Source organism: Haliotis rubra, unplaced genomic scaffold, assembly GCF_003918875.1.
Source record: "Haliotis rubra isolate DU_JTF1 unplaced genomic scaffold, ASM391887v1 Scf1332, whole genome shotgun sequence".
Classification (NCBI taxonomy): Eukaryota; Metazoa; Mollusca; class Gastropoda; order Lepetellida; family Haliotidae; genus Haliotis; species Haliotis rubra.
The window spans coordinates 36,349-180,527 of NW_025765262.1; the positions used below are offsets into that span (position 1 = coordinate 36,349).

General features: G+C 41.3%; 4 protein-coding genes across 6 annotated transcripts in view; 2 read left to right on the top strand and 2 right to left on the bottom strand.

The window, feature by feature from the left end:
* The first annotated feature begins 15,997 nt into the window (after positions 1 to 15,997).
* On the top strand, positions 15,998 to 33,986 carry LOC124267722 (solute carrier family 23 member 2-like). The gene is made up of 11 exons (XM_046702708.1): positions 15,998 to 16,132; positions 26,036 to 26,193; positions 27,825 to 27,913; positions 28,414 to 28,469; positions 28,572 to 28,753; positions 30,036 to 30,156; positions 30,348 to 30,510; positions 30,848 to 31,101; positions 31,958 to 32,231; positions 32,513 to 32,608; positions 33,120 to 33,986. Exons 2-11 carry the CDS (start codon positions 26,045 to 26,047, stop codon positions 33,389 to 33,391), a joined length of 1,656 nt encoding a protein of 551 aa, XP_046558664.1. The 5' UTR covers positions 15,998 to 16,132; positions 26,036 to 26,044; the 3' UTR covers positions 33,392 to 33,986.
* A 7,375-nt stretch (positions 33,987 to 41,361) lies between these two features.
* LOC124267723 (solute carrier family 23 member 2-like) lies at positions 41,362 to 64,890 on the top strand. 2 transcript variants are annotated; one of them, XM_046702709.1, is made up of 11 exons: positions 41,362 to 41,556; positions 48,957 to 49,114; positions 49,898 to 49,977; positions 51,276 to 51,349; positions 54,710 to 54,891; positions 55,922 to 56,042; positions 59,900 to 60,056; positions 60,613 to 60,866; positions 61,531 to 61,804; positions 63,494 to 63,589; positions 64,253 to 64,890. In XM_046702709.1, exons 1-11 carry the CDS (start codon positions 41,443 to 41,445, stop codon positions 64,411 to 64,413), a joined length of 1,671 nt encoding a protein of 556 aa, XP_046558665.1. In that variant the 5' UTR covers positions 41,362 to 41,442; the 3' UTR covers positions 64,414 to 64,890. The 2 variants fall into 2 exon arrangements, with proteins under 2 accessions (XP_046558665.1, XP_046558666.1); XM_046702710.1 differs by lacking the exon at positions 41,362 to 41,556 and adding an exon at positions 46,919 to 47,101.
* Positions 64,891 to 66,788: 1,898 nt separating this feature from the next.
* On the bottom strand, positions 66,789 to 69,906 carry LOC124267724 (fucolectin-like). The gene is made up of 4 exons (XM_046702712.1): positions 69,765 to 69,906; positions 69,006 to 69,239; positions 67,823 to 68,053; positions 66,789 to 67,465 (listed from the first exon to the last, which is right to left on the bottom strand). The coding sequence occupies exons 1-4, from the start codon at positions 69,817 to 69,819 to the stop codon at positions 67,227 to 67,229; spliced, it is 759 nt and encodes a 252-aa protein (XP_046558668.1). The 5' UTR covers positions 69,820 to 69,906; the 3' UTR covers positions 66,789 to 67,226.
* A 73,246-nt stretch (positions 69,907 to 143,152) lies between these two features.
* The window catches only part of LOC124267725 (nucleolar protein 16-like), a 23,413-nt gene continuing 22,386 nt past the window's right edge, over positions 143,153 to 144,179 (bottom strand). Inside the window, exon 8 of one of the 2 annotated variants that reach the window (XM_046702713.1) lies at positions 143,153 to 143,759. In XM_046702713.1, the coding sequence (XP_046558669.1) occupies positions 143,463 to 143,759 (297 nt within the window). In that variant the 3' untranslated portion in view covers positions 143,153 to 143,462. The remainder of the gene's footprint in view (positions 143,760 to 144,179) is intronic. The other variant, XM_046702714.1, reaches the window with a different exon arrangement.

The following is a 144,179-nucleotide window of genomic DNA, read 5'->3' on the forward strand; positions in this document are numbered from 1 at the left end:
CACTAGATAGATGGTAGTGACGGGGAGCAGTCAAGGTAGAGGTTAAGGGATATGGCTTACCACCAGATAGATGGTAGTGACGGAGACAGTCAAGGTAGACATTAAGAGATATAGTTTACCACTAGATAGATGGTAGTGACGGGGAGCAGTCAAGGTAGAGGTTAAGGCATATAGCTTACCACTAGATAGATGGTAGTGACGGGGAGTAGTCAAGGTATACGTTGAGGGATATAATTTACCACCAGATAGATGGTAGTGACGGGGAGCAGTCAAGGTATAGGTTAAGAGATATAGCTTACCACTAGATAGATGGTAGTGACGGGGAGCAGTCAAGGTAGACGTTGGAGGATATAGCTTATCACCATATAGATGTAGTAACGGGAAGTAGTCAAGGTAGACGTTGAGGGAAAAATTTACCACCAGATAGATGGAAGTGACCGGGTGCAGTGAAGGTAGACGTTGAGCGATATAGATTACCACCAGATAGATGGTAGTAACGGAAAGCAGTCACGGTAGAGAAAGAGGGATATAGTTTACCACCAGATAGATGATAGTAACGGGGAGCAGTCAAGGTATACGTTGAGGGATATAGTTTACCACCAGAGAGATGGAAGTGACGGGGTGCAGTGAAGGTAGACGTTGAGCGATATAGATTACCACCAGATAGATGGTAGTAACGGGAAGCAGTCACGGTAGAGAAAGAGGGATATAGTTTACCACCAAATATATGGTAGTGACGGGGAGCAGTCAAGGTAGAGGTTGATGGATATAGTTTACCACCAGATAGATGGTAGTGACGGAGAGCAGCCAAGGTATAGGTTGAGGGATATAGTTTACAACCAGATAGATGGTAGTGACGGAAAGCAGTCATAGAGGTTGAGACGTTGAGGGATATAGTTTACCACCAGATAGATGGTAGTGACAGGGAAGGAGCAGTCAAGGTAGTATACAGTTGAGGGATATAGTTTACCAGTCAGATAGATTGAGGGTAGTGACGGGATGCAGTGAAGGTAGCACGTAGACGTTGAGCGATATAGATTACTTACCCAGATAGGTGGTTGTAAAGGGAAGTAGTCACGGTAGAGAACGGGGGATATAGTTTACCACCAGATATATAGTAGTGGCGAGGAGCAGTCATGGTTGTGATCGAGGGATATAACCTACCACCAGATAGATAGTAGTGGCTAGGAGCAGTCATGGTTGTGATCGAGGGATATAATTTAGCACCAGATAGATGGTAGTGACGGGAGCAGTCAAGGTAGACGTTAAGGGATATAGTTTACCACCAGATAGATGGTAATGACGGGGAGAGCAGTCATGGTAGACATTGAGGGATATCTTTTACCACCAGATAGTTGGAAGTGACGGAGAGCCGTCAAGGTAGATGTTAAGGGCTATAGATTACCTCCAGATAGATGATAGTGACGGGGAGAAGTCAAGATAGGCGTTGAGGGATATAGTTTACCACCAGATAGATGGTTGTGACAGGGAGCAGTTAAGGTAAACGTTGAGGGATATAGTTTCCATCCAGATTGATGGTAGTAACGGGAAGTAGTCAAGGTAGACGTTGAGGGATATAACTTACCAGCAGATAGATTGTAGCGACGGGAAGCAGTGAAGGTAGAGGTTAAGGGATATAGCTTACCTCCAGATAGATGGTAGTGACGGGGAGCAGTCAAGGTAGACATTAAGAGATATGGTTTACCACTAGATAGATGGTAGTGACGGGGAGCAGTCAAGGTAGAGGTTAAGGGATATAGCTTACCACCAGATAGATGGTAGTGACGGGGAGCAGTCATGGTAGACATTGAGGGATATAGTTTACCACCAGATAGATGGTAGTAACGGGAAGTAGTCAAGGTAGACGTTGATGGAAAAATTTACCATCAGATAGATGGTAGTAACGGGGAGCAGTCAAGGTATACGTTAAGGGATATAGTTTACCACCAGATAGATGGAAGTGACGGGGTGCAGTGAAGGTAGACGTTGAGCGATATAGATTACCACCAGATAGATGGTAGTAACGGGAAGCAGTCACGGTAGAGAAAGAGGGATATAGTTTACCACCAAATATATGGTAGTGACGGGGAGCAGTCAAGGTAGAGGTTGATGGATATAGTTTACCACCAGATAGATGGTAGTGACGGGGAGCAGCCAAGGTATAGGTTGAGGGATATAGTTTACAACCAGATAGATGGTAGTGACGGGAAGTAGTCAAGGTAGACGTTGAGGGATATAGTTTACCACCAGATAGATGGTAGTGACGGGGAGCAGTCAAGGTAGACGTTGAGGGATATAGCTTACCACCAGATAGATGGTAGTGACAGGATGCAGTCAAGGTAGACGTTGAGGGATATAGCTTACCACCAGATAGATGGTAGTGACGGGGAGCAGTCAAGGTAGACGTTGAGCGAATATAGATTACCTCCAGATAGATTGTAGCAGTCACGGTAGAGAACAGGGATATAGTTTACCACCAGATATATAGTAGTGGCGAGGAGCAGTCATGGTTGTGATCGAGGGATATAACCTACCACCAGATAGATAGTAGTGGCTAGGAGCAGTCATGGTTGTGATCGAGGATATAATTTAGCACCAGATAGATGGTAGTGACAGGGAGCAGTCAAGGTAGACGTTAAAGGGATATAGTTTACCACCAGATAGATGGTAATGACAGTCATGGCAGACATTGAGGATATCTTTTACCACCAGATGGTTTGAGGGATATAGTCAAGGTAGATGTTAAGGGCTATAGATTACCAGATAGATGGTAGTGACGGGAGCAGTCAAGATAAACGTTGAGGGATATAGTTTACCACCAGATAGATGGTTGTGACAGGGAGCAGTTAAGGTAGACGTTGAGGGATATAGTTTCCATCCAGATTGATGGTAGTAACGGGAAGTAGTCAAGGTAGACGTTGAGGGATATAACTTACCAGCAGATAGATTGTAGCGACGGGAAGCAGTCAAGGTAGAGGTTAAGGGATATAGCTTACCACCAGATAGATGGTAGTGACGGGGAGCAGTCATGGTAGACATTGAGGGATATAGTTTACCACCAGATAGATGGTAGTAACGGGAAGTAGTCAAGGTAGACGTTGATGGAAAAATTTACCACCAGATAGATGGTAGTAACGGGGAGCAGTCAAGGTATACGTTAAGGGATATAGTTTACCACCAGATAGATGGAAGTGACGGGGTGCAGTGAAGGTAGACGTTGAGCGATATAGATTACCACCAGATAGATGGTAGTAACGGGAAGCAGTCACGGTAGAGAAAGAGGGATATAGTTTACCACCAAATATATGGTAGTGACGGGGAGCAGTCAGGGTAGAGGATGAGGGATATAGTTTACCACCAGATACATGGTAGTGACGAAGAGCAGCCAAGGTATAGGTTGACGGATATAGTTTACAACCAGATAGATGGTAGTGACGGGAAGTAGTCAAGGTAGACGTTGAGGGATATAGTTTACCTCCATATAGATGGTAGTAACGGGAAGTAGTCATGGTAGACGTTGAGGGATATAGTTTACCACCAGATACATGGTAGTGATGGGGAGCAGTCAAGGAAGACGTTGAGGGATATAGTTTACTACCAGATACATGGTAGTGACAGGGAGCAGTCATGGCTGTGATCGAGGGATATAACTTACCACCAGATAGATAGTAGTGGCGATGAGCAGTCATGGTTGTGATCGAGGGATATAATTTACCACCAGATAGATGGTAGTGACGGGGAGCAGTCAAGGTAGACGTTAAGGGATATAGTTTACCACCAGCTAAATGGTAGTGACGGGGGGCAGTCATGGTAGACATTGAGGGATATAGTTTACCACCAGATAGTTGGTAGTGACGGGGAGCCGTCAAAGTAGATGTTAAGGGCTATAGCTTACCACAAGGTGGATTGTAGTGACGGGGAGCAGTCAAGGTAGAAGTTAAGGGCTATAGCTTACCACCAGATAGATGTAGTAACGGGAAGTAGTCAAGGTAGAGGTTAAGGGATATAGTTTACCAACAGATAGATGGTAGTGACGGGGAGCAGTCATGGTAGACATTGAGGGTATAGTTTACCACCAGATAGTTGGTAGTGACGGGGAGCCGTCAAGGTAGATGTTAAGGGCTATAGCTTACCACAAGATAGATGGTAGTGACGGGGAGCAGTCAAGGTAGAAGTTAAGGGCTATAGCTTACAACCAGATAGATGTAGTAACTGGAAGTAGTCAAGGTAGAGGTTAAGCGATATAGTTTACCACCAGATAGATGGTAGTGACGGGAAGTAGTCATGGTAGACGTTGAGAGATATAGTTTACCGCCAGATACATGGTAGTGACGGGGAGCAGTCAAGGTAGACGTTGAGGGATATAGTTTACCATCAGATACAGGGTAGTGACGGGGAGCAGCCAAGGTATAGGTTGAGGGATATAGTTTACACCCAGATAGATGGTAGTAACGGGAAGTAGTCAAGGTAGACGTTGAGGGATATAGTTTACCACCAGATAGATGATAGTAACGGGAAGTAGTCATGGTAGACGTTGAGGGATATAGTTTACCACCATATACATGGTAGTGTCGGGGAGCAGTCAAGGTATACGTTGAGGGATATAGCTTACAGGCAGATAGATTGTGGTGACGGGGTGCAGTGAAGGTAGACGTTGAGCGATAAAGATTACCACCAGATAGGTGGTAGTAACGGGAAGTACTAGTAGTCACGGTAGAGAACAAGGAATATAGTTTACCACCAGATAGATAGTAGTGGCGAGGAGCAGTCATGGTTGTGATCGAGGGATATAACTTACCACCAGATAGATGGTAGTGACGGGGAGCAGTCATGGTTGTGATCGAGGGATATAACTTACCACGAGATAGATAGTAGTGGCGAGGAGCAGTCATGGTTGTGATCGAGGGATATAGTTTACCACCAGATAGATGGTAGTGACGGGAGCAGTCAAGGTAGAGGTTAAGGATTATAGTTTACCATCAGATAGATGGTAACGACGGGGAGCAGTCATGGTAGCCATTGAGGGATATAGTTTACCACCAGATAGTTGGAAGTGACGGGGAGCCGTCAAGGTAGATGTTAAGGGCTATAGCTCACCTCCAGATAGATGGTATTGACAGGGAGCAGTTAAGGTAAACATTGAGGGATATAGTTTACCACCAGATAGATGGTAGTGACGGGGAGCAGTCAAGGTAGAGGTTAAGGGATATAGCTTACCACTAGATAGATGGTAGTGACGGGGAGCAGTCATGGTAGACGTAGAGGGGTATAGTTTACCACCAGATAGATGGTAGTGACGGGGAGCAGTCAAGGTAGAGGTTAAGGGATATAGCTTACCACTAGATATATGTAGTAACGGGAAGTAGTCAAGGTAGACGTTGAGGGATATAGTTTACCGCCAGATAGATGGTAGTAACGTGAAGTAGTCACGGTAGAGATCGAGGGATATAGTTTACCACCAGATACATAGTAGTGTCCAGGAGCAGTTATGGTTGTGATCGAGGGATATAACTTACAACCAGATAGATGGTAGTGACGGGGAGCAGTCAAGGTAGACGTTGAGCGATACGGCTTACCACCAGATAGATGGTAGTAACGTGAAGTAGTCATGGTAGAGATCGAGGGATGTAGTTTACCACCAGATAGATAGTAGTGTCCATGAGCAGTCATGGTTGTGATCGAGGGATATAACTTACAACCAGATAGATGGTAGTGACGGGGAGCAGTCAGGGTAGAGGTTGAGAGAATTAAATTACAACGAGATAGGTGGTAGTGACGGGGAGCAGTCAAGGTAGACGATGAGAGATATAGTTCACCACCAGATAGATGGTAGTGACGGAGAGCAGTCAAGGAAGAGGTTAAGGGCTATAGCTTACCACCATATAGATGGAAGTGACGGGGAGCAGTCAATGTATACGTTGAGGGATATAGCATACCAGCAGATAGATTGAAGTGACGGGGTGCAGTGAAGGTAGACGGTGAGCAATATAGTTCACAACCAGATAGATGGTAGTGACGGGGAGCAGTCAGGGTAGAGGTTGAGGAATATAGTTTACCACCAGATAGATGGTAGTGACGGGGAACAGTCAAAGTAGACGTTGAGGGATACAGTTTACAACTAGATAGATGGTAGTGAAGGGGAGCTGTCAAGGTAGAGGTTAAGGGATATAGTTTACCACCAGATAGATAGTAGTGACGGGTAGCAGTCAAGGTAGACGTTGAGGGATATAGTTTACCGCCAGATAGATGGTAGTGATGGGGAGCAGTCATGGTTGTGATCGAGGGATATAACTTACCACCAGATAGATAGTAGTGACAAGGATCAGTCATGGTTGTGATCGAGGGATATAATTTACCACCAGATAGATGGTAGTGACGGGAGCAGTCAAGGTAGACGTTAAGGGATATAGTTTACCACCAGAGAGATGGTAATGACGGGGAGCAGTCATGGTAGACTTTGATGGATATGGTTTACCACCAGATAGTTGGTAGTGACGAGGAGCCGTCAACGTAGATGTTAAGAGCAATAGCTTACCTCCAGATTGATGGTAGTGACGTGGAGCAGTCAAGATAGGCGTTGAGGGATATAGTTTACCACCAGATAGATGGTAGTGAGGGGGAGCAGTTAAGGTAAACGTTGAGGGATATAGTTTACCACCAGATAGATGGTAGTAACGGGGAGCAGTCAAGGTAGACGTTGAGCGATACGGCTTACCACCAGATAGATGGTAGTGACGGGGAGCAGTCAAGGTAGAGGTTAAGGGATATAGTTTACCACCAGATAGATAGTAGTGACGGGTAGCAGTCAAGGCAGACGTTGAGGGATATAGTTTACCACCAGATAGATGGAAGTGACGGGGAGCACTCAAGGTAGAGGTTAAAGGATATAGCTTACCAGCAGATAGATTGTAGTGACGGGGTGCAGTGAAGGTAGACGTTGAGCGATATAGATTACCACCAAATAGGTGGTAGCAACGGGAAGTAGTCACGGTAGAGAACGAGGGATATAGTTAACCACCATACAGATGGTAGTGACGGGGAGCAGTCATGGTAGACATTGATGGATATAGTTTACCACCAGATAGATGGTAGTGACGGGGAGCAGTCAAGATAGGCGTTGAGGGATATAGTTTACCACCAGATAGATGGTAGTGACGGGGAGCAGTTAAGGTAAACGTTGAGGGATATAGTTTACCACCAGATAGATTGTAGTGACGGGAAGTAGTCTAGGTAGACGCTGAGGGATATAGTTTACCTCCAGATAGATGGTAGTAACGGGAAGTAGTCAAGGTAGACGTTGAGGGATATAGTTTAGCTCAAGATACATGTTAGTGACGGGGAGCAGCCAATGTAAGCGTTGAGCGATATAGCTTACCACCAGATAGATGGTAGTGACGGGGAGCAGTCATGGTAGACATTGAGAGATATAGTTTACCACCAGATAGGTGGTAGTGACGGGGAGCAGTCAAGGTACACGTTGGGGGATATAGTTTACAACCAGATAGATGGTAGTGACGAGGAGTAGTCAAGGTAGAAGTTAAGGGATATAGCTTACCACCAGATACATAGTAGTGGCGAGGAGCAGTCATGGTTGTGATCGAGGGATATAACTTACAACCAGATAGATGGTAGTGACGGAGAGGAGTCAGGGTAGAGGGTGAGAGATATAGTTTACCACCAGATAAATTGTAGTGACCGGGAGCAGTCAAGGTAGACGTTGAGGGATACAGTTTACCACCAGAGAGATAGTAGTGACAGGGAGCAGTCAAGGTAGAAGGTAAGGGCTATGGCTTACCACCATATAGATGGTTGTGACGGGGAGCAGTTAAGGTAGACGTTGAGGGATATAGTTTACCACCAGATAGATTGTAGTGACGGGGAGAAGTCAAGGTAGACGTTGAGGGATATAGCTTACCACCAGATAGATTGTAGTGACGGGGAGAAGTCAAGGTAGACGTTGAGCGATATAGCTTACCACCAGATAGATGGTAGTAACGGGAAGTAGTCACGGTAGAGAATGAGGGATATAGGTTACCACCAGATAGATAGTAGTGGCGAGGAGCAGTCATGGTTGTGATCGAGGGATATAACTTACAACCAGATAGATGGTAGTGACGGGGAGCAGTCAGGGTAGAGGTTGAGAGATATCGTTTACCACCAGATAGATGGTAGTGGCGAGGAGCAGTCATGGTAGAGGTTGAGGGATATAGTTTACCACCAGATAGATGGTAGTGACGAGGAGCAGTCAACTTATCCGTTGGGGGATATAGTTTACCACCAGATAGATGGTAGTGACGGGGAGCAGTCAAGGTAGACGTTGAGGTATATAGTTTACCACCAGATAGCTGGTAGTGACGGGGAGCAGTCAAGGTAGACGTTGAGGGATATAGTTTACCACCTGATGGATGGAAGTGATGGGGAGCAGTCAACGTAGACGAGGGATATAGTTTTCCCTCCAGATAGTCATGAGGTAGTCATGGTAGAGATTGAGGGATATAGTTTACCACCAGATAGATGGTAGTAACGGATAGTAGTCACGGTAGAGATCGAGGGTAACAGCTTACCACCAGATAGATGGTAGTGACGGGTATCAGTCAAGCTAGAGATCGAGGGATATAGTTTACCACCCAGATAGATGGTAGTGACGGGGAGCATTCGTGGGAGGGAACAAAGAACATAGTTTGTTACAGAGATGGTACTGATTAGAGCAAGTTTTCTGGCAATTGAACGATGAACTATTTGTGACTTAAGGACTTGTTCATACAATGTTCATTCATAGATACATGTTCGTTACCTGGTTTAGCGCACAAATGCAGCTGTTTTAAACTTTAGAGGCTATATACAGTTTTCAGTCATGTTAAAACGATGGTTCGCTTTTTCACGTGTGTTTCCATGTGTTGAACACAGGTCTGTCAACTTTGTATAAAGGTACCTGTGGAATATTGGAAATATGTACACTGTAAAGCTGATGCGAGTATGGTTTGAGCACTATGCTGTATGGGCATTCCAACCTTATCTGGCTGTGACAGTCATTGTACATCAGAAGCGTTGAAGCCGATAAGGAGTGGTCTTGTGAGCGCTACTATGGAGGGTTATAAAGTTTACGAAAGTCAGGATTCTGACAGGAATATGCAGAATCCCGCCACTGAAATGCTTCGTGAAAGAACACGGACGACTCCAAAGGTGCTGTATAAAGTAGAAGAGTGTCCCAATGCGGTGATGTTGCTCATATTTGGAATCCAGGTGACTCTTTTCACTATGTTCATAATAATGGTAACAAGAAAAATAATAATGATAATATGTAAAGTGTATGTGCGTGTGTGGTATGTGACTTGGCAAGTGAGTGTGGGAGTTATATACCTATGGTTTGATATCACGTTATCTTTATGTTATCTTTTAAAAAACCAAAACTATCTAATGTCTTCATCACGGTTACTGTACGAGGAGTGTTTAAAGTGAGCAATAACTGCTCAATAAGGATAGACAACAGAAGTTATGGTGTAAAAAGAGATGGAAAATGTGATTTCAGTTAACAAATGTCAGTACAATTAACATTTATTAATTAAGTAGATTCAGTTGGATTCGAAGCGCCATCTTTCATCTTCTAAATTTAGCGTGAAATCGATTCTCACGGCATCTCCATGTCCTGCAGCAGCTACATGAGACACTACTGCTGTAACCATTCATCGGCCTGAGCAGTACATTAGGATCGCTAAATGAGAATACCATATGGCACTTGAATGCATATGGAATTATCATGCTACACTGCAATGTTTGTTATAGTACGACATCTGGACATCGACATCTGGAATACGTACTGTAAACGGGGACACCTTAAGCTCAGTTTTGTGTGTTTTGAAGATGCACGTTCCAGTTAATTATGTCTTTTACAATTTGGCCACATCTGCTGCCAGTCGACGATGACTGACGCTGATCGCTTTGAAAACAACCCCTATAATCACTGACAATTTGCATCATTACACGGAACCCCATCCCAATATTGACGATCAACGATCACATTTTGCATTTTACACTTGAAGGAATCAGTTTTGGGAAACAATCGAAATAAAATTTGAATTACGGTTGCATGATGTGCAACCTGAGGGCTGTCCACAGGAGATGGTAAATGCTTTTTGTTCCGTTTGCTATAATACTAAAAGCTCGATACACGCAAAATATACTGCTTATCTATGTAGCTGTGGCGTGAACGGCAATCTCAGGTACCACCATTGATGGCTATCAGACGGGTGATCAAGGCTAGGTCAAGGTGACGGCCAATGTCAAAAGCAGAGATGAGCTTACTACAAGTGTAACCGAACTTTGGAATCTAGTCAGCAGTGGTCACAGGCTGAGGTTTCCCAGCGTGGACTGTAGTTGTATAGATAGCATTGGTAAAATGCATACCATTATAACTACAGTATTGATGAAATATGACAATATTCACTGTTAAGCCAGGTAGAATATCGATACATATTTAATGCCAATTTAATACTCTTCGGACTTTATTAATATATTTCCGTCATTAGACTGTATGATTCCGATGGTATCGTGACTGTGTTTTCTGAGGTGAAGAAAAGGGTTGCAAGTAAAAACCCAACTGTTTGTCTGAAGAACAAAGGACACGAACGGGAACATATGGCATTTGTCACGATAGGAAACTGGCTTTTGTCACCGATGCATACAGTTTGGAAAACATGTATACCATACGCTTTAATGGGGCTGTAAATATTGTAATCTTGATCAAACAAGTTTTGAGCAAGAGGGGTGGTGGGGTAGCCTAGTGGTTAAAACGTTTGCCTGTCATGCGGAAATGCCAAGTTTGATTCCTCACATGGGTACAATTTGTGAAGCCCTTTTCTGGTGTCACCCGCTGTGATTTTGCTGGAATATTGCTAAAAGCGGCGTAAAACTAAACTAAACGCACTCACTCACTCTTTTGCACAAAGAGCATGTTTGACTCTACCTCAAATGTTATGAAATGTAGATACGAAGTACTGGGGGAATATTGCTCCATAAGGGAACATTAACCATTGGATCATCTTGTCATACAAGCATAGTCCGAAGAATGGAACAGTCCAGAACGTCTCATTGTTCTCTTTTGTTTCTAGTTCAGATGGAGATTTGGCTCGTTACCTCCTTTTGAAGGATACCAGATCATTAATATACCTGAAGTTTAAAGGCTCCTATATCACACCCAAATTCTCTAAAAATAAATAATGCATTTTTGTCGATAATACTAACTATCAGCCTTCAGGGAAGCTACCATATAATTCATTCCATAAAATAATGAATGAATGAATTAATGCATTACGCGTCCTCTAACATCATATCAACCAAACCCCAAAGAGTTATGTCCTTCGGGGTGCTTTTTACGAATATCCTACGCACAACTTGTGATTGAAACCAGTTCGGCAAACACCGACAACACCGCGTGCGGCAGTTTTCGATGTACGGAGCAAATGTTTACATTCCATATATGGCAAGTGTTCTCTATTTGGAAGCTCTTCGTCACGAAGTCGAAAGGGATAATAAGTCTTTTATTGCATCAATAGGAAACCAAAGTGAGTGCAAATTCCCCAATAAATATAACATAGGCCAAAATAGTGTCGAAAATGTGTGACATTGTGCCTTTAAAACGCAGTAGTGCAAATATGTTATGGGTTATTTGAAAGCAAAGTTCCTCAAATTCTCAAAGGACATAAAACCTAAGGTTATATATGTAACAATCGTCATATTTAAACGGAACAGTTACACTTTGGGTGTAGCATTCGGTAACAACGCCGAGTTAAAAGCGTCTATATGTACAAGGCTTCATGTATATATAAACAACCCGCTATGAATCAATGCGAGGACCAACCCAGCGCAAGAACTCCATGATCGTCCTTCTCAGAAGTGTGTGTTATTTACAAACTTCAGACCTTGTCCTTCACCTATCAATGACCTTCCATATCAAACAGAAATACATAGATCCAAAAATAACAGACCAATCGCAACCTAGCTCACCACCTTATTGATGGTTCGGTTGATCCCTTTAATTGACGCGTAAGAGTTGGTGAAAGTAGTCATGTTGATATTGTTAAAATAGATACCTGGATTGTTCCACAGAAAGTGATCATAAATGGATTCTCCACGGTGTAGTGTAGCCAATACAGTCATTGTTACCACCAGGAATGTGTGAAATAGGTGCTTCACCTACAGGCAAGCATTACTCGGAACAAGGTATGAACAATATGGTGAATCCACCGGCAAGATATATACCGTGTGGCATGGACACGTATTATGGACAGTGTCTTTACATGGACAAATATTGTTGAACTGTACAACTGTTGCAGGTTGCGAGCACTGTAAAGTTCCATGTCAAATAGAAACGACAAACAGACAAGTCTGCTAAACGAAGAGGTTATTATCCAATTTCGACATTATAATCTTGTTTGAGAGGCATTTAGAAGTTGGAGCACTCTCACATCATAAGCATGTGTCTTTGAGTCACTATCAAATTGTTCTGGTTCCACATAGTCTCAACTGACGTAAAATATCTTTCGTAGAGAACAGGTACTTCTTTTAACACTGTGATTAGTGGTTACAAGTTCGGTCCACTAGAAAAAGGAACCGATATTATGTGATATTAATCAGGGGATATATTCGAAGTCAGCTTTTTAAGACACGTGCTGTATATCTGTTAACCCAGCATGAACAGTTTATAATACAACCTGAAGTATTATCACCTATCAGATAAAAGACACTGACCTGCAAGATGAAGTTCTTCCCGAGAAGAACGTGTGCCGCCATATGGTATATGTATGCACATGCTGTTCAATTGTCAGGTCTAAGTTTGATATGGCATGCATCAATTTCTTCACTGAAACACTTTAATGTCATTTACATTCATAGTAGCTCCACAACATTCACAGTGTTTTTCATTTTGCACTCCACCAATCTGCCTCCAACCTTCTTACAGTACAACCAGAAATTATTGAGAATTTAAGATTGTAATTTGTTTTTCACTCATTACTCACGTGTTAAATGTGAATATTAGCAAAACATAACTCCAGACTCAAAGACAGGTGAACAGTTAGTATTTTGTCAAGTCACCATGCATGGGCAGCAATGCAGGCTTCAATTAGGCGGGGCATACTACTGATCAAGGAAGTTAGAAACTCGTGGTCCATGCTGTCCCAATATCGGACCTCCTCTTCTTTCATGTCAGCAATATTTGTCAGATTTTTCTTATTGACACTTTCCTTCATAAGTCCCCAAACATTTTCTATTGGATTTAGGTCAGGTCTATAGCTTGGCCAATCTAATGTCATAGGCCTGTGAATGCTTTGAATGATGTTTGGGGTCGTTGTCCTGCTGGAAAATCCAAACATTTCCATAGAACACGTGAGCAGATGGAAGTAAATGTCCCTCGATAATATCTGTGTACCGCTCACTGTTCATATTCCCTTCAAATACACAGAGGGGCGTTGCCCCTAACACAGATATGCCACTCCACACGTTGAATTTCGGACTGTACTTTAGTCGCTGATACAAACTTAAAGGATTTTCAGTTTGTTTGGTCTAGAATTTCACTGTATTAGGAAACAGCCACACAGAACTTTCTTCTGAAAAATCACATTGTCACAGTTAAAATGTCTATGCTGTAAGCACCAGTTCAACCTTCGCTCCTTTTGTTCAGGTTTCATGATCGGTGATGGAATTCCTCGACTTTTCTGCCAACCTATTGCATGCAGCTCAGTTCTAATTGTCTCCTTACAGACAGCCTCTATCAGTCATATCCAGCCTTAAGTTTTCTAAACTCGTTTGTTTGTTTTTAGAAACAAGAATACCAAGCCGCCTCCTGTCACCAACAGTCAATTTTCTGGGCCTACCTGCGCCTCCCTGGTGCTCAATGCCATATCCATTTGCAATATTTTTCAAACACGATAAACAGTGGACAAAGGGATGCCTGTTCTACTTGAAATCACTTTAGCTGATCTGATGTCCTTGTTATAATACTCTAAAATCAACTTCCTCTTCTCTAAATCATACATACTGAGGATCACTGAAAATGTCGTCTGCTAGCAAATAAACAAAGGGGGATAACTCTTCACAAACTAATGAAAAAGGATAAACGGAGATGTCTCTTGAATGAAACCAAGCACTTGATAGCTGGTCAAGGTTGTTTATACTAGAAATCCAATTAAACTTATTCCTAAAATTCTCAATAATTTCTGGTCATAGTATATATTCAACACTACTGCTTATCCCAAAGATGAGGCATGTATGTGAAGACATTAACACCTGCGCGGTGCTAGTCTAATCTAAATCCCAGATACAAAGATGGCTCTGCCTTCTGAGTTTCTTGTACCTTTGTAAACAGACTTCAACATGATACAGCAGCAGTGGTATGCAAGATATTTCAGCAAACAGGTGACAAGGAATTAAGGTTTCGTTCAAATTCTACAATATATCGCAAGTAACGTTCTATCTTTTCCGTGGGATACAGTAATGTTGACACAGTTCGATTCGGTTCTAATTCAGATCTTCCAACGTTGATAACAGAAACAAGTTCCTCCAAATCCTGTTTAAAGATGACAATATTACACCGTCTTTACACCGTTGCCTGTTCGCCTGCTCCCAGTTTAAGGTATGAATTATTAACATATGTCAGGGACAGAGATAAATGAAGGTCTCACAACATAGATTTCAACAGTTTAATAAATACACAAGGAGCTGATGACAAACCATCGGAAACCAATGTGTGTTGGTAGATGACCCCCCTTAGAATAAACCTCTGTTATACCCTATCCTCAAAGGCAAAAGTATACGTTTTGCATAATAGGCATCTTCAAGATCAGCTAAGGTCCTGTAGCAGCCAGTAATATAACGAAAATGTGATAGATAATAGCCGGAGTAAAGCTTAAATGAAATCCATCTTAAAACAAGTGTTCTCAGTGGAATTGTAGAGCGTATTCGGAGTTCACAATACATTGCGGGAACTACTGTGGCTTGGCCACTAGAAAAACTGATCTGTTCTTGATGGGGAGGTGAAGTCATTACCAGAACACTGTTCCACATAGTTTCCTCTTCCTCTTCCTCTTACAGAATCTGCCTGCTCAACCTGCTTAGTTCCACGCTTGAGACGCTGTGTTTGACCAACCAATCTATTTTTGTAGCCCTAAACTGTTTGTAAAATATAACACGCGAAATATTTCTACCGGGGAAAATAGTGACTCGGTCTTCATGTGATAGCTTCATATTTCAAGACTTCTATATATTCCAGTTCTTTTTCGTGCCTTCGGAAGTTCTTGCCTTGTGTGTCCGATATTGCTCTGACTTTTGGGTGGGGTCATTTCCTGAACCACTACCTCAACGCCTACATTGTCTGCAGAAGTCCCTACCTCCACGAGGTTAGTGGTGTCAGTTCGAGGAGTTGTTTGGTGTATTTTGAAATTGACTGTCATGCCCCTTTATCTGTTCGCCAAACAAGAGATGTGTGAGAGGGTTTGTTGGGCCTATAGGCCGGCTCGGCAGTTACCCCAAAGGTATCTCGGGGCTGGACGATCAGTCGTAATTTGCTGTGACAGCTCCATATTGGCCATCCGAGTCAGATTCAGAGTTAATGTAAGGGCGGGCTTCATCATGTCACAGATCTCCAGTTGTGTGTAAAATGTGCTTCTTATCAAGTGTATTCGTCACGAGTGCATTGCAAATATTGCATTACCTATTTTAGATGGTTTGTCAGTTTTGTCAATAAGTTGTCAGAATCAATATGTTTAAAGGCCATGACAGGAAACCTCTTGGCTCAGACATGCAAGCTGCCATGTCGACTCTACTACATAGAAAAGGGGCGGCAACCATTTTTGTTTTCTTTGTCATTCAGTCACCCACTTTCACCTATCTCAGCCCGCTGAATGAAGAGCCAACTGTGAAAATCCCGCTAGCGCTTGGCCAGTGTACACGTCATTGTACCTGCTGGGCGTTTGTGGGTAGAGGAGTTGTCTCCTCACTGTCAGTGACCGACTGAAGTATGACGGCCGAGGGACACCCAGATCAGCGTCCCGGGGAGACCAGGGGTTAAAACAAGAGCGTTATATACGGAGTAGAGGACACCCCTTCTATTCCACTATGGTTCGTCTTTGGTCTTCAGGTAAGGCTATCTTAATTGCTGCACGTGCTCTTACATATGTATGTCAAGGTTGACTGTTGAGACACCACACTGGCCTGTGGCCTGAGGATATTCAATACACCTGTATAGTTCGTTTTGCTCATGATGTTTACGTTATTGTGCCCTTCGTAAACTGGAAATTGTGATTAATGGGTAATTCCTGTTCGAACGATATGATCAGACTTGCTTGGAATGTTGATTTTATGCCTGGCCTGCACACCTGAAACTTAGCATTACTAGCAATCATGATACTTATTTATCACAAAAGCTGGTAAGTAAAGGCGGCTAAGTTCGGACTACATAGGAGTTGGTGTGATACTCAACAACACCCCCCATCCCCTCCTCACCCTCTTCCATCTCAATCCACGTCGTCATATTAGCGATATATTCTCAAGCACGACGTTAAACCCAATTCACCTCACCTCCCTCCTCGCTCTGTGACACCGAACCCCATCAAAATCACAATCAATATTGACAAGGCAGCTTCACACCATAGTTACTGTACTCATGTGACCTGTTTTATTCACACCTAGCAGCGACCACACGTTTGGCTGACACTTCGGTTTTGAATTGTTTGTATACGCATTTGTAGACCGCCATTAGACGGTGGATTAAGTGTATATGATTTGTTAGTTTTTTTATCACATCTTTCTATAGAGCTTATAGACATCATTCCTTGAACACAGAATTCACTTCGCTGAGTAGATGCTTTATTCTACTATTTGCGTCGACAAACATAAGGGTCACCTTTCGCGAAACCACCGTGTATGGAACTAGTATGAATTTGGGTCACCTGGCGCAGGTTCTCCTTTCTCTGTCAATAATAAGATATAAAATACAGTTTAAAACGAAGGCACATTTGTAACATAACTACCATATTGTAAGCGAAGGCATTTACAATGCAAACGAAAAGAAATACTATCTGATAGGGTAATACGTACGATTTATTACTCGCCCGTGGACGATACATAGAGATTATTAACCGAGTGTGTTTCCGTATCATTAATATTATATATTAAGGAAAGGCTCGCATAATACATATTCTTTATTCCTAATATATGATATTAATGATACGGAAACACACGAGATTAATAAAATCTTTATCATATAATGTCATTCGTAAAATTACTCAAAAAAAGAAGCAAATCGTACGTGAATTTATATATAATGAGAATCGAGCATTCGCGTAAGAATATTTAGCGGTACACCAAGGTGAAGGTCGTTCATGACGGCGGCATATGGTTGTGACTAGTCGCTAATACAGTGCAAACAACTCATGCCTAAAATAAGATCTTTCTGTCAAAAAAGAACAACAAAATAAGGAAGGGTTTTCTTGGTAGTGTTTCTATTTTCATTGCGGGTAATCACCTCATCAATATCAGTTTCTGATACCTGAAGGATTCGATTCGTCGTTGTGATCGATATATCGAAATCCTTGGTTGGTACCTTTCTTAGACGATAGGGCACCCGTGAAGAGCCACCTCCTCGTGGTGAGTGCTGGGTAACGCTAAGCGCTTTTCACACACACACGCACGCACGCACGCACGCACGCACGCACGCACGCACGCACGCACGCACGCACGCACGCACGCACGCACGCACGCACGCACGCACGCACGCACGCACGCACGCACGCACGCACGCACGCACACGCACGCACGCACACGCACACACGCACACACACACACACACACGCCGTTGTGGACCAGGGGGTATATTTGGTCCACCAACCCGTTTGCCCGTGGGTTGCGCCCCTGTGTCGGTGGAGGACGGGAGTCTGGTGGTTGAGGGCACTGGGAGCCTGGAACCGTGTTCCTTTTGCCCAACACAATATTTCGCCCCTTACTTCATCTAGACGGGAGGTAGAACTGGCCCGGTTCTATCAATCGGCTGGTCACGCCAAGCCCTGTGTATAGTTATTTTATTTGCACATTTTTATTATTATTGGGCCTTGGACATTTTGATTTTCAACGTACAAATTATTTATTTGTGGCTCATGGTCCAATCTGGTGATGTTGACCTCTGAATAATGTATGTCTCGAATTTCTTGTCAAGGGCCGAACCAGTCTGGCATTAAATTGGTAGATAAATGCAGCTATTCATGTCGTATTCACTTGAGTATAACACCCCTGTATCCCTGGTGTCAGCATCTTGGAGATCCGGTGCTGTATGACATCGTCCTTGTTGACATTCCGTGGTGGATGGGGAGCAGGGGTGCTGAATCTTTTTCCTTTCATTATGGCGTTACAACAATCTGGGTCAATGAGAAATGAAAAGAAAAGGCGTTTGGATGAACTTGACCAAACTACAAGAAATACCTCTTCAAATGCTGAGTCATGGGCTAGATTTCTGGTTATTGAGAGCAAAGATAATTTACCTATAAAACTTAATCCTTTTGCGATCTCAAAAGCAATATCTGGAATTTGTGTGGGGAGTGGCGAACGTCACCCGTCTTCGTAGCGGCTCGCTTCTGGTCGAGTGTGCACGGAGACAGCAATCTCTAAATGTTTTGTCAACTACAATTTTTGCAAATATTGAGGTTGCTGTGTCTGTGCACAGAACTTTAAATTCTTGTCGCGGCATCGTTCGGGACAGGGCTCGTTGTCTTTCGGATATGTCTGAAGAGGACATTGCAACAGAGCTTAAGGAGCAGGCTGTTACAGCGGTGAAACGTTTCACCATCAAGACAGAGGGTGTCGTCATTAACACCAACACCTATCTCCTGACATTTGCTCTTGCAACCATTCCCCAATCAATTAAAGCAGGATACTTTAACATCGGAGTGGAAGTGTATGTCCCCAATCCACTCCGGTGTTAAACATGTCAACGTTTTGGCCATGGGTCGAAATCATGTCGTAACTCTGTGGTGTGTCACCGCTGTGGAGACCATCATGATGATACAGACTGTCCGAAAGAGTGTAAATGCGCGAATTGTGAAGGTCCTCATCCTTCTCCATCCAGATCCTGCCCTGTGTGTCAAAGGGAAGCGAAAATTATGAAACTGAAGTGTGAAAAAAGTATTTCATACTTAGATGCAAAAAACTGTACGCAACTCAGAACTCAACTCCTTTGAGTATAACATATTCCGCTGCAGTCACTCGTGCTATAGCAACATCATCTGTTGCTTGTCAGACTGACTTGACATGGATCAAGTCAGAAAGACCTGTTTCAGCCAGTCCACAAAAGTCCCCAGTTACTGAACCTATGTCACCAGCTACACAGACTACTTCTTCTTCTCAGACTGTTAGTCAACCTGAGATACAGTCAAAGTCAGTACATAAACAGCCTACCTCAGCCAGTTCATCAAAAACAAAAGGAAAAAAATTAAACAGAAAAGAGACACCTACCGTCCCTTTGCCTTCAGAGCTCCCTCTGGAGAAGCCCTTTGGACCTCTCGATATGGAGGTCACACTGTCCTCTCAGGATAAGCCTAACTCACTCACTCACTCACAGGACAAGTGAAGGAATAGCTCATCCTCCCATTCACGAGTGAGATCTCCAATTGAGCCACCACATTGAGTCAATTGTCTCATATAATTCAGTTGAATTGCAGAGGATTGAAGAATAACTAAATGAAATACAATTACTCATTCAATATCTTCAACCGTCAGCATTATGTCTTCAAGAGACATATCTTAAAAATACTGATACCTTTAACTTAAGACGGTTTAGTGATTATCATTCTTTCTCCCCTCCAGGCGATAAAGCTACTGGAGGCACCTCTATTTTGGTACACCAGAGTGTCACTCACAGCCCAGTCACTTTAAATACGGATCTTCAAACTGTTCCTGTTCGTCTGACTCTGCACATTGCTCTGACATTGTGCAGCTTGTATATACCTCCCTCATCAAATATTCAACAATCAGATCTTCAAAATCTGTACGATCAACTTCCGAAGCCATTTCTCATTATGGGCGATTTTAACGGACACAACCCTCTTTAGGGAAGTGCCCATACTAGTAACAAAGGTAAAATCCTTGAAGAATTCATTTCTGATAATAAATTATGTATTTTAAATGACGATTCAGCCACTTATTTACATCCAGCTACGGGAACATATATTTCTCTGGATCTGTCACTTGCCGATTCCAACTTATATAATGAATTCGAATGGATGGTTCATGATGACCTATGTGGTAGTGATCACTTCCCCACCATTCTCAAAACAATTAACCCTGGTGATGATCCTCCTTCATCAAGAAGGAACTTCGCCTGGGCTGATTGGTCATTATATGAAGCTTTGTGTGTCGACCACTTAAAACATGAAGTATTTGCGAACAGCGAAGATCCTATACAATTGTTTTTGATATCCTCAATGACATTGCTGATCAAACTATACCCAAGTCCTCTGCAATTCCACATATTCGTAAACCATGGTTTACTAATGACTGTAAACAGGCCAGAAAGAGTAGGAAGAAAGCTGAAAAGTATTTTCGGCGACATCCTACAGTTCATATTTTAGATAAAGTGAAAATGTTAAATGCTAAGGCTCGACGCACTTTTAAACAGACTAAGCATCCTCTTGGAGGAACTATGTTTCCAAAATTAATTCCTGTAGACCTATGTCAAAGGTGTGGAATATGATACAAAGAATTAAGGGCAAAGGTTCCAAATCTACTGTTCACCATCTGAAGGATGGTGATAATTTATTAACTGATAAGTCTGATATTGCCAGTAAGATTGGTGAAACTCTCGCCAAACATTCTTCTTCGTCAAATTACGTTCCGGAATTTCAACAATACCAGAAACAACAGGAGAAGAAGAGAATAAACTTTAACTCAGACAATGGCGAAGACTATAATAAATTAGTTTCATTACATGAGATACACACACTGCCCTTGAGCAAGCTCATGATACAGCAACGGGAGCGGGTAACATACACTATCAGCTCTTGGAGCTGGTAACATACACTATCAGCTCTTGAAGCAATTATCGGAATCTTGTTTGGAAACTCTTCTAAATAGTTTTGATACAATATGGACTTCAGGGAATTTCTCAACGTCGTGGCGTAATGCCGATTGTAGTCACTATTCGAAAGCCTGACCGGGATCATACTGATCTCTTTAACGAGTTGTGTCTGTAAAACCATGGAACGAATGGTAAACAATGGATTAACATGGTATCTTGGAACCAATAACCTTATAACCAATATTCAAAGTGGTTTCAGGAAAATTCGTAGTACCATTGATCAGTTGGTACGTTTAGAATCCTTTGTTAAAAATGCTACAGTAAATAAACAACATGCTGTATCGATATTCTTTGATCTCGAGAAAGCATACGATACCAGCTTGAAGCATGGCATTTTACATGATTTTGGTTTGAGGGGTCGTTTACCTCTTTTTATATCACAGTTTTCAGACAGGCAATTTCATGTCCGAGTGGGTTCAACCCTGTCTGACCATTACAATCAGGATCAGGGTGTCCCACAAGGCAGTATTTTGTCTGTCACTTTAGTTAGCATAAAGATCAACAGTTTATCCAAGGTTTTAAACGATTCAATTGATGGATCACTTTTTGTGGATGATTTTAATATTTCTTGTCGCGGTAAGAATATGCATACTATTGAACGGCAACTGCAGTTGTGTTTAAACAAGATAAATAAATGGTGTCTTGAAAACGGCTTTAAATTTTCTATATCCAAAACTAATTGTATTCATTTCTGCCGTAAATACAAACCGCATAAAGACCCTGAACTCTCTCTAAATGGCACACCCATCAAAGTTGTGAAGGATGCCAAGTTCTTGGGTATTATTTTTGACTCGCACTTTACATTTCTACCACATATTAAATCCCTTAAAACTAAATGCCTGAAGGCACTTGACCTGTTGAAAGTCGTTTTCAATTCTAAGTGGGGAGGGGATCAAGCTACCCTCCTACATCTATATCGATCCCTGGTACGTTCTAAACTTGATTATGGTTCCATCGTTTATGGTGGAGCCTGCAAAAGCAACCTAAAACTATTAGATTCTGTCCACCACCAAGGTCTAAGACTTTGTCTTGGGTCCTTTAGAACTTCTCCTGTTGACAGTCTCTACGTCGAGGCCGATGAACCATCTCTTACACAACGCCGTATAACATTATCCTTGCAGTATGTAACAAAACTATATTCTAATGAGTCAAATCCTGCATTTAACTGTGTTTTTAATCCTCTTTATGAGGATCTGTACAACAAAAAGCCTTCTCTTGTTCCGCCTCTTGGTTTGAGAATTAAACCATTCCTTTCTGCTGCCGGCATTGAGCTGCAAAATAAATCTCCTTCCCGTCTTCTTACTTCTCCTCCTTGGCAACTGGTGAGGCCTGAAGTTGACCTAACTCTGACAATGTTTAAGAAATCTGTAACTAACGAATTACAATATAAACAAGAATATAATCAATTACAAAAAAAATATAATACATACAAATCCTTATTTACAGATGGGTCCAAGGATGGTGGCACGGTGGCATGTGCCACTGTCATTGGATCCAGAACAATATCTTCTCGACTACCAAATAACAGCTCTATTTTCACAGTAGAAGCTAACGCCATATTAACAGCTCTTCAATATATTAATAAACACCGTAAATATAAACAATACATACTATTTTCCGATTCTCTTTCGTGTCTTCAGGCTGTTAAAAATCTTTCTTATAAACATCCACTTTTATTAGAAATTATTGAATTGTATAATGAGCTTGCTACTGGCCAATGTGACATCGTCTTTTGTTGGTTACCCAGCCACGTTGGCATTTCTGGCAACGCAATGGCCGATCTTGCTGCTAAGGCAGCACTCAACAAATCTGTGACACCACTTCTGATCACATACTCTGATTACAAAGCTGCTATTAAATCTTATTTCTGTGATCTGATGCAAAAGAAGTGGGACAGCCAAGTAGGTATCACCTACTGTCGGCTACACCTACTTGGGTTGTCAGTCCAGATTTGAAGATACACACAAGATACACTCATGAATACCTTTTAAAAGGTGAGGATCCTCCGTTTTGCATCCCTTGTGATGAAAGAATCACGGCCAAGCATGTCCTGCTTGACTGTGTTGAATATTCCATCACTGTCCTGTTTACTACCTTAAATATGCTATGCATCATTGAGCTTCTTTGTACAGAGAGTGTAAAATCACTCAAGCGTTGACACATGGGGGTTGCTGTGACCCCAGTACACGTGTCACATCAAGGTGTCCCGCCGAGACGGGGGACAAGATAAAAGGTGCTGTGGACATGGGGAGGCAAACACATACACATGTTAATGTCCCTCACACGGACTGCTGTATGTATTTGTGTGAGGTCAGTTTGTGGTTTAGGGATGGACACTTGTATGTGAATTCATGGGTGATGCAACCTGTAATGTGTCAGGTGCCCCTTTCAAAAAATATTTCGTATTTCATGATTGTTTATTGGATGGTTATGAAGTGATGTACTACTGTTTTACTACAACTGCAACTACATCTACAACATCTCCTACAACTACCGACCCCTGAAGATCCGGGTTAGAATTGATCTTCAGTAACCCATGCTTGTCATAAGAGGCGAATAACGGGATCGGGTGGTCAGGCTCGCTGACTTGGTTGACACATGTCATCGGTTCCCAATTGCGCAGATCGATGCTCATGCTGTTGATCACTGGATTGTCAGGTCCAGACTCGATTATTTACAGACCGCCGCCATATAGCTGGAATATTGCTGAGTGAGGCGTTAACTAAACTCACTCACTCACTCACTACAACTACTGATGTTCATCGTAACATCTATCGGTGCTAATGACACCGCCCCAAATGGTACTACCAAGAAGTACAACTGATACTACTCCTACTAATACAATGACTACTAGTACTATTGCTACTGTTTTACTACTACTGCTACTACTACTACTACTATAACCACTACTACTAACGCTACTGCTCCTACATCTAATTCCTCTAACACCAACACCTTCAACACCACCTCCACCACAACTACCACTACTACTACCTCCACCACTACTACCACAACCACTACTGCTACCACTACCATCACCACCATCGCCACCATCACCACTACCACATTTTACAACGTTGTGGGAAGGTTGTATATTGGTAACGTCATGACACAACGTTGTCAAAATGTTAGTAGTACGTCATTTTATAACGTTATGTCACAACGCAATAAACAACGTTGCAAATTTACGTTGAGGAAACGTTATCCTTTGGGCTCCTCACAACGTTATAACTTGTCAAGATAGAGTTGTCTGTAAAACTTTCCACTTTGAGATTCTTTCTTCACTCTTCAGCTACAACTTCAGAAAACACACGACCAAAACGACATGCAAATTGACGAATACACATTGAAGTGAATATCTGCTTTGTTTCGTATGTCCCGTTCACTACTGGGGAAACTATTCATCTATTAACGTTAACTAGAGCGTTAAGACAAAGTAAAATACGTTAGTATCAAATAACCTTTGATAACCTTGTGGCAACGTAAAAATGACGTATCACAACTATATGCCACAACGGTGTGGCAACATAAATGGGACGCCACAGAATAACGTTGTATCAACGAAAGCATAACGTTGGGACAACGTTGGGACAGCGTGAAATTGTTAGCTGCGACTACAACTACCAACACAACTATTACTGCCGCTACTACCACTACCACTACTGGCTGAATAACAGGTACTCATAAAGACCCATGACAATGCTGATGTCATATATTTGTGACAGTCTATTTGTATCTACTGTAATATAACGGTTCAGCGCGATTTGAAAATATGTGTAAAACACAGGCCGATCAAACAAGAACTTGCAAGTGTATCCTAATATACAGTGTTTGCTTATGTGTGACAGAGAGCATCTGAAGGAGCGCGGCGACATCTCCTTGTGTACCAGGCGTAGACTACCAGCATTCATACTTACCCCACTATAACGCCTCGCATATAGACAAGCTACGTACATGTACTGTCCTAGATAGACCCTCAACGTGTCTTCATGACAGGGATCACATGTTTTTTACTTTCTATCCACGCTTCGAAGGAATGCCTATAAACCTTTGAACAACGTATTACTCGTGATTTTATGTAACTGTACGGGGCAATTTATCGGAGATATAGTAAACAATATAAAACCTCTGACACCTTACAAGCATCAGTCACGGTCGGTAGGCGAGTAGCTGTATAGCGAGTTGTTCCTGAAGGTCAAAATATTGTTCGGAAAAGCTAGCCGGATTAAATATCTAAACTAACTTCTGATATAGATAGGTTGGACGTTAGACTGATTTTTGTATAACTCTGAACTTATCGTTTGCATAATAAAATATTTCCCAGGTATATTTCGGGATGTACTGCACTCTGTCGGTATGGTAATTATTACAATGAATGTGTATGTGAGTTTTCACAGTACAAGAGGTATTCAGGTGTGTCAGTAAGTATACATAAAGAAGTTGATTGAGCACCCCTCTATTTTAGCAATGATAGATTTTCAACACGTACATAAAACTCCTCGTGGTGACCACGATGGAAAAACATGAGTTTTTCTGACCCGTATGATCTTTTGACTAAAAACACACACAAACGGACTGGAATCCATGTTGATTTTATGATAATTGCTCATTTTAGAAAAATTCACTGATTTTCATACAAAACCATGTCTGTACAAGTAAGGCCCTGGAATGTTTAATGTTGAAGTTACTGGCGATTCTGAACATTCAAAATGTCATTTTGCGTGTCTTACACGATTCAAGGTCAATACTTAGTGCAAAGATCGGAGCTCATTCAATCGTGAGATATATCAGGGGATACTTAGCTAATATAAGTTCTTTGCGTATATATAAAAAAAGACTAACTGTTTTATGGTCCTAAGTGTTTTATGGTCCTAAACCATTAACCTTTCCACCAGTGAGATTTGTTTCTGGTTTCAGCAAACTGTGATGTGTATAACCGGCACACTGTCCATCCCGTTCCTCATCACCCGCCAGATCTGTGCCTCCCACCTGACTGATGTCACAGCCAGACTCCTCAGCGTGTCCTTCTTCATGTGCGGCGTAGCCACTCTCTTGCAGGACACCATCGGTATAAGGTGGCTAAACCATACCTTTAATACTTACATGACTTACCCCGTCTTCTCAAGGTTAGAACAGGTCCACCTCTGCTGGTCTGGTGGCTAAACCATACCTTTAATACTTACATGACTTACCCCGTCTTCTCAAGGTTAGAACAGGTCCACCTCTGCTAGTCTGGTGGCTAAACCATACCTTTCATACTGACATGTCTTATCCTCTCTTCTCAAGTTAGAACTGGTCACAGAAGGCATAGTAGATTGGGTTGCCAGTCTTGGGGATATAATTCCGTGTCGCCGGAACCCTACGGCGTGAGTCCTTTTCACATCCATCACTGGATTATCTGGTCCAGACTAGACTATCCTCTGACCGCCATCACTGAGATGGAATATTGCAGAGTGCCAAACATAACAAACAGTGACTTGTGCTTTTAGCCGAATTCCATAAATATCACATGAAATGGCAAAGACTGGCGTTACCTATTATATACGATACCACTGGTCTTCGTCGAGACTAGCATAGGGCTCAATGAAGACTAACCTACAGCTGAAACAACAGTTAAATTCGTCTTACAGTCACCCTATAAATATTCATCTCGTGTGAACCATTTGTCTCACCTGATTTATCATGAGGGTTTAACTACCGATAGGGACATTTATTCGTTCACATGCGACGACATGAATACTTTGACATATCCGTCAGTATGTCTTGTCTCAGGATATATGCTTTATGATGTCTTGTCCTTCAAATAAGTTTCAAAGAATTACGCCAAGGTCAGAGGATGTGTGGACATGTTTGTTGAAGTCGGGCCGCTCGATGTAAAATGAGGAGTATGGTTTTCATACAAGAAGTCCGGTTTACACTTTGACTGTTGAGTCGTACATACGCTTTGACCTATATCGTGGTGATAAAGAATGAAACACTCAAATGATGCAGGGCGGAGACGTATAGCAGCAGGGAAATTTACGAACGCGGACGTGGAGCAGACAACGCTAGAATCAGCAGAGTGAATCTGGGATTTGAACACACTTTGATAGGTTTCGTGGGGCCTTGGGAAAACTGCTCCTGCGGCGTCCGGTACGACTGATTAACGAGTTTTGACACATTGATAGAAAGTGTCGTGTGACTTTTCCACAATCATCTTGGTACAGCTTATTTATGCCATCTTGTGGTAGACTGCCTATAGTAATGTTATCCAGTGGCTTTTGTGCTTGGTTACATCCTTCGCTGCTTGGTTTGTCTTATCATCTGCTGAGTGCTTGTCTCTGTTAACGTCATCTGCCGAGTGCTTGTCTCTGTTTACGTCATCTGCTGAGTGTTGGTCTGTTAACGTCATCCACTGAATACATGTTTGTGTTAACGTCATCCGCTAAGTGCTTGTCTCTGGTAACGTCATCTGCTGAGTGTTGGTCTGTTAACGTCATCAACTGAATACATGTTTGTGTTAACGTCATCCGCTAAGTGCTTGTCTCTGTTAACGTCATCTGCTGTGTGGTTTGCTTTTCACGTCATCTACTGGTTGATTCTATTCGATCGCGCTTTTCGGTGTACTGTATAGTGCAAACACACCGACACTGTGAGTCGTATACAACTGATAGTGATACTAACAGCGTCCAGTGATTGTAGCTGTGAACAATATTGTACCTTCTAGACTGCCAATCATCCAGGGAGGATCGCATACATTTATTCCGCCGATCGTCGCCATGATGTCGCTGAAGAAATGGGAATGTCCCCCAGATGGTGCGTTAAGCGAAATGAATATTTCTCCATTCATAATGTGTCTGGAATATGACTGATCCATATTTAAAATCTAGCCAAAAATTTCAGTTATGGAGTAGGTACATGTACAATTACATAATTACAAATGTATAAATTTGTTGACAAATTTAATATGAATGTTTGTCATTTGCACTGACATTCCCACGAAAACGTTTTAAAAAAAATCCTTGCTGACACAAATGCCCCTGTAATGTCACATGTGGGAATTTAATGAAACGTATGATTTCATTGCTAAGATGACCTACACTTCAAATGCATCGATTACTTAAACAAACTATAATGTAAGTGCATAAACATAAACATCAAAACATTTGTCATGCTTGCATGAAAGGATATATTGCATGTGTCATGTAAGATTTAAGCTTCAGATACGATCCTCGGTTACTTACTCTTCTAGAACTTGAAACATCACCATCCTTCAGTTAATTCTTGACGTACATGTGTTCAGTTACTATTTGCAGACATTGCTGCTGGAAACGAAACGATGGAAGCAGCATGGATGCCACGAATACGAGAGGTTGGTGGTAGAAACTATTGATTTAAACTGTACCTTTAACAGTCAGTTGCGTTTAAGGCAAACGTCTGAAAGATATAGTAATCCTTGTCTACCAAATTTCAGATTCAAGGAAACCTGATGCTAGCCTCTCTGACTCAAGTCGTCCTAGGGTGTACAGGGCTTATCGGTTTCCTTCTCAGATTCATCGGACCCCTCACCATCGCACCTACTATCTCCCTAATCGGTCTGTCGTTAACCGTTGTGGTCAACGACTTCAGCAAGTCTCACTGGGGTGTGGCGTTTCTGTGAGTACAGTCCCTGTCTTAGTCTGTCTCACACTCCCTGTCTTAGTCTGTCTCACAGTCACTGTTTTAGTCTGTCTGTCTTAGTCTGTCTCACAGTCACTGTTTTAGTCTGTCTGTCTTAGTTAGTCTCACAGTCACTGTTTTAGTCTGTCTGTCTTAGTCTGTCTCACAGTCACTGTTTTAGTCTGTCTCACAGTCCCTGTCTTAGTCTGTCTCACAGTCCCTGTGATAGTTTGTCTGTCTTAGTCTGTCTCACAGTCCCTGTCTTAGTCTGTCTCACAGTCCCTGTGATAGTTTGTCTGTCTTAGTTTGTCTCACAGTCCCTGTCTTAGTCTGTCTGTCTTAGTCTGTCTCACTGTGGCCTTTCTGCAAGATCAAAATGAACATGCCGTCTAGATGTTATCAGGTACAGGTTCTGAATTCTACACCTCGCTGGGGCTCCTATTCAATTTAGAAGGAGTTGTTTGTGTTTATCATAAGTATATATATTCAGACACTTAGCTTTTGTCTGTGCCCGTGCGGGTACAGAAACAGGTTGGGAATGTAGAGCATTTCTGTACACATAGTAGAAATACTTGTCAAACATGTAACTGCTTTACACTGAGGGGAATCTGGAAGCATTTATGAAGATTCAACTTGCTTTATAGGCCGTGAGGATTGTCAGTCGATATAACATTTCATATGCTTTATTTTTATTTGCTCAGACAGACAAACATCCCTTCTGATGACTTTGTATTTTGTATACAATAAGCAAATAACAGTGTGGTTCTGTATGTGTACTGATAGGATAACGTTTATATACTAAATTGTGTAGTATAGATATATTTCCTCATGGTGTACAATATTGATACAGAATACATAAAAACGACCAGTTCCAACGTTCATGCAGAGTAAACCTCACAGTATGAAAATTGATACTCCAATGTTCAATCTATTCATTGTTCAGATATATACGCCCGCTTCGATGACAGACTATTCATATCTGCAACCGTAGAAAATAATTGTAGCTTTAAGGTAAATGGGTAATATTACGCACAATTGCTTGCAGCTGTAGGGGTGGTATAGATCCAGCTAGGGTGGATGCAGAAAGCAAATGTACTGTAAGTAACCGTGGTCCCTAGTATGGTGACCTACCTTCAGTTGTTGGCAATCTCCAGGGTGTATTTATACTTCCTTGTCATGTATAGTTGAAATATGTTAGATTAATTTACTAGCTTTATCACTCACTCACTCACCCACCCACCCACCCACCAACGCACTCACTCACTCACCAATGTTCCAGGTCCATGAGTCTGATTCTGATGTTTTCGCTGTTCCTGGGTCGCTTCAAGCCGCCCGTGCCTTCCTTCACACGGGCTAAAGGTTGCCATATCTCAAGATATCCCATCTTTCAACTAGCTCCGGTAAAACACTACATTTCGTACTTAGTAATAATTTGTCAATATATAAACGTGGCCATAGTGTAATCACACGTAATTCTGAACAAATAAATAATGTCCCCACACAGCTACAAATAGAATCACTGAGGCCTTCAGTTGAAGCAATGAGTAAATTGTGGCGTGTGTTTTTATGTTATTATTTAACCTGCGTGTAGGTATTGCTGGCTATCGGCCTGTCCTGGCTATTCTGTCACGTGCTCACCATCACTGATGTCTTTCCCAACAACGCCACGTCGCCAGGGTATCTTGCCCGCACGGATGCCGCTTCTAGACTGGAGGCCATCGACAATGCACCCTGGTTTTACTTCCCATATCCATGTAAGTATCACTATGGAGCAGGCCCTGGATAGCTAGAGTCATTGTGGGGACTTGAGTCATTGTATTGAACCATATGTATGAATTTCTTACAGTTTCCTGATGAAAGCATGTGACATTTGGATTTAAACTGTTTAAGGATAATATTTTGTATACGTAGTGAGTTGAGCTGTTGGTCTCATTTTTGACACGTGACAGCAATAGGAAATAAAAATAAATCTGAATAATTCTCATAAAATATTATCAACGGTTTTACTTGAATAAAAAAGTAAACATGACAATGCAGGCACATAAAAGAAGCATGGTCGTTTTTTGAACGTGTGTTCGTCATCAATTCCAGTCCAATTCGGAATGCCGACCTTCAGTGCTGCAGGATACGTTGGCCTACTTGCTGCAACCATCAGTTCAGTGATTGAATCTATTGGAGATTATTTTGCTGCGGCAAGAGTATCGGACGCTCCACCTCCCCCACCCCACGCTATAAACAGGGGAATAGCAATAGAGGGATTTGGGAGTATAATCTCTGGACTTGTGGGGGCGGGACACGCAACAACGTCATACAGCGGCAACGTTGGCGCCATTGCTGTGACAAAGGTGACTTTATTTTGTTCCAGATCCAGGAGTTTGTTGTTCATGTACTATGTTTACTTTCATGTTTTGTTATACATCTTCAGAACATGAACCACCGCAGGTTTTAAATCAAGCAAACAATGGGCTGTTTTGACATCCTTAGGGCTTTTACGATTTCAGTATCCCAACAAAATCATACGAATTTGTTACATATGTACATGGACGGAAGTGTTTTCGTGTCTCAGTGTAATAGATAATATCATTATGTTATCAATTAGCAAACAGCAGTACAAAGTACATGTTTATATTGGGACCAAAGAGTGAAACTGTTTAACCTTCAATGGGCGTAAATGTGTAAATCCACAGTGCATATTCCGTTCTTGTTGTTCTTGATACAAGATACAAAACAAATACAATGTCACTGAAGGAGTTCTCGAGTCCCAGTTGACTCCAGTATCTATATAAGCACATAAGAGTGAGTGAGTGAGTTTGGTTTTACTCCGCTTTTTAGCAATATTCCAGCAATATCAGAAATGGACTTCATACATTGTACCCATGTGGGGAATCGAACCCGGGCCTTCGGCGTGACGAGCGAACGCTTTAACCAGAAGGCTACCCCACCGTCCAAAGCACATAAGAAGACTGCTGCCGTGAAGCCTCCAGATACTTAATGTACATTGATGGAAAAGTGTTGTTTTATTAACACCCACTAACAATTACATCTGGAGAAATGTGTAAAAACCTTGACACACCATTCGATTTAACATGATTAAATCCAATTCTCACTATACAGTTCGATTTACAACCTCACCCAATGTTTTCTTCTAAACATATTTCAGTACAAGTTTAAGGATATATGCGAGTTATGATTGTATTTCAGGTTGCCAGTCGACGAGTGTTCCAAACTGCCGGCGTTTTGTTGGTCCTGTGTGGCCTTGTTGGCAAATTTGGAGCTGTAATAACTTTAATACCGGAACCTATCATCGGGGGTCTAAATGCTGTACTTCTCGGTATGGTAGCAGCTGTTGGAATCTCCACCCTCCAGTACACTGACCTCTCGTCGTCCCGAAATCTCACGATACTTGGTCTTTCATTAATGCTGGGGCTAGGCATCCCTCAGTGGGTATACGCAAATCCAGACGCAATAGATACAGGTATGAAGTAAACAGACTAGCTGTAAATAATAAAGCCTGCATTAGCTGTGGGAATGTCATTTTAAAACATTGGACATAAACGTGACTGGAGGGATCATTTCCTGTTTGTACCCACCAAAATCACCAGAAAGCACAGCTTGGCACGAATTAAACTCCGTCTTCAATACGATATCAGTTACAGTCTGGATACTAGCCTCCTTCAATTTTAGATTTATGATACTCCATATAAACTCCAAGGTATATTTGTCTACATATACATTAAACTAGAAACTTGTTTTAAGGCTATACGGAACTGGATCAAGTCATCAACGTTCTTCTCGGCACAGCCATGTTTGTTGGTGGATTCATTGGATGTGTGCTTGACAACATTGTACCAGGTCAGTCGGGTAGAATCAACTCAAGTTTTGATTGAAACTCACGAAGCATTGTTGCGTCCCTTTGGTGGGTCACGATGCGCTCATCTGCCGATTTCTGTGCGCGAAACATTTCACCAAAGTGGTAAACTTTCAAAGCCTAGTAACTCTGATGCCTCTTCCCACACCGAGTCGGCTACGCCGTGTGCTACAACTACATTCATGCTGGTAGATGTGACCTTCATACAGTCATAATACACTGACTGACATTTCTTTTGGTACGGAAACATATATACAGTGAATGTGGTATGGGCCTCACTCTATGTTTGAATCGATTGTTTTCCGGCAAATGCTGAGTGTGGGACTGCAGGTCACGCTTATCCTTTTCCATCACTGATTTCTAGAGGACTAATCATCCATTTCTTAAAGCTATTTTGCCCTTTAGAACCAACTGAATCTCTTTCTGGTTTCTAGTCAAGACCTTTGCGCAGTCGTATTATATTCCTTGTGTTGTCAAGTCAATCTTTCCTTCCAGGAACCCCGGAAGAGCGAGGGCTGACTAAATGGCGACAGAAGCTTGTTGGAACAAGCGACGGACCGTCACATGTGGATGAGATGAAAATGTACGACTTTCCGTTCATCATGAAGTATCTGAGACGTATAGCCTGCTGTGCATACATACCATTCATGCCGACGTTTAGCAAGAACATTTGCACCGCGAAAAACAATGACGATGAGCATGAAAATGTTGAAAAACAGCCAAACAATGAACCTGCCGAGATTAAGGTTGCTGAACAGCGCCTTTGAATATTTGGGTACATATTGAAGGTTCGTTTATTGTTTGGACCTGGCTTTGCGGATGTACATGTACTCATTTTAACAAACCTTATATCTATAGATATATATTTTTCTATCAGTTATACATCACTGTGAAACATAATACCGTATTCATATCGATGTGTCATTTCGTCCATGCAAATTATACTTACCGGGTAACGTTTCGTATCAATATATTCTATTCTGAAAGTCATGGTCAATGTGCACTGACACACATGTGTTGTTATGTCTTATTAGATATCCGTTGGTCCTGTTCTGAATCCCTCTGAAACCTGAGCGCAGATGGTACAATGTCCGCCCATCATAAGCACCTCAATGCTATCTACCAAATGTTATGACCAGAATGCTTCGTATATGTAACTAAAGCTACGAAAACTGTTGACCCTACAGTTATCATTAATTTCCGTATTTCATATAATTTGCACAGCAAGTGTGCCCTATACTCCAAATGGAATTTGTTTCGACGGGTAATCAATACTGGTTTTCCTGTTGTTTTGACGTTTTACGTTTACATTTGTATTATATTTAGGTTTATACAGTCACAAAATAAAACTTTAAGCCAGGTGCTGAGGATTCTGTTATTTGTCGCACATATAATTTGTCACACTCCTTAAAACTCCATAGAAGGTGGCTGTAGGTACAGACAGATCCAGGCGAAACTAGCAATCTAAGCGTCAAAACCCTTTCCACATCCTAACGGAATCTATACGAAAGGCACGGCCGACTGTAGCATTCCGACTGTATTATGAGCACGATCACTATTAAATAGTGAGTGAGTGAGTTAATATTTAACGTCACATCGGCAATATTAAATAGTAATCTTTCCAGGTGTTCTCGAAACTTTGAACGTGTCCTGCCGCATACAGCACCCTTCATAAACAATATTTATTGCAAATTCTGGAAATAAGGAATTCAAATGTACCTCAAAAGTTGTGAAATGTAAACACCGAAGGCCGGAGCTATTTGGATATTGCTCGACAGATAGAGAAAGCTGACAATTGAAAAATTGAAGTAATTTCCCTTATTATACAGCCTTATGGTGAATATTTTGTAACTCTAAATCTTTATGTATAGTTTTAGATATGAAACGCATGGAGTTGTCTCACTGATCTCCTTTATTGCAGGAATAGGATTGGTGCAAATGTAAAACCTGTTGAACGTCTCGCCCTGTAGACACGTTTAACATTTAAACAAGTTAACTGTACACAGAATACTAATAGCAGATTATCTGTATCTAATGTTGAAGATCATATCGTGATACAAATATACAAGCCCCACTATTTGCTTAACAAGTGAACAGATTTTAGGATAGAAAGCTCAATATCAGTAGATGTTTTGCCATTTCCACATAATTCTGCATCAAAGCGGTATCTTTATAATACGAAAAAGTACATATTAATACAATGATTCCGATAATTACTTGAAGCGATGTGTAACATCCTAATAATGGTATTACGGTTAACGGGTGTTACTAGAGCAGATAATACTAGAATCATAAATATGCCTGTGAATATAACTGAATACACTACATCGCTGAATCCGGAGTCGAGAGTGGATACTTTGGCAGAGACGTCTACCGTAGTCTGGCATAAAGCCATTTATAACCAACTGGGTGCCGTTCCACTAACCGATCTTATCTAAGATCAATCTTAGCAAGTTACGCCAATTTTACAATCGCCTTAGCTAAAAGTTACACCCGTTCCACTAACCGATCTTAGGCCGATCGTAGCCGGTCCCGATCTTACGATCCGATCCAAGCTTAGATCGAGACTCTTTCGTGCGAGAGATAGAGGAATGCGAGGCACGCGTTATCTCCCTTTGCATAGTCTAGCAAATGATAGAAAGTAGTTTACGAACCAACTGAGTGAGTGAGTGAGTTTAGATTTACGCCGCACTCAGCAATAGTCCAGCTATATGGCGGCGGTCTGTAAATAATCTAGCTAAGATGCATAGCGTTCACTAACATGAGCGTTCATGTTAGTGAACGCTATGTATCTTAGCTATAAATAATCGAGTCTGGACCAAACAATCCAGTGATCAACAGCATGCGCATCGATCTGCGCAGTTGGGAACCGATGACATGTGTCAACCAAGTCAGCGAGCCTGACCACCCGATCCCGATAGTGGCCTCTTACGACAGGCATGGGTTATTGAAGTTCAATATTCTAACACGGTCCTTCATGGGTATTTTTCCAACCAAGTGTAAACGTAGAGCAAAATATTAGGGTACTGAGCACCTTGGTTTCAGGTGCAAGTGCGTGAGAACGCTGGGTATCAAGCATAATATAATAATAATAATTGCATATTTATAGTGCGCCTATTCCACATCAGTGGGCATGCTCAAAGCGCTGTGTACAGATCTATAATTTACACGAGAATATTTACAGCCGAGATTATAAGTATCATACTGAGAACAGGTTTTAAGTCTGTCAATTGTGTCAGAGCTTTTAATATGTGCCTGAACCTTGTCAATCAGAATAAACAAGGCGTGACGAGGCTATAACGTATGTAGAATCTGTCAGTGGTCTTGAATAACACGCGGCCTGCCTTCAGAATCCCCCACCAATAATGCGCAGTGAAATCAAGCATATTTGTATCTTTTTGCTTCAGAACATTGTTCACTTCACGGCTGTCCCTATTCTTAACCATGACGTTGCAATATTGTTGTACAAATGTGTTACACCGACTCGCTCGGTTGTGTTCCCATGACGACAGTGGTCAGACTGGCCTGACATTTGTAAGGCTTGTTCAGCGCAGTGTTTGTTTACATCACAGAAATATACAAATTCATTTCATGGGGGACTTTAGGGGACGCTCACGGTGAAATGCTCGCTCTTATTTTTCACATAGAATAGGAAAGCCACCATTTTGGTTTCTCTACGATTGATTTTAGCTATCCTAAGTTGGTCATGAGCAACTTAGACTTTGAATCTTAACTTTACGATTGACTTAGGTAAGATTGGTTAGTGGAACGGTATGCCGATCGTAACGTCACACTAAGATTGGGATTTTAGGGGTTTACGATTGGCATAGGGCTAAGATCGGTTAGTGGAACGGCACCCTGGTCGATACAGATTCTTGTACCGTTCTTGTAAGCATACAAGAATCTGTATCGAAACGTCGCACTCACGAATAAAAAGAAGTTGTTATCCATAAAGTTTGTTCTATATTGTACTTCCCAACTTCTAAAATGCCACTCAAAGAAGAACTAAATTAGAGCCCTTTTTTAATTCGTTATAACCGTATGTTACTTTCAATTTTTTAGTTGTGATAGATTTAGTGAAACTATATATATGAACTTGATTTTTTATCGAATACCATCCCGTGAAATATTCCACATTGGCACTGTATCGGGTACAAACCAGTTGTGCTTGTTAACTCTTTTAACATTTACATTCTGTCAATGTGATGAAAATGGCAAAGCCATTATGTAAACTGTGCCTCAAACACAGAACATCTTATCTCTCTTAGACAGGCGTAATTAGATACGATGTGTCAACAATAGACAATCGTAATTAAGCACATATCCTGTGTGCCGACTGGCAAAGTCTCAAATGTCCCCTGTAACTAGGGGGAGGTAATCTTGATACAGGCTTTCCTTCCTTCAAACAATGCCCATGTTTGCTCTATAACACCTTAAGGAGGTTGGATACAAAATATCAAAATGTCAAGAAATTGCTAAATTTGGTTTTATTTTGTAGAAAAGTGTGTCCAAAATCTAATTATGTAATAAAAATAGCAAGTCGCCACGGCATTTGTTTGACAAGTGGCACCCCCTTGTGGCATCGTCTGTAAAAAGTAATATGTCAATTAAAGTTCTTTTTAAAGTAAATTGTTTACTTTTATTATGCAATATGTATAGTGTTTATAAAGATATTTATTTTTACGACATAAAGCAGGAAAATCAATTTTCAAGGCAGTATGTAAGATTTGACACATTAATTAACTTCTACAAAAATAGGATATTCAAAGAAAATATTGATTCATCAATGAAAAAGAAGATTTTTTTAATCACAAGATATTTTATAAAATGAATTTGTATTTAGTAAATTCACACTAGATTAATATTAAAAAATATAAAAGTATGTTTCCAGAGGGTATTGACATTATCTGCAATTAAAACCGCATACCCAAATTAAATTTGATAAGGGGAGATAACTCTTGCCCAGGTTTATCTCAGGATAAATGACGTTTATTCAGGGGAGATAAGCGATGGCGGAAGTATGATTAGAAGCAAGATAAAGGGAAATAACTGCGTAACATAATACTTGCTCCTACTGTCACATCCCGTCGCATACGGTATGCGCACAAACAAAGGTACCAAACCTCTTTAACAGTGCATTGGTCCAGAAGATACACCAGGACAAGAATTCATAGTATATTTGATTAAACCGTTCGTTTTTAAATGACGTATAAGAAGCGTGTAGGTCTGAGACTCAGCTGACATTACCACTAGTCTGACATTACATTTTCAACCATTTGCATTTTATGATGTCTTAAAGATTTTACCTCTGCGTGTACAGCACGTACTGTCCTTGTCTGAACAGAAAATGGTCCTCGACATAAAACAGAGCTTCCGACTCCAAGAGAGAACAAATAGCTTGAGAAGTGGGATGCATGGACCGACTGTTCTGAACCAAATGCATACTTGCAAAGTCCACTCTTTAAAAGTCACAGAAAACGATGTATTCAGATCCGTTTGTCCAATTTTTAACGGATTTGTATTTTTCATATAAACCCAGTTTGACGTATGATTGGTCAGTTTTGTGGAGAGGGTAATGAGTAATGAAAGTGTGAGTCTTAAGCCAAATGCGTGAGAGTTGGCAGGTATGCATGAAGTATGATTCTCAACTTGTGATGTACATTTATTGATAAATCCCTTTTGGACCACAGCAGTATAGTTTGGCATGGCACAGGAGGTCGCTAATGCGTAATTTTGGGCAGATAAAGTTTTCAAAACTCCTTACCCTATCACACATCAGATTTGGATTCTAAACAACGCATAAAGACATTTGGGTTAAGTCGGGACTGGCTAAGTTCAATAGTTTCAGAGTCGAACAAGTATCTTGACAGGAACATTCGAAATTGAAGCGCGTCTCGATTTGTGAACCCGCCGACATTCACATACAATGGCAGCTTCTTTGACCGAATATGACTTTTGCTATATTGAGCCGGAGGTTATATGTCGACGATAGCAAACGTAACACCATGCTTCTCAAGCTATACACCTACCGGTATCCAAAATGTGATGCATACTAGTTTACCAGACATGTTGTACAATAGGTGATACCGTGTTTGTGAGACCCTGAAACATCTACGTTCAGAGGTGAGTATCCGAACACAGTACAACGGCAAATATTAATAAGAAGATTAAACCCAGCAATGGACTGTGTTTGGCAAATTAAACGTTTCACTCATTGTAGCCATGTGGCAGAACAAAATGAACAAAAAACGTTTTGACTGAAAATGTCAATGGCGACCGTGGATATTGTACGGTCTGGAACTAGGACAAATGACTAGATTCTACACCACTAAACCAGAATCAGTTGTTCTGATATCGTAAAGGATAGAGTGGAGATTGAGATATCTGAGAGCTGTGCGTGAATGATATTGTGTGAGATTAAAATGTTCAAAAAGATCCACCTAGTGATAAAAAGACCTTGTTTGTCAGAAATGGTAGGTTCAGGTTTATACCTGGTACTTCTATGGTTGTTTCAGAAGCTTGGTCAGCGTGTTTGTTTCCAACCTCTCCAGCGTGTGCATGGATGTAAACTACCTCTATTGTTTGCCCATGGGTTTTAACAGAGGAGCGAACCTATAGTTTGTTTGGATCAAAATGATAACGATGAATCACCATCCCCAAATCGGTCATGATCAAACATTCTTTGTATGAGAATGTTATCAAAATGTAATTAAAACATTAGACCAACTTTGGAAAAAAGTTTCATAACGTTTGTCTCCAAAATATAAACAAACTATCATCATTTTGTTTTGATTTTCCGTGTGAAAGACTAATTCTCAGACAAATCAAGAAAACATAGAGATCGGCGACAAACGCCGGAATTCTCCGAACGATGTCGGAAACAGGACAATTAGAAAGAGGATAGAACCATGCGTTCACCAGAACGTATCAGAGGTGATTTTACGATTATTATTATTATTATTATTATAGTATATTTATATAGCGCACATATCCACGCAACTAGCACATGCTCAATGCGCTGGTGTGTTCCCTTTATCAACGGATGTCTTTTTTCTGGCATTCTTTTTAACCAACTCTCCGTCGGGAGTATTCATCTCATGTGTCGACCATTTGGTCACCTACCATCAGATGTGTGAATTCTTTTTTAAGTGTACAGGGTTGTGTACTGCACACTACGGGTTATGACAACACTGAAAGAGCCTGCAAGTTGGGGTCGATCCAGGCACCTTTCGCTTGCCCCGATCTAGAGACACAGTTGATGTATCAAGTAACAGGGAAGAAAGGATAATCACAGAGACTCATTGACTATGCATGTACATCTCTTCGTCCCTCCTGTGGAGGTCGTTGTACAGAGCTGCGCCATGATGTGGATCAGACATGTAGACAAAGCGATCTTACTTTGTACCGAACAGCAAACAAACACATAGAGGGAGGACTGTAGACAACCTAGAGTCACCCAAGTGCAGCGGTGTCAATCGCCGCGCTCTCTGGTGCAATATCCATAAAGTATGCCTGTATTGTACTTCCAAACTTCCACTCAAAGAGGTTAGCTCTCATCAAAGATAATAGTCCTCAGGAGAGTGTGTATTGTAAGGCCTAGAGCTCCCCTTCTCCGTTCAATATTTTTACCCATGGCTGTCTTTGAATTCAGGTGTGAGCAGTCCTTATAGATGTTCATTTCGTAGAAGCCTTGGAAGTTAGTGTGTTGATCGTTGGCACTTTGTGAGCTTATTCTGAGAGTGTGGGTTTGAATCTCAGATAGTATAAATTCTAATTGGTATGTACAGAACAAGTCAAAATTCTCCCCCTTCTATTACAGAGACATGTATCTACCTGTGTGGAAATTAGTGCTTCAGTAAATAAATGGAGCGATAGAAGTTATCGCATGAGTGAGGTTTTTCTGGACCCCTAGCTTTGCTTACTGGAAGGGATTCACATGCTGGAATAGCAATTCGAGACGATGCTCATAATGTTGATCACTGGATTGTCATGTCCATACTTAATTATTTGCAGACCACCCTCATATACCTGAACTATTACTGTGCAGCTTTAAATAACATATAAATGTATTCTTGGGTGGAGAGGTGGGTGGGGAAGTTGATTATTTTGAATTTTTCATTTAACTAAATTTCGAACTACAGTGCTCTGTGTCTGTTCATCAAACCAATAATTTTGCAACTACATTCATACCCAGGAAAACTTAAATAGATAAGTGGACTTTGCGCCGTATGATCGCAATTCTAGAATGTACAAAAGAAATACCGGCAGCAGAGTGACAGCAGAGAAATGTTGTAAGTATGGGTGGGTCGGGCGGGTCTAAAAGCGGTGCACACAGTCATGCACTGGTATCCTTGGTTGCAGGCTAGCTCTCCGGGGTATTTCCATTTGGCTTTGCACACCTCATAAGGTCTTTTGCATGGGAACTTACCGATGTCCCTAAGACTTAAGCTATGACAGTGAAGTTTAATAAATGTTAATAACGTAAATAGCATCAATAAAATGCGGCTGGGATATGTCATTTACTACATGCCCTGTAACTGACTTTACCAGTCAAGGGTTGAACCAACACCTACATTTGCATCTGTACTTGTTAATGAGGGAGAAGTTATTAAATGGGTCGTTGCATGCTATCAGTTAACTACTCGGTAAGGTCAACCGCATGTTAGTAGTTGCATTACGCTGTGTGTGGGGTGGGGGTGGGGTGTATAACGCACTGCACACTCGAGTAGCAGTTACCTGACAGCGAGGATATACACAGTGACATAGTTAGAATAACTACCGACTCTACACCGCTACTGAACGCTATCGAGCTTCGAACATGTCTGACAACAACGTTGTTGAAGATGAAGCTGGTCGGAGGGGAAGGAACCGGATACAATATTCTGTGGACGAGGCTCCGTTTCCTCTACTTTGGCCAGTACTGGGTCTCCAGGTAAGAACACTTAAGTGGTGAGCTTGACAACATGATTACATGACCATCAGTAACGATCTTGTACTCATCGCTTCATTGTGTACATGTCATCTGCAACGTTTTAGATAATGGAAACACTTAAGAATACTGGGATTATCTCATTCCAAATAAGAACATCATTTTACTGAAACGTCTCACAACGTCGTTGAGAGGCGTGTAGCAGTTGGAGAACTAAGTCAGGATAAGATGAAACTATATTGATGAACAACTTCTATTTTACAACGCGGAGCGACGTGTGGATGTAGATTCTGACACCGTTATCAAGTGATGTGCAATTATACAGGTATGACTGACTGACTGAGTTTAGTTTTACGCCGCTTTTAGCAATATTCCAGCAACATCACGGCGGGGGACACCAGAAATGGGCTTAACACATTGTGCTCATGTGGGGAATCGAACCCGGGTCTTCGGCGTGACGAGCCAACGCTTTAACGACTAGGCTACCCCACCGCCCTATACAGGTATGAAGGAATGTTAGTGTAATATAGCAGAAAAGTCTATAATGTACACAGCAGTACTGTAGGGATTCTGCACCCTGATTTAGCAACGTCATAATGTTGATGCATCAATAGCATTTGTTGGGATAATGCAGTATAGGGTGATTAAGTATCAAGATCACCAAGACCTGCATAGTTACACAAGCCGCGAACAGCGGGGACATTCTTGGGCCTACACAGGAGGTCGACACACTGAAAAACAGTCTTTGTAACCAAACAATTCCCCTTTGTTCACGACGCATACTTTTCAGTTAAAAGTATCTGGTGTCACTGAGTATCGTTTGTCTCTTCAAGGCTTGGCTTGCTCATGTACAGTACAACCAGAAATTATTGAGAATTTAAAGATTGTAATTTTTTATTTATTTTTCACTCATTACTCACGTATTAATGTGAATATAAGCAGAACATTACTCCAGATTCAAAGACAGGTGAACAGTTAGTATTTTGTCAAGTCACCATGGGCAGCAATGCAGGCTTCAATGCAGCGGGGCATACTACTGATCAAAGAAGTTAGAAAGTCGTGGTCCATGCTGTCCCAATATCGGACCTCCTCTTCTTTCATTTCAGCAATATTTGTCAGATTTTTCTTATTGACACTTTCCTTCATAAGTCCCCAAACTTTTTCTATTGGATTTAGGTCAGGGCTATAGCTTGGCCAATCTAATAATGTCATATTTTGGGTCGGAAACCAGGCCTGTGAATGGTTTGAACGATGTTTTGGGTCGTTGTCCTGCTGGAAAATCCAAACATTTCCATAGAACACGTGAGCAGATGGAAGTAAATGTCCCTCGAGAATATCTGTGTACCGCTCACTGATCATATTCCCTTCAAATACACATAGGGGCGTTGCCCCTAACACAGATATGCCACCCCACACGTTAAATTTCGGACTGTACTGTGGGCGCTGATACAAAGGTTTTTCAGTTTGTTTGGTCCAGAATTTCACTGTATTAGGAAACAGCCAAACAGAACTTTCATCTGAGAAAATCACATTGTCCCAGATACAATTTCTATGCTGTAAGCACCAGTTCAACCTTCGCTCCTTTTGTTCAGGTTTCATGATCGGTGATGGAATTCCTCGACGTTTCCTCCAACCTATTGCATGCATCTCAGTTCTAATTGTCTCTTTTCAGAGAGCCACAGTTCCTCTATCAATCATATCCAGCCTTAAGTTTTCTAAACTCCTTCGTTTGTTTTTAGAAACAAGAATACCAAGCCGCCTTCTGTCACCGACAGTCAATTTTCTGGGCCTACCTGTGTCTTCCTGGTGCTCAATGCCATATCCATTTGCAATATTTTTCAAAACACGATAAACAGTGGACAAAGGGATGCCTGTTCTACTTGAAATCACTTTAGCTGATCTGATGTCCTTGTTATAATACTCTAATATCAACTTCCTCTTCTCTAAATTATCCATACTGAGGATCACTGGAAATGTCGTCTGCTAGCAAGTAAACAAAGGGGGATAACTCTTCACAAGCTAATGACAAATGACTAACGGAGTTGTCTCTCTTGAATGAAACCAAACACTTGATAGCTGGTCAAGGTTGTTAATACTAGAAATCCAATTAAACATATTCCTAAAATTCTCAATAATTTCTGTCTGGTCATGCTATATTCTTACCTGTGCTGTCTTCTTTTATATCAGGCGCTATTGAGGGTGTCAGCTTTAACTAACTGTCGTTAAGCGGGTAAAGCCCCAGATCACTTGACATGCCGCAATAGAATGAAGTCAAGGTTTTGTTGAGTTTAAGAGTTTTTTAATTTTTGTAAGCACACTGAATGTAAAGTGTCTGTGTCAGCAATAGTGTGTATTTACAGAGTTGACAACAGACAAAGGCTAAATGATACATCGTGTTTTTCTATTGTAACATACACGTTATGCCTATGTAAATGTAAACCTGTTATGTTTTACAATTGCTGTAGATGTTCGGGTTATGGCGAGGATAGCGGTTAAAAAGCATTTGGAAAATCTATGGTGTGTTCAGAGCCACATATATTAAATATATTGAATGCATAATATACTCAGAAGCAAAAAATCGTCAGTACGAATTCAAAATTAGATAGGCGCTGTAAATGGACATAATAAGCGGATCAAAACCATTTTTTGTGTTCAATGTCTTGACACATCAATGAATAACTCAGCACAAATTCAAGACATTACGTGTACGTTTGCAGTCCATTCAGACTCTTGACTTCAGTATCTAGTGAGACCACCACGAGCGGCAATAACTGCAGCACAACGTCTATGCATGGAGTGCACCAATCGATCGATGAAGGCCATTGGCACCTGGAACCACACTCTGAGAAAGGCCTGGCGCAATAGGTCGGCTATGTTCGGCCTTGGTATGACATTATTCAGTCGCCTCTGAATTTCATCCCAAAGATGTTCAATTGGGTTTAATCTGAACTAAGGGCTGGCCACTGCATAATGTTGACACCGTTCCGCTTTAGGAAGTCCCGTGTAGCTCTCGCAGTATGGGCCCTTGCGTTATCATGCTGGAAAATGTTGTTCCGGTGACGTGCGAAATGTGGTATGACGTGGGGTCTGAGTGCTTGGTCGATGTAGCGCACCGCTGTGATGCTGCCTCCTCTCCCTGGACCAAGGTTCTGGAACACCACAGGACCCACTCTTTGGTTCAGGCCTATTCCACCCCATACCATGATGCTTGCACCTCCCCATGAGTCTCTTTCCATAACACATTGGTCTGAGTAACGCTGGCCACGTCGTCGGCATATTCTTGTTCTGCCATCTGCAGTTGATACGCAGTACCGACTCTCATCTGTGAAAAGAACAGTTCTCCATTGCCTGTATCGCCAGTTTTTGGTGTTGTAGGGCAAATTGTAGACGTTTACGCCGATGAGGGGTGAGGATTGATCCACGGTAAGGTCAACGGCAATGGAGGTTCCCGCAGTTAAGACGTCTGCGTACTGTATCAGTACTGATTGGTCTTCCGTGTGTTCCCACTGTCTGGCGTGCTATTTCAGATGCCTGCATGAAGGGATTCTGTACATGCTGTCAACAACATGGCGGTCTTGTTGTCTTGTTGTCACCCTTGGTCTGCTAGGACGGGGGCGAGCATTTGTGGTGTTGGTGGCCCGGAAACGTTGCTGCAGCCTGTCCGAACGTTGACCTGGAAGTGATTGGCAACGGCTTGTGCAGTGCAGCCAGGTTCAAGTCTTCCTTGCGCCTGGTTCCTCTGAGCTGTCGTGAGTCGCGGCATCCTGCTGACGTTGTAATGTGAATGTTTCAACGAGGTTTGGGGGTGCATTTTATAGGGCTGGTCCTTGTGAACAGCACGTGCAGCATGAGTTGCATGAAAAACAGTTGCATGGAGAACATCGTACCATCTCGGAGAGATCATGTTGCGTTTTTAAGACCATTTCCTGGGTTCCATTCTGGGTTTGGGAAGAAATGTCTTTGCTCAGGTAAAGTTGGAGATGTTGTCAAAAATATATAATCAGAACATGAAATGAGTTTACAGTAATCCGTTTCTGCGAAGGAAAATTCCAAACTGACGTTTCTTTTGCTGCATAGTATATTATATTAGATATGTTATCTGACGTTGTCGTCAAAACGATTTATGAAGAACCATGGTGTTAGGTGTTTAATATATGGATGATGACATCAACGAGCTAATGTAATAGCCATGGTATGAGGTGCTCACATCATGTATGTTGACATCATTATACTCTGTTCATAGTCATGATGTCAGATGTTCACAACATGGATAATGACATGATCATGACAACACAAAGCGCCTTTGAGCAGATGATCTTGATATTGGCGCCATGCAAATATTAGTATAATAATGACCATTAAGGATTGTTAATAGTCATGATGTCACATGTTCTGACATTATACACTGAAACATGTATCTATGTTTACAGGCAGCCGTTAGCTAACAAACTCTTATCTTAATAAATTGTCTGAGTGGGGAACCCGTGAACATACGGGTTAGAATTGGTCTTCAGCAAATCATGCTTGTCGTAAGAGGCGACTAACGGGATCCGGTGGTCAGGCTCGCTGACTTGGTTGCCACATGTCATCTTAAAGTGATACATTATGTATGCCTTCGAAACCTGTTGAGGCTTGGCTTTGTAAACGTCTTTGTTTAGGCTTTGGGACGTATACTGACTGACGTATAGCTATATCCTAAATACCAACATTTAACCCCCTATGTCCAGGTGTTTGAGTATATGTAGATCCGAGTTAGAATTGATCTTCAGTACCCCATGCTTGTCGTAAGAGGCGACAAGCGGGATCGGGTGGTCAGGCTCGCTGACTTGGTTGACGTATCCCAATTGCGTATATCGATGCTCATGCTGTTGATCACTGCATTGTCTGGTTCAGGCTCGATTATTAACAGACCATATAGCCATATAGCTGGAATATTGCTGATTGCGACGTAAAACAACAACCAACACCAAAACAAATCTGCGGGATATAATCATTAGGCCAGGACGTGCTTAACCATTCGTTTAACACCTGGTGTCATCTCTGATGTTTGTCCAGTGATTCATTCGTGTAATTTAAATTTCACCACTAATTTCAGATTTCAGCAGGCAACTAAATCACTGTGACTCGCCAGCGATCCATTCAGTCGCCACGACTAACAATTCAAGCTTTAACAAACTTTGCGTTATTTACATGTATCCGCAGGTATGTTCACACAGAGAGCGAGAGAGATAATGCACGGAGGTCAAAATCCTTGCCCAATTTTTAACAACCATGTGATATTGATAAAAACTGCAGTTAAATATGACAGCTACATTTGATCGGAAGCCATTTCTACACTGGTGACTCGTTTTACCTGATGGGAAAATGTGCTTTACGAGCCAGTGCACACCAGCCTCCGTTATTATCTTTGTAAAACAACATAGTTGCACTACAACCGTGGATGATACCAACGTTGATGAGATAGCTGACCGAAGGGGAAAGAACCGGGCACAATATTCTCTGGATGAATCTCCATTTCTCGCTTCTGTGGCCAGTATTTGGACTTCAGGTACAACCCCCTTTCCACAGGAGATTAAGGCAATGTCAGAGACAATAGTGTCTGAAGGCCCGCGTTCAGTAGCCACCAGGTGACATGAGTTGAGTGAGTTTAGTTTTACGCCGCACTCAGCAATATTCCCCAGGTGACATGAACGTGAAGTGTGTCCGGTACATAGTAACTGGAGCGTTTCAGGGAACACAATAGGTATTTTCTTGTGATTGACCATGGATTAGTTATGTTCAAGTATGTCATGTACATTTTGACTCACTCCTTATGAGAACTCAGTGATTATTGTTTTGCTATTAAAGATACACAAATACAATTCGTCATTAAAGAATACACCACAGCGAGAAACCTGCACGGTCATTTTGACCTACTGTTATCAAACAGGTGAGCGTAATAGTTTGTTAGAGGTGAAGTGTTACTTTAGTTTGTCGTGTGCTTTTTACATGTGCTCCTCATATGGAAATGCATCGGTGGTATAGAAAGAGAAAAATTCAATAATTTTAGTAAAGGTGTTAGTTTGTTACATTTTTACCAAGAGGGTTCCTTTATGTTTATGAAAAGGGTTCTGCGTGTCAGACTTTACCAGTATAAACTTTAATGTATATCTGCGTGAGGTGGTGAAAGGTTGTATGAATATGTCATGGTAAAACATGCAATATGTGTGTGCACATTTGGGGCATCGCGAACAATGACACCGAGTGTCAATTGTCAACCTCTATAAGTCTTTGAAGGACATTTAGAAGTAGAATGTTTGAAGATTTATGTTTCGGAGTGTATGCTTTCTCCTTCATCAGGTAATGATGCTTTTCTTGAACCTTATAAAACATTAATTCACCGCTGTTTGGTCTATGGATAAAAACGTCATGCCACGTCTGAGCAGTGACGTAGGTCGCCTGGTAGGCTGACTCAGTCCGCAGTTGTGCATCATCTCGCTGTACACCATTTCGCATCTTTGCCGTACGTATCAGAAATATAATTATGCCGCAACATCGACACTGAAGTATCATTGAGTGAGTGAGTTAACATTTATCGTCACATCGGCAATATTTCAGCCATATTGTGACGAGAACAATTAATTATTTATTACAGAACAATAAATTAGAAATTAAAAGCCTGTTGACTAAGAACAGTAAAACTACCAGTGTATCACAGATATCAAAGTAAAACAATGTTGTCATAAAACGATATTTTTACAGAGAACAATACGATATAAAAGCAGGCTATAGATTGCCAACACTTGAAGGTAGATCATCATACTAGGGAGCATGGGGACTTACAGTACATTTGCTAGCTGGATTTACACCATCCCTTCAGCTATTAGCAATTTTAGATAATCTAGATAAATTAAAATTACACATATACTACGATTAAAATGGTAGTAGGTTTAAATTTACTTGTTTGGGTCTTACGTAGCCTGAAGTGCCAGACCTCGGGTCGCCATAGTGACAGTTCCCCAGGATTGGTACATCGCCGTTGTACATGATCACCTGCGTTTGGTTTTTGACCAATGTTGCGTTATTGGCCGTCAAAGGGAACACGGCCAGCCGCCTGCTGCACGTGCCACTGTTGACAATCCACTGGATTTTGAAGATGGATGAATTTGAATACATTTGGCTAAATTTGTTAAGGACCGTTCAGGCTTTTTGCTGTGTCTGGGAATGTCATCAACAGATGATGCTTCGATCTGCCTTGCATTAATTGACATAATGACAAATCCTGACCATGTCTTAGTTTCAGTAGTCTGTTTGTGTATTTAGGGAATCACATGAATATACGCGTCTGTTCGTGAGCTTATGTTATGCTAAATACCACAAACGAAAAGAAAACATTTCTTAAATTTAAGATTTGATTATTTCAGCAATCCCTGCTCTGTGTTGCTGGTATCATATCTGCCCCCATCTTCATCGCCACCCAACTTGGCGTCAGCGACCAGCCAGAAATCCGCAGACAACTTCTGAGCATCGGATTGTTTACATGTGGAGTGGCCACTATACTACAGAACCTAATTGGATGCAGGTGATTCAAATATACTTGAATCCACTTACTACTTTTGATGCGTGAACACAACATGTAATGAGCGAGTAAATATTTTCGTATTTAATATATGTGCAAATATATGGATCATATTGGTAAGTTTGTATGAGAAGTTACTCTTTCTGCGAATGCAGCGACCAAGGACAGATTTTATTTTTTGTTTTTCGTTATTATATAGGAGCATTTAACGATCGGGTCATATTTTCTTATTTGTAGATATTCTAATTATTGGTCCACAGTATACATATTTGTTTCTTTGTCGTTTAACCCCGCACTTAGTAATATTCCAGATATATGACAGCAGTTCGTAAATAATCGCGTCTGGACAAGGCAGTGCAGTACTAGTCATTGACATTGTGAGCAATGATCTCTGCGATTGGGATTAAATGACATGTGTCAGCCAGATCCCCGAGCCTGACCGCCCCGATCCCGTTAGTTGCATTGGTTGCTAAGGATCACTTCTATTTTTATACTTTGTTGACAGAGAAACACAAATCTAAATGAAATACATTACATGTGTAATTATCCATCAATTTATATAATGTATCTCGGGCCGGAGGTCTGTAACTGAAATAAAATTCTGTTCTGTTCTGTTCTATACTTCTAATCCGGTTCTTCACGGGCGGAACATATTTGTAGTTAGCATGTATATGAATAAATCAATATCGAGTAAATATGTTAGTGGAAAGTGTCGATGCGAATATAACTTTGTACTATTCTTATCAAGACTGAACGCCAGAAAATGTCACCAATTTCATGTTTCAGACTCCCCATCATTCAAGGGGCAAATACGTCCTTCATAGCACCGATGGCCGCTATTTTCAGTCTAGCAAAATGGAGTGATGGTATGTCAATTTCCGTAGACACATATACTGTTAGAAATTTACGCAAGGCAGCAATCGTGCACCTATTCTGGTGTAGTTCGGGGCTTTGTCCGAGCTTCAGGCATATTGATGATGTCTACGACAATGTGAAAGAGGACCTCATACACAACTTGTTTGGATCAGGCTTACAATATTCAATGTCAATGTCAGTTACCTCGGTGATAATAACTGAGTATGTTTGATAAAATTCTTATTTTGACTTATACAGTTTATGTTCCGATATTTTGTGAGTGTCTTTGTGAATGGTGCCAATTGATCTTCAGTAACCCATGCTTGTGGTAAGAGGCGACTAACGGGATCGGGTGGTCAGGCTCGCTGACTTGGTTGACACATGTCATCGTATCCCCATTGGTTAGATCGATGCTTGTGCTGTTGATCACTGAATTGTCTGGTCCAGACTCGATTATTGCAGACCATCGCCACATAGAAGGAATATTGCTGAGTGCGCCGTAAAAATAAACTCACTCACTCATATGCCAAGATGAATACACACAAGTGTTTGCCACTGATATGGCAATGTCCCCAGCCGCTAAAGAATGGAATGTCTATATTTACTATTTTTAACTTTTTTGGTCACATACAAGACCCCTGATGACTGGTGTCTGCATAATCACCCAATGTAGGCTGTCAACATATTTGAAAACATTGGGTACATGTTTTATGAGATATCGCGTTTAAATAAGTTTGAAAAGTGGTCAAATTGTCGTGGTGACCTTGAAAATAAGGTCAAGGTCACCCAAACCGGCTGGTGTCTGCGTAATCCCCCCATGTAGGCTGTCACCCAATTTGAAGACATTGGGTACAACAGTTCATGAGATATCGCGTTAACAAGAATCGGGACGTACGGACGCCGCTGAATACATAGTCCCCCGTTCCGCGTTGCGGAGGGGGGACAAATATGCCAATCACTGGATAGTCGATTATTTACTCGATGATTCACAGACTGCCTACATGTAGCTGGGATTTTGCTGAGTACACAACTGACAAACAAACACTTTAACGAATCGTGCAATCAGCTTCACGTTTTGTAGATTTGTTATCACGATGGATGTGTTTCTCTTTCACGTACACAGTAGCATCTTAACATCCTGTTTCCTACAACTGCACATAGAAATGGGCAGTACATGTGATGAAAGGAATAGGGGGTGTTAATGTTGCAGTGGCTGATTACAGGTTTAATCTGTTTATTACATTTTTAGTATATAATAAATATAATATTGCATGACAAAACACTATAGAATGGACTCTTTTAATGCTAGAATCTCTGCTGAAGGAGATTCCGGTAGTCAATGGAACAGCGACAGATGAACCCTGGAAAATGAGGATGAGAGAGGTAGGGTTATTCTTTGTTTTGAGACACCCCTAGAAACTAGGGAAGTTTCAGTATTTAATGGCATTCACTACATTTGAACATTAGCTGTATATGAAGTACTAACATATCGATGCTAAGCACACTCTCAACTGATTCACGCAGCAACCTGTTTAAACCTGTATAAAAGTACGTTGAGAACAAACTCTCGTATTACAGCCATCACAAATTGTTTTGTGTTGTCCGAGCCACTTGCTGTATTTTGCTATACGAAATGCGTATAGCAAGTAATGGTTATATCGAACCGACGGACATCACGAATTGTTTTTGTTGTCCGAGCCACTTGCTGTATGTTTTGGACGACATGTGTATTACAAAAAACGGTTATATCGAACCGACGGACATCCGTGATTGTATTTTGTTGTCCGAACCACTTGCTGTATGTTTTAGATGACATGTGTATGACGAAAAACGGTTATAACGAACTGACGGACATAACTAACAGGGTTCCATCCTGGCCACTTGTGGTATATTTTAGTTGTAATGCGTGTAACGAACTAAAACTACTGGTCCCTTCTTTACAACCGTAGTTTACTGTGTGCAACTGTTTAGACAGTGATATAACATCTTGTGCCAAGTTGAATGCGCAATCACAGGGTAATTCAGTTCATTTCACCACTTACACATATAAGGTTACATCTAGACGTGCTCTGCACACTGATTCGCTGAAGACAATGGTGTAAATGGTGTATACTGTATACAAGGTGGGTGTACATATCTGAGGTAGTAGGGGCGGTGAGGTAGCCTTACTGGTTAAAGCGTCATAACCTGGGTCTGATTCACCACAGGGAAACACACATGTGTGAAGCCCATTTCTGGTATCCCTCGCTGTGATATTGCAGGAATATTGCTAAAAACGGCGTATAACCATACTCACTCACTCTGAGGTAGTATCTATTATATGATCTTTGCTTCAGCGAGTATTGTGATAACAGACCGTAGCGCAAAGCTGAAAATTTCAGTCAGTTAAACATTCGCCTGCCACAAATCATTCAACGAATCAACTGACAGTGAAGTTCATGTATTTGAAAGATTTTCTACATGTAAATGATTACTCCTAACCTTTAATTACGGAACATGCAAATATCAATGAATATCACATGAATAGACTGGGGCCCTATACAACCGTCACATCTAGTTACTATAAAACGGTAATGACCCGACAGATCCTCAGCAATAGTTGAATGTTATCTATCACAACAGCTAAAATAAACATCAGATTGATTTGTAATAACTCCTCATTGTGTTTTAAAAATTCGGATGCACACTGATGTTACAGTGACCTGTGACGTAACACAGCATTAGAACAAGGTCACAACTAGTAATCATAAATTACAAGTTGAGACCAAACTGAGGGAAGACATTACCGGCGAGGACTGCGTTGTCCATACTATAGATCTATTGGAGATGAGTTCCTATTTTTGAATATGTGAGAAGTACCTCTCAATACAAGGTAACATAAAGGAAAGAAGCCTTTACAACCTATCACTAAAAAGGTCCATGCATTGCTTACATTTGAACCCACATTTTCTGGATTTAAATGTAGACTCCAGTGACACGTGGTTCTGCTGTGATGGATTTACAGTTTTTATATTTACAGTTTTTATATTTACAGTTTTTATATTTATAGTTTTTATATTTACACTTTTTATATTTACACTTTTTATATTTACAGTTTTTATATTTACAGTTTTTATATTTATAGTTTCCGTTCATGTTTACACATTTAATGTACTCAACACACTGCACAAAAGTGACGGTGCAGCCTAAGTTGACCCATATGATTTTAACAAACAGTTTACCAGGGAACACAGTGAAAGAAGCGCGCATAAAATAAGTATTTTAGACATTTTCACAAAGACGTTCAGTGTTCAACCAAAGTGTTGTGAGGTGAAATCTTGTTTGTATGGAATACTGTAAAGGGACATTCCATTGGTTTGTGTCGCGGCTTGCATCTTGGAACTCAGAAAGAGGCACAAGAACATAGCGTCCCAAGTCTTCTGTGGCACTGACGCGGTGGATTAAGTTTGGGATAACCCGGCCTATGACAGATTATTTACATAATCATGCAATACTAGATCCCAGGTAATAGTGTTCAGTTAACCGAGTTGAAGCAAATGGTTCGTGAGGGATGTCGATGCACCAACAATAATGACATTAACGATGTTTAATACCAAGGATAAGTTAGATCGGAGGGATGTGTGTGTGTGTGTGTGTGTGTGTGTGTGTGAGAGAGAGAGAGAGAGAGAGAGAGAGAGAGAGAGAGAGAGAGAGAGAGAGAGAGAGAGAGAGAGAGAGAGAGTGTGTGTGTGTGAGGGGAATTGAACAGCCACTTGTAGAGCAATTCAAAAAGAGTGCTTTAACACAGAAGTTGAGGTTGTCGCAATCCGGTGAAAATCAAGCTTAGAACGGGATCCGGGTGTCTGTTTTTCACACCGCCTTAGTATTTGCTCTTGAGTTTACATTTTGGGATGGGAAATGTATTATTCAGCATTTCTGTGTGATTCTATAGCTGTAAGTAGATCCATTGCTGTGCAAACGAAATTCTCGCGCAACGTTCACTTTTCCAGGAAGTTAATGCCAGTGTCACTCTAATGATACCCCAGAACCTTAATGACGCGCTAATGACAACACGTCATTAAAACGTTAGAACAACAGAATTTAATGATTCAGTACTTAATGACACGTTCATGTTTCATTAAAGTTTCACGCAACCGGGTCCTGATCTTTAAGGAAAACATGCTTGTCATACGAGGCGAGACACGGGATCGGGTCGTCAGGCTCGCTGTGTTTGTTGACATCTGTCATCATTTACCATCAGCGTAGATCGATACTCATGACGTACAGCACTTGAATGTATGGTTCAGACCTTTTAACACTTAGCGAAGCATCTCAAAATGATACATTATGTATGCTTTCGAAACCTTTCTTAAAACGACTTTGTAATGCCTTTGTGACGTATACTGACTGACGTAGAATATATCCTAAATACCAACATTTGTTTGAGTACATGCAGATCCCGGTTAGAATTGATCTTCAATAACCCATTCTTGTCGTGAGAGGCAACTAGCGGGATCGGGTGGTCAGGCTTGCTGACCTGGTCGACACATGTCATCGTATCCCAGTTGCGTAGATCGATGCTCATGCTGTTGATCACTGATTGTCTGATCCAGACTCGATTATTTACAGGCCGCCGCTATATAGCTGGAATATTACTGAGTGCGGCGTAAATCAAAACTCACTCATTGACTCATTGAATACATACAAGAATACGTTCATGTACCGTTTTCAGTGTATTTACCAGTGTGTACTTTGGACTTGCAGATACAAGGCAACTTAATGCTGGCCTCGACGACACAGTTTGTCCTGGGAGCCACTGGACTTATTGGCTTCTTTCTCAAGTTTATCGGTCCACTGACTGTCGCCCCAACCATTACAGTTATAGGCCTGTACATAGGACAGTTTGCCATACCACTGTGTGCCCAGCACTGGGGAATAGCATTTCTGTAAGTATTTTTTAAGGCTGAACGACGCTCTGTGATCGAGTTGTTTTGGCTACAACACGTAGATAACAACTGTAGATATGTACCAATAACACCTTTAAAGTGTTCAACAGTTTTAACTGCATTATCTTGACATGCAATACGTTTATGTTGTGGAAATCATGCAACTAATATGCTATTTAGACATGGTTACGGTCGACTGTCATATAGCAACCTATCCTGAAATGAAGTCACAAATGGAATATTTGATGATTGGTCCGATCAATGGTTTGGAATATCAAATTCGCTGAGAAAACTCAAACTTGGTTAGAAGAGGCAGAACGAAACGCCCCAAGAGAGGGTTGGTGGAACAACTAAAGACACCATGTGATTAAAAGCAACCGTCGTACTCCCTGAAGTACAATACAGCAATGTGACATTGGCTCAAAAAGTCTGTTAGAGCTCGAGTATATGGGAAGATAATATCCTTCTGCAACTCAACGTAACCTCCCTCTAATTGCATACAAGGGTAGAACATAAAAGATGCTAAATCCAGGAACTGTTAATGTGGCAGTTTGGTAGCCGGAAATGGTTGTATCATGCTCCAACTAAAACAAGCGACTTCCATGTACGTATATGAACATACACATGCAAATTTCTAATCACGATCTAGAAGACGAGGAAAGATTTAACACTAGATGAGGCATGGTAATGTTTTCTTCAGTATGCAAACATGTAAATACACATCACACAATTTTACACTCAACATCGTTCGTTTGGTGAATTTGTTGGACACAAGTGTTCGGTGTCGTAAACTTGAAGACGTCAAAGTAAAGATACTACTCTAGTACAGATTGGTACTAAACTGTTATACTATACACTGTAGAGGTGAAGGGTGGTGTGGTGAGATACTTATGATAAAATAGTCCTGTAAGTTTTCGCGGATTAATGTATTGCCTCACAGGCTTACTTTCCTGTATTTTCATGTTTTCAATTACGTTAAGCTGAAATGTTTAAATTAATGAGGACATTACGACCGACATTTGTACTTCAGATCCTTGGCTCTGATGATAATATTTGCCCTCTTCATGACAAACATTAGACTTCCACTGCCAACATATTCCAGCCGAGATGGTTGCCATGCCAGCAGGACACCGATCTTTCAGCTGCTCCCCGTGAGTATATTAACACTCATCCGCGCATTGGTGTTTGCTTTCATACATTTGTACGTACAGTTAAGAGTCGATACAAGACGAGTGAGTGAGTGAGTGAGTGAGTGATTTAATATTTAACGTCACATAGGCAATGTTCAAGCCATATGGTGACGAGAACAATTTTGACGTTGATAAAGAATATGTGTATATGATAAAACCTGTCGTCAAAGGACAATAAAACACCTAGACCATCACAGTTAAATTAAAACTAGAATGTTAAGTTAAAACAAATAACATTTTTGGACAATGCAATATAAAGCAGGCAATAGATCGCCATCAACTGAGTGAGTGAGTGAGTTAAAATTTATCGTCACATCGGCAATATTAATTTGATGCATAGTAATTAATGGTAAATTGTAAAACCCTGTCAACGAAGGACAGTAAATATAACTAGATTATCACAGATTCGAATTTAAAACTAGTAATTTAATCTAAAACAGTTTAACTATAGATGACAATACAATATAAAAACAGGCTATATACTGCCAACAACTGAAGGTCGATACAAGACGAAAACGCCGTCTAATCACATCACCCACAGGCACGAGAGATCTTCTGTGGGACGTTACTGATACAGAGATTTAAACTGACGGCCAAAGAAACTTTACTATAGTTTTTACATCAATTTATTTCAAAAGCATAAAATATAGACACTTCACAAGAAACAAAATTAACGTTATACAACAAGTATTCAAGACCACTGGAAAAGTCGGTCGTCTGATGTCGTGATTTGGGATTTTAGTCATCGTTCTTCTTGGAGGGCCTGGATCAGCTCTTGTCGGTTGACTGGAGGAAGTTGTTGCTGTCGAACATGACGGTGTTCTATGGGAGACTTGTCTGGTTGGAGTGCAGGCCGTGGCATGACGCTGACGTCGGCTGCAAGGAAGTTCTGTATAGGTTCTGACATTGTCATGCTGTTAAAGGAACGGTTGTAGAAATGGTAGCACAGAGGGATGGTAGCACAGAGGGACGAAGATTTTCGTCCATGCAATCCTGGGCTGTCAAATTTCGGTTAACGATGGCCAGAGGTGTTCTCTCCTGCCCAGAAATTCCCCCCCCCCATGCCCTCCTGAACATTCCGCCTTTCTTCCTCCCAGTGGATGCTAAACATACTGCCTTCAATCATGTATGTTCAAACAGAACTGGATTTCGTGAGTCAAAACGATCCTCTTCCCCCTCCCAGACGTACAGTCTGGACCCAGCTCAGTGTCTGCAGACGATGTGGCACTGTCAATGTATGTACCTGTCCTCTGTAAAGTCTGTAAGTCCTAAGGCGCCTTCATAGCAGATGACGTCACTGTCAGGAATTCATTCCGGAGATGCAAAGTAAGCATGTACCAGTCTTCAATGGGTGTAGTTCCCTGAGTCTGTCTGTTATAGGTCTGTTTGTTGTCTGGCCGGTCTCTCTGTAACATTAGGATAGTTACAGCAAAACAGGAGCTGTCAAACGTCCTGGCAAAGTGGCCAAAGGTGGCTCCCATCTGTATCCTGGGCCATTAGGCGTTGTTGCATTTCAGTGGTGTTATTATTCTTTTCATCAGTGCGAGTGTCCTTTTAACATATATAACAAGATTCCTATTTTTCACATAATAAAAACAAACCGTGTACGTGTATCATTTTCTGCCTACAGCACTGTTGTGTTTGGACGATGTGTTTTGCATTGGTGTAGTTTGAACTCCAGACAATCTGTTTTCATATGTTTGAAAAGAGTTTGAAAGTTTCAAAAACGTCACTCTATTACTGTTCCACAAGGGAACTCTTCTTTGCAAGACTATACTCCACAGAAAGAGATTATATTGGTCGTAAAAAAGTGATGAAAAGTAAATAAATACTTGTTGAAAATCAGTGATGACACCACACTTGTGCGATAATGGTAAATAGGGGTAGCAAATGGAATACTGAGTCAAAAAAAGAAACTTCACATTCTTTCTTCAGGGCACTATAAAAGAACAAGAGATGGTAAGATGGTTAAATTGTTGTTATTTCATTGCTGAGATCTGTGTGGTGTACTCGATACACTGACAGTGCCATAATCAGTTCCGTTAGGCTACACCCCGGTCCAAAACATGGGTATACAGAATGTCAAGTCACAAGAATAAAAATGCGAAATTTCGCAGTTCAATATCGTGTATGGCCGCCCCGCGCATTCACCACTGCCAAACACCGTCTCCTCATCGACTGCCTGATGCTTGTGAACACGTGGTTGGGGATTCTGCGCCATTGCTCTTGCAAGGCAGCGCCAAGTTCCTGCAAATTCTGAGGTTGGTTCCTAAGACCACGAAGCCTTCTCCCAAGTGCATCCCAAACGTGCTCTTTTGGATTAAGGTCAGGGGACCTCGATGGCCAGTCCATGACGTTGATTCCAGCGTTTTGAAGGAAATTTCTTGTCAACATCGCGGTATGCGGCCGTGCATTATCATGCTGGAACTGTAGACCTGGGCCATGAGCCGCCATGAAAGGAACGAGTTCAGGGGTGAGCACCTCGTCGCGGTAAGCAGCAGCTGTGAGGTTTCCACGGATGACCAGAAGTCGGGAACGGTTGTTCCATCAGAAAGCACCCCACACCATGCAACTTCCGCCCCGGAATCTGTAGACTTCCTGCACACAACATTGGGCATACCGTTCACGACGTCGTCTCCAGACTCTATGCCTGCCGTCCGCGAATCTGAGGGTAAACCTGGATTCATCGCTAAAGACGACTCGATTCCGGTCTCTCTGGGTCCATCGGAGGTGACGTTGGGCCCACAGCAGACGTTGACGTTGATGAAACGGCGTCAATATTGGCCCACGATATGGACGTCGAGAATGGAGATTGGCAGCCCGGAACCGATTTCGAATGGTCTGTGAGGATAGTCGACCTTTAAACATCTCAGCCCTGGTTCGTGCAGCCGGCAGAAATCTGTCACGTAGGTGACGTAGGACGATTTGACGGTCTTCTGCTCGTGACGTCACACGTGGACGACCCGACCTTGGGCGATCAGAAGTGGTTTCAGTTTGTTGTAGACGACCTCGCAAGTCATACACAGTACGACGGCTGCATCCCATTGCTCTTGCGACGTCAATAACTGATCTTCCCGCTTGCAACATGCCAACGGCACGTTCACGTTGCACATTTGACAATCGTGGCATTTCAAGTACCGTTAGAACTGTGGTTTTAAAGTGTTTTTTCAATTCTTGAGGCCAATGCAAACACGTGCATATGAAGAAAACTTCAATGCGAGGATCACGTGATTGACTGCACGTGCAAAACCTGATTTGGCACTAACATCATTTGCACGACGAATGGATGGGTTTGAGTGGGTTTTGCTAACGTTTTTCTAGAGTCGAAAGATAGGGATCCCATTTCGGATACATAGATGTATCATCAGAGAAAAATTATTCATTATTTTCCAAATTACATTTTGTGAAGTTTCTTTTTTGACTCAGTATATATACCGTTATTGTAAATGGACCCAGGATGTTTAACATTCAGATATGATGCATTAGGGAAATTATTTATTATTATAGGATATGTATGTAGCGCACATATCCACTCAACTAGTACATGCTCAAGGCGCTGAAAGCAAATCGGACGACTGATTAACTAGCTTAGCATATTTAGGAGTTGTACCAATCAATAATGTTTAACTATACACATAAGGAAACATTTGGTCTTGATTATCTGCAGAAACAGATTTGGGAAAGTAAAACAATCGACAATGAATCGATCAGTAATGACACCAGGTGTTGGTTGTTAACTCATTTGTTCATTAAAATATATCTGTATTTTATATACGTTTATGCCGTAGACAAGGACATAACAAATAAACGATTCACAGGTACTCATTTCCGTCGGGTTGGCGTGGTTCCTGTCGTTTGTGTTGACGGTGACAGACGTTCTGCCCAGCAACTCCACCCAGCCCGGACATATGGCCAGGACTGACGTCAGAATCAGCGCCCTCTATGATTCACCGTGGTTTTACTTTCCACTTCCATGTACGTGAAGGTATCCCCTCCACCTGGAACATCCACATTAGAATTAACCTCCAGTTGTTTGTAAGACCCGCGAAGATCCGGCATACGTGTCTTAAGATGCTACAAGCGAGATCCATAGGTCAGCTTGACTGTTGCTGAGTGTGAGGTGTAGCCAGACGCAAATACATGTGTATATTTAGAGATCATGGAATGCCTCGAATTAGAGTTCACAAAGCCCCAACCGAAAGATAATAACTGTTCGTGCTTAATTCATATACAGATGATAAAGTTAAACTTGTTCAGTGGGCTCGGTTTTGGGCAGAGATCCCTTGTGGATATGGAAGGGTTTCCTGTTTCACTCAAATTTCCCTAAACCTCAAATGTCAATCATATGTGACAGAATGGAAACAGAACATTGTATCGAAATGTACAGAACATTGTAGAGAAATGTTATTTACGAAAGTATCTAAATTATAGGAAATATAAATTATGGTCCACTGGTAATGTCATTACGCTACAACAATGCAGCTACTAGAAGCTTGCTGCCTCAGTCATACATTCTGTATGGTGATTTCAGTTCAGTTTGGAATGCCTACGGTTAGTGCAGCAGGATATGTGGGAATGCTGGCAGCTACAATTGCTTCTACCATCGAATCTACCGGGGACTATTTCGCTGCAGCTCGTGTGGCGGAAGTTACTCCGCCGCCTCCTCATGCCGTAAATCGAGGTATAGCCATGGAGGGTTTTTCCAGCACTATCGGCGGAATGATTGGTGGACTCTGTGCAAGCACTTCCTATAGTGAAAATATAGGTGCGATAGCAGTGACAAAGGTATGCCCATGAAATATAACATAGATAGTATATATCATTTTTATCAATAATTGTTTTCTTTTGGTCATAAATATCCATTGAGTATGTTTACTCTTTACATTTAATCAGATATGAAATATCGTATCTGATATCTATCATAGAGGTTTATTTGTAGAAAGGGCAATACATGCGAGGGATAAACCTTTACTGATGAGAACAAAATAATGGAACACCGCCTGGTCGCAGTGTCTCTATATGCTTTCTTAGATTTTCAGGGCGGTGGGGTAGCCTAGTGGTTAAAGCGTTCGCTCGTCACGCCGAAGACCCGGGTTCGATTCGCCACATGGGCACAATGTGTGAAGCCCATTTCTGGTGTCCCCCGCCGTAATATTGCTGGAATATTGCTAAAAGCGGCGTAAAACTAAACTCACTCACTCACTCACTCACTGTTAGATTTTCACTAACATTGCAATTAGCTTGCCAAGAAACGTGGACAAAAATAACGTGACGCTAGCACTTTCATGTGTTCCCTTAGTAATTTTCTCAGTATACTTCTTAAGTCTCAATTCAACGTCCTCACTTGTCTCATTGGTGCACAAAGACATATCTGTACATATGTACATGTATGTTTGTTCCAATGGAGGTATTTTAACCAGACATTATAGTCCATAAACTCGTGTTAAAGGTGGCCAGCAGAAAGGTGTTTGTCGTAGCAGGCATTCTTCTGGTTTTGGCTGGTGTTATTGGCAAGATTGGCGCTGTTTTCACCATCATCCCCGACCCGATCATTGGCGGTGTGAACCTCATCACCCTAGGGATGGTAACGGCCGTTGGAGTGTCCACATTGCAATTCATTGACCTCAGGTCGACACGGAACCTGATGATCATCGGGACATCAACGATGCTTGGACTAAAGATTCCCGACTGGATGGCTTCAAATTCCCAGGCTATTAACACAGGCAGGTACCTATTAACCCGGCACCTATTAACACAGGCAGGCACCTATTAACACAGGCAGGCACCTATTAACACAGACAGGCACCTATTAATAAAACATATTTACTAACATTGTTATTTCCATAATTGTAATCAATTCAAAGTTTGAAATAAGTAAACAACGTCTTGTCCCTTTAGGCTTGCTCGACTTCACGCACTGACAGATCTTTCATTGTGAAAGGGCTGTTCTTAAAAACTATTTATGCTACATTATACAAATTCATTCTCCAGAGTATTGTTGCCATGACGATCAAATCATCTTGGCGTAACCGTGCCTAACACAATGTTTTCTTTGCATAGGTATAGATCAGGAAGATTGAGTGTGGGAGTTTAGTTCACACGCTTTGAATTGCTTGCCAGACTTACGTGTGTTGAAAGCCTGGTGTAATGATGGTCTTACACGTTGACCACTTTTGTGAAACCCACCAGCACGGGTATGAGGCTGAAGAACACAATTGGAAGGAACAAGGATTCGAACCATTTTTCAAAGATTTCTGGCGAATTTCGGCGCCTCATACCATAAGAATTTGAGGACAACTTATGATACATACGTTTGCCATGAAGCATAATTTCTAAAATGACTAATGGGTACTGTTTTCGTGTACCATGGTACAACGAAGGTGATGCTGTTTCCTGCTTTCATTCTGCACATGCACTTTGGTTTCATTACCAGGACACACGAACACAGAGCTATTTTATAGGTAGTTAATTAAGTGATAATTGTAAGGGAATAGGACACAAAAATCGTGCTCATTTCATGTCCATTTGTGTCACGACCTATGCTGGGGACGACTATTTCACACAATTCATAAATGCAATGTGAAATGCTAAGGGAGTTTAAGCTCATATACCGTTTAACATTAGGGCCAAACTATCGAATATAGCATCTTTGTGATGTTTGCATGTCTGCTGATAGAAACCTGAAGCCACGTGACATCATACTAATGGTAGATATGCGGAGGACATTTACGTTTACAAGTGACAAAAAATGTCCGGTACATTGTCGAATTGTACAATATTGGTTTCGTCTGTATTTGTTCGAATAGACAATTGCATGTGCCTTTGCATGTGTTTATGGCGGGTACCATGAGGCAGGAAAAGTTCATGTTTTCTTGCGAGTACCTGAAGAAAAACCCATCATTATATGATAGTGATCCATACATGCACGCTCGCGTAATATGGTCGGAAAAGGTGAATCAATTGGAGGTTTCTTGTGAGTATCGAAAGGTTTTGGTATTCGCATTTTTTCGTGTAGAATATTCTACTCATAACAGAATTATGGCCTATATATCGTGAATTACCGCTCTGGAATTCTATCATTCGTGTCAAATAATTTGAAGTATTCGAAAATATTCTCTCAATATTTCACGGTACACTACAAATATGTTTGTTGGCATCTTTGTCACTCTTGTGCAGTCATGAACATTTACATATTACAGGCAAAATATTTCTTTATTCAAATTCACGAACGTTTCTACAAGAGTTGGAACTGACATCTGATGAATTTTAAATAATTATGTAATTTACTCTAAATAATGATGGTTCTTTCTGTCAAGATACTGTGAAACAGTATAACCCTTTATATATATACGTAAATGTTAACTATTTCCTTGTGTATTCTCTCTTAATTCGTTCGTTTGAATGCTTTACAGGAAGCGCCGATTTTGACCAGGTGCTGACAGTACTGCTCTCGACCCCGATGTTTGTTGCTGGATTCACTGGCTGCTTCCTGGATAACCTTGTGCCAGGTACACCTAGTCTGGATTAGTATTCATCCTTCATCATCATCAGGTGTTATGATAATGCTGCATCATTTAAGTATTATATGACATAAGGCCTGGAGCTGTCTTCCCTCAATAAGCTAACACGCTTCAAATTGCATTAAACCCAACTCACTTCATTGCTTAACAAATGTGAATTACGATGTGAGTTCTCACTTCAAAGTAAGGTGTGCTTACTCGTTTGCTATCTGACTTCCTAAGTAAGGTGTTCTTACTATTTTGCTAGCTGATTTTCTGATCCCATACAGTCCACACCACCACCAAACACCATAATGAGAAATTGTAAAATGTGAAGAGGTGAAGAAAAGCTTACTTTTCTTATTTCATCCGAACGACAGTATGGCCGTGGTTCGAATCCCAGCCGGGGAAGTTTATGGCAGCTACAGAATGTACCTGAGTAATCGGGACGTTTTTGAAATGTTTACGTGTAAATAAATGTTGCATTACAAAGATGTATTCCACGTCGCAATATATATACCCCAGAGAAAAGTTGACGCAGCGTTAGGATAATGAGTGCATTACCATTGATCTCAATATGCGAGGAGCACATTGATATTCGCTAATGACAAACAGACATACCATGTTTTCCTAGTAAATAAATAACGATGCTTGTCTTGTTCATTTCTGAAGGCACAGAAGAAGAGCGAGGCATTGAAAAATGGCGGCAGAATATGGAGGGGGTCTGGTGTAATTTACATAACAGAAGAACATACATACGAGTTTCCCTATATCACTCAATTCATCAGAAAAGTCAGATGTTGTGGTTACTTCCCAATGTCACCCACCTTTGACAAACAAATCAGCTGCAGTTGTTGCAAGAAAAGGTCAAGCAACTCTTCGTATGCTGTAGACAATCCTCTTGAGATGGGAAATTCAGAAAAACTGTAGCCATGCATACAGTCTATATATTTCAGTAAAACTAATGACTCTCATTCCTTTGTTGATTATAGTCACGATATGGCTGAAATACTGCCGATGTGACTTAAAATTGTAACTCACTCACTCCTTTGTTGATTTATATAGTCACGAGATGGCTGAAATACTGCCGATGTGACTTCAAATTGTAACTCACTCACTCCTTTGTTACTTAATGGTGATTCTGTGGTACATATGCCATTCGAACAGGTTCTGTTGACACCGTCCACCAACTACATTAACAAATAAACAAGATATTCAAGAATGAAATGTATTAGTTGGATGATTTAGCATGTGCATGTAACGAGATGACAACTTCATCTTCAGAAAGCAATAAAAGACATCTTGCTTTTCTTCTTTTACTCTCATAATAGGCAGGGCATCAACACACTGAATTAACAGACCCGTGAAGATCCGTCTTCAGTAACCCATGCTTGTCGTAAGAGCTCAACACGCATACCAGTAAGCATCTCCACCTAGATATGTACAACTTGAAACTTAAAAACTATAACGTCTTCATAACATGAATATGCATTCTATGACCTATATCAAAATAATGAATGATGACACTTTGGGATTAAACCCTTCATAGGTAAAATGTATTGACAACATCGAGCTGTTCAGAAGTCTTTAGTTTCTTTCTTTGTTTGCTTGTTGTTTTACGCCACATATAGCAACGTTTAAGCTGTATGACGGTGGTCTAGATATAAGCCTGTCCGGACCAGACCTCCCATTGAATGACGACCAATTCTTACCCTTCATGGTCTGAGAAGCGCCGAGTACCGGTCACTAAAGGACGACGAGCTTTGTTTTCGAGTCGGTGACAGTACGTCCCATAATTAAGCTATAGTTACCTCAAAGTCTAGCAAACATAAAACCTGTCGACTAATCCACTGTGCGACACAAGCGACCTGCTGATGTCTGACGTATTGTGGACGTGCAAGAACTGTGAGTTTGATTTGACTCTATGGTCAGCACTAAAAAAAGACCTATACCAATGTGCATTAACAAGACGACATACATAAATATCAGTAATTATTGAATAACGATTACAATCGAAACATCAGCAGAGGGTTACATGTTTAACACACAGCGTATCCACAGTAGAACTTGTATCGGTCTAGGTCGACTGAGATATTTATGCAAAGATCGTCTCTCAGTAGACAAGTGTAGCCTGGTTGTGGCCGTGTCAGTTCAACAGAGATGATCTCTATAGTAGACCTAGTCTAGATTTTGGGCAAGTGAGTCAGTTCAACACAGATCATCTCCATGGTAGATCCAGAATAGATCTTGGCGGCCGTGTCAGTTCAACGCAGATCACTTCCATGGTAGACCCAGTCTAGATTCGGGCGGCCATATCAGTTCAACACAGATCATCTCCATACAAAACCCAGTCCAGATCTGGGCGGCCATATCAGTTCAACACAGATCATCTCCATAGCAGACCCAGTCCAGATCTGGGCGGCCATATCAGTTCAACACAGATCATATCCATAGCAGACCCAGTCCAGATGTGGGCGGCCATATCAGTTCAACACAGATCATCTCCATAGCAAACCCAGTCCAGATGTGGGCGGTCATATCAGTTCAACACAGATCATCTCCATAGCAGACCAAGTCCAGATCAGGGCGACAGTGTCAGTTCAACACAGATCATCTCCATAGCAGACCCAGTCCAGATCATGGCGGCCATGTCAGTTCAACACAGATCATCTCCACAGTTGACCAAGACTAGATCAGGGCTGCCATATCAGTTCAACACAGATCACCTCCATAGTAGACCCAGACTAGATCATGGCGACAGAGTCAGTTCAACACAGATCACCTCCACAGTAGACCCAGTCCAGATCTGGGGGGCCATATCAGTTCAACACAGATCATCTCCATAGCAGACCCAGTCAAGATCAGGGCGACAGTGTCAGTTCAACACAGATCATCTCTTTAGCAGACCCAGTCCAGATCTTGGCGACAGTGTCAGTTTCAATACATATCATCTCTATAGTAGACCCATTATAGATCAAGGCGGTGGTGTCAGTTCAACACAGATCATCTCCACAGTAGACCCAGACTAGATCATGGCGACAGAGTCAGTTCAACAAACATCATCTCCACAGTAGACCCAGTCCAGATCTGGGCGGCCATATCAGTTCAACACAGATCATCTCCACAGTAGACCCAGTCCAGATCATCGCGGCCATATCAGTTCAACACAGATCATCTCCAGATCAGGGCAGACTCAGTTCAACAAACATCATCTCCACAGCAGACCCAGTCCAGATCTGGGCGGCCATATCAGTTCAACACAGATCATCTCCATAGTAGACCCAGACTAGATCATGGCGTCCATATCAGTTCAACACAGATCATCTCCATAGTAGACCCAGACTAGATCATGGCGGCCATATCAGTTCAACACAGATCACCTCCATAGTAGATCCAGACTAGATCAGGGCGGCCATATCAGTTCAACACAGATCACCTCCATAGTAGACCAAGACTAGATCATGGCGGCCATATCTGTTCAACACAGATCATCTCCATAGTAGACCCAGACTAGATCATGGCGACAGAGTCAGTTCAACACAAATCATCTCCATAGTAGACCCAAACTAGATCATGGCGGCCATATCAGTTCAACACAGATCACCTCCATAGTAGACCCAGACTAGATCATGGCGGCCATATCAGTTCAACACAGGTCATCTCCATAGTAGACCCAGCCCGGATCGGTGGAGACTGTGTCATTGGGCTCAGGTCGGAGGAGGAGATCACACTCACGTGTTCCACTGTTGTAGTTGACACCAACACAGGTTCCAGGCAACATGCACTGCAGCACACAGGACACTCGGGACGAGGCAGTTGATGATACGATGGCAGAGGAGACGAGTCGTGTTGCTGATGCAATATGGAAACTTAACCCCCGACAATCTGAAATGTAGAAATGTAATGGAAGTACAATATCGCTGACTGTCAACAGTGTACGCATTGTTCTTTTGTGACTCATACGCCTAAGACGGAGTTTTGGAATGTGTAATTACAATATGACAAATTGTGCACTGTGGAAAATGCACAGTATTGATCATATATTAATGTAGGCGCCTTGCAAGACGATGCAGTCAGTCTTTGTTGAGTCAACATTTTCTAAATTGTCTTTTGTCGTATTTTTTGTTGCGGGTTGTATGTCTTTGTCTTTTGAAGATGATTATACAATTTAGAAAATTGACATCAAGTTTCCGAACTCAGAGGTATTCTTATCATGTGACTTATTGATACCGAACTTTCTACCTGTCTCCACTCCATACACTTCAAGTTCACAGAAGCTGAGGATATCATGTTCATTTCTGACTGTGGGTTTCCATAGCCTGACGAACCTCCCGAAGACCGGAGCATCACACACAACATTCTCAATGGATCCAAACGTGCCAGTGTAGTTCTTACAGAGGGAGAAACCTGCTGATGGACATCGGGATGGATTTCGTACATACACCTCGATTACAAAGTCATGGAGTCTGTCCCCTAAAAGGAAATCATTAAATCATGTACAATAAGTACCATATTGAAGTTCAGCATAAAGTATTTCGGTTCAAGCATGAATGATCAACACATTAAGAAGCTAATTAATTCACAGTTTGAAATAACTGAATGCAGAAAAAGGGGGATCGGGTAATTTTTGCACAGCTCAGGGCTTGTGACCCCTTTATACGCAGCGCAGCCAAAGAATCTATTCTCCCTGGAGACTGTTGAGGTGAACCCGCCGAGAACGTTTCGGAGAATGTGTAAACTCCCACCACTACTACCTTCTGCTTTACCTAGAGTTTCAGGAGGGTTGTGTTCCTGGCAACAAACCCGTGTACTCTCCCAGTTTCAATCAATTGATTGGGAGATACCAAACCTAAGGCATATATACTAGCCACATAAAGAAACTGTGCATTGTCAAAAATATTATCCCAGTTGATAAGTACGATAACAATGTCAAAGTACGTCACGAGTCCACAAGCGGGACAGGGGTCAAACGACCATGTCACAAGCTCAATAACGGGTATGTCCACCATCGGCATTGAGAACAGCAGTGCAACGCTAATTTCCTGTTGCAGACTAGTCGTTTAGGTTGATGTACTTGTCGAATTGAGTAGATTCTTCTATACCCAAACTCGTCCTGGTTGTAACAAAAAACAAAGCTGACAGAGTTTCCTTAGAGTGGAGTTTCGAGATACTAGTAAGTATTCAAACATGCAGCCCTCCGCTCTAACGTTAAACTATGATGAGCAAGGGCTGACACGACAAAGCACCTATGAGACGGCACATTCACACACTATCAAACTTCAAACATCTGTAGAACCCTTCTGTATGGCCGCCTGGTATTAAGTGGACAATGAGAAATAATTTAAATCAAAGGATGGATTTTGAATGAGGGTTGATAACAAAGGGGCAATGAAAACGGGGTGGAAGTAGTAAAACTGTAACCTACCACAACAGTCTCCTCTGTTGTAGATGGTGACGTTGTGGACGTTGTACTGTCCCAGCAGGTCCACAGCAAACCAGGGCGACATGTCACCATATGCAGTGTGAACGCAGTCACCACCGTAATAATCAGTGCCATGACTGCCGGCCACACCATTAGCAGCGACTGCGTCTGGCCCATGGACGCTGCTCATCCATGCTGGTTTCTTCGCCGCCAAGTTCAAACTTTGTATTTTGCACACTGCAAATTGAGATTTTAAGTTCTATAATGCAAATATGTTTACGATAATTTATTAAAAAAGGAATCAAATGTGATATACCAATGAATAGTCCAACACTTGGATTTGCCCTGTCCAGGGCACACCACTACTACTTTCTTTACACTACTTCTTTTGTGACATAGAATCTCCACAATCACACGATACATATCTTTTGCTCAAAACGATATAGTTTCATTGAAAAGATAGGGAACGTTTTGAAGCAGTATATGCGTTCGATGAAAACGTTTCCTTCAACATGAGGACCATCTGTGAAGCCTTTTGTCTTCTCTAGTCGGTCCTGATGTATAAAATCATGCCTCGAAGCGAAAGCATCAGATATCAAAAGGATTTCTGCCACTTATTCGGTTTAAACATATTTATTTCCAAAAGAGGAACCGGATTGGTAAACAAGCAATCTGGTGCTTATATGAATACCGCTCCGGGAGTTTAGCCCATAAACATCTTACTCACGACCGTGTGTAAAAAAAACAAACGTAAGAACTCACCTTCTAAACATAAGACATGCAGAAGACAGATCATCATGGAGTAAAAGACCGGCATAATGTCGCAGATTAATTGGAGGCTAGTGATCCAGCGAGCTTGAGGTGACGGGATCGAGCCCACCTGGGACCGGGTGTAAAAATCTTGGAGTCAACTTCGTGTGCAGACTCTTTCAGTGTTGTCACAACCCCTAGTGTGCATGTACAAGAACCTACGAATCCGTTGGTATATGACCAGATGGTGGCCACATAAATAGTGCAAACACCAAGCTGCGTGTACAGCAACGTGCAGTAAACTTGGACAAAGTACTATGACTATGTGTCCCAGTCCACCCAGCTGTGAATGGGTACCTCGTAAGGATGGGAACGCCACAATAACTCGGTGCGCCTAGTGGCTGCAAGAGTTGTATTATCCCCAGGGAGTTGAGATTAACAATACGATGTTGAGATTGACATCCAGTGAACGAGGGAAAAACAAAGCGCCTTTGAGGAGCTGAGCTGGATATCGGCGCTATACAAATGTTAGTATGTATGTATGCAATTCTACTAACAACTTGCAGATACAATTATCTTAAAGGAACTGAAGACATAAATTAACAGTGTTCAATATGCGTGTACGTAGTTAAATACAGGCGTGGTATATAAGATCAATAGAAGGCTGCTGCTCACATTATTGCTCTTCATCGTGGTCTCGACGGGACTGAGATTGTTATTACTTAAACATGTTTATACTTTACAAATGGTGAAACGTTGCATAGCATCAATAACTGGGTGTCTTTGACAAACACATCTTGTATCCCAACGGCTAACCTACACTTGTGCACACTACACATGTATACTTACAAAAACAGTTACGGTAACTAATGAAGTACAATTTACATATGTTATACCATGGCATCTGACCACAATGAAGTCTTGATTATCGACCAAATAATGTCGAGAGGACCTGTCAACGAAAGGCAATAAAACAACTAGAATCTCAAAGACGAAGACGTTAAGCTAGAATATAAATCTGAAACTTACTTATTATTAAAGACCATACAATATAAGAACAGGCTATAGATGGACAACAATTAAAGGTTGATTACAGTACTTGCGACGATAGGGGCGTACAGAGCACTGACCGCCACTGACCGCTGCGTCCATTGGGCATGAAACGAGTGTTGACTTGAACGTTTGCCATAGTGTTTCTCAATGGAGAAACAAGGAAATCTCCATACTTGTCGTTGGCATAGTTCACTCAATTAAAATTCAGTTTGTAGCAGATGATATGAATGTAGTTCACCCAGATCAAATATGATTGTTAGCAAGTGGTATGATTATCAGTTTTCTTGTGAAATATGTTCACCGGTGGTCATGAGATTGCTCTGATTGGTCCTGATTGGAGTGCTGGGTGAAGTCACAGCCAAAAGCAGGGGTAACAAATTCGGGGTCGTCCCACTTGTCCGGTCAGGTAATCCGATGTAATCCGGATTAAGTGTTGCGCTTGAGTTGCTGGCCCGTTATAGTCAGTTTCAGTGAGCTCAGTTCAGTTGGCAGTCAATTCTTACCTATTGAGTGAACACTGTTCTACTGATAAGATGACATGTTATTTTCCTATCCTTATGCACGGGAAAGCCTATTGATAAATTTTCTAGTGTCTGCACTTATTAACACAGACTTTAGCCAAGTATATACATTTGTACCAGCTAAGTCGAAATAGACTATATTTTCACTTCTTCTGAAAACATGAAGTATATCAATAATGTTAGCACCCACGAGGAAGATCACCTGAATTGTGTCTCAGACCATCTGCCCATCACAGCCAATCTTGCCTTACATCAATTTCCCTTTAATAACCAAGCCAAACTTCCTACTATTTCTCGGACACGTTGTGATCACTTGGTTTTACAATCGTACATATCAAAAGAACTTAATAATTCTCCCATACCAGACTTATTTCACTGAAAGTGACATAGACACCTACTACGACAGGATGGCTAGTATAATAACTTCTACTTCGGCCTCGATTTTGCCAGAATCTAAATTCAACCAACATGCGAAACCATACTGGACCGCTTGGGATGCTGCCTGTTGTTTACTGTTGAAACTGTCATGCAAGTGTGAGTGTTGATCGAACTCAATATACGAACATGACGTCACGATGGCTGTCGGACGTGTCTCGGAGAGCTCCTGTCTAGGCATGTAAGTTTTTCTACTTTGGTGGATAATGGAAGTGAACCAGCTGTTTTAAAAGTCATTATCGTAAACATCACGACCATATTAGTCGACCAGTGTGCTTTTCATTAAAGGATGGAAATCTTTAAGACGATTTTGGACAGATTGTCTGCAAGCCAGGATTGGTATCATTTTCCATGTTCAGCGGCCATGTCAGTCATAACATGACAGGACAACACGATCTCAGCTGTGACGTTTCATATACTACATGCTGTCTGTTAAGGTGAGAAGCAACCACTATACTGGGTAAATAAACTATATCCATATTGTGCACGAACTACTAAAATATATGGATAGCTCTACACCTAAACGACAAAGAGACGAAGTGTCAACATCGCCCGAACAGATTGACGTCGACTATAAACGCCAGTGTCAAGCGAACTCTGTATCGGATATATCAGACCCATCTTTTAATATGAGTGAATCCGAGACATCGAACACTTCTATGAATATGGATAATTTTGCAGAAAAACTTGTTCAGGCCTTTCAAAATGACAATGTATTGAAAGTGATAGGCTCAGTAGTAGCCGAGGCGCTGCGCCCTATGATTCGAGAAGAAATCGAACAATTGACAGCCAAAACCTGGAACTGGAGGGAAAGATTGATGACCTAAACTGTAAACTTAAAGAGAGAGATACTGTTATTGAGACATTAACTGAGAGGTTAGACCGAAGTGAACAGTACTCTCGCAGAAATAATCTACGATTTAGTGGTATCCCTGAGGCAGAGGGGGAAAATACCGATAGGATTATAGTTTCACTGGCAAAATCAATTGGGGTTGACATAAGAGAATGTGACATTGACATCAGTCATAGTGTGCCCAGACGTCCCACCATCCCACAAGAAAGTCCACGCCCAGTGCTTGTGAGGTTCATAAGCAACGCCACTAAGCGTCTGCTATTACAATCCCGGTCAAAACTGAAGAACGTAAGAGCACTGGGAAAACAAAGAGTCTTCATAAACGAAGATTTAACTAAATCACGGGCCACCATAGCTCGTGATGCACGTCAAATGGTTAATGACCGCAAGTTTGAATCTTCCTGGGTCACAGGAGGGGTCATCTTGATAAAGCTCAAAGATGGCAGGGTGAGAAAGGTCGCAAACCCCACTCAGTACAAGGAAGCCTGCGATTCCACGAAACTTCTAACAACTATTAGTCTTAGCCAAGAGAAGGTTGTGAAATCATAAATAAACGCTCATTGGCTCAAGAGATTTCGTGCTACTTTGTATAGTTAACATATATGTGGTGCTTTGCCTCAGCATGCATCTAGTTTGTTAGTGCATGCAACGTTGACATGATCTATGCTCAGCATGTATCATGATCATTTCAAAATGGGTAACAATTTGTCATGTTTTATTTTAACGCAACAAGTCCAACGTCTTCGCCTACACGCAGTCAAGATGCTTTGCATTATTCCCACGTGCAGTTAGCAATGTTTTCACTCGCTGATGAAGCGTTTCTATACAGTATATATGTGTCTTCAGCTTATTCTGTGCTGAAAATGTGTTTACGTACAATGTTTGTCTCCCGACCGGTGTCATGATATCATGTAGTAGTAGATACAATGATTGTCCGGGACCAAGTCCAACAAAAAGCCTCTGCAAAGCCTTATTTCCCAAATAAGGCTTTGGTCAGACCCTTAGCTCTTGCTACCATTGTATCTACTACTTTTGAGCCCCCCGTTGATTTCCCGCCCACACTTGGCACTACTGTGACACTAATATACCTATAGAAAGATAGAAAGGTTCTAAAAAAGTAGTAAAATGTCCCCGGCAGCCACAATTCCCCAAGGGTGAAATCGAAAGATGATGTTTCGCTTCTCCCAAGGGGAATTGCGTCGGCTGCCTTTCTCTCGCCATGAGAGTGCCCCGCTCAGCTAAGCCCTTTTCAGCGACCCAACTGATATGATCTTGATTCCTTACCGAAACACCTCACATCACACAAAGTTGCAAGGAATCTCCTGAGGCAACGGCGGGATACGAACCCACATGTATAGCTCGCGCAAACTATACATAATGGGCCGCACCACTCAACCGATTGAGCTACCGGGGACTTAGCTGGAGTATCTCGGTTTAACGGGTCTATCTTGGGATTGCATCATCTATGCCGTGTTGACAGGAGGTAACATTGTGCCGTACGGTACGATCAATAATTCCTGTCTAACGAGCCCTCTACCTGGCCCATCCCTCAAGTAGTACAAGTTAGGCTCGTCTGCTTTCATGTCCACTTTATCTATGTTGTAAGTTTTGACTGACCATATAGGATCGGTGGCTCGCTTACGGCTATCACCCTCATGTTCCCCCCGGCTGGTATAGATACCTCACTAGGGCCCTATCTGGTATCTGTTTCTCTTTCCCACGCAATGGAGCAGCCGACTCTGCCACTATTGATTTTAGTTTGATAGCGTCTGCCGGTTTCTTGCCGGTGAGACGGGTGACTTCATGGTTGATTGCCGACACCACCTTAGGTAACCTCGCGACCCATTCAGTCGATCGCTTCCCCGGGTTGGCCATCTCCCTAGCATACTGATGTCCGAATAAGCGCTCAGCCAAAGTCCTATTAAATCTCTCAACTATGGCTTGGCTGCAATGGGCTCCGGCCATGCCAAGCCTGACCTTTGTATCGTGTTTGGCTAGCAGTTGTGACACGACACCCATGAACTCCCGCCCGGGGTCAACTTGCAGCTCTGTTGGCCACGTCAGCGGACTGCGTTTGTATATGCGTTCGAATCCTCTGGCTACCTGGGCAGAGTCTTTCGCAGTCAAGGGTTCGGCTTCTTTGTAGCGACTGGCTACGTCCACTACAGTTAAGGCATACTTGTACCTCTTGTCGTGGGGTAGGAATAGGAGGTCGGCCTGGTGAACGCTATTGGGAATGTTAATACCGAACCTCCTTCTAGGAATGTAGCGTGGTGCCGGTAAATAGATCTGCCACAGGGCTTGTTTTTCAAGCCACGCTTTGGCCTCCTCCGGGGGTACTCGCGCCATTTTAGCCAGCTTATCTACAGCGCTAGCTCCTTTCCAGTACCCACGCGGGCTATAGTAAATAGCCTCAAACTTTCTCTGGTTCCGTGACATATATATATCTATGTTCTTGGTTCAATTTTCTCATGCCCGTACGCGTACGTGTTTATCCCATCAATAGCTATCCAACGTTTAGTGTCCATCGGAGACAGGGACGTCTTGTTTATAGTCAGTCCGTATATCCTATGGCCATCACTTCTAAGTGTGTTCATTTTATGTCTAAAGGTACGGGTCTTGAACAGGGCTTCCTTGAATCTGGCGTGTTTGATGTGTTGTTTAACCACGTACTTCTTAACACCCTTAGCCTTCCGGATCTCACCATTGTCGGCCTTCAGGATGGAGTACATCTTAGGTCTCAACCCTATGTACTCGGCTATGGGCGTGCCAGCACACTCGTCCTTCATCTTACCCAGGACCTTTTTATTTACCGTACTGTGTATGGCATGGTCCTTGGGGTAGTCGCTGGTGTCATACAAATCGAGGTGTTTTTTCATGTCCTCGTACACATCCTCGGTTCGAATCTCCATCAGCAGGGAATCCGTGTCAGTGTACAGCACTTCACACCTGTCGTCGTACTGTTTCTTAAGCTCGTTGTAGTAAAAGTCGTACATCAGGTGTTTTGATAAATCGAGGATGCTCATCCCCACGTAAACAGGCCGGTTGAATTTTATGTGGCTTTTCTTCATGTGTAGGGCAACTAGGTCATCGGTGAATATCTTGCTACGGTTGAATGCCGGACTGGCTATCAGTCTCCTGAGCTTGTCTTCCTCATTCGACCGAACCAGCTTCACGGTCACGCGTTTCCTCAGGTTCTCCATAGTCTTACCAAACACCGAGTTGTTCATGAGCTTATAGAGATTTTTTTCTCAAAGTCACTGGTGGCAAGCTTTCGGAGGTCTGTGTTCATTCTGATGTAGGGCTCCATCCATGGGCTCTGGTTGAACATGAGCACCCTGTGTATTTTGGTCAGCCTCATACCCAACGACAGGTACAGCTGTAGGTTGCGATAGTGAACGATGTACTTGGTCTTATTCATTAAGTTGGGCACGAGTTTTTCAACGTCTGCCACCCGCCCACCTAACAAGTTATGTTGGTACTCAGACATCCAGTCTGGGTTAACCCTCATACGTTCGGGGGCCAGGGGGTAACTGTTGTGTGATGTGTGTAATGCCTTGGGGTATTCTAAGTCAACCTCGAGGATATAACCTTTGTTCGAATCTGGTGCGATGCTCATAACATCAATGGGTGACGCCCATTCGAATCCCCCTGTGGGTAGATACTGGCTCATGGCCCAGCCGTACAGGTTGTTGGCGTCGAGGTAGAGCATGTGATTGGTTGGCTTGCTCGGGTCGTAGCCCTTCACGTATTGATTATTTGCTTTCGCGTATCGTTTGGTTGCCATGGAGATCCCACCTCGCAAGCCTTTCTCAGTGAATAGGTGCATGTCATAATCTGTGAGTAATTCTAACTTAACTCCGGTCTTTTTCAGCAAGGCATCCCACGACAGACCTGGGCTGGTGTAATACCATGCGGGGTCGAGTTTATACTGCTTGAAACATGTCCGCCTAAACGTCTCAAACACGTCGGCTAACAGCAGTACATCTGTCCTCAAGTACAGGTCGTGGTAGTCACCCAGATTCTTACAACCCAGTTTATTCCATACATTAATAGCGTGTGAGTAATCGTCTTGGGATATTGCCGAGTCTGTCAGATTGCTGTAAAATTCTCTGATGGGGAGTAGTCTGGTCTCGGTGAACTTGGCCCAACCATCCATGTACTCATAGGGATACACACCCTTCCTCATCAGCAGGGTCTAGTCTCGGCGTCTGTGTATCGATCGGTAATAGGGAAGGTATTGTTGGCCTTGACCAGACTGTCGAGTGACGGCCTGCATGATCAAGTGAGAGTCATACCCTCTCAAGTTGTGAAAGACAACAGGGATGTTTATTGTCTTAGGGTTGATTCTAAGCTTAAGGTTACACGCGCTGTGAGCAGCCTCTATACAGTGATCTCTCACCGAATCACCGTTAAGTGGTGAGTCACACACGTGACAATTAGTGCTACAAGCGTGAGCTAATCGGTCGGCTCGGGTCATACGCATAGGAGCGATTGTGTACAGTGCATTCCTAATAATTTTTTCTTCCTCCTGCAAACACTTTAGAAACCTTTCAGCCGCGTCGGGACCCCTGTACACTACCGGAGCTTTCGTTTCCCCGTCACAACGGACGACAACGTATCCAAACCCACAGGCTTCATGCTCCTGTGTTTTGAGTGTGCAGCTCTCACCTGTGGGTAGAGCATTGGGGATACCCCCAACAGCCTCAACAGGTTTGACCAAGGCTTCAAAGTCGACGTAGATGATATAAGGCACAGACATTTGGTTCTTGTGGTTGCCGAATTTTAGGATACTGTCACCTTCCTTAGGCATGTCGACTCGTATGGCTGTCTGCCCCACACCTTGGCAATCCTCCCGGTGGGATTCTAATAAATCAGCTCGGCTGAAACCGTGCAGGCATCGCACACAAAATAGTTTTTTCCCAACGTGTTTCGACTGGTCGTGCAACAACCGATTGAGATGTTTTATCCACGTGTAGTGATACTTTTCACCTCGTTGGATCATGAATATATTGATACCTTGGCGACCCTCCTCCCCCAACACTGGGCTGACCCTGTGTACTATTGTTGTGTTGCCTTCATGCCCAAAGACGTTATAAGCTGGATTATTCTGTTTTTCTACTTTAGTGATCTGGGATATGGGGGTTGGTTCATCTATACCATCCCAGTTGAGCCCATCATCTTGGGGATAGCTAGAAAGCCTGTCTGAATGAGTGTCAGCTGGAAACAAGGCTGACCTGGTAGCTACCCTCAGGCAATCGTCTCCTCTATTCTTGACGTTTACCATGGCCTGTTTTTTCTTATAGTAGGGGGGCAAGTCTAGGTATGACCCGCCTCTGAACGGCACGTAGTTAGCTATGTCTAGATAGACATTATCAATTTTATCTACAGCCCACCCGGATCCCAAGTGTGTGTAGCGTTCTAGGTATTCTCGTATATGCTGAAAACTGGTATCGATTGATGCGTCTATGGTTTCTGTATGCGTGACGGTTTCTTGTTTACCTCGGAAGTAAGGCTGAACGTACTCAGTGACCCCAGTGGGGGTTCCCCCCGCTCCCACCTGCTTATCGAGTGACATTTTCACTGTGATCTGAAATTTGATACTTCCCAGATCATTTATAGTTCATGGTTGACCTTATCAGCTATCAGAGGCTTGATATCTGTGATGTCTATATTCCTATCAACATGCATGCGCCAGCCTCTCAAATAGTTGCCTACAGCGCGCTCAGTGCGCACGAACTGTACGTCAATAGCTCTATTCTGCCGTAATAGTTCTACAAGCTGTGGTTTCCTCTTACGGGAATATCCCCCCTAAACCCAAATTGCGTATCTCAGCTTGTAATTGTTTTACAGTGGGGAGCTGAAGGTGACCTTTCAGCGCTACGGGGGCATGTGATAACAATGCGACTAACCCGGCTCTCCCCAGGTTTGAATAACCCGTGAGCCCAAGCTGTTTTGCCTGGACTTTTAATTGTTTTACCGTGGGAGGGGCTTCTAAACCTAATAATTTCAACAAGGCTGGCTTCCTCACTCGAGAATAACTGGTAACACCTCTCTGCCTGGCGATCCGCTTAAGTTCACTAACAGTAGTCATAGTTGCGTACACACCTAAGAAGATCAATCTCTAATTGGGTCGCCGTAAAGGTGAAAAATTAGTAAATATCTAGATACACCTTATCGATTATTCCCTCGACCCACCCGGAACATGCGCAGCATAGTAGGGTGTTTTGTATTACTTGCAACGAGTCGTCAACAAGTATATCTATCTCCCCATGCACATCTACTCGCCCCCCATCATAGTAATTCCAAGTGTGTCCAGTCCATGGTACATCAAACCCTACTTTTACCATGATTGTAAACGAGCACCCCTTATATAGTTCACTAACAATCATGGGTTTGAGGACACTGATATCTATACTTTTCCCCACATCCATCTGCCAGCTTCTCAGGCAACCTTCCCTGGACTCAATTTCCACAAACATAGCTATACCTAGGTGTGCACAATCTCTAATTGGGCCACTGTCAAAGGGAGGTAACTCCTCCAGCCTTACACTGCTATCCTGAGAAGTCGCCTACGTTCTTTTATGTAGGCCTTTTTATTCTCGTAGATGAGATGATGTCTGACTACGTTCGCCCCGTGAGCTTTACATAGGCAGTAGTGCCCTTTAACCCCTATACCACACACAGAACATGTGTAGTTAGGACTTCCCATGTGGAAACAACAGTACCCCTCAGTCCTGCATCTCCTATCACAGGCTTCTTTCTTCCCCATAAGTATGTATTCGCATCGGTATGGAGCAGGTCTCATGTTTAGCATACTTATATGAGTACTTAGTCTAATTGTTTTGCAACCAACGCAGTCGCTGCTATACCCAGCGCTATGAAGACCAGTTCACGGTCCATTTGCCCCTTGGATGGTGTGTAGTACTGAGCGAGTGTGGGTTTATTGAGTGGTTCCAACCGTTTACCAGTTAGTAGGTAGTATTCTCTCGCTGCGTCGTCGACATCGTGGAATGTTTGAACGGCATGGTTTTCACGCCTGAGCTGTTCGTTAATGTAATCGATCCTCTGGAGGCGTTTTTTTAGCGTACTCGGATTGTGCGGCCTGTAATTTCTCAATAGCGAGGTTATGTCGCTTCCTTTCTTCCTGTATTTCAGCCGCGTGTGACTCTCGTAGTTTCGAGAAGAGGAAATTACTCCCGGAAAATGCTAGGGCATTTACTAACGCCCCACCGACCATCATGGCGATCGTAGCCATCCTATATTTATTTCATAATACTTTCAGGTAGTATCCCTTGTTTTACTAGGATGTCCTTTGTGGCCATCGCCATACCAAGGTTCATTATGAGCATACCCATATCCTGCAGGTTGAAATCTAGCTTGATAGTCGGTTGTTTAAGCACCATTTTGGTCAACCGAGCGTACCCTACGGCTAGACTGGCGACCACGGTGGCGTGGTATGCGTCGTTGACGAACGTTTTCCCCTCAGACATTATGTATATGATATAAAAATATTAAATTACAACATGATATGTGGGTTGACCTCTAATTGTGGGGGTTTCTCCCTTGGTCGTGTATATAACCATGAGATAACTACGGCAGCAGTTACGCCTACAGCCAACAAGAGTCGAGTCGGGTGAGTCACCGTGATAATTTTATGTTGGTTACACCACCTTTTTTTACCGGCAGCTACTCTCTTAGGATTCTTCTGCCTGGTGACTGTGGGAGGGTTCACCTCGGGAGGGTTCACCTCCCTGGGGGTTTCCCCCGTCTCCTCTGAAGGGGTCTGGGTTGGGGTCTCCTCCTGTGCAGCATCCATCCTGTATACTATAATTATTATTTTTCCCCTCCTTAAATTGGCAATGCTTTGCCGTGATAATCGCCCCCGTCACCGGGGCTAACAACATACCGTATTTGTGGTACAGCACGCAGCTGATAGAGCTCAAGGCGTGTTCGATAAAAGGGTCTTTCTCGAGGTCTTCCCACAGGTAAAGTCGGCGCTCCGGGGGGATGGGAAGGAAGTATGACGCAATACCAGTGTATATCTGGGTCATAGCCGATCCTATGGTCTTTGTCATCTCTGCACCTAGTCTAGACTCGTATCTAGCGTGCAGCTTATCGATTTCTTCGGCTGACATTTTGTGAATTTTATCTGGAGTGTACTCCCCAAAGTAATGTTTGGCTTTGCCGCAAACAGCCAACGCCACCAGTTTCTCTCGCTTATCATCGTCCCCTCGCTTATCATCACCCACTGGCACCAACAGTTGCTCTAGCAATTCATCACACTCCCTCTTATAATGTAACAAGTAAGTTTTAGTTTTAACAATATAATACCCTATGCAGGCAAAACACAGAGAAATGAAGGTTAAGTTGCACACGACGAACACTTCAAATACCATAGCTATAACTAAATGCTAAGCATTGCTAAGCTTTGCTAAGCTTTGCTAAGCTTTGCTAAGCTTTTGCTAAGCTTTGCTAAGCTAAAACACTCTATAGGCCACTGGTTGGTCGGTCTTGAGCACGAGCTTAGCGTGTTTAGTTTCAGCGAGCTGTTTCTTCACCCGTTCCCGTTCTAATTTACTCATCACATCGTTCTCTCTCAAACACTCCTCGAACGAATCCCTGTCCTTGCAGTGAAATAAGGCAACCCATCGCGTCTGCTTCCTGAGGTCTTTCAACACCGAGTTGAACTTCTGGGTTAGCACCCAGACGCTGTGATTTGCGTGTCGGCCGGAGAATGCCAGGTACGATAGCATGTCTCTCTTTTTTGTTATCTCGTGATTAGCGCTGCAGTCGTCCAGTATGAACAGCGTCGACTCCCCTTTAAATTTCATATGGTAAGCTTTCAACCAGTCCTGCAGACGTGTTCCCGGGTCGACTCTGTGTACGTCCGGGTCCGTCATCACCCAAGGTCTTTCCGTGTACGTTTTATTCATGCTCAGAGTAGGGCACATGATAACGATGTTGTCGAACACATCCCTGTAGTACCCCCTCCAACATATCCAACACGAAAACGGTCTTCCCACAGCCAGTCTGCCCACACACTATGGCGCAGTGTGGGTCGCGGGGCAAATCAGTAGATGGCTTGCACGCATCTCCCATTGTCTATATTAAGTTGCGCGTCCAAAATAACGTACAGATATTATTTCAACTTGCCAGCGGGTTGAGCCTTCTTGGTAATCTGGATTGTTATCCCCTCGCTGCCGTTATCAATGCAGCGACCGCTACTGTGCAGTTTATCGTCATCCTTGGATCGCATGTCCAACCACAGCGCGTACTTGGTGGTCAGGTATTCACCGATTTGCACGGAGGATAGATCCAGGTCTTTGGTTATGTATGGGTGTTGTTTGATGGCCGGTAGCTTTTTTATCTCATCCCACTGCTGGTATGCCCTCATACCATGACTGAACAGCTGGTTGGGCACGCCCTCGATGGTCACTTCCACCTTTTCAATCTCGGGGTTGAAAAACTTCTCGCTGTCCCTCTGGAACGGCTCATAATCCTCCACGGGGACGACCAGGATGCCTTTCATCGATCGTGCCGGCATGTTCAGGTTGATATTCCACACATTGTCGCTCTTATCCCGCACGACTGATCTATGCCTCAGTATGCGATAGTACAGGATGGCCACCTTCCCCGAGTACCGGCTTCGAACCTGCCTGGCCAGCTCCGGGCTAGTGACCATGTCGAACTCCAGAGAGATGTTGTCTATGGCGTAACTGGCCTCATCACCGTTCGGCGTACGCACTACTTTGCTGTAGTCGTTAAACGTTAGCTCGTATTCAAGCCTATCACCCAGCGCGGCCTGGTAAAACGGCGCGTGTTCCGTGAGCAACTCGAAGTCGAGCGGCACGCAGAACCTGTTCCCGTACGCTTGAGCGATGGCTTTGTCACCGTCCGATATCTTGGCTAACTGGTCTGCCGTGAAGGCATACCCAATGCGCAACCTGGTCGATTTGCTGATGCCCTGGTACACGTCATTGACGCGTTCTCCCTCGGTTTTCCAGAGGTCCTCGTAGCAGTGAAACACGTCGCTGTCGTCGATGCTCAGCACCTCGTTACCACTGATCTTGATGGTGGTTTTCTTGATGATGGCTCGACCTACGTTCCGCACTAGCTCGCGTTTGTCGTTGTCGGAGGTCAGCGTGAGGTTGAACGCCAGTCGAACCGTGCCTGGTACAATGAGGTCATTCTCGCCAAGGTTTGGGAATCTAACCAGCAGCGTTTGATTCTGGTCTATCTTGCTGGGATTGTTGGAGATGGTCACCGACTGGCGCACGGCTCTGACACCTAGTGGCTCTCTTGATCTTCTGAAAGGATCTAGTTTTCTACCATACATTGTTATATAAATGAAATATATAAGTTTTAATACTAAATAATGGCTGAAGGCGGTTATGAGTACATCCCTATGGATGATATGTGGGATGATAGTGCCCAGGCGTTCGGGGGGGGGGATTTCACGCAAAGCAACGAACTCGTGAAGCAGGCCGTCAACGGGTTTTACGATGGTTTAAAAGGGGATAAAAATTACGTAGAGCCGTGGGGGCGAGACTATGCCAAGTTTACCGTAGATAAGAAGGGCACGCTGCGATTGAGGGCTCACCCGGAGATCGATCTCATGAATAAGCGCACGAGAGAACCGCTTGCCTTATCAACACTAGGCAGTCGCCATGGGGGTGACTTGATCCGCGATGAACTAGGTTTCATAGATTACGGTGGCGCACAACCTAAAGCCCTTCCCCAGGAGGCAGTTCAAGATCTGCAAGCCGTCAGGGGCGCCACATCGGATCAAGACATGACTGATAACATTGAAAAGCTGTTGGCCACCTACCATAACAAACCCTTACCCGGGTTCGAATTTACCGTTCGGGAACTGCGGGGGGCTGGACATGGCCATGCAAACCATTCGTGGACATCTCGTGAACAACACGGCCAAACTGGACGCGATAGACGACCACATCGCCCATGAAAAGGTCAAACTCGGTGAAACGGAGGACGAGTCTCTGAAAGCCACCATCGAGGAACGAATACGTAATTTGGAAGAGGAAAGGAAGACCCGGCTGGAAACGGCATCCTCCTTCCGAGACCAGCTTCGATCCCAGGTCAGCCGTGCTCGGGAAACCGTTGATCGAGTCCTCTACCAAGACACCACGTTAGCTGACAGGATTCGGATCCTGTTCCGGGAGCAAGGGATCACCATCGCCAGCATTCTGACTGCATTGGGCTTTATCATATAAACCCTGGTGGTGTCATTGAGTGGGGGTACCCCCACGCCTGCGGCGGCGGCACACCACCAAGTGGTGGGGGTGTCAAAGACTGGATAAAAAAACACCTGAAATCCCTAGGGGAGGCCCTGGCTAAACTGGCTGGTAAGGCTGCCGAAGCCCTGCCCGGCATCCTGGGTAGCATCGTCTTGTGGCTGCTGAGCGCTCTGGCTAAAACTGCCACGTTGCTCAGTCAAAACCTGTGGGCAGCCATCGTCGCCGTGGCAGGTTTGGTGTACGTAGCGGCTAAGGAATTTTTAACCAAATGAGCCCCAACCCAACCGCGACCCCGCCAACCACCATGGCTGTTTTACGATCGATGTGCTGCTGATTGGACGCCTGAACGTGTGGGGGTGACCCCACAGGGGGTGTTGGTTGAACCCTAGGCTCCGGGGGTGGTGCCACTATACCCGTTTCACCGGTCGTGGGTGGTGGGACGTGGGGGTGTTAACATCGGGGTTGACACCCAACTTTTGGTCTGCCGTGGCTATGACTATTTCGTTGTTGTAGTCCACCACTTTTTTTACTCTCAGTTGCATATCGCTCGGGGCCATGTACAGCCCCACGTTGAAGACGCAGTCGACTTTCGACCTGGCGTATTCCAACACGTTTTGGTAGCGTTTGATGGCACTCGGTAGATCAACTGGAGCATTGATAGCATCCTCAACGTTGACAACGAACTGTTTCTGAGCGTCGTAAGCAGTCCCCTGTTGGAACGCGTTTGCGTCTGCGCACCCAACAGCGCCCACACGTACGTTCGAATCGAGTCGTTTAACCTGATTACCCCGGCACGAGTGAACCCTCTCGACGTGTCCAGCATGAACATTTTCCAGTCATCCGCTGCCCCCTGCTCAAACCTCCAGACTCGGTAATCCTTGCTGTTGTCGAAAGCCATGTAACGGTCATCCCACTCGTTGGTTGTGAGGTGATGATACGACTTGTATCCCCATTCTTTCAACTTCTCGCTGGCTTCCACGAGGGGCATGTTGTGAACGATGGGGATACCCAACCCGTGGTTCGGGCCCGGCAAACGCCAATCCGTCTTCGGGTCTAGTTCGAATTCGTTACAAATACGTTCGTAGGCCCGTCTATCGTACTGGTTGTTTACTGGGTTCCACGCCTTTTCCTGTGGGAGCGGGGCGCTGATCTCTTTGAGGATACGCCTGACCTGGTAGTACACGTGAAACGTGAACACAGACTGACTCAGCGGTCCACGCCGAGTGTCGGTCAATGTCACACCACACCCCGTTGTAGCGCACCACACGGCGAAGTTGAGTTGATTCTGCCAGAACTGCATCGGTTTGTTGAACCAAGCATGAACTACCTTAGCGTTAGTCACCGAAAACTTATACTGGCCGAACACATCTATGAACTGAGCGTCGAAATACAACCCAGCAGCGACCACGATCTTCATGTGGGGGAAATCTACGTCCAGTTTAGGGTAAAACACTCCAGGGGAGTACATTTTAAAACTATTATATAATGAGCATATATACTCTAACATGTACATAACACTTCCAGGAATAACGAGCGGTGAGGCTGTTCAGCTGACGCACGCGATCGATAACACGTCGGGTCAACTCGAAGTCGCACTCTGCGATATCACCTACCTACCGCGATGGACTAACATCAACGCCAACAACAATAAGCTGATCGTCGGTGGCGCTCGCAACCAGATAACTCACGGCTACTACAGCGTGTGCTCGCTAAGCGACGAGGTCTTCAAGCCCCTGGGAGCCGAACTCAAGATTAACGACTCAAACGGCACAGTGGTGTTAATCAACAACGGAAGAAACTCCTTGAGGCTCAGCCGACCATTGGCGAGGACACTCGGCATGCCGCCTGACGAGATAAAACCAACGACTACCATCACAGGCACGAAGTTACCCGACCTAGTACCGTACCGAGAGCTGTGCATTCATCTCAACCAGGTGAGCACAACGGACAACATTCAAGGGGGTCACCCTTCCACTATACTGAGAGCCGTACCGGTGAAAACGGAGAAATACAACGACGGTAGAACCGAGTCGTTTTCACCGCGGCAGTATAAGAGGTTGACTCAGGGCAACATCCCTGAGCTGATAATATCGGTGTTAGATATAAATCATAATCCCGTGAATATAGGATACCTCAGCATAACGCTGCACATAAAATGACCAGCGCACAAGGCCCTGGAATGAAGTTGAAAAAATGCATCAATGTGGGGATCTCCGACCTCGGGGACACACGCGGATTCGACGACCCCGGAGTAGATGGTAAATTGTACGCCTTGCAACTGAAAAACAACATTTACAAACGCGTTGAAGTCCCCTCCATCGGTGGTACTAGCAACCTAAGTGATATAGTAGATACCACAAGAGCGGTCGTCAACACTAAGTACACCCTAGTCACCACCGGTGATGATAAATGGATAATATACCCATCGTTCGGGGCAAACTCTTCGACTTAGATGTTGAGAGCACTACCGTCACCCGAAACAAACCATATACGCTCGTCTTCACCGATGAAGACAAGTGGGTGTTATTACCCGATAAAGACGACTGGTTTCTCAATATTAGGCTCGGCTCCCCCTACGTGTTCACGGAGAACAAAGACAACTACCTAAACAAAGTCGTGAACAACGGAACCCTGCTAGTGGCTTACGTCCCGACTCAGAGACGTAGCGTAGTCATCAACCCACTCGCCAGTATGGCAGCCCATATGCTATCGAGTAAAGCGGGCATGCAAAACGTGGTATTGCAGTTGGTGTCTGAATTCGAAGGCGTGGTCAAGATCCTGGAGCGTCTACCGGCGAACTCAACACTGGTCATCCAAGTCTACCTAGGGGAACCATCGCGGGATGATGTCGAGATCGTGAAGGGGGTCAAACTTCGGTGGGGGAATCAACACCAGTATCACGTTTGCAACGTTTACGTGCGGGTGGGTGTCGACTCCAAAACCAGTCTGCAGGGTGTCACCGTGATCGTGGAAGACACGATATCACTAACCAAGATCTTCCTACCCGACAACATACACTTCATGGGGGTGAAGTGCACCCCTGAACTATTATCAGAAAACCAGTTGGAAATTATATCGTAATAGTATTATAGCAATGTCTTGGCTTCGCCCCAACACTACACTTAACGACTTAGGGGACACGGAGGGATTCGATCAGCCTGGTGAGGAAGACACCTTATACATCCTGCACTTCAAAGACAACGTGTATAGGTGGATGCCGTTATCAGATTTTAAAGAGCCTGAATGGTTAGCCAACTTAACCCTCGCCTCACCTTATATCTCCTTGAATCAAAATAATACTATCTCCGAGATTAAGAACAACGGCATGATTATAGGATCGTTCGTTCCGGAATCTAGTGTACGAGTCACACCAATACCAGACATCTCGGGTAACATGTTAGTTTCCAGTGAGAAGGTAAAGACAGAGATCAAATTTCTCAGTTACCGATTAGATAGAATTGTTTCGGAAAACTACACATTCATCATAGACGTCTATCTCGGAGATATAGCTGGTGAGTATATTTACATTATAGATGATATGGTGATAAATTGGGAAGACAGGTGTAATAACCAACGTTGTCGTATTACTAAGGTATCGGGAAACGAACCTTTAGCAAGCCTTGATGGAGTTCGTCTCCTTAATGGACTTAGATTTAAGACCCTGCTTTTTTTACACGCACGCTAATCTAAGCATTATCAGCTTTAAGTACATTAATCGAAGGTTAAATGAAACCCAATTAAAATATCTTTTGTAATATATATTATAGGATGGGGCTGTACCCAGTCGTAGAGGAAGTAGCGAAGACCCTGGAAACCGTAGACGGGTTCCGCTTGAGGCAGTTATGTGATGTAAAACGCCAACTAGAACAAGACCGCGACACGCGGAAAGCACTATATAAGAAGTACCATAGAGCTTTCAATGCCGTGGACGGGACTGATACTGCCCTTATGGTAACCAGCATGGGACTAGGGGCGGCAGGTGTTGGGTTGTTAGCTACCATCGTGGCTGCACCTGTAGTGCTAGGTATTGAAATAACAGCTGGGGTGACAGGGGTGTTAGGGTTGGTGCTTAAGTTTGCATCCCGCAGACTGCATCGTAAGGCGTTGAAACACGACGAGATCAGGGTTCTGGCCGAAGCAAAGCTGAACACGATAAGTGAGCGTATTTCCACGGCACTCACTGACAGTAAGATCTCAGAGGAGGAGTTTCGTTCAATCCTCTCTGAACTCACAAAATATGACAAAATGAAACAAGAGATTCGATCCAAGTCTCGTAAGTCTGCTATCAGCGAGGACGAGAAAAAAAAGTACATAGAACAGGGGATACAAAAAGCCCGGCAAGCCTTTATTACGAACACCAAAGAGATCATAGGCGATTCACATTAAACTGTTTCATCGATGTCAACGTGACATAGTGTCACAGTAGTGTCACGTGTGGGCGGGAAATCATCGGGGGTTCAAAAGTAGTAGATACAATGGTAACAAGAGCTAAGGGTCTGACCAAAGCCTTATTTGGGAAATAAGGCTTTGCAGAGGCTTTTGTTGGACTTGGTCCCGGACAACCATTGTATCTACTACTCATGTGGTTGTCATGTGTTACGTGGGTCATGAGATATCAGCGTTTACGCCCTCTGACAAAGTGTTACCATACCTCAGTGTCCTGTGCGTCTGCGACATGTGTTTTATGTCATGAAAGTTTCTTAAGCAACGTGGCTATTTGAATTACAGGTTCTGAAGACTTCAATAAAGTGATATGAATTTACGAACATATCATGTCTTACCACACGTGTATTGATCTATAACGTCACCAAAGCGTGTGACATTGTTTTTAAATCTTCATGCAGTATTATTGCAGTACTGTGTATTGTGCGAGGTTGTCCATGGAACCGTGAATTTGTTTAATGCATGCTGAGTGTCTTATATTGTTGGTTATCTGTTGTTTACACATGGAGGTACAAATGGGTAACGGTCTGGTAACTATGTGCATAGGATGAGCTGCTTGATATGACAGATATGTATATGTGTGTGTATGCATGTATATATTTGCAGGTGTGTGTGTGTGTGTGTGTGTGTGTGCGTGCGCGCGTGTGTGTATGTATGTATGCGCGTATGTATGTATAGATGTGGGTATCTATGTGCATGTGTGCATATGTGTGTGTGCATGTATGTGTATGCATATGTATATATGTGTGTATGTATGTATGCGCAAGCAGTATGTGGAATACAAGTCAAACTTATGTTGAGTAAATGTTATGATATTTTCCAAGGATTAATTTGTCATTCTGTATTCAATCCAGTTATACTACTTCTATGCGTAGCTGTCATAATTCATAAAGAGTAACTTACTTCAACAGTAAGTTTGTTTGATATCCCTTGCATACTTATCTCATACCGCTATCTCTCTCTAAAAATATTTTGTCAGGTATTATCCGTCCTCCACATTTGTCTTACGTAACAGACGCTCGTGCATCCTGAGCTGCATGCATAGCCGAGATTAAGACCGGTCACCATACAGGTTCAGTAAGACGGGTCACCCATACAGGTTCAGTGAACAGATGATGTTCTTTGTTGTTCTATTTTCCACTGTTCCTTTTTCTGTTACAGATGAAAGATTCCACCTGTAACCTGATTGTATTTTTCGTTTATTTAGATTTTCTTACCTAAGTCGGATTATCTACTTGGATTTCTGTCAGAGAGATACATTGTTCAAGTTATCTACTCATAAGCAAACAGATATGTTTGCCTTTTTCTCTTAACAAATCAATAGCTTTAAATACACAATTAAACTGCTTTTCAGTTGTATGTCGGAAATTAGATCAGTTCTATTTTCTCACAAGAGAACCCACCCAAGCTATTATGATTAACTTATTCGACAATGATTGATATTGTACAGTACAGACAAGTGGTGGGTTCTTTTGTTTGTCATATTCAAAACAAATCTGCCAACAAGCTTAAAAATATTTCCTATTCTTTACTACTTCTTTGCCTATACAATGCCAAAGTCACCTTGGTAGCGTCTCTTATTCTCTTGATTTGCGGTGATATTCATCCTCTCCCAGGTCCAATTAAAAATAATGAACTAAACAATACACTTAAATGTGCGTAGCCTTAAAGATAAAATTGTCATACTTGAGGCAGAGTTCGGATCCTACGACGTCATATGTCTTACTGAGACATGGTTACATGATGGTATAAGTAGTAATGATATTTTAATTCCGGGCTTCCATTCACCTCTCAGAAATGATAGACAGAGCAGGGGCGGGGGTGTCGCAGTGTACGTTAAAAGTAAAATGAGTTTTGAATACATGGAGCATTTAACTTTAGCCGGGCTTGAGGCGATGTGGATAAAAGTAAGATGTAAAAAACGGAATTACTTAATAGGAACGTTCTATCGGGCAGACAAAACAGAAGTTTACTGGGATTTAATCGAAGATTCTTTCAATAACGCTGTTGTTCTTAATATGGACACAATTGTAGTTGGTGACTTTAATATTAATTTACCTGCAGACACAAGTTATAAAATTAATCAATTACAACTGCTATTTGGACTAACACAACTTATAACTGAACCTACAAGGATTACACCCAGTTCTAGTACATTAATTGAGCTTATTTTTGTTTCAAGTGTTAGCACTGTACTAAAATCGGGTGTTTTAGATCCTGTATGTAGCGATCATTGCCCTGTATATGTCACCATTAATGAGTCGATTGCAAAATCGATTAATTACAAGAGAAAAATATATTATTATACTCTAGCTGATTTTGACGGTATTAAAAATGCCTTATATACTCTTGATTGGCATGCTATCTTTGCCTCTGAAAATATTAACCGAATTGCAAGCGATTTGACCGGTGCAATTCTTAAATTATGCGATAGTTATATTCCAAATAAGGTCGTTACGATAAGGCCCCGGGACGCCCCCTGGATGAATAGTGAGGTACGTAAATTGATTCGTAAACGCAATCGCCATCATAAAATCGCAAAAAGGCGTAACTCATCATCTGACTGGGCACCTTTTAGATTGAGTAGAAATAAAGTTATATCCGCGGTAAGAAATGCAAAGAAGATGTACATGAATAAAATTGATGAACAAATAAATAATGAACATGGTACAAAAACATGGTGGCGTTTAGTTAAGAATTATATAAAAAGTAAACACACCACTAATATTATTACTTTTCCTTCGATAATCCAAAACGATAAACTATATGATGATAGTGCTGATATAGCAAACATTATGAATGATTTCTTTGCAGATCAGGCAAGAGTAGCTGCTCCTAATAGGGATATTCCTGAAATTCATTTAAAGGTAGATAACCCATTATGTGACTTAACACTCAGTCCGCAAGAAATCCATGATATTCTCTCCTCTGTTGATATCATTAAAGCAACAGGCCCAGATGGTATAGGCAATAAATTTCTGAAAATGAATGCTAGACAATTAGCAGTTCCCTTATCTGAAGTTTTTAATCTATCATTAAAGAATACAGTGTTTCCTGATATCTGGAAGGAGGCATCAGTTGTTCCTATACACAAAAAAGGCAGTACAAATGAATGCTCTAACTATCGACCTGTCGCACTAACAAGTTGTGTAGCAAAGATTTTCGAAAAATGCATTTTTAAACATGTATTTAATTATTTTAGGGATAATGAAATGCTTACAAACTTATAATCCGGTTTCATGCCAGGCGATTCAACGGTTAATCAACTAACGTACCCGTATGACTTTATAGCGGGTGCATTAGATAGCGGTAAGGAAATTAGGGCTGTATTTTGTGACGTAAGTAAGGCTTTTGACAAGGTCTGGCATAAAGGTATTATACATAAGCTAAGACGTTATGGTATCGGGGGTAACTTGTTGAAATGGTTTGAGAGTTATCTAGACAATAGAGTTCAGAGAGTTGTTATTAATGGTTACGCGTCTGATCAAAGATCAATCCTAGCCGGGGTTCCCTAAGGCTCTGTCTTAGGACCATTATTGTTTATAGTTTATATCAACGACATCGTTGAAGGAATAAACAGCAATATCCGTCTCTTCGCAGATGACACATCACTTTATGCTATAATAAATTATCCTGATGAAACTGCTCTGTCTCTTAATAATGATCTACGTAAAATTTCTGATTGGGCTGACAAATGGCAAGTTACATTTAATCCTAATAAAACAGATTCTATACAATTCTCTCGTAAAGTTCAGCCCAGCCCAAAACGAAACTTAACAATGAAGGATGGTAATATTAATGACGTTAATAGCCATAAACATTTGGGACTTACTTTACAGCACGATTGTTCCTGGACTGTTCATGTTAACTGTATCGCTAAAAAGGTTGCACCCATGGTAAACTGTCTTAGAGGTTTTAAATATCGTCTCTCACGTAGAACTTTACAAACAATGTACACACAATATATCTTACCTATTTTCGACTATTGTTGTCACATCTGGGACAATTGTACCAAACAGCAAGCACTAACACTGGAAAAACTTAATCTTGATGCTCTTAGAACTATTTGCGGTGCTGTTCGCGGCACGAGTCACAACAAAATTTATGATGAGACAAACTTCCAACCACTATGTACTCGAAGATACATCCAAAAACTAACGTTTTTCTATAAGATGGTTAATAATTTTACTCCAAAATATCTGAGCGATCTCGTCCCTCCTAAGGTATCCGACACAACAAGCTACATTTTCCGAGACCGCTTGAAGCTCCAAACTATCGATAGTAAAAGTGCAAGTTATGCTAAGTCATTTCTCCCAGATACAGTAAGATTGTGGAATTGTTTGTCTACCGATTATAGAGACTTTGGGTAGTTTTAAGAAACAGATTAATGGGTCAAATAATAGTAATAGTCAAAATTACTTCAATTTAAGCTTTGGAACAAGATTCTGTCAGATTATCCATTCACGCCTCAGGCTCGGTTGCAGCGATTTAAACGCACATAAATATCAACGATTTATATCTTCTAATCCCTCTTGTTCTTGTGGTTACTGTTATGAAGATCCAATTCACTATTTCTTTTCGTGCGTTAATTACACTGACATAAGACATAAAATGCACTTCTATACTAAAGGATATGAAATCAAATCAATACTATACGGCCACTCTCATGGATCAACTAAAGGTAATCTTGAATTATTAGAATCTATCCATTCTTTCATTATACTGTCAGGCAGATTTGAGTTGTAATATATAAACGAAATTGCACTTACTATTAAGTATTTTCCGACACTAATGGTTCTAACGTTAAAAGTGGCATGTTACAGCTTATGATTGTTACATTTCCAGAAAGCTATTGTTTATCGTTTGTTAAAATCATGTTTTTCTCCGTACGATTATTATATCTATAATATATCTGTATTCCGGAGCGGTATTCATATAAGCACCATACTGCTTGTTTACCAATCCGGTTCCTCTTTTGGAAATAAATATGTTTAAACCATATACGAACATGAACAATCTTAATCAGATAAAGTTGTTGTTTTGTTGTTGTTGTTGTTGTTGTTTTTTGTGCGTTTTGTTTTTCAATGTATCTTCATTTACGGACACTGAAAACTGGACTTGTACACAATGTGACTTTGCACAAGGAAACACTTTCCCTGATACTTGCAGGTTTGCCTTATTTAGTACACTGTTTAACTTACAGATGTGAGTTTTACATCCACTGCATTTATTCTCATTTAAAGAGGGAATCCACAGTGTTACGTTTATTTACACATTGCATCCCATAAATGCTTATTACAATGTACACAAAGAGTCGAAGCCATTATTTTCTTTATCATCCCCCCACGGATAATGGGGAACTTTCTCATTTTTCTAACTTTTCAAACTTTATCATTAATTGTTTTGCTTTCACCATTCAACAGTTTCTTGAAATTACCTGAATCTCAAGATGCCTGCTATTTAGTTCATGCGACAAACATATTCTCAAAGGCATACAATGTTACAAAAAGTAAGATTATAGTTTTCTCTATTCATGTAAACATGCCATTGCATGTTCATAAATGCATCCAGGTGATAATGATGAATAAACCCGAATTTTCTGTTTCAGCTTTACTTGTGAAAATATTTGAGTGTTGACAAAGACTTGTATCGTCTGAGGATTGGGGTGTTTCACGGTAAAATCTATAGTTCTTCAAAGGGCAAGATTGATCTTAATACATATTACCTTGTATTATTTTTCTTTACCCTGGGTCTCAGGGGTATACAGTTGTTTCTTATGTTGCTGATTTGCTGTGGGGATGTCCATCCAAACCCTGGACTCATTATACCAAACAATAGATCTAATTTGAACATAGTCCATATAAATGTGCGTAGCTTAAGGGATAAAATTGACATCATTAATTTTGAACTTAAAGATTATCATATCATCTGCATAACAGAAACATGGCTACATCCTGATATCTTAGATAATGATATTATGATAACTGGATTTCATAAACCTTTCAGACAAGATAGACTTACTCGAGGAGGAGGGGTAGCAGTTTATGTACGTGAAAATATCTACGTTAAACGTATGGAAGATCTTTCAATAATGGGCTTAGAATCAGTATGGGTAAAAGTTACTTGTAGAAATCATCATACCTTGATCGGCACTTTCTACCGTGCTGATAAGAGTAATCGTTACTGGGATCTGATTGATATGTCAATTGGAAACGCATCTGATTTAGACATAGATATGGTAATTACGGGGGATTTTGATATTGATTATTTTAGTAATAAAAAACAGCGTCTAGATGAACTTCAAGCACGATATGGCCTCAGACAGATTATAAGTAAACCTACAAGAATTACCGAGTATTCTCGGACACTGATAGATCTGATACTTGTTTCTAATTATGTAAGTGTAAGTTAATCGGAAGTCCTTGATCCTGTGTGTAGTGACCACTGTCCAGTCTTTCTTAGCATGAACCATCCCAGGCCTAGCAACCATACCTATAGAAGAAAGATATATAATTATTCCCTGTTAGATATTGAAAGTTTAATTTTATATCTCCGCGATTTTAATTGGGATTCACTTTTAGATATTGATGATTTGGATACACTTGTTGATGGTTTTACAGACATCCTTGTAAGTGCATGTGATAAGTTTATTCCAAACAAGATCATTACGGTTAGAAATGAAGACAAGCCATGGATGAATTCCGAAATACGTAGACTTATCAGAAAACGTAACCGTAAACACAGACTTGCAAAAAGACGTAATTTACCCTCTGACTGGGAAGTTTTTAGAACCACAAGGAATAAGGTAGTGTCAGAAATTAAAAAAGCGAAAGAAAGGTACTTTTCTAAATTAGATAGAATGATAAACGAACAGAGTCATAATAAGAAATGGTGGCAGCTAATAAAATACTAACTGAAGAAAAAAGAGAAATCAACATCTTTTCCTTCCATTTCCCATGAAAATGTAATTTATGAAGATCCTACATCTATAGCTAATATCTTTAACGATTTTTTCGTTGCCCAATCTACGGTTGAAGATCCAGAACGTTTATCTAAAGTCTTTGAAAAATGTGTTCACAAATACGTCTTTAATTTTTTTAAAGACAGTGACATTATAAATAAATTACAGTCTGGTTTTGTTCCTGGTGATTCAACAACTTATCAATTATTAGATTTGTATAACTTCATTTCAAGTGCCATGGATAAAGGTAAAGCAGTAAGAGCTGTCTTTTGTGATATAACCAAGGCCTTTGATAAAGTGTGGCATAAGGGACTTCTGTACAAATTACAATCATATGAAATATGTGGTAAATTACTTGATTGATTTGATAGTTATCTTCATGAAAGAGTTCAGAAAGTTGTTATGAACGGTTACAATTCCGAGTGTAGATCTGTATTAGCTGGTGTCCACCAAGGATCTGTGCTTGGGCCATTGTTATTTCTTGTGTATATAAATGATCTTGTTGAAAATATAGATTGCCATATAAGACCCTTTGCTGATGACACTTCACTTTATGTTATAATAGAAGATCCAACCGATGATGCTATGCGCCTCAATAAAGATTTAGAAAGGATTTCTCAATGGACAGTGCGGTGGCAAGTTAAATTCAATCCTTCTAAGACTGAAAGTATACAGTTTAGTAAAAGACGTTCCATAGTGAATAGTCCGAGATTATTTATGCAAAATATTCCTATAAACGAAGTTTCCGAGCACAAACATCTAGGCACCTGGTTTACAAAAAGATGCAAATTGGACTGCACAGATAAATTCTCTGTTTGATAAAGTTTCACCAATGATAAATTGTTTAAAGAGTTACAAATATCGATTATCAAGAAAAACACTATATGTTATGTATAAATCCTTTATTCTGCCATTATTTGATTATTGTAGTTGTATATGGGATAACTGTACAGTTAGCCAGGCATCAATTCTTGAAAAACTGCAGCTTGATGCACTAAGAACAACATGTGGGGCTACAAGGGGAACAAGTCATAATAAACTATATTCAGAAACTGATCTTTTACCTCTAGCAGAAAGAAGGCGCATTCAGAAACTGACCCTATTCCATAAAATGATACATAACAAAACACCAGGTTACTTTAACAGTCTCGTGCCAGAATCTGTCTCTGTTGCAAACCCATATAACTCAAGAAACTCTTCAAATTTGCAGAAAATCCCTACAAGAACTACTTCATATGCTAAATCATTTTTGCCCAGTACTATTGAACTTTGGAATTCTTTATCTGAAGAACTCAGACTTATACAGTCATCAAGTGAATTTAAAAACAAGATTACACTATATTGTAATACTTCATTCGGATTTGATATCAACATTGGAAACAGGTTCTGTCAAATAATCCACTGTAGACTCCGATTAGAATGCAGCGATTTAAATGCCCATAAAGTAAGTAGATTTATATCCGATAACCATCATGTATTTGTGGTGCCGCCGTCGAGGACACCCTTCATTATCTTTTCATATGTCCCAATTATGATGCCATAAGAAACGATTTAGTTTATTTCAAACATGGATATAACATAAATGACGTTTTGTATGGTAACTTAGAATTACCTAAATCTATAAATCATGATATTATCAAATCTGTACATACCTTTATTACCAGTTCAAAAGATTTAATCTGTCTTAAGTTGTCATCTGTCCCTTTGCAGAACTAAATGTATTTGTGGCTGTGTGGATGTTCATATTCATGTATATTGTACGCATATTGTTATTTATGACACCATGTATTTTTGTAATATTGTTATGAAATGTAAGTCGCATAAATGTTGTTTTGTCTGGAGAGGCATTAATATAAGCGTTTTGCTTGTTTGCCGATCCAGCTTCAGAACAATGTATCAGAAATAAAAAATGTTTAAACCATACTGGACCAAGGCCTTAAGCATCTACATTCTCTGCAACGACACACACGAAGGATATTGACTGAGCAAGGACGCCCTTGAGGCCCAGAACATAACTCCTATGTAGCATACAAGCGTCTGAAGAAGGACTTCAGAAGAGAACAGCGACCTGCCATACAAAGCCTCACTGACGACACCTTTAGAAATTTGAAAAGCATGTCGAATGTGACATGAAGGTATTTTGGAAAATGGTTAAAACCAAGAGAGGAACAACAAATAACTATTGTGCACATCTCTCTTACCATGGTCATGATGTTTGGAACCCAATAGACATCTGCAAAACCTTTGCTACGTTTCATCAATATGTTCACATTCCGCAAACAAGGCTGACTTTAACCCCCCAGTTTCATGATCATGTCAACAGCAAAATAGACCAACTTCTGTCTGCCGAATCTCAGTGTCACATCCCGGAATTCTCTGTACCAGTTACTACCCAGGAACTCTGCTCTCTTATACGAACTCTTAAAACAAACAAAGCACCTGGTCACGACTGCATGCAAAATGAAAATCTCATACATGGCGGAGAACAACTTATGTCTCATCTAGCTCATCTATTCAGTGGAATAATACAAGCGTCATATGTGCCCAAAACAGTAAGATGGGAGTCATAATACCTATCCATATGGGCAACAATAAACCAAAGAACCTTGCAAAAACCTTGTTGCCAGTGATATACAAACTGTTTGAAAAGCAAATGGATCACGCACACTAGTACCTCATTTCCAAATCCCCAACAGCAAGGATATCAAACCAGATGTGGATGTACAACAGGATCCTTCAACCTAACAGAGACCATCAGCCACAATGTTGAACTTGGCAGTAAGGTTTATGCTGCATTCATTGACACTGAACAGGCTTTCGATACTGTCTGGCACAATGGGCTGTTCCTGAACTTATCTGATCTTGGAAATAAAGGCAAATCTCTAAGACTGCCACTGTGCCCTCAAAAGCATCGTTGCTGTGAATGGCTGCCGCTCCGCACAATTTCCAATCCAACAAGGGGTGAGACAGCGCGGTGTTCTGTCCACGTTAATGTATCTCGTCTTCATCAATGATCACCTCAATATTCTTCAGGATTCTGGACATGTAATTACCGTTGGAAGCCTTCAGCTTGGTAGCCCAACTCTAACAGATGACGCGGTAGTTCTCACTCACCCCCTCAGGTCTTCAAGCTCTACTTGATATCGTCAGCGACTACACCCTGAAATGGAGGTATGAAGTCAACCCAACAAAGTGCCAAGTCATCGTATCTAGCAGCAAAGCCTTTGAATTACTCCTACAGAATGGGTTCTGGTCGGAAACGCAACTCCAACTGACAAGTGCGTCACTCATCTTGGAACAAACATTTCCTCATACCTCAGCCATACAGAGTCCATAGTACAAGCATGTCGCAAAGCAAAAGCAGTCATTCACTCTCTTGTTGGAATAGGTATAAAACCAAATGGTGTAAACCCTCACGTAGCTGCATCAACTGTACATAGAATTGTACTACCCACACTGCTGTTTGGTAGTGAACTCTGGACTAAACGACTCATCAAGGATGAAATGAAACTGGAAACAACATGGCACTATATGGCTAAGCGCCCGCACTGACATGTGCCTAAGCATAATTGTATGGATGCCTATCAAGGAGGAGATAATTGGACGTCAACTGATGTTTCTCCACAAACTCTGCCCCCCTCTGCTCTACCCAGACGCCTGTTCACAACAAGACTTCTCCTTCACCTACAAGGACAGGACAGTGATCCCGCAGTCATCTCACTCCTCCAGCATTACAACCTCAGCAACCAACTCGTCTCCTTCCTTCAAGGTCAATCAATCCCATTAAAGCAAACCTGGAAGAAACTGGTTACCCAACGGATCAACGAGTCATACACAACACATTGGACTCAACGCGTTCATAATGACTTAGACTTCGCCAGATTCCGATATCTTCACATGCAACCCAGTCCCTGCCTACCTTGGTCTCTGGCTCTCAACAGACGTCACCACAAAGCATTCTACTTCCTGCTTCAGCTCTGGATTGCTACTCCAAAAGAAAGAGACAATGTGTACACTGTGCAATCAAATCTACACAGACCTCCTGAGGCATATTGTCAGTAGTTGTACAGTCAATCCATGAAATCTTTTGGAACTACACCCTCGATAGTCTCCCCTTGAGTCTCCATGTGCTTCTGAACAACTGTGATGAAGAAACTCTCCTGCAATACATTATGGGACTGCAGGACAAGTGCACTGACCCAGACATTCCTCTCGACTTTCACCTTCACTCAGCTCTCTTCTTGGTGTCGGTCATGTCAACCTATCAGCGCCTGATAACTATTGAAGCCATGTCTCACACACAAACATAGCAAACTTAGATTACTCCACCAACGCCGATCCAATATGAACTGAACTCTGTGTCCCTCCAATGTGCCGGCGCGCCGGCGCTCATACAATATAAACTCTGAGCCTTTTATTATATACACGTCATGTGTGCTGCCTCAACCACCTCTACCTAATCTCTACCATAACATCATATTTCTCTATCAGTATCCTATTAACTCTCTCCTCAATGTACACACACATGCTGTCATCATGAGCATCAATATACGCAAGTGAGATGTGATATGTGTAAACCAAGTGGGTGATCCCGTTAGCCGCCGTTACGACGAGCAAGGGTTGCTGAAGGCCAGTATTCTGACCCGGATCTTCACGGGTAGTACCTTATTTACTGATTATATACTCCGAACGTCCAGTATTTCATATTGTTGCGAAATGTTAGAATTTCTTTGTCCAGTTTAAGTGACCGTGTTTGCAGTCTAGTTTGGCCTAAATGTTTTGTTTGCCTAACTTATTCCCAAAGAAGTTTGTTTTAGAAGTTGACCCTCAGTGATAATGATGATGATGATGATGATGATGATGATGATGATGATGATGATGATGATGATTAGGAGATTTGACGAGCGCTTTCCGACATGATGTGTATTTCGTACACAGGCCCACCAGACCATTTAGTGTTGGATCGATCGAGGAGTGATTAGATCGAAAGATATGACAACCTAAAGGAGGCATTTCTTTAGTTAGCGCTGTTTGGTTATGTGGGATTATTTGCGACCTTGAAGGCTAGGTTTGATAAGAAACACACCTAAGGCTTTTGAAAGTCTGAATGTTACTGAGTGGGCTTAGGAGCGGTTATAGTGTTAGGTGTGTGTGTTAGTGTCCAGTAAACTCCTGCACCATCCTGTGTTGTTGGTATACGGGGGGTTTCTGTTTCGTTGCAGTGTTTTTGCGTTCTATGCAGATGGGAATTTAATTTTGAGTGGCCTGTTTGGAATTTGGTTATCGCCGTGCCCATATTGTTAGAGTTTTAGTAGTTTTACTATGTCGGCAGTGCTTGGTCGGCACGTTCGTTGTGTTGTTGGACGAGGGAGTCAGGGAGTGTTGTTACTATGCCCATTATCTCTGCATGAGTGAAGAGGACATTACGGATGAGTTGAAAATAAAAGTGCCGATCACTGTAAAGCGATTTACAACAAAGAGAAATGATGGCAGTATTATTGAACTTAACACTTACCTGTTTACATTTGCACTTTCGGCTTTTCTAAAGTGTATAAAAGGGGGATACTTTAACATCGGGATGGAGGTATATGTACCAACTCCGGTGTTTCAAATGCCAAAAGTTTAGTCATGGGGCCAAGTTATGCATGGCATGTTCCGTTGTGGAGACGCTCACGAACGCTCTGAGTGCAGGAATAACAGCAAGTGTGCTAACTGGATGGAGAACATTTGGTCTCATCCAAATTTTGCCCCGTATATGATCGCAAGACGGGAAGCAAAAACATCAAGCCAAAAAAAGCGTGTTCCTCTATTAACAAATTCCAACATATTGTACTCAGATGCAGTTTCCTCTCTTATCATTGACTCCAGACCTGGCTTTAACAGCGTGCCAAACATCACTATCTTGGGTTCATCAAAACTCATCACTGACAATCATAGTCAGATCTCTCAATCTCTGTCAAATATATCTTCCGCAGCTTCTCAGACAGAGCATGTAACACCACAACTTTCAATAGATCCTCCATCTGAACCAGAATCGGTGACAGAATCAACAGGTCAATCGAATTTATAAAAAATGGAGAGAAAACAACAACAATGAAAACAAGGAGGACCAGAGTCTCCAGCATTTGGAGGTGTCTTCCTTTCTGTCACGTCCAGTAAAGGTTCAAAATCAGTTTGAACCTTTGGAGATGGAGGTCAATCCTTCGTCCCTAGCTATGGGAGAAGATCCCCCCTCCAACTCACGATCTCCCTTTGAACTTCCATGAATGCTTTGTTCAGACATTATTAATTCTACTTTAGTATGTGAGTGAGTGAGTGAGTGAGTTTTGTTTTACGTCGCTTTTAGCCATTATCATTTGCGGCGGCCCGCTCATTTCTGATAACCAGAGGGCGACTTCATAATAATTCCATCCATTTTACCTGTAACACCATGGTTATTCATCATACACGTCGCCGATATCACTAAATTTGCGGGGGGAAAAACTTGTCATATTAGCATTCGAATCTGAACCGGTCAAAGCAACTTTACCACAACCCACAAGTTACGATAGGTAATCGGTACTGTTCTGACACACGGGGTACGTAAGTCCACGAACATTATTAAAGTAAATTAAAACTCTCCATTAGTTTTAATCGTAGAATATATGTCTCTATAAATGTATGGCTCGATTTGTCTAAGTTGCTAACGGCTGGAGGGATGGTGTAAATCCAACTAGGGTCCATGCAGGAAGCAAATGTACTGTAAGTCCCCATGGTCCCTAGTATGGTGAACTACCTTCAGTTGCTGGTGATCTATAGCCTGTTTTTTACATTGTCTTGTCATTTCTAGTTAAAATGATTTAGATTTAATTACTATTTTTAAATGGATATCTGTGATACACTAGTAGATTTACTCTTCTTCGTCAACAGGCTTTTATTTTCTAACTTCATTTATCTATTCGTTATTAATTGTTCTCGTCACGATATGGCTGAAATATTGCCGAGGTGACGATAAATATTAACTCACTCACTCACTCTGACACACGGATCTATAGGAACTGCTCAGACAAACTATTTAGATTCTAAACGTGCAAACGATGACTTTTAAATGATTATGTAATTTACTCTAAATAATGATGGTTGTTTCTGTCAAGATACTGTGAAAGAGTATAACCCTTTCTATATACTTAAATGTTAACTATATCCTTGTGTATTCTCTCTTAATTCGTTCGTTTAAATGCTTTACAGGAAGCGCCGATTTTGACCACGTGCTGACAGTACTGCCCTCGACCCCGATGTTTGTTGCTGGATTCACTGGCTGCTTCCTGGATAACCTTGTGCCAGGTACACCAGATTCATTCTTCATCACCATCAGTTGTTATGATAATGCTGCATCATTTAAGTATTATATGACATAAGGCCTGGAGCTGTCTTCCCTCAATAAGCTAACACGCTTCAAATTGCATTAAACCCAACTCACTTCATTGCTTAACAAATGTGATTTACGATGTGAGTTCTCACTTCAATGTAAGGTGTGCTTACTCGTTTGCTATCTGACTTCCTAAGTAAGGTGTTCTTACTATTTCGCTAGCTGATTTTCTGATCCCAAACAGTCCACACCAACAACAAACACCATAATGAGAAATTGTAAAAAATGTGAAGAGGTGAAGAAAAGCTTACTTTTCTTATTTCATCCGAACGACAGTATGGCCGTGGATCGAATCCCAGCCCGGGAAGTTAATGGCAGCTACAGAATGTACCTGAGTAATCAGGACGTTTTCTCAGAGTTTACGTGTAAATAAATGTTGCATTAGAAAGATGTATTCCACGTCTCCAAATATATACCCCAGAGAAAGGTTGGCGCAGCTTTAGGGTAATGAGTGCATTACCACTGATCTCAATATGCGAGGAGCACATTGATATTCGTTAATGACAAACAGACATACCATGTTTTCCTAGTAAATATGTAACGATGCTTGTCTTGTTCATTTCTGAAGGCACAGAAGAAGAGCGAGGCATTGAAAAATGGAGGCAGAATATGGAGGGGTCTGGTGTAATTTACATAACAGAAGAACATACATACGAGTTTCCCTATGTCACTCAATTCATCAGAAAAGTCAGATGTTGTGGTTACTTCCCAATGTCACCCACCTTTGACAAACACATCAACTGCAGTTGTTGCAAGAAAAGGTCAAGCAACTCTTCGTATGCTGTAGACAATCCTCTTGAGATGGGAAATTCAGAGAAACTGTAGCCATGCATACAGTCTATATATTTCAGTTAAATTAATGACTCTCATTCCTTTGTTGATTATAGTCACGGTATGGCTGAAATACTGCCGATGTGACTTAAAATTGTATCTCACTCACTCCTTTGTTACTTAATGGGGATTCTCTGGTACCCATGCATTCGTTCAGGTTCTATTGACGCCGTCCACCAACTACATTAACAAATAAACAAGATATTCAAGAATGAAATGTATTAGTTGGATGATTTAGCATGTGCATGTAACGAAATGACAGCATCATCTTCAGACGAGATGACAACTTCATCTTCAGAAAGCAATAGAAGACGTCTTGCTTTTGTTCTTTTACTCTCATAATACGCAGGGCATCAGCACACTGAATTAACAGACACATGAAGATTCGGGCTAGAATTGGTCTTCAGTAACCCATGCTTGTCGTAAGAGGCGACTAACGGGAACGGGTGGTCAGACTCGCTGATACATGGCATTGTATCCCATTTAAGTTTCAATTGCCACAGCTTCCATGACCGACGCTATGAATACCATCATAAGTGCTCAACACGCATACCAGTAAGCATCTCCACCTAGATATGTACAACTTGAAACTTAAAAACTATAACGTATTCATAACATGAATATGCATGCTATGACCTATATCAAAATAATGAATGATGACACTTTGTGATGAGGCGGTGGTGTCAGTTCAACACAGATCATCTCCATAGTAGACCCAGACTAGATCATGGCGGCCATATGAGTTCAACACAGATCATCTCCATAGTAGACCCAGACTAGATCATGGCGGCCATATCAGTTCAACACAGATCATCTCCTTAGCAGATCCAGTCCAGATCTGGGCGGCTGTATCAGTTCAACACAGATCATCTCCACAGTAGACCCAGACTAGATCATGGCGGCCATATCAGTTCAACACAGATCATCTCCATAGCAGATCCAGTCCATATCTGGGCGGCCGTATCAGTTCAACACAGATCATCTCCACAGTAGACCCAGACTAGATCATGGCGGCCATATCAGTTCAACACAGATTATCTCCACAGTAGATCCAGTCTAGATCATGGCGGCCATATCAATTCAACGCAGATCATCTCCATAGCAGATCCAGTCCAGATCATGGCGGCCATATCAGTTCAACACAGATTATCTCCATAGTAGACCCAGACTAGATCATGGCGGCCATATCAGTTCAACATAGATCACCTCCATAGTAGACCCAGACTAGACCAGGGCGACAGAGTCAGTTCAACACAGATCACCTCCATAGTAGACCCAGACTAGATCATGGCGGCCATATCAGTTCAACACAGATCACCTCCATAGTAGACCCAGATTAGATCATGGCGGCCATATCAGTTCAACATAGATCAACTCCATAGTAGACCCAGACTAGACCAGGGCGACAGAGTCAGTTCAACACAGATCATCTCCATAGTATACCGAGACTAGATCATGGCGGCCATATCAGTTCAACACAGATCACTTCCATAGTAGACCCAGACTAGATCATGGCGGCCATATCAGTTCAACACAGATCAACTCCATAGTAGACCCAGCCCAGATCGGTGGAGACTGTGTCTTTGGGCTCAGGTCGGAGGAGGAGCTCACACTCACATGCTCCACTGTTGTAGTTGACACCAACACAGGCTCCATGTAATACGCACTGCTTCGCACAGGACACTCCGGACGAGGAAGTTGATGATACGATGACAGAGGAGACGAGTCGTGTTGCTGGTGCAATAAGGAAACTTAACCCCCGACAATCTGAAATGTAGAAATGTAATGGAAGTACAATATCGTTGACTGTCAACAGTGTACGCATTGATCTTTTGTGACTCATTCGCCTAAGACGGAGTTTTGGAATGTGTAATTACAATATGACAAATTGTGCACTGTGGAAAATGCACAGTATTGATCATATATTAATGTTGGCGCCTTGCAAGACGATGCAGTCAGTCTTTGTGGAGTCAACATTCTCTAAATTGTCTTTTGTCGTATTTTTTGTTGTGGGTTGTATATCTTTGTCTTTTGAAGATGATTACACAATTTAGAAAAGTGGCATCACGTCTCCGAACTCAGAGGTATTGTTATCATGTGACTTATTGATACAGAACATTCTACCTGTCTCAACTCCATACACTTCAAGTTCACAGAAGTTGAGGACATCATATCCATTTCTGACTGTAGGTTTCCATAGCCTGACGAACCTCCCGAAGACCGGAGCATCACACACAACATTCTCAATGGATCCAAACGTGCCAGTGTACTTTTTACAGAGGGAGAAAGCTGCTGATGGACATCGGGATGGATTTCGTACATACACCTCGATTACAAAGTCATGAAGTCTGTTCCCTAAAAGAAAATCATTAAATCATTTACAATGAGTACCATATTGAAGTTCAGCATGAAGTATTTCTGTTCAAGCATGAATGATCAACACATTAAGGAGCTAATTTATTCACAGTTTGAAATAACTGAATGCAGAAAAAGGGGGATCGCTAATTTTGGCACAGCTCAGGGCTTGTGACCCCTTTATACGCAGCGCAGCCAAAGAATCTATTCTCCCTGGAGGTGAACCCGCCGAGAACGTTTCGGAGAATGTGTAAACTCCCACCACTACTACCTCCTGCATTACCTAGAGTTTCAGAAGGGTTGTGTTCCTGGCAACAAACCCGTGTACTCTCCCAGTTTCAATCAAGTGATGGGAGATACCAAACCAAGCACATATACTAGCCACATAGAGACTGTGCATTGTCAAAATATTATTCCAGTTGATAAGTACGATAACAATGTCAAAGGTACATATAAACTTTAATGGAGGGATCATGAGACCATAACAAGTCGGGTGAATTTCAATTGAAAAGTCAATCACATTGTCGTCACGAGTCCACAAGCGGGACAGGGGTCAAACGACCATGTCACAAGCTCAATAACGGGTATGTCCACCATCGGCATTGAGAACAGCAGTGCATCGACGACGCATAGAGTCTATCAAACGTGCAAGGAAGGCTTGTGGGATGTCACGCCAGATTCTCTCAAGTTCTGTTGCAAGGTCAAGGACGTTATCTGGCGGATGAGGAAGACGGCGTAGACGTCGATCAATCTCGTCCTAAACATGCTCTATCGGGGAGAGATCCGGTGAATCTGCAGGCCAAGGCAGTAAGTCAACGTTGTGGTGTTGCAAGAAATCCATAGCAACCCTTCCCGTATGGGGGCGGGCATTGTCCTGCTGGAATGTTAACCCAGGGCCATGACGTTGCAGAAAAGGAATTGCCACAGGTCAAAGAATCTGATCCCTGTAGCCCACACCAGTTAAGTTGCCCTGAACAATCACCAAAGGAGTTCTTTGGCATTCTGTCATTCCACCCCAAATCATCACGGAACACCACCAAAGCGATTCCTCTCTAAGACACAGGCCTGTGCATAACGTACTCCCACGCGTCTATAGGCACGTTGACGTCCATCACTAAGGGAAATGTTAAACCTGGACCCATCTGTAAAAACAACATTTCTCAACCAGAACAAGGGTCTGCGGACATGATTTCGGCACCACATTCGGCGAGCTTGTTAATGACGTTGTGTCAGGATAGGCCGTATGGCGGGATGTCGTGGTCTGACCCAGTGATGACGTAAACGTTGTCGAACTGTGTTGGGGTGGATACGGCGAAGTCCTGGGATGGGTCGGGCAGTCATCACTGCAGTCTGAAACTTGTCGCGAAGATGGGTCACCCTTATCCATCTGTCCTGTCTTGGCGTTGTTACACGTGGACACGTCATTTGTGTTCTGGTAGCATCTCACCAGTGTAGAAATGGTGTTCCGGTGGCAGGGGAAATGTGCAGCCACATGTCGTTGAGACATTCCCCCACGGACCATCCCAATGGCCTCATGACGTTGTGCAGACGTGAGCCTTGGCATGCTATGCGTTTCAACAGCCGTTTCATTTTTTGAACTATCGCAAGGGCAGGGGTTGAGCTTTCCAAAGTGACAGTATTGTGTGGTATTCATTTGCTCTGTTTCTCTTTCCCGGAATGCACTTGCAACAACGTATTGCACGTCTCTAGGACAACCCACTAACGTCACGGAACGTGGCACGTGCATGCATGTTGGATACATGTCACTAATCTCTGAGTTTAAATCCTTATGTGTCTACACAGGTTTGATAAATTTAGATTTTAAATTTTTGTATGCACAGTTTCTTTATGTGCCTAGAATGCAACAGTGAAGAATCGGACAACTTAGATTTAGTTTTTGGGATGCAAGCGTGACATTTCGTGAGCGAGGCCTGCATGTTTCACATGTTCTGTGAACAATATTAAGGGACATGTCAAAAGGGACATTAGTTTTATTCGTGTTTGGCAGTTTAATTGAATCATTAGATAATCTACATTTCATATTCACACTTTGATGCAAAATCAGACATAGCGTTTACGAGTGGGAAGTAACTGGTACTGAGCAGCAAGCAGACTTCAGTTTCACTTTTTACTTCAGTGTGAAGGACTCAGAAGAGCCGCTCTTATGCTCAACACACTGCACATCACGTCAGTGTTTGTGGTTGTTCATAGAGCCTTCCCTTTAAAAACTGAGCCTGTGTAACGTGCTGAAGCACTTCTCTTCTTGGTTGACACTCAGCTCTGTATCTCCCACTGAACCGTCAACACAATTAACATTGTCATTACCATTATATCCAACATCTACGCCTCTTTGTAGATAGTCATTTTATGCCTTGTTTTCATCATGAGTTTTGACACACTTAACAAGAGGATCATCATTCAAATCAATGTGCGTGAAAGTGTACAATACATTCTGGCGTGAAGTCGTTCACGTTATTCAAACCACGCCCTCCCATTGGAATCGGTACATAATTCGTACTCTACGTTTGACGCTTACACAAATTTTGACCGGAACTACATTTCTATGGGGTAGCCCAGTGGTTAAAGCGTTCGCTCGTCACGCCGAAGACCCGGGTTCGATTCCCCACATGGGTACAATGTGTGAAGCCCATTTCTGGTATCCCCCTCTGTGATATTGCTGGAATATTGCTAAAAGCGGCGTTAAACCATACTCACTCACTTAAAAAGATCGCCAGGATCGGGAATGCAACACAAGATTGCATTAACACGTTCATTTACACATTCGCACAATATATAATAGATGTACTGAAAAATACACGAATTTCAAAATACCAACTAAGTAGGGATTTATCGTCTTCTATTCCTAATCGCAAATCAACATGGATCTCTACTGGCATTTGTCTTAATCTAGCTTCTAACGTCTCTACATCCGATCCAGGAAGATAAACAAACAGGCATGGACGATGATGATATTTTACTAACGACAATATATTTTGAAAATGTCTTTTTTCATGTTTCAACTGGACACAAAATCTAAGGTGTATGCGACGCCGTCCCAGCCCCGATTGAAAATCACGACAGAAAAACATTTGGAAGGACTCAAAGACACAGACCATCAATCCTAACAAAACACCAAATGTGCCTAAAGCATGTTTGATGGTAGGTTTAAATATGTTGCGAATAACAAACAATACATTGTACCTTAACATATGCTACATAAAATATTAGACTTAGAACTAATTCATCAAATGAATAATCTGACCTAGACTGAATTTGAAAACGCTAATTTCCTGCTGCAGACTAGTCGTTTAGGTTGATGAACTTGTCGAATTGGGTAGATTCTTCTATACCCAAATTCGTCCTGGTTGTAACAAAGCCCACAGACTATCTCCCCCAAAACAGGATAAGGTCAGACCCATAATCGTCGGGATGTGCCATTGGGAAGATAAATGGCACTTTTTAAAGATGCGGGAGGTGCTACGAGAGGATGGCTACGGCATAGCCAACGACTTGACCAAATACCAACGACAGGAGCTACATCGTCTACGGGCGGAGAACCCTGACACAAGATACTGTTTTAAGGGGAATAAACTTGTCAGGGAGCCCAAGGAGAATTCTAATCGTGAAGACCAGTCAACACCCACAGACAGGGTTAGAGCTCCCAGGGAACAGCACAAGCGTCGGGGACTGAGGTCAAGCCCGCACCCTCCGGACACGGGGCAGAGGAGATAGGGGTTAGGCCAGGGTAATTTTACGACGCATCACAAAAGTCCCAATGAGACTGATAAAGCAACTGACATTAAAAATGAGGTTAACTTTACTTTCTGGAACATCGCAGGTATATCAAGCAAGTTAGGAGATATTGATTTTGTAAGATTTATAAGGCAGTTTGACATTGTTGGTCTAACTGAAACATGGACCTCTGATGATAATATTGAACATGTGTTTCCAGACTATGACATAATTAACAAACCTGCAGAAAGGATCTCTACAGGTGGCAGACTCTCTGGTTGGATAGTGGTGGTGATAAAACATCATTTGACGAAGTACATTTTGTGGTCCAAAATTACTGAAAATTGTGTTTTTCTTATCTTTGATAAGATTCTCTTTAAACTGGACATTGATGTGTTATATGCCTGTGCCTATATACACCCACAGGGATCCACGTATTACAACAAAGCTGGTCTACTTTGTAAAAATGGTATCAATTTATTTCAAGATAATTTACTGGACTTGCTTGTCTAATATGCAAGATGTACATATTTTGTACGGAGGGGATTTTAACGTCCGTACAGGTACAGACCTACACTTTGTTGAAGATGACATTATTGAATACACAGAAGATGGAGAAAGCTCAATGTGGGATTTTCTTATAGACAATTTTAACATCAAGAGATTTTCTAATGATAAAATTGTAAATAATTTTGGGAAGTGCCTTCTCAATTTGTGCTCTGTATTGAATATCCACAAAATGAATGGTCGATGTTGATCGGATGCTGAAGTAGGTGAGTCTACTTATATTGGTGTTAATGTCACGAGTGTAGTAGACTATGCTATAGCGTCGTCATCACTGTTTGACAGTGTTCGTGACTTTTCAATCCCGTCCCGCACAGAATCTGACCATCTACCTCTCACTCTGTGTTTACGTGCGCTTCACTCATATGGGTACCCCCAATACAATGAAAAGAAATCCTTTAGATTTATTTGGGAACAGGATAAATTAGACCACTTTAGACAAAATATTCTTTCAGACAATGTACAAGGACTACTTAGTGAGTCTCTGGATTCAGCATTTACTGATATCGATAGAAGTGTTGATTTGATAACTGAAGCTCTTTGCATAGCTGCCAGCGACATGAAACAAATAAATCAGACTAGTAGACAATATGAAAATCCATGGCACGATACTGAATGCAGGAAACTTAAAAAAGAAAGATGTAGATATTTAAACAAATTTATTAAATCGAAAGACGCAGACCCTCTAGAAAAATACCACCGCAGTAGGAATGCATACCATGCACTTTGTAGACAAAAGCGAAATGAATATTTTCAAAAATAACAAAAATTAGAGAATTGTATAAATGATTAAAAAACATTCTGGTCTATGCTGAAACAAATAAACGGACAAGCGCATTCGCGAAATAATGTGCAAATTGAAGATTGGTACAATTATTTCAGTGACCTGTTCTCCCACTCGGATAATGACAGTGCATTACGTGACCAGTCTGACACAGAAGTGAACAATTCTGATTGTTCTGATTTTAGTCCAAGCTTCGTAGAAGATATTCTTGACTCACCAATTACTAAGGAGGAAATACTTCATAGTATCACAAACTTAAAAGCTAATAAATCTTCTGGTATAGACTCTACCATCTCTGAATTTTTTAAACCCTCTACAGATTTACTATTGCCACACTTAGAACTGATATTTAATATCATCTTGGAAAAGGGATACTTCCCAAAATCCTGGTCCACTGGCATAATAGTTCCTATACTTAAGAACGGAGACGTAAACAATCCTGAAAATTATAGGGGCATAACGTTTCAATCAATCTTTATTTCAGTACTTAAAAAGGCCACAGGCCTGTAGTACATTTAGATTTTACATGAGTAGATAGAAATCATTTATAAATTCTCTTCTGTAACAATACTTTTTCTTAATCTCATAGCGAAATAGATGTACATTGCCAGATTCTGTAATATTGATGTGGAAGTATCTGTTAATAGTGAAATTAATGTTCTTACACTTGGATGCTTATAATAGTATGGCTTTAGGTATTTTGTTCGTAGAGTCGTATACACAGGACAGATTAGAAGAAAATGTAGTTCATCCTCAACAGTACTCATATTACATAACTGACATATTCTGTTTTCTCTTTGTATACCTGCATACCTGCCAGTTTCAATAAATAATTCATGGGAAGAGCAACGAAAACGAGAGAGAGCTATACGGAACTTCTTTACGCCGATTTTTGTTAAATAGTCTTCAAAACGTATGTCCGATTTCCAATGGTTATAGTATAAACATTTTGTGGATAGAAGTAGTGATTCCGACCAAGACTGGAAATAGATATCTTTCATTCTTTGTGTAAATGATATGATAAAATTGGTATGCAACTGAATATTGTGATCACACCACACATAACCATAACCAGTTTTGTACAACAACTCCCTAATATCACTCACCCAATTCCTTTTCCCATTTTCGTCATACAATTTCATCATATCATAACATTTTTTCGGAAACCTATGGCATGGCATATGCAGTAATCTTACCCAATACTTTATTGCTTTAATGGAAGAGTATATAAACAAGGGGAATCTATCTAATTATCCGTAAACCATCCTATTACATGTGTTCGGTTTTACACCAAGAAACTTTTTGCATGCATATAAATGAACTCTTTCAGTACTGTCATATTGTTGTAATCCCCATATTTCAGAGCCATATAGAAGTATTGGACTTATCTTCATATCGAATATTTTAAAGAATGTGTTAAAGGACATTTCACCCAACGATCTCATATTTTTACAAACACCGATTAGGATTTTCAAGGCTTGAGCTGACGCTTGTTTTGTGTGTTTGGACCAGGAAAGGCTATTACAAAAATATACACCAAGATACTTCTAAACACTGGTAGTTTTGAGTAGTTGCCCTTTATAATACCATTTTTCTAATTTAGATAGCTTTCCACCTTTCTTAAAGACGATAATTTTGGTTTTGTCTCTGTTTACACACAATTTTTATTAGTCAGAAAAATTGTCTAATTCATCTATTTGTTTCTGTAAACCGCTAACAGTACTAGAGAATAGTACAATATCATCGGCAAAGAGTAGTAGAAATAGTTGTATTGTATCTGGGTGTAGTTGAATCCCATTCGTACATGTGTCACATATTTGTATTGCTAATTCATTAATGAAAAACGTAAAAAGGAAAGGGCTTAAAATACAGCCTTGTCTAACACCTAGTTCACTAATGAAAGGTTCAGATAATTCATGCTGATTCCTTACACACACTTTAACATTTTCGTATATACTCTTCCAAATTTTATTCATTTTACTACTAAGACCGTGCGATTGTAGAAGTCTCCATAGTTTATCCCGCTGCACAGAATCGAAAGCCTTTGAAAAATCAACGAATAGTGCATAGAACTTTCCACCTTTTGAGCTGAGGTATCTTTGTATTAGGGTATACAGTATAAAAATATTATCTGTTGTTGTATATCCCTCCCTAAAGCCCGCTTGACCCTCGTATATCTGATCCATGACGTCAGTCCATTTAACTAATCTTTTGTTGATAATGTAAGTAAATAACTTGCCAAATATACTAAGTACAGTTATTCCACGGTAGTTATTGGTATCTTTAGGGTCACCCTGTTTATAGATTGGAACAAGAATGCCAACTGACCAAGATTCAGGAAAGTTCCCAGTGTCGAGGATAATATTGAAAATAAGCTCAAGATATGGAAGTAAAAGATCAGATGAATGTTTGAAAATTCCGGGAGGATGTTGTCTAATCCTGGTGACTTATTACACTTTAGTTGTTGTATACTGTTAAGTATTTCATCTCTACTATTGGGGCATCCAATATGTCGGGGGCTACACCTGTAATATGAGTAGATTCAGTATCGTTCACATAGTCTTGTCTATTTGGATCTGGGTTGTTATCAGAGGTAGAGAATAATGACTGAAAGTAACTGAACCATTCGTCGATTTCAATGTTATTATTTTGGCTTTTCTTAGGATTTAGTGTTTTAAGTTCATACCAAAATATTTTGGCATCATTTATATTATTTTCTAGGTTTTTTCTTTTCTGTTCCATAAATGCCTTTCTCTTTTCCTTGCAGGTTGTATTATATCTGTTTCTAGCTTTGTGATATCTTTCCAGGGATTGCAAGGTTTTATCTTTTCGGAAGGAGTTAAGAAATTTACACCGTTCTTTTTTTAAATGATTACATTCTTCATCATACCAGATATTCGTATTATGTTTTTCTGAAAAGGGGCGTATCCATCTTTTCATATCAAAAACAGCTAGACACAATGCTTCTACGACCAAATCTACACATTGACTTATATCAGTGAATGCTACATCAACAGATTTATCAAATAAGTCTTGTATATCATCCGATAGTCGATTATTTCTGAATTGCGACAACATCTTGCTATTCCAAACAAATTTGTATGCTTCATGATCAGATTTATATTTACCACTCATAGTCTTTGGCTGTACTGGTGGGTGATGCGCACGTAAATCTAAGGTTAACGGGAGGTGAGAGGAATCTGCTTTAGTAGGTATAGCAAAATCTAGCCTTTTGTCAAATAAATGTGCAGAAGCTAAGACATAGTCTATGACGCTTGTGCCATTTGTACCTATAAATGTAAAATCCCCTTTTTTAAAATCTTTACCACATCTGCCATTCACAATATGTATATTTAAAATGCTACATAAATCTAAGAGGCATCTACCGAAATGGTTGACGACTTTGTGACAGGAGAACCGTTCCAGGTTAAAATGATCCAATATGAAATCCCACATGGAATGATCTTTACTTTCCGTATGATATATTATGTCATCATCAACAAAGTCGGGAAGCGTAGCTGTCCGAGCATTAAAATCACCCCCACAAAGCAAGTATATATCTGGTAGCTTAGACATTTTATCCAACAGTTTCTCCTGGAAAAGTGAGATACCATCTTTACAATGTCCACTAAATTTCTCATACCAAGATGATCCCTCTGGTTGTATATACACACAGCTATATAAAAGATCTCTAACGATGTCAAACAGTGACTTCTCAAACAATATAAAAACTGCATTTTCTGTGATCTCAGTACATTTGATATATTTAGTTAGTGTTTTTCTTACCATTACAGTTATTCCACCAGAGAGTCTCCAAGTTGAGGCTATCTTATCTCCATCTTTATTCAAACAGGCAAAATCTGTAAATATGTCATTTGCACAATGATCATTACTCCAAGTCTCTGTTAAACCAATGATATCAAACGATTTGATAAAGTTAACAAAGTCGATGTCATGAAGTTTCTGAGTAATACCCGAGATGTTCCAGAATATGAATTTTATGTTTTTACTACAGTCTTTCGTGTTGTTTACAATGTCATTCTCGTCCTCTTGAAGTGTCCTACAATCACACACCCCGGATCGCACACTAGATTGCGTTCTAGATTGCACATTTGGTCGGCCCGTGTCACACCCCTAGCGCGACTGACCCCGAGTCCCAGCACGGTAGGTAGATCTCAGTGGTCGCGACCTACTTTGGGTAGGATTTTGTCCTCGGTCCTCGGTTGGGTCGACGCTTCGCGAGCTATCTGTTTCCCTAGCTTCGCGCACAAGCTGGTTCCCCTTGAAGTAGAATCTGGTTTCCGGGTTCTCGGTTCGAAGCCTGCTAAGCTCACTTCTCTGTGATTTCGTCAGATCGTTAGCAATTCCGTAACCTCGCTCCTTCAGGACAGTTCTCAGCTTGACGGAGTGCCATTTGTCTTCCCAGTGGCACATTCTGGCAATGATAGGCCTTGTCTTGTTGGGATCGTAAGACGATAGCCTGTGGGCCCGTTCTACATCCCTAGGGACTAGATGGGGTAAGTTCTTTATCTCCCGTGCACTGTTAATTATATCCAGTACTTTCCTTTTGCTCTCTGTGTAGGTTTCGTTCCTGCTGTCGGATACGCCATACCGGCATAACGTTATTAAGCATATTTAGCAAAATATTTTATCTACCATAAATAAGAGGTTAGTTAAATGGGCAGATACTCTAGACAAGATAACAGAATCACAAGCTGGCTTTAGGAAGGGATACACTACTATTGATAACATATTTGTTTTACATTCTATTATTCAGAAATATCTTAATCAAAAGGGACAAAAATTCTATGTCTTATTTGTAGATTTTTCCAAGGCGTTCGATTCAATAAACAGGAACAAACTATGGAATCTCCTAGAAAAGGATGGTGTCAGTCGCAAAATGGGAAAATTACGGCGGAGCATATATGCAAATGTGAAAATTTGTGTAAGGAGTAATAATGAATTATCAGATACATTTCTGAGCCAGTTAGGAGTCAGACAAGGCTGTATATTAAGCCCTTTTCTATTTACATTTTTCATAAATGAACTAGCAACCCAAATCCAAGAAAACTGTTCAAACGGTATCCAATTGCATCCAGATATAATACAAATATTCCTGTTACTATTTGCCGATGACATCATATTGTTTTCAAGCACAATTAAAGGCCTACAAAGAGAGATTCTTGAACTAGAGAATTATTGTGATAAATGGAAACTAACTGTAAACCAGGCTAAAACAAAGATAGTTGTCTTTAAAAATGGATGTAAGCTAGCCAATAATGAAAAATGGTTCTTAAAGGGAAATAGCCTGGAAACAACCACTTCGTATAAATACTTAGGTGTGCATTTTACCAATCATCTTTCATGGGCAGTACACACATCACAGGCAGCTATACAAGCAAAGAAAATATTAATAGGTATAACAAAGTATATACATATTTTAGGCTACTTGTCTTACAAGTCTTTTTTCAAAATATTAGACGCCAAAATATACCCAATTTTGTTATATGGTGCAGAAGTATGGGGTTTTAAAACTTTTGATGTTATAGAAAATGTTAATTTGTATGCATGCAAGAAATTTCTGGGCGTAAAAACAGGTACGTCAACTTGTATACAGAACATTATCTTTCAGTCTTGACCATAAGGAAATATAGGTCTTCATTGGCGAGATTCCGCTGCTCCGCGCATGATTTATACGTTGAAACTGGGAGATACCAAGGTATTGAGAAAGAAAGTAGAATCTGCCAAATGTGCAACTTACACGAGGTCGAAGATGAGTTTCACTTTTTATGTGTTTGCCCAGCATACTTATCGTTAAGAAATAGATATATAAAGAAATATTATTATGTACATCCTGAAACGCATAAGTTTATATCATTGATGAATAATTCCAGTAAAACACATTTAGAAAGATTGTCCATATATATCCATAAAGATTTTATTCTCAGAAAGAATGTTCTACTACCCGCACATGATTAAACAATGTACTACAGGCCTGTGGCCTTTCAGTATGAAAAATAAAAGATTGATATAAAAGATTGAACAAAGAACAAAGCTGACAGAGTTTCTTTAGAGTGGAGTTTCGGGATACTAGTAAGTATTCAAACATGCAGCCCTCCGCTCTAACGTTAAACTATGATGTGCAAGGGCTGACACGACAAAGCACCTATGAGACGGCACATTCACACACTATCATACTTCAAACATCTGTAGAACCCTTCTGTATGGCCGACTGGTATTAAGTGGACAATGAGAAATAATTTAAATCAAAGGATGGATTTTGAATGAGGGTTGATAACAAAGGGGCAATGAAAACGGGGTGGAAGTAGTAAAACTGTAACCTACCATAATAGTCTCCTCTGTTGTAGATTGTGACGTTGTGGACGTTGTACTGTCCCAGCAGGTCCACAGCAAACCAGGGCGACATGTCACCAAGTGCAGTGTGAACGCAGTCACCACGGTTATAATCAGTGCCATGACTGCCGGCCACACCTTTAGCAGCGACTGCCTTTGGCCCATGGACGCTGCTCATCCATGCTGGTTTCTTCGCCGCCAAGTTCAAACTTTGTATTTTGCACACTGCAAATTGAGATTTTAAGTTCTATAATGCAAATATGTTTACGATTATTTATGTAAAAAGGAATCAAATGTGATATACCGATGAATAGTCCAATACTTGGATTTGCCCTGTCCGGGGCACACCAGTACTTGTTTTACATTCATGATATTGATAAAGAATAATACTTTCTTTACACTACTTCTTTTTGTGACATAGAATCTCCACAATCACACGATACATGTCTTTTTCTTAACACGATATATTTTCATTGAAAAGATAGGGAACGTATTGAAGCAGTATATGCGTTCGATGAAAACGTTTCCTTCAACATGAGGACCATCTGTGAAGCCTTTTGTCTTCTTTAGTCGGCCCTGATGTATAAAAATCACGCCTCGAAGCGAAAGCATCAGATATCAAAAGGATTTCTGCCACTTATTCATATTGCTCTACACTGTCCATCCCTGTACAAAATATATCTAAAGTTTGACTCATAAACATATTACTTACGACCGTGTGTAGAAAAAAAACTAAACGTAAGAACTCACCTTCTATACATAAGACAATCAGAAGATAGATCACCATGGAGTAGAAGACCGCCATAACGTCGCAGATTAATTCTACTAACAACTTGCAGATACAAGTATCTTAAAAGAACTGTAGACATAAAATAACAGTGTTCAATATGCGTGTATGTAGTTATATACAGGCGCGGTATGTGAGATCAATAGAAGGCTCCTGCTCACATTATTGCTCTTCATCGTGGTCTCGACGGGATTGAGGTTGTTAATACATTATTACTTAAACATGTTTATAATTTCCAAATGGTGAAACGTTGCATAGCATCAATAACTGGGTGTCTTTGACAAACAAATCTTGTATCCCAACGGCTAACCTGCACTTGTACACACTACACATGTATACTTACAAAAACAGTTAAGGTAACTAATGAAGTACAATTTACATTTGTTATACTATGGCATCTGACCACAATGAAGTCTTGATTATCGACCATATAATGTCGAGAGGACCTGTCAACGAAAGGCAGTAAAACAACTAGAATTTCAAAGACGAAGACGTTAAGCTAAAGTATAAATCTGAAACTTATTTATTATTTAAGACCATACAATATAAGAACAGGCTATAGATGGACAACAATTGAAGGTAGTTCACAATACTAGGGACCATGGGGACTTAAAGTACATATGAGTGTTAGAAAAGAAATTCTAGCATTTTGCAACAAGAATTTCTTTGTCCATTTTAAGTGACAGTGTTTGCAGTCTAGTTTGGCCTAAAGGTGTTGTTTGCCTATTTTATTCCCTAAGAGGTTTTAGAAGTTGACCCTCAGTGATAATGATGATGGAGATTTAAAGATTTGACGAGCGCTTTCCGTCATGATGTGTATTTCGTACCAAGGCCCACCAGGCCATTTAGTGTTTGATCGATCGAGGAGTGATTAGATCAAAAGATTTGACAACTGGAAGGAGGCATTTCTTAAGTTAGCACTATTTGGTTATGTGGGATTATTTGCGACCTTGAAGAAATTTGAGTGACCTGTTTGGAATTTAGTTATCGCCGTGCTCATATTGTTAGAGTTTTAGTAGGGTTTTTTTAGTTTGAAGTGTTTTTGGAGTAGATTACTATGTCGGCACTGCTTGGTCGTCTCGTTCGTTGTGTTGTTGGACGAGCGAGTCAGGGAGTGTTGTTACTATGCCAATTATCTCTGTATGAGTGAAGAGGACATTACGGATGAGTTGAAAAAAATTCAAGTGGTGATCGCTGTAAAGCGATTTACAACAAAGAAAAATGATGGCAGTATTATTGAACTTAACACTTACTGATTACATTTGCACTTTCGGCTTTTCTAAAGTGTATAAGAGGCGGATACTTTAACATCGGGATGGAGGTATATGTACCAACTCCGGTGTTTCAAATGCCAAAAGTTTAGTCATGGGGCCAAGTTATGCATGGCATGTTCCGTTGTGGAGGCGCTCACGAACGCTCTGAGTGCACGAGTAACAGCAAGTGTGCTAACTGCGATGGAGAACATTTGGTCTCATCCAAATCTTGCCCCGTATATGATCGCAAGACGGGAAGTAAAAACATAAAGCCCAAAAAGCGTGTTCCTCTATCAACAAATTCAACCATATTGTACTCAGATGCAGTTTCCTTTCTTATCATTGACTCTAGACCTGTCTTCAACAGCGTGCCAAACATCACTATTTTCGGTTCACCAAATACTCATCACAGACAATGATAGTCAGATCTCTCAATCTCTGTCAAATATATCTTCCGCAGCTTCTCAGACAGAGCATGTAACACCACAACTTTCAATAGATCCCCCATCTGAACCAGAATCGGTGACAGAATCAACACAAGGTCAATCGAATTTATAAAAAATGGAGAGAGAAAAACAACAATGAAAACAAGGAGGACCAGAGTCTCCAGCATTTGGAGGTGTCTTCCTTTCTGTCACGTCCAGTAAAGGTTCAAAATCAGTTTGAACCTTTGGAGATGGAGGTCAATCCTTCGTCCCTAGCTATGGGAGAAGATCCCCCTCCAACTCACGATCTCCCTTTGAACTTCCATGAACGCTTTGTTCAGACATTTTGTGAACAAATATTAATTCTACTTCAGTATGTGAGTGAGTGAGTGAGTTTGGTTTTACGCAATATTCCAGCAACATCACGGCGGGGGACACCTTCACACATTGTACCCAAGTGGGGAATCGAACCCGGGTCTTCGGCGTGACGAGCCTAAGCTTTACCCACTAGGCTACCCCGCCGCCCCCACTTCAGCATGTAACGTGAAAATGGCTCGTCGTTGAGGAATCAGCGGGCCATTATCATTTACGGCGGCCCGCTCATTTCTGATAACCAGAGGGCGGCTTCATAATAATTCCATCCATTTTACCTGTAACACCATGGTTATTCATCATACGCGTCGCCGATATTACTAAATTTGCGGGGAAAAAAACATGTCAATTTAGCAATCGAATCTGAACCGGTCAAAGCAGCTTTACCACAACCCCAAAGTTACGATAGGTAATCGGTACTGTTCTGACACACGGGGTACGTAAGTCCACGAACATTAATAAAGTAAATTAGAACTCTCCATTATTTTAATCGTAGAATATAATATGTCTCTATAAATGTATGGCTCGATTTGTCTTGTCATTTCTAGTTAAAATGTTTTAGACTTAATTGCTAGTTTTAAATGGATATCTGTGATACACTAGTAGTTTTACTGTTCTTCGTCAACAGGCTTATATTTTCTGATTTCATTTATCTATAAAATCGTTATTAATTGTTCTCGTCACGATATGGCTGAAATATTGCCGATGTGACGATAAATATTAACTCACTCACTCACTCTGACACACGGATCTGTAGGAACTGCTCACACAAACTATTTAGATTCTAAACGTGCATCTGTGAGACTTCCACATTTGATGGTTTCATAATATTTCATTGTTGCTTAGAGCCGCAGATAGCTATGCATCGAGAGATGATATTTTCAACTCGTCTCTTGACATTGGTACTTCACTTTTGATGTCACGACATTGGTTTGTTGCCAGACTCAGCAACATTCCACAACAATGAAATATTTCTGCATTGTACATGAAATAAAGAAGTTGTTTTCTATAACGTTTGTTCTATATCGGTCCCTACTTGACAACGTTACAAGAATATGTATCGAAACGTTAATTTCCATAAAGTTTGTCTGTATTGCACTTCCCAACTTCTGAAATGCCACTCAAAGAAGTTGCCGCATTGTGTAGGGGGTATAATGTATATGACTTCGATATTGTCTTGAGCATTAAAGATGATTTTTGGAATGCTTTAAAGCTTTTGCAAATTAATATTATGTAGGTATTAAACGTTCAATGAAATTTGTATTTGTACCTGGATGAATTTCTACGAAAAGCTCTGATGCCAGTCGCATCACCGCCAAATGGACGTTCATGGGCATATAATCGCTACATGCGTTGTTATGTTATTCACGAACCTGATCAACATGAGCACTGACCAACGGTTTCCACGATTTCTTCTTGAGCAAACCCTTTGGAATTTCAAAGTACAAATTCCAGCAGAAGTGTGATTTCTGACTCGGTACATTTACTTTTGTGTTCATGAACCTTTTAACGAACGTGCCAAGAGCATATACCAAGAAGGCAAAGGCTCAAGGGTAAATCTGGCTGAGACTCTGCATCTGCTAATTGCAGAAACACAATACATACAACGGGGCAACCCTTCAAAAAGACAAGAAATAAACAGGCAACTCTCATAATCTGATTGTTTCGTCTTGTAATTTATTGGAAAACAAATTCGAACAAACAGTCTCAGAGTCAGACACACACATTCAGCGATCTCACCACCACGGCTTCCACAAAAATGCTAGTCATGATCTCATATTTTGTGTACCCCTCTGAAGTTGAAGGGTAAACCTGGCAAAACTCATACGGCCGAAAGCTTTGAATAAACAATACCATTTTACAGATGCATACTAATATGTTGTGTCAAGAACAAATGTAAATAGAACCGTATCAAAAATACACATTTACAAATAAATATATCATAAGAAAAATACATTTCCAACCGACAAAGGCAAACCAACAGAACGACAGGCAAATCTGGTGATCCCAGGGTCGCTCTTGTAGTCGTTGTGCCAGTTCTGACTGGATTGCGTATCAAAGTCTATCTCAAATACAAGAACACATTACAAATTTGTACAATACTGACAGATTATGTCAAAGTTCAAATACATTTGGTACTAATAATGGAAAATGTTTTTTGGTCGTTCAAGGTTGATTGGTGGTTGGAGTCTTTGATGTATCTTGCTTCTTGGAGTTTTCTGAGTTTGAAGTCTTTAGTGTATTATTCGGGCTTTGACCTACTGGATGCTGTGATCACTCACTCACTTGCTCACTTGGACTCAAGTTTTCTTACTGTGCTCTAATGCCTTTGATCGGGGCAAGTGTTTGGACGTTTCGCCAACATAAGCACGAAACGTGGCAAATTGTTCTCACTGGTTGTGAGTGTTGGATGGATGGTGGTACTTGGAACCATGTTATTTCGGAGGTTCTTCAGAGGCACATAGAAGTTGGTATTCAAGTATAAGACAACATATTATGGCTCCATAATAAAATTGTCTTATACATGTCATTTCCCTTGAAACCTGCTTCTGCAAGTTTCTGGAGGTTTAGACTGACGAGGAATGTCTTAATGCCTCGCAAAATGTTACGTGTTTAGGGAAATTAGAATTTACACATTTTACATCCATAATACTGTCAGGTTTACGCAACGAGCGTGTTTTCCAGAAAGGCAAATGACATAATACAAAGACAAGGCGTACTAATACTTTGTTATAAACTGAGCTAGATCTATACTAAAGGTGTTGAGCACTATGTGGAATCAAGCAACACTGTCTTTTCAGTGCAAACTGTGGGAATGGTGGCTGCTGCCTTCACTTCATATCACTTCATTTTTCACTTAGGGAACGCCAACGTTAGTACATAACGGGTTACACGGTACTGAAATAAACAATTCATCAGGATGGCAAGTGATTGAGTTCACTAATTACCTTAGAAACAAATATCCTGACAGTAATTATCTAGGTGTCTGATAATATGCGTAAGCATTTATCCCATTTTTAAAAAAATGGGACTCTTTATAGTGAATGAGTAAGTCGGTTAATATTTAACGTCACATCGGCAATGTTTCAGCCATATTGTGACTTAATGGGATATTTGATGTTTATGAAGAATATGTATATTTTATAAAACCTGTTGTCAAAGGACTGTAAAACAACTAGACTATCACAGTTCGAATTAAAACTAGCATGTGAAGTTAAAACTAATAGCACTATTTGGACAATACATGATATTAAAGCAGGATATATATCGCCAACAACTGAAGGTAGATCACCATACTTTGGACCATGGGGACTTTTGCTACTTGCATGGACCCTAGCTGGATTTATACCATCCCTTCAGTCATTGGCGATTGTACTGATATTGAGCCATTATAAAACAATAAATACTCTACGATGAAAAAGGTTGGTAGAGCTAAATTGACTTTGGGATTTTTTCGTACCCCCTCAGAAGGGAGACTCTTTGTAATGGTTAACGTGTATGTTGTTGTGAATGTACTGCTGGAATAAAGTAACTGTGCATTATTTGATGCCATTTTTAATGCAAAAAGATAATAATATGATTGGTGGTGTTTTCCTTAATCACTGTAAATATTGACAGAATAATATAATATCTGTTTGATTTGACACTGGGCATCGTGACACTCCCTTAAAGAGATGTGGTGTCAAACGTCTGTTCCACAAATTCAGTATCGTGTGTGTCCACCATTGGCGTTAGTGCAGGCTTGACAATGACGACGCATAGACGAAACAAAGCGATTGAAACCGGCTTGGGGAATGTTGTTCTATGTCTGATCCAACGCTTGTAACAATTCAGCTAACGTAAATGGCTGATTCTGGGCTTGACGTAAACGTTGCTCTATTTCATCCAACGCCTGCTCGATTAGGGTCAAGTTCGGAGTAACAGCTGGCCACATGAGTACCGGAATGTTCTACTGTCTCAGGAAATCTGTTACAACACGAGCGACAAGTGGACGGGCATTATCTTGCTGAAGCGTGGAGTCACGTCTCTGTCCTTGAATGAACGGCACATGGTCCCATTGATCTCATCCCTGTATCGCAGACCTGTCAGATTGCCATTGATAATGACAGGATGTGTCCAACCAGGGGTTGATGAGATGTGATGCCTGCCCATACCATAACCGTACCGGATAATCAACCGTTCTTCATTTTTCAATATCAATGTCAGGTGTCAAAAAGCATGCAAAAAACGAGTAAGTTAATTGTGCACAAAGTGCACGTGCCACGCGCGATACGTGACATCACATTTCATGCAAAGTGCTTTGCTACATGTTTACTTAGGGTTATTTTGTTCAACCTGTTCAAAGAACTTTTACTTTATGCACTTTTTTGCTATACACAGTTATTTTTTCTGTTGGTTTTCAAATTCTGGTAGTCGTTACTAAATTGTCATAATAAAAATCGAGTTGTATTTGAGCGAAGGTTTAAGATCAACTAAAGGATCAACGTTTGATACAAGCCATGCTGTTGTGCAAGAGAATTCGATTGTCGTACGCAGGTTTTAGTCAAACGTGAAATTGTAATTAATTCAGAAAAAAGCTATGGTATTAATTTCACAACATCTATATTGTTTGATGTTAAAAGATTTGGCAATGTGTGTTCATACATTACAATTTGTGACAGACTTGGCAAATAATTAATAAATGATATTGATAGCATCTTAATGACTTGGCCACACAGTCATGACAATTTAAGGAGTGAAAAGTGAGCGATAGGTGTTGTGGGAATTCAAAGATTCATAAGACTGTAGCCGTCTAAGCGTAACTCCTGTGTGTAATATTTGTAAATATTCTATCCACTGAAAACATGCTTCTACTATTAATATTACATGTATTTTCATGGATGCATCATATTTTATCTATAGCTGTGCTGTAGTTTCTCATTAAAATGTCTTTTCTGTTGTTGGAATTGAAGTAAGTCCCACACAGAGCTGGGATCATATGTCTTTGAAATATATATGCAAACGTCTGGAACCTTGTGTTCCAATACAAGCGTTCGTAGCGCTACGACATTCGCATGCCTATAATAAACTATAGAGTTGGTCTCAACCATTGACTGGATTACATTCTCATCGTCAGCAGAGAATCTTCGACTTCTCTTTTTCCTTGGGGTGCAGGCGACATTTCGCGATTCCATTTTTTTGTAATCCGGAAATAAACAGAAAACAGAATTGTGGGATATATGAAAGCTAACCAGTGACGTTAACCACACTATTAAACTTTGACGGCGACGTTAGCTAACGGCATGACTAACCATGTTTTGAACAACGCATATTGAACGTTCGGTTACCTAACGGCCGGTTAAGGATTTAACCGGCCGTTAGGAGTTAACCGGCGGTTAAGATAACCGAGTATTGAACAACCGGGCCCTGGTCGGTGGCAACTGTCCATGTCTACAGATTCTGGTCCCATGTTGCTACATCCTCAGGGTAGTACAGCTGTCCATGTCTACAGATTATGTTCCCATGTTGGCACGTCCTCAGGGTAGTACAGCTGTCCATGTCTACAAATTCTGTTACCATGTTGGCACGTCCTCAGGGTAATTCAGCTGTCCATGTCTACAGATTCTGTTCCCATGTTGCTACATCCTCAGGGTAGTACAGCTGTCCATGTCTACAGATTCTGTTCCCATGCTGGCACGTCCTCACGTTAGTTCAGCTGTCCATGTCTACAGATTCTGTTCCCTTGTTGGCACGTCCTCAGGGTAGTACAGCTGTCCATGTCTACAGATTCTGTTCCCATCTTGGCACGTCCTCAGGGTAATTCAGCTGTCCATGTCTACAGATTATGTTCCCATGCTGGCACGTCCTCAGGGTAGTACAGTTGTCCATGTCTACAGATTCTGTTCCCATGTTGGCACGTCCTCACGTTAGTTCAGCTGTCCATGTCTACAGATTATGTTCCCATGTTGGCACGTCCTCAGGGTAATTCAGCTGTCCATGTCTACAGATTCTGTTCCCATGTTGCTACATCCTCAGGGTAGTACAGCTGTCCATGTCTACAGATTCTGTTCCCATGCTGGCACGTCCTCACGTTAGTTCAGCTGTCCATGTCTACAGATTCTGTTCCCATGTTGGCACGTCCTCAGGGTAGTACAGCTGTCCATGTCTTCAGATTCTGTTCCCATCTTGGCACGTCCTCAGGGTAGTACAGCTGTCCATGTCTACAGATTCTGGTCCCATGTTGGCACGTCCTCAGGGTAATTCAGCTGTCCATGTCTACAGATTATGTTCCCATGCTGGCACGTCCTCAGGGTAGTACAGTTGTCCATGTCTACAGATTCTGTTCCCATGTTGGCACGTCCTCACGTTAGTTCAGCTGTCCATGTCTACAGATTATGTTCCCATGCTGGCACGTCCTCAGGTTAGTTCAGCTGTCCATGTCTACAGATTCTGTTCCCATGCTGGCACGTCCTCAGGGTAGTACAGCTGTCCATGTCTACAGATTCTGTTCCCATGTTGGCACGTCCTCAGGGTAGTACAGCTGTCCATTATCTACAGATTATGTTCCCATGCTGGCACGTCCTCAGGGTAGTACAGCTGTCCAAGTCTACAGATTCTGTTCCCATGTTGGCACGTCCTCAGGGTAGTACAGCTGTCCATGTCTACAGATTCTGGTCCCATGCTGGCACGTCCTCAGGGTAGTACAGCTGTCCATGTCTACAGATTATGTTCCCATGTTGCTACATCCTCAGGGTAGTACAGCTGTCCATGTCTACAGATTCTGTTCCCATGCTGGCACGTCCTCACGTTAGTTCAGCTGTCCATGTCTACAGATTCTGGTCCCATGTTGGCACGTCCTCAGGTTAGTTCAGCTGTCCATGTCTACAGATTCTGTTCCCATGTTGGCACGTCCTCAGGTTAGTTCAGCTGTCCATGTCTACAGATTCTGTTCCCATGTTGGCACGTCCTCAGGTTACTTCAGCTGTCCATGTCTACAGATTCTGTTCCCATGCTGGCACGTCCTCACGTTAGTTCAGCTGTCCATGTCTACAGATTCTGGTCCCATGTTGACACGTTCTCTGGTTAGTTCAGCTATCGGCATTTTAACAGTTTTCCACCGCAGAAGAAACGTAACTGTACCATAATGTTCAGGCCCACTACCAATTACAGGATTTGTTTTTGAAGACATTAACATTAAAATGGTTATAAGCAACAATAAATATAACCATGAGTCATCGGGAGATGACATATCTGTCTGGGCCCCTTTGTTCAAAACTCGGTTATCTTTTAACCAGCCGTTAAGTACATTTAACCGACCGTTAACTAATAACAGAGGGTTATCTTGTTCTTCAAACCTCTGTTAACTTTAAACAGGTTGTTAACGTGACGTTAAGTTAACACACCTAAGGACCGAGCTAACTTTTTAACAGTGTGGTTAACTCGCAAATGGCGTTCATGGCTAACACTGCTTAAGAGGCCAGTTCAGCAAAGAAAGGATAGGGTGTATCGTGGACTGGACTTCGATACTGGAAATTATTCTGACGAAGAGTTACATACGAAACTGTAACTATGCACTTCATTGGAACTAAAATACATGTTGTACAAGAACATGATGCCTACGTTTCATCTTTTAACACTTGTGTAAAGGTTAATATATGTTTTACTACACTAAATGTGTGAATTTCTTCTGTAAATATTATTCAAACAAACACTTTCAGAGAATCAAACACGTACACCCTATACCCACGTATGATATGATATTGAACAAGACTAAATGTAGATAATTAAATTAGTTTCATGAAAAAATATCCGAATGATTACATTATGATGCTGAAAGTGTAATCGGTGGGATATGGTGATTGTGTACACTCTTAATCTACCGACCTTCACCTCAGAGAAATTGCCAAATATGTACAACAATGTTGACGTATGACATCACTACCGTTGAGATTTCGCGAGGACCCTTCCCTTGATTCAGGGATCGTTTGTACATAAATATGAGATGTAAGTAATCAGAATGATTCTGACTATCTGTGTATTGTTACATGTTTTTATCGTTTTCATTTTAAGAAAGAGAAGAAGCGGCCAGAAATGCCGATTATTACCGTTGTCGTTCTGCGTGATTTTGCGTCAGTCATGGCGTCACGCTGCACAGAAACGTGACAGTTTCGTATAAACATATCACATTCCTGTATTGTATCTCTATTTTTAATTTCCTATTTCTTGCTACTATGCTCTTTCCATGCAAATGGGTGTCTGAAAATTTGAGAAAATGCTACACAGTATAAAGTCTGAATTTTTCTTTGTTTACATTTCAAACAGGTGTTGTCTTTCGAGCACAGCATTTGTTTCCACCCCCAATATCTTTCGTTTCAGTTTATCTAGACACTTGGTATTGGTGACAAAGACCAGTTGTAATTTGATTCTAAAATGTATGAGGAATTCAGTAGGGCTGGGACGAGTAGGAAAAAATGGAATTGAGTACCCGCATGTACTTACCCGAATCGGAATCGAGTACCCGGAAATGTAAGAAATACATTCGGGTCAACCTCTGAATATTCAATCACGATTTGACAGAGACTTGAAACTTGAGAAAGTGGTAATAAGACATTAAAACTGACCTCAAGCTATTTAATTTACGTCTGTTTAACCAATATAGAGAGTAACACCATTACTTACACTCCTCGTTATAACAACGAACGTTTCGTTCCTGCTGCTACTGTAACTTAACTACTCACTGCACATGGACAGGTAAATTACAGTCATTAAAACTATGCTCCATTAATCGGACAATACCAATGATGTAAAAACCCGTGAATTTCCGGGTTAAAATATTGATTAAGAAATACAGTTCGCTCTACCACCATGTACAGTGTAATAAAAGACACTTTCGCCCTGAACTATTATAGTTAAAGTACGAGGACGCTTGCTTCCGAGTGCTTTAACGTTATAATAGTTCAGGGCGAACTGTATTTCTTTTCTAAGATGCCTAATTTAATACTTTCTAAGGATAATTACGATTAATTTAAGGCAGAAAACAAACGACGCTGTCGGTGACCTCAATTAAGAATCCTCGCACAGGGCTAACTGGCGCGCTGTTCTATTGATGTATCTGCCCCCCTACGTTAAGACGAACGTTACCAGAAAATAACAAATGATAACAGTTTGATGACGGTTTACGTTCGGATTAAATATCTTCTCTGAATTATTTTAATTACATCTGTCATTATCGTAAACCATATGGGGCAATATGAACGTCGCATTTCTACTACCAACGTAAGTTTAGATCAGTACATCCAGATGAAGCTGAGTAGTCAAGCGACATTCCACGATTGCATTGTGGGAATGTAAACATTGCGAACGTTACCGTGTCGCTGAAAACTTGTGAGTCGAATTGACACATTTTAACCGTCGTAAAACATAAACGTAATGTTTCCACCAGTGATGTTAGCTGCGTGAAGCAACTGCAAACCAAGAAACGGGATGCAACGGAGTAGTTTACTGTAGGAGGCCGTACGAGGCGATGACAACTGACATGCATCGTGACGTCGCTTACATTGTGACGTAATGTAAAATGGTTCGATTACGAGGGGGCACACTAGAATGGCGCAGTGACGGGATAACGTCATTCAATTGTTACGTCATCAAAAAACTATACCTTTATTGTCTGATAATGTTGTTTTTTTTCGATTGTTCTAACCGCTAGGCATCTTAGAATTATGAGATAAACGTACTGTGTTTGGAAATTAGATGAATGTTAGACCGAATTGATAGTCTAAATTTCATTTGAAGCCGAACGCGTAGCGTGAGGTTTCAAATGATTAATTTGGAGACTATCAATTCGGTCTAACATTCATCTAATTTCCAAACACAGTACGTTTATCTCCATTCTACCATAACCGATTTAACCCCCTGGATGCCACAGGGACATATATGTCCTTCCCCTTCAACCCTCAATTTCAAGTCCAATAAAAATCAAAATATCCCACGCACACAAATACACTTCACAGTTTCGAATTCTGCGGGAAATTTCCTGTTTCTTGATACCATCCACTATTATTCTAGACAAAGCTCAAGTGCTGAAAATGACCTTTCAAAATAGGCTTCATTGAAAATGTCGCCATTTTTGACACAGTACGAAATCGCGATTCACAGCGTTATTTGCTGTATGTTTTGAAATGTGAAAATCGGATAATTACTGGGAGTATTGAATTTAAAAAATAACATATTAATGAACACTGATATCACTTTTACATGAAATCGCTAATGATAATTCTGAAACGTTGCCGATGAATCTAGAATCGGTTGGGATGTTTTCGAAAATACACTTACACGAACGCCGTAGAGCGCTTTCTGCCATATTGGATAGTGTTTACAAAATCACGTTTCGCGAAGGCCGGTATTGAGACGCCTATTACATCACGTATATTTCATATTCAGCTTCGAAAAATGCATCAATGAATTCCCCATACATTTTAGAATCAAACTGCAACTGGTCTTTGTCACCAATGCCAACTATCTAGATAAAATGAGACGAAACATATTGGGTGTGAAAACGAACGCTGTGCTCGAAAGACTGCGCTGGTTCGAAATGTAAACAAAACCTATTTTACACTGTGTAGCATTTTCTGAAATTTTCCAACATTCATCCGTCTATTCATTGCTTGCAATGGCTCAATACCTTTGGAATATGCATGGAAAGACTATCGTAGCAAGAAATAGGAAATTATAAATAGATACAATGCAATGATTTGATAATTCATAAAAAATTGTCAAAGTTTCCGTGCAGCGTGACGCCATGACTGACGCAAAATCACGCAGAACGACAACGGTAATTATCTGCATTTCTGGCTTTTTTCTCTTACTTATAGTGAAAACGATAAAAACATATAACAATACACAGATAGTCAGAATCATTCTGATTACTTACATGTCATATTTATGGACAAACGATCCCTGAATCAATAGAAGGGTCCTTGCAAAATCCTGTGTACCCTTGTCAGCAAAGCCGCCATTTTGTAAGAAATCGGTCAGCGGTAGTGATGTCATACGTCAACATTGTTGTACATATTAGGCAATTTCTTTGAGGTGAAGGTCGGTTGAACAAGAGTAAACACAATCGCCCAATCCTTCCGATTACACTGTCAGTATTATGGTGTATTTTTGCGTATAGTTCAGATACTTTTTCATGAAACTGACTTCAGTATCCACATTTAGCCTTGTTCAATATCATATCATACGCGCGTATAGGGTTTACGGTGTTTTATTCTTTGAAAGTTTTTGATTGTTTGCATCATATTTACATAAGAAATTGACATATTTAGTGCAATACACCATATTCTAAACCTTTACACAAGTGTTAGACGATCAAACGTAGCCATAATTGCAACTACTTTAGTTCCTATTCAATTTATTTGGACTAATATTGCAATTTCATATGAACTGGTTAATGAACGGTGATTTAATTCAACCTTATATGTAAAACTGATAATATTAATGAAAATGATTTATATATGGTATGAAATGTATATGCACACATATTTAAAGGAATTGTCTTGTTCATTGCATAAATTTGTGTCGTTTTATAGACAAAAGAATAATGCATATTGATTGGCCAGGTGCGCGTTTGTTGGAAACGTTTTATGATTCTCTATCATTGTTTTCGATAATATAATCAATTCATATTCGATTAAATAATATTGCGATGACAGGATATCAAACTCTAACTACATTTATAGGAAAATTGTTGAATATATATATACCATCTCATATACCATCTGTGTTAATTCGGACAAATCTTACATCCATATTCTAATATATAGTTCCATATATAAAAAGCTATCTTTTTTGCATCTTTCATTGCATACGTATGAAGAGAAATAGCTACATAATCATAAACAAACAAATTTCTCATCCCAAACAAAATATTCGGGTGTTGAGAAATATTATTTTTATTTATGTTAAGTTGATGCCAAACAGGTGCGCGTGTTGTTCACAATAAGATACACTGTCAAACCGTCTAATTGATGATATATTCAGGACACTATTTAAATGGAAAAATCAGTCATTTTATGTTTTGTTTATAGAGTGTTAAATTCTGACGTAGAAGCCGAGACCTTTTATACAATTAATGGAAATTAGGTGAGATATATACTAATCAGCATACCAATGTCGTCCTTTTCCGACGTCGCAAAATGCATAAAACAAGCAATGACGTCAACTAAAATGTTGTGATATTTTCAGCAATTTCCTTACATTTGAAGATATGGCTCGTAATCTGGTAATAACAATGCAAAATTAGTCAAATTACATCTACAAACAGGGAGAATATGGGAATCTAAGAACTAACTTATATATCGGATAGGGCCTTCCAAATCGCTATTACGTGCTTTCACATGTAAGACGTTGTCATTTTTCTTGTAAATTGTGAAACTACCAAACTGCATCCGCTCACATTGGGGAACTTTGAACTGTAATAGTTTGGTTCACCATAAACATAAAATAACGAAAAATAGCGTCCGTATCCACAACAAATTCTCTCCAATTGACCTGAGTTACATTGACCTAGTGTTACGAATAACGGAGTTATGCCCCTTATCATTATACGTGTATGACCTCTCTGTCGTCGTTTGACGTCATAGAAGAAAATCCATTTTGACACTTATTGTGAGTCATTTTAATGTTGAGCGTATAACGTTATGCACAAGCAAATAAACCCAATTCATATACACTTATGTCGTTCAGATATCAGGCTGTATTTTCTTCGCTCACACTTTCCGTAAAGATGCCACATTAATAAATTCGTAGCACAGTGCTTTTATCGGTGCGCGATAAAAAGCGGATAAATTTACTGTTTTTTAACGCATAACAAACATTTGGACAACATTTAGCAGTGTCTATTTCTCAAACTGCCAAGGTAGTTGCACTTATATTTATACCAACGGATAGGAAATTTAATATTCTACATTTCTGTGTAATTTCATAGCCGTACGTAGATCCAGGACCACGCGAGCGCAATTCTCGCACAACGTTCACTTTTCAAACCGTATGAAAATGTGCGCCTGAAAAAAAACTCGGCAGCCAGGGGGTTAAAATCGAACTTCTTCGATCTGCGGAAGACACTACGTAATCCGGCATGGGACGAGAGGCGATTTGAACTCGTCTGTGAAGGGAGTGGTAGGTGCCGTTCGTGTTTTGTTTAACACTGCCACTTAACTTCACAAAACTGAAACCAGCCTATTGTTTTGTGTGCCATGATACTCTACCCCCCTGGCCACGCTATAATGGAATCGTCTGACCTACTTATTTTCTTGGAAGTAGTTGTTGACAGCGCAACAGTTTGAAATAGCGGACGAGCCAGTGTTTACATTTTGAGAAAGGTTGAAATTTGAAGTGACAGTGGAAAATACTTGACTGACTGTTGAATCTGAACCCTGCAGAATCGAAGAATAGATCCTTTTCTGGTCGACCTACGACCTGTAACTCATCAAAGACTGTTGATTGTTATGACCGGCGAGTGTCGATCATGATTTCACGTACGTGCCTCCACCCCCGCATGCGACGAAAGAGTGACAGTGCAGCTTAGTGTACTTGCCACTAACGTAGGATTCCTTGGAACATTGTTCTCATCATTTTGGACTGGATTGTGGCCAAGCTTTTCAAAGTGTACGAACATAGATCTCCAGCAGTGAAAGCCTTGCGGGGAAGCTAGCAGAGAGCAGATTTCTGGTAGTTCAAGTTTTGACATCTATTTTTTTAACGATGCAACAGGACATGATGGAGTATGAGTGGCATAAATTTGGTGTTTCGCCCGGCCGTTAGCTTGTGAATTCCCATTCTAAACGGAAACAGATATACCATTTACCAGGTAGGCAAATGTTTACTAACGTTTTGCTGCAATTTTTGTATAGATAGGGATGTATTTTCACAAGGCTTTCTGGTTTATAATCTTCAGTAACCCATGCTTGTCGTAAGAGGCGACTAACGGGATCGGGTGGTCAGACTCGCTGACTTGATTGACACATGTCATCGTATCCCAATTGCACACATCGATGCTCATGTTGTTGATCACTGGATTGTCTCGTCCAGACTCGATTATTTACAGACCGCTGCCATATAGCTGGAATATTGCTGAGTGCGGCGTAAAACTAAACTCACTCACTCACTCACTCAATGATGTAAATGTGTGTTACGTCAAAAACGAAAAAGACACTGCCCTTGTCATTACAGAGCTCTCTCCCTTTCCGGGTACCCGATTCCTAGAAATAGGATTCGATTCCAGCTGTACCCGACCCGGATTCGAGTACCGTAGTACCCGTCCCAGCCTTAGAATTCAGTGATGCATTTGTTGCCGCTGAATATGAAATATATGTGATGTCATTGGCGTCTCAATACCGGCCTCCGCGAAACGTTGTGAGTTGTGAGCGATATTCAGGCCTACTTCGTAGTCACTTTGATAAAATGTTATATTTGAATATCGAAACCTTTTTGTCACAGCGAACACAACACTATCACTTGTCATTTTACGCGATAATGTTTGGAATTTTAAACTTATTTTATAACAATATCTGAATGCTAATGTTATACACTGATGTATTTTATATAAGGAATACAATGGCACAATAGTATTTCTCTGCCGAATCGTTGCAGCGTTCTATAATACACTTATGAAATATAATACATGTTTTCCGACATTGAAAAGAATTATCTATCCATTTTCTATAGTCACTTGTGAATACAACTAAGTGAAGGTTCATCTGATTAATGAGTATCGAGGAAATTATGTTCATCTATAAATTAGACGCAGCTTCATGTTTTTCAAGACATCTTTCCGGAATATGTGTCTGTGAAGGCGTTCAGATAATGACGATATTGCACAGTTTTATTCATGAGATTCCTGTCAACAGTAAGGTCGAATAATAGATCGATTTTATTCAGCAGTGTTGGCCCTGGGGCCTATAGTACAGTACAATCACGTGGTGCTAGTAACATATTAAGTTTCTATTAGCATTGAATGCATATTTCAGAAAAAAGCTATGGTATTAATTTCACAACATCTATATTGTTTGATGTTAAAAGATTTGGCAATGTGTGTTCATACATTACAATTTGTGACAGACTTGGCAAATAATTAATAAATGATATTGATAGCATCTTAATGACTTGGCCACACAGTCATGACAATTTAAGGAGTGAAAAGTGAGCGATAGGTGTTGTGGGAATTCAAAGATTCATTAAGACTGTAGCCGTCTAAGCGTAACTCCTGTGTGTAATATTTGTAAATATTCTATCCACTGAAAACATGCTTCTACTATTAATATTACATGTATTTTCATGGATGCATCATATTTTATCTATAGCTGTGCTATAGTTTCTCATTAAAATGTCTTTTCTGTTGTTGGAATTGAAGTAAGTCCCGCACAGAGCTGGGATCATATGTCTTTGAAATATATATGCAAACGTCTGGAACCTTGTGTTCCAATACAAGCGTTCGTAGCGCTACGACATTCGCATGCCTATGATAAACTATAGAGTTGGTCTCAACCATTGACTGGATTACATTCTCATCGTCAGCAGAGAATCTTCGACTTCTCTTTTTCCTTGGGGTGCAGGCGACATTTCGCGATTCCATTTTTGGTAATCCGGAAGTAAACAGAAAACAGAATTGTGGGATATATGAAAGCTAACCAGTGACGTTAACCACACTATTAAACTTTGACGGCGACGTTAGCTAACGGCATGACTAACCATGTTTTGAACAACGCATATTTAACGTTCGGTTACCTAACGGCCGGTTAAGGATTAAGATAACCGAGTATTGAACAACCGGGCCCTGGTCGGGGGCAATTCAGAAACTGAAGTTGGCTTCAAATTGAGCAAGAACTTATTTCACGCAAATGTATAAAATCATAAAATCATGAACCACAATGTGAAATAAAAAATTTTAATAAGCCGCGTAAACACTATGTATACTCGCTATTTACAATCCCCAAACACAGCCAGCCGTCTGGTAGTTCAGGCCAATCAGAGCTATCAATATTCAGTTCTTTCTTCTACTCTAATTGTCTGATTGGTGAGGTTCATTCAAGGTTTTATATGTTTCGATATTCGGATTATCTTTACCCAGTCATTTCCTAAACTTCCCTGCGAGTATGTTATCTCTGAAGGCTGGAGCGAATTTATTTCTCTAGAAACCTAAAATTGCACTCCAACACTTTTTGTTAATCTTTCTATACCTTCCTGTCTTTTTTAAGCTCTTCGTTTCTTCAAGAGACGTATTGATCATCAGATGTGTTAAGTTTAGAGTTTTTCGAGTACTGAATCGATAGCGTGCAGTATGTCAGGACATGCTGTGTATTTGAAGTGGTATATACATATCGCTGCTTTGAACAGTAGTCCTGTATATCGTGGAATATTAGCTGTCCGGGGAAGGAAACTTCAAAGGAATGCAGGTGGTTATCGCTCTGGTGAACCCAACGAGCAGGGGTTGGTGGGGACAAACCCAGGAACTTGATCCAGGAGTAATCGGGATTCGAACCGACAATCACAGGTTTCTGATGTGCCAACGGAACGCTCAAGGGAAGACTGTGACTCAGCATTTTGATACCGTCGTACCGTTTTCACTTTGGATTGTCACTACTTTTCGCGGTGGCTGAGCCGGTTAGGCGGCTGATTTTGTGTGCTGGCGATTAGGTGCCTGACTCTGAGGGTGTGGGTTCGAATCCCGGATGGGATTTAAGTACTAGTACTAAAATACTAGAATCTGTACTTTACTGAGAAAGTGTTATCCCAAATATAACATATGTTACATTTGACCACTGTCTTAATGGCTTAATGGCATTCCATGGTCCCAGTATGGTGATCTACCTTCAGTCATTGGCAATCTTTAGCCTGTTTTTATATTGTATTGTCATTTATAGTTGAAATATTTTAGATTTAATTACTAGTTTTAAATGGATATCTGTGATACACTAGTAGTTTAACTGTTCTTCGTCAACAGGCTTTTAATTTATAACTCTATTGATGTTTAATATAATTAAATTGTTCTCGTCACGATATGGCTGAAATATTGCCGATGTGAGGATAAATTTAACTCACTCACTCTAAATGGCATTGTGTAACCACTACTATTCATTTGCTCTCCGGGGCGGTGGGGTAGTCCGTTGGTTTCGCTCATCGCAGAGAAGGCCTGGTTCGATTCCCCCATGTGTACAATGTGTGAATCCCTTTCTAATGTCCCGCGTCGTGATATTGCTGGAAAATTGGTAGAGGCGGCGTGAAACTAAACTGCATTTAGAGCAAAGGTAATTGGACTCTATATTTCCAATTGGAAAAATATGATGAAAGAATAAGGTCATCAATCACACCTTTACAAATAGTTTTCCCTGTCAGTTTATTTTCTCAATTAAACCATTATGACTGAATAGATGTAAGTCTTTAAAGATCTAAACTAGGTCATCACCAAAATTAGAGCGTAATTCATCTGATATACATTCCATTCCCTGATCATTCCTCTATGACCACCATCAGCATCTTGTTGCTCATGTAATAGTCATGTTGGTATAGCTGTCTTTCAAACAACCGATTCTTTAATAATATACATGCTCCCAGTCATATTATTTAGAGGTGACTGTTATCGTTCATTTTAGAAATCATTTGTAAAACACGTAGAAATGTCGACAAACTGTACCAACGTAGAGGTATTGCACTGTTGGTTATTCATGTTTAACTGCGGCATGGCATCTCAGTGAGCTGGCACTATAAAACCAGCTCAAGTCTGGGCTATTACAAGCAGCCACGCATACACATGCATGCACGTCGTGATATGAGCGAAATGTCCCAAGTGCGCCGTTAAACCCCATTTCCCCCACCTTGCCTCACCTCACTTCAGCTTGCCTGTAAACACCATATTTTGACTTAAAATACCTATACCTAACCAATCTATCTCATGAAACCAGGTCATCTATTTTGTAAACCCGTGAAGGCCCGGGTTAGAATATTGGCCTTCAGTAACTCATGCTTGTCGTAAGAGGCGACTAACGGGATCGGGTAGTCAGGCTCGCTAACTATCGGTTCCCAATTGCGCAGATCGATGCTCATGTTGTTGATCACTGGATTGTCTGGTCCAGACTCGATTATATACAGACCGCCGCCATATAGCTGGAATATTGCTGAGTGCGGCGTAAAACTAAACTCACTCACTCTATTTTGTACATATAGAGAAAATATCTGTATCAGATTCATCAATGTTTGTTTCTTAAAACTCTTTAATCAATTACACATCAATATTTTTATATTCTAGCTGTTTTATAAAACACAAAGCTGTTATACCGTGAACGAATGTGCCATTTTGTTGCGAATAGTATTCAGATTAAAAGGGTCGTAAAAGTCAAGACAATCGCGAGTTCGTCCATCTGAAGCGCTTGTAAAATCCCCAATCATCTTATTTGCTGAGAAAATGAGCTTGTGGGCACAGACAATATTTCAAAGAACAGACACCATACCTTCGTCCTCAACATCGTGATTTATGGCCGTGGATAAGTCATAGGCTGCAGATATTTCGGATTTGTACACAGAAACGTACCGATGTTGGGACACATGCACATTTTTAACCTGTATTCATCCAGTTTCTGAGAACGCCTTCTAATGAGTTTGCGAGTTTCGTTTTTTGCCGCTAAGAAGAGTATTTCACCAAAGTCAGGGCATGCTAGCTTAATAAGGGAGGGAAGCCCGGGTTGATGCAGGGTGTTGGCGTTTACCAGTACTAACAAATCCAGAAATAGGGCGAACGAAAATTCAAACCCACAATCATTGGTTTTGAGCATGTCTAAGGGGCGCAACTCTGCCCAGTCATTCAGTGAGTGAGTGGGTGAGTTTAGTTTTACGCCGCACTCCGCAATATCCCAGCTATATGGCGGCGGTCTGTAAATAATCGAGTCTGGACCAGACAATCCAGTGATCCCAGTCATTCAGACGACTGGGCCAAGAATGCCAAAAACTGAATACCAGTTTAGTGATGGTGTGGTGCGCTTCTGTGTAGCAACGAAAGTGTTGTGATATACTGTTCTTAAAAGTCTCAATACAGTCTTAAGGAAGGCAGAAGTCGGGAAACACCTTTATTCATCGTTCTGGAACAACTTGGACAAGTCATGCCTCGATATGAATGACAGACGTAGCATTAGGCATGCGTCAGTCGGGTACCTGCAGCGTGATGCTGCTAGGCGGTCCACGTCCAGTAATAGGCCATTTGGCACATATGGCGACGTACACCTAAAGTGAGTGAGTGAGTTTTGTTTTACGCCGCACTCAGCAATATTCCAGCTATATGGCGGCGGTCATAGATAGATAACCAAACTATCCAGTGATCAACAACATGAGTGTTGATCAACGCAGTTGGGATACGATGACATGTGTCAACCAAGTCAGCGAGTCTGGCCACCCAATCCTGTTAGTCACCTCTTATGACAAGCATGGGTTACTCAAGATCAATTCTAACCCGGATCCTCGCGGGTCAAATATCCTAATCTGAAGAATGTTGATCTGTTACTCTTGCCGGCAAGATCCCCTCGTTTGTCACCCGTTGAACACGTCTGGGATGAAATGGGCCGACGTTTAGGATGTCATCCAAACCCTTCAACACTGCAGGAACTCCAAGGAATTTCATGGACTTTAGTTTCCTCAATGAGGCGAAAGTACAAGGTGTGCATCAATGCACATCGTGAACACACTCTCTACTGACCTTTTACAGCGTGCGCTGTTCTTGTGGATTGTTGATCGCTACCACAGCTTGTATCTCGTTTAACAAACAATATCTTCACGACTAAAACAGGTTTAACATTGATTGTTTTTGTGTGTAACTTTTCCCTTTGGGTATATACTCACACAGCTACGGCTCATGCCTTTGTAAGCTTGTTGCTGATGGCTTTCTCTTTGATTTTACCTCACAACTTAACAGTGTCCGTGGATTCTGAAGCAGTAAAAGATGTTCCTGATGTCATTTCTGAAATGGATGATAGATCGTATCAATACGATCCGATTTTACATCTTGCAAAACAATCTTCCACTGAAGATGAAGAAGAATAATCAAGCGAAACGGAGACACCGCTTGAGGTAAAAAAAAAATTAAAAATAGACCATATCATTTAACAAGATTAATATTTGTCAGCAAAATGTCATACAGTTCCAGCCAGCAAACTCCCCCCTATAAATATATGACCAGTCACTAAGAATTTATTTTTTTTAAATATGATTACAGTTCATTTTGTGTCAAATGGGTGACTGTAGGGTGTCTGGGATTTAAAAACAAAATAATTATGCTTCAGACGAGGGAAAATAAAAATCTGCTTCAAAAATTACACTGGAATTATTTTGTTGAAAAAAGATAGGATCCTAGTTCTCATTAATAACGTATCAAGTCTCGATACAAGATCCCAGCCTGGTCGAGTAGAGATAATATTCGCTACGCAGATAAGTTATTGCCCGAAAACTGGTGAATTATAAAATATTAGTCAGGACAACGTATGTTTCCCCATTGTTTGGTTATGGAAATAGTTATGGTACTCGGTCATAGCCTTAGAATGATATCTTGTCAGCCAATGAGAATACAGAACAACTTTCAAGGCACACACTACTGACAAATAGCGAGTCTGATGCCGACGTGCGTAATTGGACAAAATGGAAAAATATGAAAGCAACAAGTACTTCATGATTTGCCGTTGTATTTGGCAATGTTTCGAGTTGACTGCATCATTTAGGGCCCCAAACCGAAAAGAACGTTATAGCGAAACATTTTCAAGCTCATGTGAAATCACTTACTGATTTTGATAATATATATCTCATGTGTACCAGTCGAACGGCCCCAGCTACAAAATGCCCCAGCAAATTTGGTCATTCATTCTAATTTGTTCAAATTTATTTATAATGACTGAATATATGCCGTAAATACATAGTTTTTTGTCAACTTATTATGATATTATGTCCTTCATATACTAGTTATTAGGAAGTAATATTTCTGATAAATGTTTCATTAGTAAGCTCATAACTATGTATATACTTATATATGAAGAACATAATATCAAAGTTGACAAAACTATGCATTTATGGCCTATATTTATTAATTTTAAATAAATTGGGGAATTTTGACATCCCCACTGGGGTAATTTGACCAAATTTGGTGGGTCATTTTGTAGCGGGGGCAATTCGACTGGCAATCGGACTTGATTTAATGTATGTTAGAAATACCACTGACAGTAAGTTGTTACAGGGAATGATGGAGTATAAATGAATCTCGTGGATACTTTTTCCTTCTTCAGCCTAGCTTGGGGATTTCCATACCCCATGCGTGCATGTCTCTTTCATATGCGTCCGACTCGGAATGATCGGCGCATTTCTCCTGCCGAAATCTGTTATTTCACTTGGAAAACGGAAGAAATGGTGGTTCTTTCCCATGTTCGATGATGCCGTGCATCCCCAGGCAACGCAATACACCATCGTACCATTTAAAAGAACGACAGAAACAACACGATTTGTACTACTGTAGCCCTTGGTCTTTGGCAATATGGTGGACTCCAGGCACATTTGACGTCACGAGCGGAAAGGTCACGTGGGTTCCATCGAAATATGCATAATGGCCGAAGCTGAGATTTACAGAAACTGTTTTCGCGATTAAAACATAATTACACATAATTTTTAATTGAAAATTTGGGAATATGTTTCTGATGACTTTATCTTTCACCCAGCAAATTATTGCAATTCCCTCGTATTCTCCTTTAAATCAGTTTGAAACAGTGCTTCAGTGATATCAAGGCGTCGTTGTGCACATGTTTGTCACTACGAATACGTAGATGGTCAAAGAATCAAAATCAAGATGAATGCAGGATTCGAACCAAGGATCATCGGATCCTCTGTACAGAATAATAAGGCGCATTAACCACTGAGCCACGAATGCCATCAATGATTTATTGCTACCATGATCAAGATGACAACACTAGCTGAATGACTGGTTTTGAACTTACTACTGCAGCTTACTGGTCCGATCCAAGTTCCTCTTTAAAGAAAAAGACCAGGCATATTCAAAAGTTGTCATGAAACACCACAAAAAGAGAGAATTGTTTTCAGTTTCAGAATGTTGTATTTTCAGTAAATCAAGCTTTGTTCACAGTAATAGAGGCCTACGTAAAATGAGCAAGATGATTCAAACACTTGTAGGGTTCAAGTGCGGACCCTAAATTATGTTTCTCTCTTTGCTGTTTAACGCCGCACTCAGCAGTATTCCAGCTGTATGATGGCGGGTTGTCAATAATCGAAATACAATGATGTACTATGACTAGAAAACACATAACACACTTAAACCTGATGTGTTGGTTATGCCCCTTGTTGTATGTGCGCACATCCGGGGCTTCTAAACTATTTCCGTTATCTACATCATTCATCGACAGCACTTAGATTGTTTGTTTGTTGTTTAACGTCGTTCACAGCATTATTCCAGCTGTACAACACATGCATCAGCAAAGACTAACCACCTGATCCCGTCAGTCGTTTCTCAGGACAGTAATGGGTTGCTGAGGACGTCTTTTAATAAGGATCTCACAGGGTAATGTGAGTATTGATATGACAAAGTTTCACTGTGAACTGCCTGGCGCTACACAAAGCTCGTACAACGTAGTTGACGATTTTGAAACCATTCAGTCAGCTCCGTGTTGAGTATTTTATGAAACAATCAGCAATATTCCAGCAAACCGTTCTGTAAATATATGTGTCTGTGGATACGTAGAACCTAATCAGCTGATTTCCCGTACACTCGGTTGTTTTTCAAGCATGGGGGTAATCTGTTCATAACCATTTCACTGCCGTGGTTAGCACAGAAAAGCGATGCATTCTCTAGTGAGAATGACAAACTGATATTTTTATGCTTTTAACCGATACATATGTAAACAATCATCTGAAACACGGCTGGTCAAATATACTCTGTCTTTACACATTCATGACAAGGACAAGTTAAACAAAATAGAAACATGGTATTTTTACCAGCTTGCAAACCAAAGACGCATCACATACGATAACAAATAACAAGTAAATGGGGTGGATGCAAAATATTTACAACAAACTTAAACAACAAACAACATTACGACCAGAGGCCATTACGTAAACAGCTGTAGGTGCAACAACTGGAAAGCCAGGGGAAAATAACAAAATACGAAGTTATTTAATGTACACTATGAAACAAGGATATTTACACTGAAGTCTCATTGACGTTTTCGCGAGAAGTCTTCGACAAAAATGTGACAAACGGAGAATACAACCGATCAAAACAGTGGTGTTAAACATACAAGTGGTGTATTTCATCTCACAATCATGTTACCAGTTACAACCTCCTTGGATCTGTGCCTGCTGCGTCTCTTGGGTAGATGGGTCACTTCCTGGGATGATTTGACTGGGTAACCTTCACGACTTGTTGTCCTCTTCCCGCCACTAGTACTTCCGGTGCGCTCTAAGCGGCGCATATCGGAACGGAGGCGCACAGGAAGTATCACAGTCACAGCAGAGTTCAGGAGATTGCGCAGTTCACGGTTGATTGTGTTTCCGGTTCTCCGAACTGATCTTTTCAGATTTTGGATCCTTGAACCGGTCTTCGATTTCTATTGGCAACGATAAATCAGTCGTTGATATCGCCTTGTAAAACCATAAAAGAACACTGGCCTTTCACAATTTCGAAATTCATAAAGCTACGGTACCCCCAAATTGTGGTCGAAAGTATTGGCATTGGTATATATGTAAACGATGAGCAGTTCAATGTTGACTTTTAGCAGCACTATCACAGGCGATGACACTACAGACTGCTTAAGGCATTGTACAAATGAGTAATGGAGACCGCCTTTTGAGTATTCTGTTCTAACTTCTGCGAAATCCAATTTGGCCCATTGGCTTGAAACCATATGTTTCAAAACGAAAAAAGATCAAATATTTTATATTACAAAGTGAAACTCCCCTTTTCATTTCGAAGATGTTTTCATATATTTAAGACCTGAACAACTGTTCAGTATGATAGTAGCCCCATT

Excerpts from the sequence above, each read along its gene's own strand:
- LOC124267722 (XM_046702708.1), top strand. The coding sequence starts at position 26,045 with ATGTGTATAACCGGCACACTGTCCATCCCGTTCCTCATCACCCGCCAG. Across the intron at positions 30,157-30,347 it reads CCATCTTTCAACTAGCTCCG|GTATTGCTGGCTATCGGCCT; the intron begins GTAAAACACTAC and ends ACCTGCGTGTAG. Across the intron at positions 32,232-32,512 it reads TCCAGACGCAATAGATACAG|GCTATACGGAACTGGATCAA; the intron begins GTATGAAGTAAA and ends ACTTGTTTTAAG.
- LOC124267723 (XM_046702709.1), top strand. The coding sequence starts at position 41,443 with ATGTCTGACAACAACGTTGTTGAAGATGAAGCTGGTCGGAGGGGAAGG. Across the intron at positions 49,115-49,897 it reads CAGAACCTAATTGGATGCAG|ACTCCCCATCATTCAAGGGG; the intron begins GTGATTCAAATA and ends TTCATGTTTCAG. Across the intron at positions 49,978-51,275 it reads TCTAGCAAAATGGAGTGATG|AATCTCTGCTGAAGGAGATT; the intron begins GTATGTCAATTT and ends TTTTAATGCTAG.
- LOC124267724 (XM_046702712.1), bottom strand. The coding sequence starts at position 69,819 with ATGCCGGTCTTTTACTCCATGATGATCTGTCTTCTGCATGTCTTATGT. Across the intron at positions 69,240-69,764 it reads GCATGTCTTATGTTTAGAAG|TGTGCAAAATACAAAGTTTG; the intron begins GTGAGTTCTTAC and ends CTCAATTTGCAG. Across the intron at positions 68,054-69,005 it reads CAACAGAGGAGACTGTTGTG|GGGACAGACTCCATGACTTT; the intron begins GTAGGTTACAGT and ends ATTTCCTTTTAG.